This window comes from Sus scrofa, chromosome 4 (genome assembly GCF_054392235.1).
Source record: "Sus scrofa isolate SSC_HxYL_T2T_F1_AM1 chromosome 4, Sscrofa_HxYL_maternal_Yorkshire_Landrace_v2.0, whole genome shotgun sequence".
Taxonomy (NCBI): Eukaryota; Metazoa; Chordata; class Mammalia; order Artiodactyla; family Suidae; genus Sus; species Sus scrofa.
In genome coordinates, this window is record NC_139386.1 from 133,987,212 (window position 1) to 134,131,390 (window position 144,179).

The 144,179-nt window shown below is 45.7% G+C and overlaps 3 long non-coding RNA genes across 5 annotated transcripts; 2 read left to right on the plus strand and 1 right to left on the minus strand.

The window, feature by feature from the left end:
* Nucleotides 1-12,469: 12,469 nt before the first annotated feature.
* On the minus strand, nucleotides 12,470-95,305 carry LOC110260391 (uncharacterized). 3 transcript variants are annotated; one of them, XR_014843155.1, is made up of 10 exons: nucleotides 95,187-95,305; nucleotides 76,993-77,209; nucleotides 75,026-75,073; nucleotides 62,806-63,064; nucleotides 62,284-62,565; nucleotides 61,327-62,057; nucleotides 53,052-53,261; nucleotides 19,341-19,500; nucleotides 17,379-17,655; nucleotides 12,470-15,507 (listed from the first exon to the last, which is right to left on the minus strand). It is a non-coding gene; the product is annotated as an uncharacterized LOC110260391 (long non-coding RNA). The 3 variants fall into 3 exon arrangements; XR_014843154.1 differs by lacking the exons at nucleotides 12,470-15,507; nucleotides 17,379-17,655; nucleotides 19,341-19,500 and adding exons at nucleotides 41,177-42,411; nucleotides 49,481-49,534; nucleotides 50,011-50,159 and having other exon boundaries at nucleotides 62,284-62,559; XR_002343643.2 differs by lacking the exons at nucleotides 12,470-15,507; nucleotides 17,379-17,655; nucleotides 19,341-19,500; ... (3 more) ...; nucleotides 62,806-63,064; nucleotides 75,026-75,073 and having other exon boundaries at nucleotides 75,486-77,209.
* Nucleotides 60,843-64,016, plus strand: LOC110260390 (uncharacterized). The gene is made up of 2 exons (XR_002343640.2): nucleotides 60,843-61,308; nucleotides 62,688-64,016. It is a non-coding gene; the product is annotated as an uncharacterized LOC110260390 (long non-coding RNA).
* A 13,429-nt stretch (nucleotides 95,306-108,734) lies between the features above and the next one.
* Nucleotides 108,735-115,760, plus strand: LOC110260474 (uncharacterized). Its single transcript, XR_002343786.2, has 2 exons — nucleotides 108,735-108,951; nucleotides 114,607-115,760. It is a non-coding gene; the product is annotated as an uncharacterized LOC110260474 (long non-coding RNA).
* The last annotated feature ends 28,419 nt before the right edge of the window (nucleotides 115,761-144,179 follow it).

The window sequence follows — 144,179 nt, forward strand, 5'->3', positions numbered from 1 at the left end:
CACATTCTCGTGGACACTCTGTCAGGTTCTTAATCTGCTGAGGCACAGTGAAAATTCCTAAATCTGCCTCTAATTGTGTGCGAGGCCTTTTCTGCCGCCTCATTCAATGTACTGCAGGAGGCCTAAGCAAAAAGTCACCTATTTAGAACAGTTTACTTCCTTTTACAATTGCGCCTCACGATTAACTCCTCAGTTTTACTCGGCAATCGCAGCCTCATGATTTATTGTCACCTTGATCTGGTTTGCTTCATTTTCCAAATCACTAACAAAGGCAGATGAATGAGCAAATAAGGACTTAATACTGACTTGAAACCCACCTGTAGAAAAGTTTCTTCTCCCACTCCCGGTCGGATTTCCATTTTCAAACACATTTTGCTGTAGAGAAGACTGACAGATGCTTTCACAGACACTGTGTCATTGAATCTCACATCAGCTCTTGAGGATGTTTTTTTCATCTGTGAAAACCCAAACTCAGAGAGCTTAATGAGCTACATAAGGTCACACAGCTAATGAAGGAGAGACCCAAGATCTGAATTCAGGTTTTCCAGCTCCATGTCTAGTGAATATACCATCTATAATACTAATTCCTGTTACTTAGTTCAGTCTCACTTTAGCCTCTTTTAATGGCCATATATAAATGCTAGTTTAACGTGTTCTTTCTCAAAAACATGCCATCTATTGTTCTAGTATAAGAGATAGAGAATTTTTAATCATTTCTCATATACAAATGGAAGCAAATGAGCTTTGGGTTAGTTTGTTTGATTTTTCATTAAAATTTTTTTAAACAAATACTATTTATGTAACACCCTGCTAACTTGGCAAGGTAGAATTTTAGAAATGCCTCCAGCTGTTTCTCTGCCCAGCGGTACGGACATCTGATCATCTGGGGGCAGAGTCTCTACTGAAGTGAGCCCTTTTTGTTAAGAACATGTGGGAAAGAAGAGTGAAGATTCATCATCACAGGGAAAGGCCGTCGTAAAACCCTATAGAGGCTTGAAAAAGACGAGCCTTTGGGGGAATCTGTGTATGGATAGTTCTGGAATTGGCCTGACTAATTTGTATATGATCCAGGCTCTCTGGTTCTCTAGGATTCACGGTCATGGGTAGCTTTCATGTTGGACTCTAGTTGCCCTGTGGAAGGTACAATGACAAGAGAAGACCCCAGAGACCCCAAAGGAAAACCTACTAAGTTAAGGGACCTGGCTGCTGCTGAGCTCAACACAAATGCCCACATGTTGGGCTGGAGAACCTGTGTCTGGAAGGCCCTCCGGATACAGCCACCATGGAACAGCATTGGGGTTTGAAAAAATATATAGCTAAGCAAATAGACTTGAATTTAAAATCCATTATTTTGATTCTCCCCGGGAAAGGCACACAAGCCCCCCTGCATCCCTGCAGTGCAGGACCTGTCTCCAACAGCGACATCTTGAGGCTGAGTGTGGAATAGCTCTGTCTTCCTTCAGAGGGTACCACACCCCAGAGTTCCTAGATATTTTGGAATGGGGTGGACCTCAAAAATGCAATACCAACCTCCTGAATATAGACGCAAATGGGATTTCAAGCAATTGGTTGAAATATTAAAATTTATTTGTTATTGTATCCTATGCTTGGAAGACTTTTGTGTGTTTACTGATGGGACTCTTGCTGCATCTTCATCTCAGCTTCTTGATGAGTCTTTTTGTCCTCCTTTTCCATCCCAATTTTTTCCAAGATTTCTAAAAATCAACTTTGCCCCCCAAAATCTGCAGTGTCTTCTTATCACCTACAAACAGAAGCCACACTCCTCATCCTGTCATTCAGCGCCCCCCCCCGCCCCCCGGAATCTGCCCCCGAAACCCTGAAGGGATGTAGAAAGGAATAGATATTAGCAGCTAGTGTGTGAGACACTTTATGTGTATTCTTGTCGTGTAATTTCCTCTTCCACTTTATTTTCCACTACCCCCTTTCAACTGAGGTGTTAACTGCAGCAGGGAGGGACACAAATTCTCAGTGCACAACTCAGTACATGTTTATGCGTGTGCGGACCCGAGAAACCATTATCGAAACGGAGTTCCAGAATAGAATCAAGTCCCCAGAAAACTCCCTCATTCCCCTTCCACACTCTTCTCCCCAAAGGTTGCTGCTGTTTTGACCATTATCACCACAGGTTAGCTTAGTCTGTTCTGCACTTGACATAAATGCAGTTGTACAGTGTGTATTCTTTTGTGTCCAGCTTCCTTCCTGTAATAGCGTTCTTTAATTCAACACGAGATGCCACCGTAGAGTCGTTTGCTCTTTTTCAAGACAGGTTTCATCATGTGAGTATAATATAATTTCCTAATTTTTCTTTCATTGATGGAGAAATGAATTCTCTTTTTTTTTTTTTTGCTATTATGAGTAAAACTGCAGTGAGTATTCTTGTAGAAATATTTTTGTAAGCACGAGCAACCTTTTTTTCTGTTGGGTATACTCTTAGGAGTAGGATTTCTGGGTTATAGGGTGGATGAATAATCAGATTCATAGGAATTACAAGTTTTCCAAAGTAATTGAAACAATTTATAGTCCAACCAGGGAGTAAAATAAAACCTCCATTTATTTCACGTCTTTGACAACACTCAGCATCGTAAGGGCTTTAATCTCAGCCATTCTGGTAAGCATATAGTGGTGTCTCGTTAAATTTTAATTTTCCTGCTGAGTATTCATATTGGCCACTTTTAATATGCATATTATCCAATCGAATATCATTTTTTAATGAAGTGCCTGTTCAAGTGTTTTGTCCATTTTTAAGTTGGAAAATTGTCTTTTTTCTTATCATCTTTTAGAAGCTCTTGATATATTCTAGATACATGTTCTTTGCCAGATGTTTCACATAGACTTAAAAGTATATGTTTATACATAAATATCTTCTCTGTGGCTTGTCTTTTCATTCTCTTAATGGAGTCTGTTAACAGAAACATTTCAATTTATCAATCTTTTGTTTCGATTTGCAGTTTTGCATCCTGTTTAAGAAAGCCTTCCCTTCCCCCGAGATTATGACAGTAAGAAAACTATTTTCTCATGTTTTCTTCTAGAAGTTTCATTGTTTTATATTCTACTTTCAGTCATGTAATCCATTTTAAATTAATTTCTTATGTTTGGTGAGGTCTCGGTACTGCTTTTGAATTCTTCTACTCCTTCTATCTCCTAATTCCTCCTTTAAAAAATGATATTGGAGAGTTCTGTTTCTTTACTGAGACCTAAAAGTTCTCCTGGAGTTCCTGTTGTGGCTCAGCATTTAACGAATCCAACTGGGAACCATGAGGTTGCGGGTTCAGTCCCTGGCCTTGCTCAGTGGGTTGGGGATCCGGTGTTGCTGTGAGCTGTGGTGTTGGTCGCAGACGTGGCTTGGATCCAGTGTTGCTGTAGCTGTGGTGTAGGCTGGTGGCTACAGCTCCGACTCAACCCCTAGCCTGGGAATCTCCATATGCCGCAGGTGCAGCCCTGGAAAAGACAAAAAATATAAATAAATAAAAAATAAAATAAAATAAAATTCTGTGGTCTCCCATTTCTGAGTCCTCAACCCTGGTCCCGTGTGTGCTCCCGCCTCCTGAGGGGGCAGTGTACTTGGCCTTCAATGTTTTTGCTCTCAGCTCCTTTTACATACACCCTACCTTGCTTCCAGGCAGCTGGACTATATACTCCTTGAGGGCAGAAATTGCCCCTAAAGGCTGCCCTGCAAATCACAGCCGTTTCACAAATAGGAGATGGCAGCTGATTTAGCACATGTCCTTTCTTCTTTGAGACCCTCGGGGGGTCTGCTGAGAACAGCTTTCTGTGTGGCCATTTCTGTGAGTGTTGCTGCCGTGCTGAAGAGTGTGTGAAGGCCAGTAGGACAATTTTTAATGTCATTAAGGTGGTGTGGCTGGGCCTTTCAAGGAGTATTTTCCAGGTTTATCTTCATAGTCTTATGGATACCCACCTCCGTCTTTCCAAAGGGCACCTCCATTCCCATTCATGGCTTGGCCAGTCCGTTTCATTTTGTTCTATCATGACGCTAGAAAGTGTAGGTAATTATTTTTTTATGTAGCTGCTTTTAAAAAAATAGTCAGAATTAAAAGGAAATATCAAACAGATTCAAACTCTTCTCCACATTCCTTTTCCCACTCCTCAGGGAGAGAAAAAAAAGAAATCAGGGGACCTAAATTTGTCTCCTATCTTAACATCTGCCCCACGTCTGTCACCTACATGTGCCGATTTCCGAATACGTCAGTGTACCTGTTCAAAGTTATGTTTCCCCTGCTTCGTGACTTTACCAGCGGCGCCAGTGTCTTTTAAAGTATTTTTTCCATGCCCCTTCCTTGGTAAGAGTTTCAGAACAGAGTATTATCTCCTTGATCTGGAGTCATATTCCGTGGCCTTGCTGGCTTTGCTTCCCATATGAGGTGCAAATGCCTCCTCTTCAACTTAGCTATTTTATTCAGCTTATTCATTTTGGTTTTTGTCATAATTATCATCTCCTCTGGAAAAAAAAAAAAAGAATAGGTATTATGAGAAATTTCTCTAGGGCTCCCTCCCAATTTCCTTACTGCTATGGCAGAGCTTCTGCCCCATCAGGCTTGATCAGGCACGTTGGATATTCTCACTCTTTGCGTTCCTCTTTTCTCAGAGCAATTGTAATCTGCTTTAATTATGGGGGATACTCCAGCAGCCTGCCCTTCTCCTGGGTTTTAGTATTCCCTCCTTCAATACCATACTCTCTAGATTTTTTTTTTAATTCCCCCAAATTAGCTCTCTTGCATGCTAATGCCCTAACAGGACGGCTTGTATTCTGGTGTTGAGCAGGATCCCACCAGGCTTCAGAAATGCCGACGACAGCAAAGCTTCCTGCCTTTCTGCACACCTCTGATTGCGGGCCTTCGTTCCTCAGACTCCTTTCAGGCCTCACTCAGGCTTCGCTTTCACTCTGCTTCAGTCGCTGTGGCAGACCTTTCTCTCAGAAGAGGGGGAAGTGTCATTTTAGATGCCTGATAATAGGACTTGACTTTTGGCCCTCTTGTCTTTAAAAAAAAAAAAAAAAATTCTCTCCAGTAAAAGACATTTAAAAAAATCTTTAAATATAATTTAAAGCCTTTTTATGCCATACCCTCTAGATTTTACTCGGTTCTTCAACTCAGTTCCCCCATTGGTTGATCTTAAACCTCTGGCCAGTGCCATCACCCTCCAAGCTTCCTCCCTGCTGCCCAGTGGGATTTTCACAGAGGGGGGGATGAGCAGAGCCCAAAGGCGTGGACGCCGCTCACCCCCCATTCTCCACTAGTGCCTGTGCTACACACACACACACACACACACACACACACACACACACCAGTGACCAGCTCTTCTTTCCCACAGAAATGTTGGATCATCTCAATACAACAAAACAGGCAATATTTACACTCATTTTATGAGGGCAGAGATTTCAGAGCCTCTGTGTTTATCTCAGACTAAAGGTTGAGCGCATGTCCCCTTGGGTGAGGAGACGCACCTGGTCCCATCAGGTTCACGGTCCCTGCACAGCTGACTCGCCATCCCCGCCCTACCCGAGAACCACCCTCTCTCAGTTGGAACGCATTTCCTTTCCGTCAGAGAACACACGACACACACGGATTCAAACAAGGGGATTTATCACCTTCTGTGAGTGAAAAATCCAGCAACCCGACAAATACCAAGGGAGGCTCCAGCCAGGCCCCCAACACTGTCGCCAGGGACCCGCTTCCATCTTTCACTCTGCTCTGCCTTCTGTGATGTCACCCCATCCTGAGGGTACTCCTACTGTGCTGCTAAAGTGCTGGCGCTGCCTCCCCGCGGCGTGTGTCCTTCCAGCTCCAGAGGAAAAGAGCATCACTTCAGCATTTCCCGTAGGCATTCCTCCAAGGGGACCGTTTTCGGTCACACGGACCCTCCAGAGCCACGGAGACCGGCCAAAGGGCTGCATTCACAGGTGTGGCCTGGGGCACGTGCGCCAAACCTGGAAAGTCAGGAAAGAAATGTGTTTCCTAAGAAGCACCTGTTTCACAAAACTGGGATTATGGCTGCGGGGGGAAGATGAGGGACATTCTGGAAACAACACAAAGAGTCAGACTCCATTAAAAAAACCCTCCCTGAGTTACCCAATCTACACTGCAGCCCTGTTGTCATGATGACACCAGAAAAGGTCCTTCCACTTAAAAAGAGCCAAAACCACAAACAGGGCAAAAGATACCCCAGCTTCTAACAGCAAGTACCTTGGTTCCTTGGCAAGTGACTGGAAATCTTACCACTTTAACGTCTCCAAGATCACAAAGAACATTATTCTGCACAGGCATCCAGGTGACACTAAAAGTTGTCCAACTGTAGCCCCTTTGCATCTCATTTTTAAACACAATTTCTACCTCGCAAAGAGAAAACATCTCAATCACCTCGATCAGTGAAACCAGTGTCTGCACAGAACAATGAAGGCAAATGCTCTATGCTGCAGTGAATAAGCCTTCTTCTGGGGGGAGATGCATAGCATTCAAGGGGTTAAGAAGCAGGACCCAGCCTGTCTGGCTTTGCCCTGGATTGTTTATGGTCCTTAGAAGTCCGGTTACACCAGACGCATCCTTGGGGTTTCCTGCCAAACTAGAAGGAGAAAACTCAGGTGAGATCAAGGGTCTGAGAGCTGAGCTGTTAACATGCATCCCTCTTTCCTCCCCTCGGTCATTGCTGGCGAAATCGAGACAATGTATAGACCTGGGGGTCTCTATAAATAAGCAATTTATCTTCTTTCTTTCCCCCTCTCATTCTCTCTCTCTCCCTTTCCTTCCCCCCTCCCTCCTTCTTTCCTTCCTTCCTAGAATCAACCGTTGTTCAGAGAAACGAAGGGACTGTGCCCCCTCTCACTCACCTGGAAAGCTAGGGCTCAGCGCCGGCCAGTGTGAGGGGCCGTCCTGGGAGCTCTCACTGACATCGCTGGTTTCTCTGGGAAGGACACTCATTTTCCTGAGTGCTTTTCAGGTTTGTTCGGCATGTCGTCTACATATCACTGTTTCTTTGTTTTCTCCCTAGTTTTGTGTCCATGACTGACTCTAAAACTCACAAGAAGCTTCGCATCCATGCCCAGCATCCAGGAAGGAGCTGGGGGAACATTATTTGGTTCCGTGACTTCTCCAAAATCTCTCAGGGAAAAATATTAATGCCAACTTTTTCTTTTTTTTGACTACTTATGACTTTACTTAATTTTTAAATTACTCAGTGAATTTGGTTACATTTGTAGTTGTACCACGTTCGTCACAACCCGATTTTATAGCATAGAAGTGCCAAGCTTTTAAGCTTCTCCAAAAGCTCATTATGAGGCGTTCCCGTTCATCAGATTCTGAGCTAGGACAAAAGAAGACTCATCGTTTTGAGAAGTTACCTCCGTTTCCCTTCGTCCGTTATAAACCATTCAAGATCACTTACCGATGACCACGTGAATGGACAGGTCACATTCTCCTAGTTCCTTCGAAGGTGTCCTAAGGCAGATCGGGCTCCTTTAGTAACCCTGGAGGGACATACAGACGTTTAGCCCAAAATACGCTACTCTCTGATTCTCAGTGAGCACAGAGATATGATATTTTGGAATCTGTTTACTTTCGTATCTTGAAATTTAAAATAAAATTCATGTCCTCCTTGGTTCTTTACCATAACTGTATTGATTAATCAATCAACAAATGTTTGTTCCAAATACACTGTAAATTAATCTTCCGAATGCAGTACTTGACATTTTCATAAGTTGAAAGACCATTTGTGACCTACCCACTGTTAGCAGTCAGGAACAGATCCTTTGCTAAAGAGTCTAATTTCCAAGAAGCTTCATGTGACTTTGGCATTTTTTGAAGAATCTTGGGCAGGGTTTTGTAACAATAGTCTTGACCATACAAAAGTTTTTTAGTGTAAAAAAACCCAAGCATAAGCAAATACTTCTGAAAAAAGAACCTAGTAGAATTTCTAAAGTACAACTTGAAAGGGGTAGCAAGTTGTGTGACCTTGCTGCCAATTAGCCTTGACTCTGAGGCCAGAGGTCAGGGCGATTCCCATAGCGAAGTCCTCCAGGTGTGGGGCTGGGGGAGAAAAAGGTGACAATTTGGAGGACAGCTTACAAGCCAGACATAATCATCTGAAATGTCCATTCTGTGTCATCCGAAGAATTTATGGCAGCCGGAAGGAAAGCAGAACTGCTGTGCTAATTCACCGGTTACAGCTTCCATCCCTGTAACCCTGTGCAGGAAACCCCCTCCTGCAGGCGTTGTAAATCTCACCTTTCTGCAAAACTAATGAGATGGCGTCACTACGTGGGGGGATGGCCCGGGGGCCCTCCGAACAAGAGGCGGTAGAAAGGGAGCTTCCGAAAGCCTCCCCTGGAAGCAGAAGAACTAACCAGGCAACGACCAGCACATCCACGTTGGCAGGTTTCCTTCAGGGTGGAAGTGATAACCACGCAAAGGAACTGAGTTGAACCGCTCGAGACTGACTCGCCAAGTGACGGGTAGCAGGTGTGGTTGAAGCCAGGACCCAGTTTCTAATCTCTTCTCCTTCGTCTTTTGCCACGTCACTTATTTGCTGGACAGTTTCTGACCAGCGAGACCCCGTCCCAGGCTCTAGGCAAACGAACATGAGTGATGCACAGTCCCACTGGGTTCACGGGTTGGTTAAAAAGGAGTCACAAAAACAAGAAAGCCGAGGCAGTGAGCCAAGCCCTGTGAGAGGGAAAGGATGGCATTCGGACTGGTGGCAGGATCTACAGAGTGGAAAGCCGGAGTTTCGAGTTGACCCTGCGGCCGTGAACCAGGGTGATGCTAAGGCCCCTAAAGGGTTTGAACTGAGGACCATGATTTTATGTCTGCAAGATTCAGCGAAGCCCGAGAACCCAAATTCGGTGGTACAGAAAAGACTTGGGACACACACCCTCAGGCCCAGCCCTTGCTTTTCAAGGGCCTGGAGCTGAACTGCATCGGTGACACCACTCGACTCGCTGTAAGCTACTCACCTTACGTGAAAATTGAGCCCTTGGGCTTACTTGCACAGATTCGTGATTAATTAATTTCTTCTTTCATTAAGCAATAGACCATAGATGAGGACTTCAGAAGAAGCATCGGATGAGGCTTCGGGATCAATTATAAATTATCGACTCGGGACACCCATTCATCAGGTCTGTGTCCTGCTGCCTTGCCCACCCCCCACCCCCACCAACACCTACGGTCTCCAGGGACGGTCCCCCCTGCTGGATCAGCCCTAAGGAAGGTCTGAGGAAAAGCGCGGTAATGTTTTCACGTGGATCCAAGCAGGTGCAAATTAGCTCCTGAGGGTAAAAGTTGAAGTGCGTTGGATTGGAGGGGGTCGTGAAAGCGTGGGATTCACCATTGCCTTGACGAGGGTAGGAGTCCCGGCAAGCGGAAGGACCTTCACAAATCCTGAGGGAACCAAGACGGCCAGGGACGACTGAGGCCAGCCTGGGTGGAAGGGTTACTTCTGTTTCACCTGGAGCTTTACGACTTAAACGGTGAGAGGGCTCTGGATGGGCTAACTCATTGGATAGTGCCAATTTTGCACAGCTGAGCAAACACGTTAAAAAAAAAGTTAAAAGCTTTCCAAGGGCTTTCCTCAACAAAGCTTATCTAGTAGCTGCCAGGCCCAGAGTTCAAATCCAGGGCTGATATTTTTTCTGACATTTTTTTCATGCCATGGTAATACCTCATCCCTTACATGGGTCCTGAAGATAAAATACAGACAAAATCCTGTATGTTTGAGGGCCATTTTCTGCCTGACATAAATGCATGACTGTCCAAAGAGAATTCATGAGGGAACGGGTATTAGCACACGAGGAGGAAAGAAGGCATCGTTCTAGATAAAGAAGGCAAATAACTGGCTCTCTGTCCAGAGCGCAGCAGAATAAAACGCCTGCACTCCCTCACGCTAAGCTGTTGCACTGGCTGCGTCCCCCGGGTCTGCAGGAAGAACACTGCCAGGAACAGACGAGGTGGTGATCACCAAAGCCAGGCTGTTTGAATTCTCATTCTCAGATGTCCTCAGTTCATGGAAAGCTTAAGCCCAAGGGCTTCTGGAAGCAGACTGAACATAACGATATGGGGTTGGAGAGTGGACACCGTTGTGCTCTGGACGCTCCTTTGCCCACCTCTTCCGTGAGCCCCCACCTTCCCCTTGCCTTTGGGTCTCCCTGAGGCATGTGTGTGTCCAGCAGAGAGCCCGTGGGTTCTCGCTGACTGCGCAGGAGATGGTGGTTGACGGCGGAAGCCCTGATCAGGGGTGATCTTCCAAATACTTACTGATTCTTCAAAAAAATTATTTTGGTCATACCCACAACATGGAGAAGGTCCTGGGCCAGGGCTCAAACCCGTGCCACAACAGCAACAAGACCGAATCCTCAACCACCAGGCCACCAGGGAACTCCCCAAATATTTATCAATTATTTATTAATATTTACCGATGCACACGGGATGCAACTGGAATTGCAGATCACAGCAACGAACATCTAATACCACTGCACCAGCCTTTACCTGCTGCACAGCAGCCTTTCCTGGACGTAGATTCAAATTAATGTTTCCCTCATGTATTCAACTGAGATTAATCATGGTATAATAAGACACACACACACACACACACACACACACACACACACACACACAGTCACTAGCCTGAACACATACCTGAGTTTCGTCCTTCAGAAGGAGGACCACACAGTTGTTTCACGTGCTCTCATTGCCCAAAACACTTTTAAAACTCATCTTGGAATTCCCTTCGGGGTCAGTTTATGAACCACAAAAGATAATTTAATTTGTCTCTCTTTGCTCCCATCCGCACCTCATTTTTGACAAATTTATGACACCTACTCGCACTACCCTTAATCAGAAATGGCTCTAAATCACTTCCAGATATTTCCAAAAATCAACCCAACTTTCAAAAGACAAAGATGTGTCCCAATGAGGTACTAATATGGAAACAAATGTGACACAAGCTACGGGAGAAACTCAAAAAGAGTATAATAATACTTTTCATGTACAGTTTGGCTGCTTTTTAAAAAAATACCGATAGCAGAGGTCCTATAAGAGGAGAACCAGTCTATTCCTGGCCCACGCTGAGTCGACATGCCTCTCCCACAGCCTCACCCTCAGGAATAGCCTGCCCGGAGCCTCCTCACCCAACGGCCATGTTCTGGGCCATGTGATCGACGACCCAAGCCCACCCTGCCCTGGACCAGCGGTGAGTGCCTGATTCGAGACAGTCCATCTGTAAGCTGGCCAATACGTAGGGCCTGGCTCAGCAGGGTGAGCTGGGCTAATCCAGACTTCGGTTTTGAGATGTGCATTAAGAAAGGTAAAAAGTAAACTTCAAGTACAATAGGTGCTAAAAGTGAAAAGTCATAATATGATAAGATGAAGTGGGGGCAAGCCAAGAGAGGCCAGGATTGCCAAACCTAATCAGGGTTGTGAAGGAATAGAAGTATGGTAAACAGCAACAACGGGACAGTGGGTACAGGAGGCTGGAGCGAGTGGCCCAGGAGAAGCAGATGTGCTTTGGGGTACCACGGAGAACCCCTCCAGCCTGTCCTTCCAGCTAGGAGTACCTCCTTAGCACCCCCGATGTTCATTTGGGCAACTATGTGATTCTGTGCATGTGACTCTGCCTGAGCCTTTAGGGTGAAACAGGGACCCAGGCACCTATTTCAATGGTCACCGTGATTGGTTTAGGGGTGGAAATGTGGTCCAAGCATATCAGCACTTTTGGCTTGAATGCTTGAAGAAAAACCACTCTCTCTTTTTATCTAGAAGTAAGAAAAATGTATTTCTGAGGGCTATTAAAATCACATTTTGAAATCACAAAGTTGGTCAATCGTGGAATAAAGCTGACACCATGGAAAGAACAACAGAGGCACAGAATAAAAAGACACTGGGTCTTTGCTGGTATTTTGGAGCTTCTGGATCAAGCCTTATCTGAAGCTATAGATCTGGCCTCTCTTTTATTTGTGTGTTTGTGTGTGTGTGTGTGTGTAACTTAAACCACTCAGTCCTTTTTATTATTTAAGCCAGTTTGATTGGCTTTTTCTTACCTACAAACAAAAGCATGTTGACACAGAGAAAAAACAAAAACCTGTCCCCAGAAACTTCAGTTCCTAAAACTGCAATTTAAATTCTAGTCTATGTTCATCCTCCAGAAGAAGCTCTCCTTCAAAAGCTACCCTAAGTGCTTTTTTAACCCCAAGAATCAATCTAGATGAACAGTGTGATTGATGTATGATTATAAAAGATTGTTTTTCTCTTTCTTGATGGGTTCTATTCTGATAGCGAGCATCTTACTTTTCTTGTTTTAACTAAGAACCCAACAGTCTGAATGTCCTTTATTTTAGGAATTAGCTATGGTTTTTTAAATTATTTAAAGTGAACAGCCTCTGGATAACAATATTAGGAATTTTAAAAGTACAAGTTCCCAATGAATTCACTTATCAAATCCAGAAAAATAAATGATAAATATTTTAATAGTAAGTAGCACTCGTTAAACAAAATTACCCAATACAAAAGGATGTACAGTTAAACGTGAATTTCACTCCCCAGACCCTCCGTACCCACTCACCAGTATTCACTGCAAAAGCAAATTTGTGTTCTTCTAGGTTCGTTGTCACGATGCATAAATGTGAACTTGAAAATGACAATGGAGGAGTCCACCTGCTGCTTTCTTCAACTTGTGTATTTTTCACTCAGTGGTGTGTTATGGGCCTCCCTCCCTCTCACCGCCCTTCATTTTCGTGGCTGCATCTACTCTGCAGCAAGTGCCACACTGAACCTTTCTCCTGTTGATGAATATCTGGGTTGTCTCCAGTTTTTTTGGAGCACAAATAATACTGCAACGAGCATCCTTGTGTACATTTTCTTATATACTTGTACAAATATCTGGGGCAGAACAATTGTTAGAGAGGGCAATGCCAGTTCAAAAGCAGCGAATGCCCAGCCCAAATTACTATATAACAATTTTTAGCATGTCTGTAACTTGTATAATGTTTATATCAACTCTAATTTTTAAAAATCACAGGTAACATTTTCTTTAATGTTTAAATGTTGATAGGTCTGCCTAATTGCCCTTCAAAAATGTTGGACAAGATCTCACCAAGGTCACATGAGATGTCGCCTTTGCCACACTCTCACCAATATCGGTGTCATTGATATATTAATTCTCCACCATTATATCTCAGTCTTCAGCTACAAAAATAAGAGCAGCTCCTTGACGTGCAGGAGCACATCATACTAAATATATTCACATCAACCACCTCCCCCTTTTTTTTTCATCAAGTAGGAGACGTGTAATAGTTTCCTAGAGGTTTTGGATACAATGTCTGAAACATTTCTAAAAAGAGAGTTCTGGATACGCAACCATAATAAAAACTAGATGACTAATGTCCAGATAAGGTCTAGCTTTATAACAAATACTTGTCATTCCCTCTATAGATTGGTAAGACTCTGGACCTTACTGCCAAGCTAAAACCAAACGTGTTTTATATTTATTTATTTATTTATTTATTTTAGGCAAGAAACAGATTTATTAGGATAGGACGCTTGTAAGAGGAGCAAGCGGGCAGGCAAGGAAGCTCTGCCGGAGGATGAAACCAAGAATATTTTAAATTCTACTTCCTTCTCCTGAAAAGTTTCGGGGGGTGGGGGGAGGGAGGCATTCCAGTAGGGAAAAAAAAAATTTGCATGTAAGATAATTCGTTCAAAAATAAGTATTCTAATTAAGGTAAAACATCTGTAATAGCAAATGAAGCAAATATTTATGGAAAGCATTTTACAGGCACAAAGCCCTGTGATAGGTGTTCCAAAGTGGGAGCCTCTTGTAGTTCAACAGTTCTCAAGGCAACCAGGAGAGTCAAAAGGATGTCAAAAAGATACATTTTGCCTCTAAGCAAGGATATATACTGATTATTTAACTGCAGTGCTTCCCGTTTGCAAATTAAATGACTAATTGTGGATAGATTCACTCTTGAAATCTTTGTAGAGTTTCTTCCTCACCCCAGCTCCCAACAACTTGGGAATTCTGGTATTTGGTGGAGGGCGATTGGGAGGTGGAGGCTTATCTAACGCTGTAATTTGATAAAGTAGCCAGAAGCTACGGCGCTAACACACCGCGTTCTCCCCGTACCTACCAGCCTGTCTTTCTTAATCATCTCCTCCTGCTAAAAGGTTTGAAGCCAATCTCCGTGTCTTAAGAATACAGTATGTCAGACCATCACCAATTTGCTCGTCTTCCTTGATGCCCTGGCTTGAAAGACCTGAATCCCGTCAGCACTGGCTGTTTATTGGCCATACCTGGGTGGTACTCTCTTTCCCATGAACAAAAGACAGATGCAACAGAGCTTAGAAACCAGAAGAAACACTAAACTAGAAACCGCAGGACTCAACTCTGGTATAAAAATCGCAGTGGAAACAAACAATCCTGGCAAATGTCTGCTTGCTTTTGCCTCCAAAGGCTCCTCTTATCTCATTTCTCTCAGAGAATATACAGCACTCAGTGGAACACGACATGCTGAGATTCTTAGCCTGTATAGAATATGAGCCAGACTTGTACATCCCAGTGGCAACTCCTTGAGATTCCAATAGAATGTGGCTGCCTTAAAAAGCCAAAGATAAGCCCACAAGTCCTTTCAATGAACCTGATCTTCATATTTCACATACAGCCCATTTTATAAAGGTGGTAACCCAAAACCCAAATGCTCCTTTTCAGGGTTAAGTCGTAGCTTGACATAGACAAGCATAAAAAATTCTTAAAGCTCTCGTAATATTGTTTCCTTTCTTGTTTCTCAAAAAACGTTGAGTATCTAAAAAGGGACTGTCCTACTGTTATTTGAATCCCAAGTGCTTCGTTTGATAGTTCCCTCTTCATAACACTTTAGAAAAACACCTAATGAGGAATACGGTGGAAGAATTCAAATGAGAATGAGAGGACTGTGGCTTGACCACCTGGAAGTGAAGAAAGAACTTGCGTGGCCAGCTTGGTTTTGGAGTCCCACATCCTTTCTGATGACAGAGAAATAAGAGCGCTATGGAAACATCAGCTTTGAACAACCCACGGGGAAAACCTGTCTGCTTCCTCCACGCCCTCCGCCGCCGCCATCCCAGCCTGGAGCCCACTCATACCCCAACTCAACCCACCACATCCTCTGCCCACAGCCAGACTGCAGTGGGGAGGGCAGCTGAACTCAGAACATTGATAGGTGGTCTGGTGGAGGGGGCTTCACTCTGAAATACAACCAGGGTTGAAGCAAGGGAGTTGTGTCACCCAGAAAAACATGGTTGAGACGAACGCCCATTAGAACCAGGGGCACAGCTATGAAGAGAGACGAATGAAACATGATTGGTTACTCCAGGCAATCATTAAGTCCAGAAGCGCAGTCTGTGGCTGATGTGCTAAGCGTCTTGCCATGGTCATTTCCTAGATAAGCTATCACCTTGCTGTGTGTAGGAGATGACAGTGCAGCGACATCTTGAAATAGGTGAAATTTGAACCCTTCAAAGAGAGTACGTAAAAATCAGAATCAACAGAATGGTTGCTATTGATAAAACACAATTTCCCTTGTTAAAACTGGCACTGGCATGATATTTTCATATCACAGTTTTCAAAATCTTGTCAACTTTCCTCGCTGATCATGTAGCCATCTGAGAAATATTTTTTTTTTAAAAAAGGCTTGTTTCTTATGCAATATTTTGAAGACACTAGAATTTGATTTTTTTGGGGGGGGGGATTTTATTTGTTAAGATTTGGTAAGAACCTACATCTAAATTTTGAAGATTTCCCAAATGACCTGAACTTTGAAGGCATAGAAATATAGCAGACTCCAACTTTCTTATAAGGTTTTCTGTATGTTCTGTTCGGAGTGATGGTTTGGGAACAGGAGAGGGAGGAGGTTTATTGAATGGTGACTCAGCTCTTGGGCTTTAGTAGTCTAGCTTTCTGTCTTCGATGAAAAAGCAAGGTCTCTTTTGTTCCAGTTTTTAAAATATGATGTTTATGGACCTTGTTTGTTTTGCAGAAATGCCGACAGTGGGATCTGGGAGCGGCGTCCAGGTCCGGCTTTGGAGGGTCTGATTTACCTCTCTGTCCACTTAATCACATCTTGCCTGGACCCTCCCAGATGCCCCCCGCCCATCAAGCAAGCCATGTCTCCCAGCTTAGGACAGGCTCTTCTGCTGCTTAATTTCCTCCAGTGAAGGCATTTCAACCCCTTTTCCTGTCCCAAACTGGCCCTCTCCTAGAAAATAAATAATAAAATGCATCCAAAGCAAAGGGGGACGGGGAGGGAGGCGAGTAAACGAAACATCTGATGTCGCGTTTTCTTGAAAGATCCTCGTGGTATTTCCCCTTTGAAATGTGTTTAGCACAGACGTTAAGGATTGGCAATTTGTTTAAAGAAATGGGGAAAATATTTAAAACCACCACTTTATTTAAACTATTGTTCCTCCTTCAGGAAAACATTCAGTACAGGACTGAACCCTGTATGAACTTGTGCTTTTTCTGGTTAAATAGAATCTAAGCTTAAAATGAAAGGGGCTGCTATTGAAAAGGGGACAAAAAACTTACATGTGCATTTTTTTTTTTTTTGCCCACACACAAGCACTTACCCCCCAAAATACCACGTGAGCGAGATCCTTTATTAAAAGGCCCCTAGTTTTTTTCCCCCCCTTGGCCTCAAAGTGCTAAACTGAAAGCAAGCTGTTAACAGAAATGAGTAATTATTGAAGCTCTAACAGGCAGCTTTCATTGAAGTTGATTACAGCAGCCATATAATCACTTTTAGGATGCTGTAATCACAGTAGCAGGCAATGCTTCACTTGCTTCTTATTGTTTTCGCTCGGGGTGGAGGTAGGAGGCCTGCGAGAAGCTTGCTTTACCACCTCGGTACAATTGCTGCTGCAAAAGAAATCTACACAGCCCTGAATGGAGTCGAGAATCATTTATTCTTTCTTTATTAGCATTTTCTCCGCCCTCGCCCAAGAGTCTGTTGGAGTCAGGAAATTGCTGCTATTCAATATGCAAGCCAGAGGTTGTAATGGCCGCTTGGAAGGGGTATGACCAACAATTACAGCCCTTAATGAATGGGGTAATCTAGTTGAGACTAAACACTAGTAGCGACTCTGGGCTGTCTCTGGTTAAATTAAAAGAACAGCAATGCAGAGGAAGTTAACAAGAATTAATTAGTTAGATCGAACTGCAAACCTACTCATTAGAGATGTTATAGGCAAAGTGAAAAGCCTATCTTTGGTGTAATTAGGTAGACAAATGAATTGTACAGCTGACTGACTCACACCTGCTAACAGCTAAGGGCTATAGGATCCACTGTTTCCAGTTCATGCATACTTGCATAGTTTAATGGATCTTACATTCTCGAATTAGCCTCCATTCCTTCAGATTTTTGCTTGGCTGTTTGATCTAAATATGGGCAGGTTCACAGCAGCAGGGATTGAACAAGCGCTGATGGGGGAAGGCCAAGATGTGTTTTGAACATCCAGAGAGGGCTTGTCTGGCTTCAAAACAGCCCAGAGCGGGATCTCCTGACCACTTGTCAAAGGAAGGAACCGCCTCTCAAAGACTCGGTTTCCAGGTAGACCTGTTAGCCAATTATTCGATCTTCAATCATTAAAAGAAAGTCTGTGGCACCTGCAGGTTGGAAACGAAGAAACATTAAAAATAGGGAAGTAACTCTAGGCAGATTTATAGAGCAGTTGTCATTTTTAATGACGCAGAGGGTTGGGAGTTATGCATGGCTGGGGGGAGACGCCAGGACAAAGACGTCTGCTTTGCTTTCGGGGGTGCACTGCAGATAGGGGGAGAGAAAGCCTGGAAATCGTAAGCGGAGCCCTTTCTGGGAGTTGTTATCATAATTATGCACTCTGGTATTTTTTCCAGATGTTTCTCTGGTCTTTCTCTACCTATTGCCTCTTGGCTTCCTTGCTTTCTTGCACAAGGTCCCTGGAAGCTTTCACTGCCTGATGTATTTGTCTCTGCCCTCTAGCTTGGGATGGACACGGAGTTAAAGTAGGAGGAGTAGGCAAAGGGATTCTGGAAGTGGATTCATCTGCTCGTATTTATGGGCTGGGTGACAGGCGTAGGGCTAACAGTTCACCCTGGAATGGTGCTGCAGAACAGGGATCGGGAGTCACACGTTTCTTTTCCAGTACGGCTCGGTGTCTCAGGATGAACTTGGAATAACCTCTCCGTGGCCCATATTTTTGCCTTTTTAATAAGGGGGATCACCACCGTTCCCAAAATTTATGGATCAATCACAGGGGGAAATTTCTCCCAGTCCCTCTTTCACCACCTCTGACTCACCTCCCCACTGGCCACACTGCTCCCTGCCGAGGCCAGGCTGGGCGAGCGGGGGAGTCCAGAACTGCCCTCCGTCCATTCCCTCTCTACTGAGAGTCCCTGCCCGGTTGCCCTGACTAGTATGACATGGGAAGGGGCATCTAGACAGGCTCTTTGGAGGCAAGAGCTCTGAATTGTTGGACGTGCCGGCTGGGACATCTGATCACCTTCCAATGAGGCTGGGTTCGTTTGACTCTCTCCTTTGAGCCTCAGCAGGGCGGGGTCGTGGCTGCACAAGTCACAGCCCCCCCCGACACTGTTTTGTGTGAAGAGCAGTCACAAAGCCCCGTGTAACTCAAGCACCCCCCACCCCTCGGGTCACCATAACCTCTAAAGCTCCCAAGTGAAAGCCGTCGAGTGAAAGCTGCTTTGACATTTCAGCCGCGGTCCTGGGCCCTTCTCTCCCTCCCTGTCTCCAGTCTCCCTCTCATGAAGACAGTGGGCATTTGATTGAGAGCCCACCCTAAGTCCAGGATGATCTCGTTTTGAGACCCTCCCTGTAATTATATCTACATCTGGACCCTTATTTCAAATAAGGGCACCTCTGAGGTTCCAGGGAGACCTTTTTTTTTTTTTTTTTGAGGGCCCTGATTCAACCCACCACAAGACTAGCTGCCTTGGTGGTGTTCTTGCCTCTGAAACCTCAATTCTCAAAGTCTGTGGCTAGCCCCTTGAGATTCTTTGAACAAAAAGCCCATTACCCTTCCCCAAAAAAGGAGCTGAGTTGTTCTGTGGTCAAACAAGTTTGGAGAAGCTGCATCTCCTCTTGAAGAGTCAGGTCCCAGTGGCCCATTACAGGTTTGCGATGTCCTGCAGTTAGGAAGCTGTTTGACTTTGTCAAAGTCATTGTTTCCCCAAACTTAATTGAGCAAAAACTGCTTCTTCTTTTTTTAAATAACACATTATTAACGGCCCATGTAATGCTCTGAGACATGTCGGACCCACAATATTTCGGTAAACAAATCTGAGCCTCCAACCTCAAATCTCCATTATCTAGTCTTTCCTGAAGTTTTTCTGAGGATTCCACAGCAGTGCATGGAAAGGGTTCCATTTCTTCTGTTTACTGAGCTGTAAACAAGCCCACTTATAACGCAACTTTGCATCACATGGGTTTAGCCAAACTGTAGGATGGATCTCCTGAAACAGAAGAAGTTTCATAAAAACGTGATCTTTTAAAGTCTTACAAGGAGTTACTTTGGTCCAATCTCAGCATTATGGGAAAAAAAAAAAAAAACTCATTTCTTTTTTTGTCTTTGGCTTTTTAGGGCTGCACCTTGACATATGAAGGTTCCCAGGCGAGGGGTCGAATTAGAACTATAGCTGCTGGCTTAGACCACAGCAACGCAGGATGTGAGCTGCATCTGCAACCTACACCACAGCTCATGGCAACACCGGATCCTTGACCCACTGAGCGAGGCCAGGGATTGAACCGCAAGCTCATGATTCCTAGTCGGATTCATTTCTGCTGCGCCACGACAGGAACTCCGAAACTCATTTCTTAATGTTTCCATTTTTGTTGGTCCAAGACTTTCTTCTTTGGGGAAAGCTTTATGCAAATCACTTCACCTTACAAGGGAGACTTAATTGCTCAATCTGAAAAAATGGGTTGACTTCAGTCTAATAACCTCATATGATTATTTTGAAGATCACATTTGAAAATAGATATGAAAATATTTTATTCGCTTTGGAAAACCACCTTACGTTGGTGGTTGATATTAAATAGCTTTTGGAAAGGAAATTGAGCATATCCATGTTTTGTGAAAGACTTTCTGAACCAACTAAAATAACAGTGCTCATGTGTAAATTATGCTTGAGCCAATGATGTTCATGAATAGTGGTTTAGAAAAACAGCAAACTCCTCAGTGGACCTTGATCAAGAAGGAAGGAAGGGAGGGGGGAGGGAGGGAGAAGGGAGGCGAGGGGAGGGCCGGGCGGAGCCCAGCTTGGCCCAGCTTCGGGACAGGCAGGCTGTGCAGGCACACGGGCCCCATACCTAGAAGGGCCCACATTGCCTTAATGCGGTGCTCTCACCACCTTGAAATTCTTAGTAAGTTTTGAGCAAAGGGCCCTGCCTTTTGCTGCGCACTGGGCCTCCACGTTATGCAGCCTGTCCCAGGCCCAGCTTCTTCCCTCTTAAGTGAGTGAGAAAGTTACTGAGGGACACCCCTTTCCAGCTGAAGCGAGACAACGTCCCACCAAATGGATCTTACAATTTCATTTCTGCAAGTAAAGCTGACCATTAAGGAACCTCATTCCTGTTGAGCAAACATGAAAAACCAATCTTTGGACCCGCTCCAAGTCCTGAGTCCCTTCATATGTCAAGTTTATGCAGTTTGAAAAAACCCAGGCCGCAAAGCCAGCTAGAACATTTTAAATTCTGGGTGTGGCCCAAGTGTTATTTTTAAGCCATTAAATGAATCCTTTCAAAGTCGGAACTTTTGCAAAGTCACTTCTGTGCCCAAAGTTTTTTAATGATCAGAAAATGGGAATCTGCAATCCAAATGTTGACATCAGCCCACTCGAGGACAGAATTTCTCTGCACAGAGCATAGCCCTTGGGCAGGACGGTACCCTGGGCGCAGGGACCTGCAGGCTGAGGCCAAGCAGGCACGGGGTCAGAGCTTGTGAGGCTGTGAAGCTGGAGTGGATTCTGTCACTGGACTCTGGTAAACAGCCGTCCGATTGTGTGGCCCGGGACTGCTGCAGATTTGTCCTCACCAGGTGTTTGTCCTAACCAGGAATATTCAGGTGGTACTTTTTTATTATATTTACTTCAAAGTGTGAAAGAGAAGGGTATCATCGCTGTAACTTCTGCTGCTCGGAGAAACATAAAGGTTTTATATATATATAAAATGATTTTTTTTCCCGTTATAGCTGGTTTACAGTGTCCTGTCAATTTTCTACTGCACAGCAAGATGACCCAGTCACACATACATGTATACATTCTTTTTTCTCCCATGATCAGGCTCCATCACAAGTGACCAGACATAGTTCCCAGGGCTACACTGCAGGATCTCATTGCTATTCCATTCCAAAGGCAATAGTCTGCATCTATGAACCCCAAGTCCCCCATCCATCCCACTCCCTACCCCTCCCCTTTGGCAAACCCAAGTCTATTCTCTAAGTCCATGATTTTCTTTTCTGTGGAAAGGTTCATTTGTGGCCAAAAATTAGATTCCAGATATAAGTGATATCATATGGTATTTGCCTTTCTCTTTCTGACTTACTCCACTCAGTATGAGAGTCTCTAGTTCCATCCATGTTGCTGCAAATGGCATTATTTCGTTCTTTTTTATGGCTGAGTAGTATTCCATTGTGTATTTATACCACATCTTCCTAATCCAATCATCTGTCGATGGACATGTGGGTTGTTTCCATGTCTTGGCTGTTGAGGGGTGTGGAGAAAAGGGAACCCTCCTGCAAGGTTGGTGGGAATGTCAGCTGGTACAGCCACTATGGAGGACAGTATGGAGGTACCTTAGAAAACTACGCATAGAACTACCATGTGACCCAGCAGTCCCACTCCTGGGCACATATCCAGACAAAACTCTCGTGGAAAAAGACACATGCACCTGCATGTTCACTGCAGCTCTATTCACAATCGCCAAGACTCGGAGAAAGACAAAGTTTAAGAAAGGACCCTGAGGCGCTGGGCCTCGACGTCCAGGAACTATCATTTATGTGGGTTATAGAGTTTCTAGAGTCGTTTTTAAGGACCGCTGAGTTCTTTCCTCCTCCCTCTCTCGTGCTTGTTCCTTTCCTTTCCTTTTTTTTTTTTTAATATCTTGGAAATTCGGACATCACCTTAAACGTGTCTTTAGGATGTGGTTCTCAGATTCGGGAAGCAAGTGTCGTGTAGCTTTCTCTCCTTGTCAACCTTGCACGGAATTGAAATGGCTTTGGTGCTCTCCTTAACCGAAGCGACAGTGGCTTAACGTATGTGGCACTGCGTGTCGCTAAGCCATCACGGTTCGTGCCCCACCCGATGGCGCATCTGACCACGGTCCTTGTTAGCGACTGGGGCTGACCCAACAGCTGGAGTCCAAAACAGTGTTGACACGAGTTCTGTCAAAATCGTGGTTTTTTACGACACATTGGCAATTTTATGGTAGATTGAAGAAGAAAAAAAGAACCTACTTATCATTTAGATTAGTTTTTCCCATAAGATTGTGGAGATGTTAAGAGAGCTTCATCTCAGGCCAAAAAAGAAAAGAAATAACAAAAAAAAAAAAAAAAGGAAAAAGATACCAGTTGTGGTTCGGAAAAGTGGATATTAAAATAAAGGAAAATCCTTCAGAGGATGCAGAAGACTGAACATGAGACCTTGCTTTCCCCAAACTACAAACCCTTTACGGTAAAATCACAAGACGTCTTTGGTGTTACGAGATCCTTCCATCTGTCAGAAGGGAATAGGAATTATCACACCATCCAGACTCAGGAAGCAAGACTTCACCATGGGTCAGGCCACACTGTGACTAGAAGCTGTGCAGAGACTACCCATAACCACAACAATCCTGGACTGTTAACATGAAGAAAACTGAAGGCGTCCTCTGGTCTCTCACTAGTCAACAGACCTTCCAACCGCGCTGGCCGGGCTGGGTCTGGACTGTCCAGCACGATGGCCTGCAGCCGCCTGTGACTAGGAGGCAAGCGGACCGAGGCTAGCCACCAGGGGATTACATTTGTAATCTTACTGAACTGAAATCAATTTCAATTTAAATGGACACACACACCCCCACCCCCACCCCCACCCAACGGGGCTGGCGGCCACTGTAGCCACTGGCACAGCACGACAGGTTCACCCTCTGGTTTACAGACGGAAATGGGCCTGCACAGAGTCTCACATGGGCTTAAGGAGGAGCTGACGACTCTCGAGCAAGTGCCCACCCCCCGGGCAGCCGCTGTGTGCTCGGCGCTGCGACCCAGCTCTGGCCCTAACAGAGCCCACAGGGGCCAAAAGCCAAGCGGAAAGCACAGGGCAACATCTCAACGTGTTTCATAAAGCACGGCTGAGTCCAATTTTAACTTTTTCTAGATCTTCACGGATGTTAGAGTTGCTTGTGCTGTTATATACAGATTTGAAAGATCACTTCTAAACTATCCAAGAGATAAGGTCAACATTGACAGCCTTATGCTGCCTCCCAATTGGTTTTCTTTTTTAAATTTTTTTGATCTGTGAAGTCTGGTTCCAGAGTCTTCGAACCAGATATCAAGCCTAAGGTAGGCAGTGCACCAGCGTCGGCCGTACCTCTGACTGCGTCACAATTTCTCAGAAAGCCTTCATTCTTGCACCTTTTTCAAAACCTCCGCATTGTATACAAACTTGCTAGATGCCTAGGAGACATTAGTTCCTCAAGGAACAGAGGTAGATGCTAAAAAGGATGTCCTGTCTTATAATGTAAGCGTGCATGTTATCCGGGGAGAGTATTGTTTTAGGCAATTATCAGTGGTTAATGCAAACCAGTTTTGCCATAAGGAGTACTCTGAGAAGACGGCATTTCTACTTCATAAAACTCCTTCACCCACATTCTCTCATTTAAGCCCAACAATAGCATGAGCCATAAAACAGGAGACCTACTCCAATTCTTTTTCTAGATTCTGTTACAATCAGAATCCAGATTCGGAAAGGTGAAGTCACTTGCTCAAGGGGTCATGGGTAGCAGGTGTGGGGTAGCAAGTCCCGACTCTGCAGCCACTTATCTTTCTCCAGCATCTCAGAAAGAGAGGAAGGAGGCGAGAGCCGGGACAGGACGGCCATGCAACCTCCCTACACTCAAACTGAACGACCGTGTTTAGCGAGTACCCTCCGTATCCAGGGTCCAGATGGTGTAGGGAACACAAAGATACAAGACTCAGAACCCCGGCTCTCGGAGAAATTCACCAAGAGGAGGGAACTGCAGAAGAGGACAGACCTGTGAGCTGAGGCCAGGGGTGGAAGGAGAGGAGGAATGAACAGCAGGTGCCGTCGCAAGAGGAAGAGCCAAAGCCCTGGGGAAGGACGTGGGCCTGATGTGCTCAAGGAAACTGGAAGCCCCTGATTTCTCTTCCAGCTTTTTGGAAATAAAATTGACATGCAACACTGTATAAGTTTAAGTTATACGATAGGGAGATTTGATAAAAATGTGCAAAATGATTGCCACAATGTGGTTAGTTAACACAGGGTTACATCTGAGTGTGTGAAGAGAACCTTTAAAATGCACTCTCTTTGCAACCTGCCAGTACACAGTGCAGTCTCGTTAGCGTCACCACATTAGATCCCTAGAATACGGTTGTCTTGTAACGGGAAGTTTGTACCCTTCCACCACCATCTCCCGCTTCCCCCGACCCCTCGCCACTGGCAACCGCCAGCCTACTCTCTGTTTCTATGAGTCCAACCATTTCAGATCCTACTTATAAGTGAGATCAGACAGTATTTGTCTTTCTCTGTCTGACTTAATTTCACTTAGCAAAATGCCCTCAAGTTCCATCCACCTTGTCACAAACGGCAGGGTATCCTTCTTTCGCGTGGCCGAGCAATACTCCATTGTATAGTCTTAGGTACCACGTCTTCCTCGGCCGTCCATCCAGTCCAGCCACCGAGGGGCTCTCAGATGCTTTCCTTGCCTGACTCTCGTGAGTAGTACTGCTTTGACCGTGGCGTTGCAGCCATCTGCTCAGGACAGTGATTTCACTTCTTTCAGAGAGATACCCAGAATCAGGAGTGCTGAACGCTTTCTTTTCTCCCCCCACCCAGGCCAGGGATCAAATCCGAGCCCCAGCTGTGACCCACGCCACAGCTGCGGCGACACTGGATCCTCAGCCCACTGCACCACAGAGACGGCTGAATTCGATGATGGTTCCACTTTAGGGAATCTCCTTGGTTCCCTCACTGTCTTCCATAGTGACTGTACCAATCTACCTTCCTGGCATCGGATCCCTAAGAGGAGGAGTGACATCAGACGACACCCAGGGCCACCAATGGTGAAGCAATGAACGTGAAAATCAGCATCTCCTCCAGCCCAGGTCGTCCCTTGGTTCCCGTTGCTCAGCCGTGGATTTATTTGCACCACGCAGCCAGGGGTGGAAGTGGCCCATTGTGCCCCCAGTGGCTCTCGGGGTCAGAAGGCATCCCCTTCTAGGGGAGCTGCATCATCGGGCGTGGTCCCCCCTAGCTGGTTACAGCAGGTGGCCTCCTAGGTGGCCAGCTCTCTCTGAGCCACACCTGCCGAAGCCAGACCCTGGATCTTCCTCCAGGCCTGGGCTGAGCAGGCATTTGAAATGCATTTCACAATCTCCGCCAGTGACCTGAGGCTGTGACTGGGGTCAGGGCACAATGAGCCCCCTTGCCACATCCCCCCAAAACAGCTGCCAAACAAGAAAGGTCTCAGACACATCTTAAGAAGTCCTGAGGAGTTCCCACCAGGGCACAGTGGGTCAGGAATCCAACTGCAGCAGCTCAGGTCACTGCAGAGGCGCAGATTCGCTCCCCAGCCCGGCACAGTGGCTCACAGGATCCAGCACTGCCTCGGCTGTGGCTCAGATTCAGTCCCATGACCTATACTGAGAAGGAAGGCAAGAGAGAAAGAGCCAGAAATAAGGATGAGACGGTGGGGGTGGGGAGGGACAGGAAGCTCAAGGGAGTCATGGGCGCTCTGCGAAGGCCTGAGAAACGTCTGATTCTAGACGGAGTGCTCCCCAGGGCTGCCCCCAGGCTCCAAAGAAAAAAACACCAGAATGAGGTCTTCTGTCTTCTCTCAGAGATTCTGTAAATGATGAGCACGTCTCTCTTAAGAGCCAGTTTCTATGTCTTACAAACAACGGTGCAGGAAGCGCCTCCTTGCGCTGTGGACAGCCTCCCACGTGGGTGCTCTGTTCGCTGGCTCAGCACCTGGGCCATTTGGGGGCCACTGACTGGTGACAGGACAGGCCCCACCCTAAGATCAGTGGACTCTTTCCGGTGACTTGTGGCACGTAGACTTTGCCTTTATTTATTTATTTATTTTTGGCTGTGCCCACAGCATGCAGATGTACGGGGGCCAGTGATCAAACCCCAGCCACAGCAATGACAACGCTAGAACTTTTAGTTGCTAGGCCACCAGGGAACTCCCATTTTTTCAACAAGCACTCAATAATTGCCAGTGATATTGAAGGGACTCCCACTCAGTCGATGCTAATACTTCTCTCTGAGGCCAGTTGTTTATAATAGTACAAAATGTGATGAGTTCTTAGACGGCCGGTGTTACAGGGGCACAATGAGCGGGAGAGTAACTCACATCCAGGCGCCGTCAGGGCGCCTTCTAGAGACTGTTCCAGACTCCCTGTGACAGTTTCTCTTGGTCTAGTCTGTCCCTGGACCGAGGGCATCTTTCCGCCAGTTCTTTTGTGGTTTTCTAGACTGTTCCTGACTCAAACTTAGCTTCCTACAAACTACACCAGGCACCGGAGGAAACGGGAGGTTGATTTGCCGGGTTAGTTTTTCCTGCTCGCCAGACCCCCTTTTCTGAGCGGAGCCCCACTTTTTGCTGAAATACCCTCACTCCCCAAAGAAGAGGCCATTGCTGGTCACCAGCTCCGACAAGGACACACTCTCTTCTCGGTTCCTCTAAGTGGCCTCTGTCTCCCACAGAGACACCCAGGAATCTGTCTCCTTTTCTTCATGTTTTCTTCTAGAACCCAGAGCCAGTCTGTCCTGTGTTGGGACCAGAGGCATCTCTCCTTCGTCCATTGTGGACCACCTCTTAGCAGCCAGATCCTGGCCATTTATAATTATTCATTCATTCACTCAAAAACATTTATTGATCTCCTCGTCTGTATCAGACCCTACAGATGCTAGGGCCGTGAAAGAAGGTAGGCAGGAGGCGAGGGGCAGGAAATTGCGAGCCCGATGTCTGAGGACTTAGAGTCCAGTGGAAGACAAAGGCACCTGTAACACAACGGGTTCGTACACAAGACAAGAAATAGAGTTTGTCCAGCAGGCGTGAGGACCGCCAGCCCCGCTCATGCCCCATCCAGGAGCAATAAACAAGAGGCCCTCAGGGCTGAACTTTCATTAGTCCTTTCACCTTCCAGCATTTTTTAAGGTACCTCTTCCTTCCTCTTCAGTGAGGCCAGAGCGCAGCATGGACCAGCCAGATGGCCACACTTACCGGAGACCGCCACTGCCCTCACGCCAGGGCCTCTCCTCCTCCACACCCGGTCCCCTTCCCAAGGCACCACTGACCCTGCGCTCCGCAGGCTGGTGCCCGGCACGGCGGGACCCCAGGGCCTCTCCATCCTGAGCGATCACCACGCTCGGGGCACCCTCGTGCCAGCATATCCGTCTCTCTCCTCTACCTTTCTGCACAAGCGACGAAGCTAACACTGAGACTAGATTGCTGGAGAGATAGACCCAGCTACTTATTTATGAATTCTAGGGTAACTTTAAATTTGCATGGCAAATTCTCCATTTGTACAATACCCAGGTTTCAAGGTGGGTTCAGTGTTCTAGTCTTGGAAGGACTGGTGATCTCCACACAGCATCTCAACTCTGATCGGCTCAACTTTTGCCCCCTACGTAAGCCAAGCCCATCCGGGGAGCCTTCTGTGGTATAAAAGGAGTCCATCCATGTTTGTATTCCAGTTTCAGCAACAGCTGAGAAATGAGAGGAATTTGAGTGGGGGATTTGTCTTGTGACTGTAACAAGAAACAAGCGGCAAAAGGCCCTGTCCGCTGTTTCTCTGCAGCATCCTCTGCGAAGTTTGCAAAGGCCGCTTCAGGCCCGCCAGCCCTGAACCCCAGAGTGTGCGCTGAGGACAAGTTCAAGGTAGGAAAATTAAGCCCTCGAAATACAAATTCGTATCTGATTTGAAGACTTTCAGAATGAGTGGCCCTGGTCCTCAGACCCTGCCTGAGTCCACAGGAAGAGCACCTCCGTTGCAGCCCCAGGACTTGCACCTTCAGAAGTAGCTCCCGTCCGGTTTGGTCCACCTGTAAGGCCAGGCTGCCCCCACGCATCCTGCTTGCTTCCCCTAGCAGTGGTTCTTACACTTCAGTGTGGGTCAGCAGCATCTGGAAGGCTTATTAAAACACAGATCGCTGGGCGCCAAACCCAGAGTTTCTGATTCAACGGGTCTGGGATGGGGCCCAAGGCATTTCATTCCTATCATGTTCCCAGGTACAGATCCTGGTCCACAGACTACACTTGGCGAACCACCGCTTTGCAAAAACCACCATATAAGTCACGGCCAGTTAGCAATTCCCATCACTTTGTCCTTGTTACACACCGAGCCCCTCTGGGCTCTGCAGAACTTAACTGAATAAAACAAAGGGAAAATATAATTTGGCAGGGACACGATTACTTCAAGTTTACGACGCTGTCTACGCATCCCTCCAACAGCTGTGTTCTGTATCCTCTTTCTTGCGGATGGACTTGAAGAATTCCAGAAACATTCTTAAAGTCCTCCTGGTCCCTCGCATTTGCACGGAGCCCATGCCTCATCATGGTCACCCCCGTTTAAGCCATCACGTTCTGCAACCACCCTCACAAGGGGCGTGCAAATACCAGCCTCGCAGGAAACTAACTCAGAACCTCTCTGCCAACGGCAGACTTCAGAATGAGAAGAAATCTCAGAGAGGCAAAGTGAAACATCTCTTTTGGGTGGGTCACCTGATTCCCTTTAAGCCCAGAGTAATTTTTTTTTTCAACCTGGGGCTTATGAAAATCTGCTTATTTGCATGATTTTATCGGGTAATTTTTTAAAACACATCTTTTCCCGACAAAGCCCCCCTTTTGTCCTCCGCCTTTCATCTTATAAGTGCTCGCTCTCTCAGTAAAATTAAAAGTACTTGACAAGCGTTATATGTTCACCAGCTTTAAGGGCTAGAGGCATAAATATCTGACTTCAGCATGTGCTTGTTTCTTAATTATCAGTTCATTTTTATTTGCATCACGATCTATCTGCCCACACAACGAACATGTACGTTCACTGTTACCACTGTTCGCATCAGAGAGCGATTAATCAATGATTAAAAGTGGCTTCGTATCAGGCGCGGGAGATTATTAATGTCTCACTGTTGAAAAGCTTACCTCAGCTGATGTTTTCAAAACGGAAACAGTCCATCACATTTGGCATATTTTGGTTTTTGCTTCATGCACGGGCCTACCTGGTCCAAATGAAGGCATCAAATGACAAAGATCACCCTGGGAAGGTACTGATGGAGAGAGAGAGAGAGAGAGACAGAGGATGCGGCCCGCTGAAAGCAACCAAGTGTGCTTTCAGTGGTGAGACTCAGTAATAAGACATGGGTTTAAAAGAAGCTGGGATAGTTTCATTTTCGAATGGAGCACTTAGACCAAGATATTTCTATTTTTTAAATTCCCCATGAATATTTTTCTTTTCCTTTTCTGCCGTTTATTTCTAGTTTCACAGCTTTCCAGCGTCCTGGATTGTTCCGGGTGGGGGATACGTTACACGTTCTAACACTGTGCATCATTTGGGCGTCTAAGGAAGACTTACTGAATTTTTTTTTCAACTCTCTGTCTCTTCGGCGGTCTCTCTGTGTCTTAAAAACAAAATAAACCACCGTTTTAAAAAACACGAGCCACATCCACACCTCCGAGGAAGGCTTGCAGCTGTTCGAGCAGGCCCCCGGCTCTCCAGAGCTCCAGGTACAATTCGCTGCTCCAGCACATGCTCTGGATTTGTCACTTTACTCGCAGTGCTCGTTTTCCCATCAGCAAAATGAGGACGGCGTGACTCCTTATACGTGTGAATGAACTTGGGTTAGTAAAGTGTGTTGAACTTCCCTGATGGAGGCAGAAAATATGGAACCTGGCGTTTGAGCAGATCCATAATCCCTTGGGCCTAGTGGGAATTAAGGAAATAGCTTCGCTCAGAGGATTCTGGAGGGAGAGGCCCTGGCGTCTTGTTGGGAGGCTTACCCCATCTTGCAAGAGGAAACAAGTCCTGAAGTGTGTGTGTGGTGCTGTTTTGTTTCTTCCCACTAGCAAGAAAGAAAATAAGGCAAGATCCATGGGCCACAACTGTATACTCTCTGATCAAGAGAATGAAGCACAGGCATATGCATCATCTCCAGTCGCTCAGTGGGAGAACTTTCAGAGTTTGTCCTACGTACATTTATTAACGTGGGAACATGGGTCTTTGCAAAGACCTGGGCAGGATGAGGAAGATCTGGGAGAACTAAGTGGAAAAGATCATATTCATTTCTCTGTTGGGAGTATTGGAGCTACAGGAATATGCTCAGGAGGGAAGAAAATTGGAGAGCAGGCAGTCTACCACCAACACACACACACACACACACACACACACACACACACACACACACACACACACACACACACACATCTATACCCATGGAAGTAAAGCCAGTAAGAAACTAGAAAAAAGAGAAGAGAAGAAATCTCACCGTAAAGTCTGTTTTCTACACTGTTTTGGGGTGTGGGGAAAGCAGAGACCCTCAGGAGACATTCAAATGTTGACCAGCACCCCACCCGCTGTCCAGAGCAGGGACTTGAAAAGGCCTCAAGTCAGTTCCTTTCTGTCCTCATGGGTGGCAGCCAGTGAGCTTCATGATCCAGTTAATCCTGCAAACCAAGACTGTAATGATTTAAGGACCAGGTATCAGTAAAGTGGGAACTTTGTTAACTTTTGTTCCTCCAAACATAGGTAGTGAGACAGCTGGATGGAAGATAAGTCTTTAAAAGCCCTGGTATACCAAGGGGGGAAAAGGCAGAACTTTCACCAAACGTCACAAAAGCCCTCTAAGTTGAAAGAAAAGAAAAACACACCAGTAGTTCTATCGAGCAAAGGTAACACACTAAACATTCAGTTTCATTCTCCTACACAGATATGTCATAATAAAGGAAAAGAAAGTCAGAGAATCATACGCTGCTAACATTTGGATGGAATCCTAGCACGCATCTAACTTAATGCTCTAATTTTACCAATCAAAAAAAATGAAGCCCTAAAAGGGACTTGCCTAAGATCACTCGAGTAATTCGTAGCAGATGGGAAAAAACAATTCCGATTTTATGAATCTGAGTCTCTCGCTTTTTCTACCACACTACACCAACCTCTTGAAGGAACGGCCCTCGTAAGAGAGTCAGAACGCGTGACATAGTCTCAGTGCTGAAGTTCTGGTGTCCCCACCAGAGAAATATCCACCCTCATATTTTCTACGAAAAAGTTTTTTCATTTAAGAGTTCCAGGTTTTCCATGGATTTAATAAAAGCTAGGCCCGGCTGTCTTTAATGATAAGGACGTCGCTATTTTCCAGGGCCCTAACGAGAAGCGCTGCCCATCTCTCTTTGCCGTTACTTGTGCCCATGTGATTAACTTCCAGCCAATGAAAAGTGAGAAGAGGCACCACGTGCCAGTTCCCTCCCCCTTGCTCTCTGTCCAGCACACGCGTGCAGCCCTGGCCAGCTTGAGGTGAGTGGGGGTGGGGCCCTTAACCATACAGGTTGAGGATGGAGAGCCCCACGGTGGAAGGAGACTGGGTGCCTGAGCCCCCACGTGGAAGAGAGCCACCTGTCCTCAGAACACTCACCTGGACTTCATCCTGGGAGCGGAGGAACTGCAGCTAAGATTAGCCCCCGGAAGATGGAGATGCATGTACTGCATCAGCTAATGGTACCCCAACTAGCATGCCCTCTATGTACAGTGCACACCTGCTTGCCCGGCCTTCTTCCCTCTGCAGGGGGCGTACGTCCGTCTTCACAAAACCTCGGTAAGAGCCATACAGATTGGACGTTATCTTTCAAGAGGGTCCTGTACAACATGAAAATAATTCTATTGTTAATGGCAATGAGAAACATGTCTAAATATAAGACATGGCTGATTCCAATGAAAAGGAGTAAAAGTTTTAGGATGTGTAGATAGTTTTAACTCAGTTAGAGCTGCCGTATGGTTGCCTCATGCCTTGTATTTCTAATTACGTTTACAAGGAAATTTGGTTGTCGAATTAGGCTTTAATCTGACAATTCCAAAGTCACATAAATGAGTGGACTAAGCAAGAGCTCGCGGCATCTGGATGATCCGAAATGATGTGTGTTGCAAATGGAAACATATTGTTTGGAAATGCCCATTTGAATAAAAAGCTCCACAGCTTCTACAATCAAAGATATTGCAAAGATAAGCCTAAATATAGAAATACAGAGACATATGTGTGACTTCAGACACAGGAGGGTGGATTTTTGTGACATGTGTGAATTGTCTGTTGGAAGCCTTTTTGTTTTCTTTCTCCTACTTCTATCTTCTGCCTTCTCCGTGGCGCTCTGCTGTTGGGATCTGAACAGTAGCCATGGTTTTCACTCTCCAGGCGTGTTTTCTTGGGGGTCCAGGGTTCATTCTTCAGCCTTAATAACTGGGAGAAGAATTCTTAACCTAGACCATAAAATTGTATGATTATCCTATGAGGTTAAAGTCCCTTTGTAACCATGCGCACTTCACTTCTGACCTTAAGGAGATTTTAAATATGTAAAACTCTTGACAGGGGAGCCTGAAATTACCCTCAAACTAATCTATGCTGTATTAACAAATTGGAGTGGATATTTAGAGAGTGTGGTGGCAAAATTTCAACTCTGCAGTTATTAAACCTAATTTGCCCTAAATCCCTGCTGATGGATTTATGTCCCCTGTCTCTTCGGAATCAAAAGCTTCTCCAGAGGATGAACTAAAAGAAGCTAAATAAACATCACCAGGCCGAAGAGACGGGCTGTTCCCATTCTGTCTGTACCAAGGTATCCAGCAGCAGCACAAGCCGTCACAATGAAAAGTGGAAGCTTGCGATGAGTTCGCTGTGGTGCATCCTTGTAGTTATCTTATGACGGTAGATGCACATCGTACAAACACACTGTGCAGCACTGGCTTTATCTCTAATATTTACTGGACCCTTGATCTGAAGACACGAGGTGAATTCACCTAAATAGAAAAGTTGACCCTGGATCCCATGGTTGAGCATCTCGAGGGCTGAATTTTCAGTGCTTCTGTTCATCGTGTCCCAAGAAGGCGTTGGACTTCGTTCGGGAAAAGCCCTGACTGTCCCTAACTTTGGTCTCCCTTTGCAGGGTAACCACCCAATTACATTTCAGAGACACAATGCGGTGTGGAATTCAAGCTTGTTTGGAATACAGATAATTTAACTTTCTTACCTAAACTTTTATATCCCCTCCCAAAGCGGGGGGCGGGGGGTGTGCAACTGTCTTTGAGGCATATGCAACCTGTAAAGACTGTATTTTGTTTCTACAAAGGGGTCCAAAATTGCCCGAGGTTGGAATATCAGAAATACCATGAACACAGAGTTAAATTTTTCATATGGAATTATTGGGCTGTTTCAGAATATCTCCTCTTTGGGTTCATTGTTTATTGCATCTGCGTTTAATCCATTTAAAAAATAAAGGAAGCGTAGCTGCATATCCTGGCTATCCAGAAACTTTAGGTCTGTAGCTATGTTCTATGAAAGTCTGAAATGATTATATTTTATATCCAGTATGCTTCTTAAAAACTGAATCGGTCACAAAAAATACAGGGTACCGTGACGGTATCTTTGCCCAAGGAGTCAGACCCCTGGGCTGCATGGCTGTCCGTGAGGACAGTTATGTGCGACTGATAAAAACACAGCCTTCTTGACCGGGTCAGGGTCCGGGACAGGATTCATCCCGAAAGTATCCTGAAAGGTGTGTCAGAGGCGACGCTGCTACTCCAACGAAAGTAAAGACGCTCCGTCACCAAAATAACGTGATGTTCATTCCTGGGTCTGGAGTTTATAAGCTGAGGATTGTGTGACTCCTGCAGCCTCGTTCTAGAGAAATGACGGTAAAATCAAATGCTTTTTTCTCATTTGCTAGACATTATCCTCTTCTACATCAAATGTTCCCAGCCAGGGATACCTTCGAAAATGCCCCTTAAGGAAGGAACGTATGAAAATCAACTACATTTATATATATCCTAGAAGCAAAAAAAAAAAAAAAAAAAAAAAATCCTAGAAAATCAAATTTAAAATAACATTAAAACCTAAAATACTTAGGAATAAATTTAACAGAAATGTGCAAGACCACTCGATTGAAACATATGCAACATTGCTGAGTGAAACTACAGGCGACCTAAAGAAATAGATACAACAGAGTTGCCGTGGACTGAACTGTGCTCTCCCCAAGGCCAGACGTTGAAGCCCTCACAGCTGATGGGGCTGCGTTTGGAGACAGAGCCTTTGGGTTATTAACGTCAAATGATGCCATCAGGGGGGAGGTCTGATCTCCAAGGGTGGGCACTCTCTTTCCCAAGCAGAGAAAGTGACCCCAGAGTTCTCTCTCTGCCACAGAGGGCACAGCCGTGGTTGTAGCAGCCAAACCAAGAAGACATATCTCAGCCAACCCATTAATCTTGGACTTCCCAGACTCCAGAATGGTGAGAAAATACATTTTTGTCTTTTAAGCCACCCAGTCTGTGGTATTTTGTATGGCAGTTTGAGCTGATACAATAGTCTTGGATTTTCAAATTTAATATTACTATCAATACTATCCATATTATTAATATTATTAATAATTATTAGTTAATATGAATGATGTCTTTTCTCCCCAAAGTCATCTAAAGATTCAGTTAAATCACAATCAAGTAAATCTGTTTTCATTGGTAAGAAAAAGGGTTTTTTTCCCAGAACTGACAAAGCTGATTCTAAAATTTACCTAATGATAAACCTGGAAGAAATAAAACAATCCTGAAAAGGAAGTGCAAAGTTGAGGGGTTCCACTTATCTGCTGACTTAAAGATTTTATTTAAAGCTACATCAATCAAGACGGAGTGGAGGTAATGAAAGGAAAGACAAAGAGGTGAGCTCAACAGAATAGAGAGCCCAGAAATAGAGTCACACATACCTAATCAATTGGGTTTTAACAAAGGCACTGAAGAACTTCATTGGGAAGAAAAAAACAGCTTTTTTATGCAAGCAACCCAAGTGTCCATCAACAGATGAATGGATAAAGAAGAGGTGATGCACATGCAGTGGAATATTACTCAGCCATTAAAAAGAATGAAATCATGCCATTTGCAGCAACATGGATGGAGTTAGAGATAATCACAGTAAGCAAAGTAAGTCAGACAGAGAAAGACAAATATCACATATCTCTTACATGTGGGATCTTAAGAAGAGGATACAAATGAACTAATTTACAAAACAGAAAGAGACTCACAGCCATAGGAAACAACCAAACTCATGGTTACCAAAGGAGAGGGGGGAGAGGGATAAATTAGGAGACTGGGATTAAAATATGTGTTCTACTATATCTAAAATAGGTAACCAACAAGGACCTACTGTCTAGTATAGGGAACTATACTCAATATCTTGTAATAATCAATCTTTATTCCTCTCTGTAATGGAAGAGAATGTTAAAAAGGTGTGTGTGTGTGTGTGTGTGTGTGTGTGTGTGTGTGTGTGTGTGTCTGTACACCGGATCACTTTACTGTACACCTAAAACTAAGACATACTGTAAGTCAACTTTATTGCCATAAAAAAATTTTAAAAAGCTTTTTCAAAATCTGGTGCTGGAGCACCTGAATATCCAGATGAATAAATAAAATTGACACTGACCACTACTACACACAAAGAATAATTTGAGATGGATCATAGACCCAACTCTAAAGGCTAAAACTGTAAATTTTCTGAAAGAAAATGTAAGAGAATAAGTTCATGACCTTCATATCCAGAAAATACTTTTTTAGAGAAAACACGAAACCCACTATTCATTAAAGAAAAAATGACAAATTGGACTTTATCATAGTTAAAAACCTCTGGTCATTAAAAGGCACTGTTAAAAAATTTCCTTTCTCAATATTCTCTCCTTCCCCATTCCCACTGCACCACTGGGGAGTGGGGCAGGGCTTACCTCCAGCATATATAAAGAGCCTTTATAACTCAATAACAAGACAAACTATTGCATTTAGAAAACAAAGAAAAAAGACTTAAGACACTTTCTAAAATATCAGTAACCACATGAAAAGTTGTTCAATATCGTCAAAGAAACGCAAATTCAATCTCAATGACCATCCTCTTCACCTCCCCTACAAAGGCTAAAACTGCTAAGACGTGTAACACTAAACATGGCAAGAACGTGGTATCCCTGGAGCTCCCATACATGCCGACGCGAGGATGAAATGACACAGTCATTGGGAAAGATGTGCATTCTTATAAAGCTAAACACACACCTACCACAACCCCATTCCAAAGAGAAATAAAAGCATATGTTTGCAAAAAGACTTGTACGAGCTGTACATAAAGACTTGGAGGCTTATATGCTTTACTCATAACTGAAAACTGTAAACAGTCTAAATGTCATCACATAGGAGAATAGATAAACAGACTGTGGTGTATTCATACAATAGGACAGTATGTGTCAGTTAAAAAGAACAAACTACTGATACACACAGTAACGTGGCTAAATGGCACTGCAATTATGTTGACTCACAAGCCAGACACAAATAAATACACACTGTTTAGTTCCATCTCTATCAAGTTCAAGAACAGACCTAACTCATCGGTGGTATTAGAAATCAGAGCGGTGGCTGCTTATGGGGATAAGGACTGATTGAGAAAGAACACGAGGGAAGTTTCTTGAGTATTAGAAACGTTCTGTCTCTTGACAAGGATGTTTGCGGCGTGTGTGTGTGTGTTTGTCAAAATTCATGGAATTGTATTCTTAAGATCCGTGAATTCCAGTGCACATATATTTTATCTCAAAAGATACATAAAAAGGAAAAAAAAATACTGAGTGGAAATTGTGCTAGAAAAGACCTCAGCTGCTCCAAACTGTGTACGCAACTTGGCTCGGCCTCTGAGCTCACTACGTATTTCTTCTCCCCAGGCCGCACCCCAGGGGTCCACATGGTCTCCAAAGGTGAACCCGTCCACGAAACACGGAGGTTACACTGGAACAAAACAGCCGCCAGGAGGAGCGGAAATACTTCATTCCAACATTGGTCCGCCCTCCTTGCAAATACTTAACATCTTTCAGAATAAATGTAGCTCCTTCCAGGTGGTGATGACAAATCATGATGAGAGTATTTGTGCAGTGGTTTATAATCGACAGAATGTTTCTCGTAGGTGAGGGTAGGCATGCCGGGGGTGCTCTATTAAAATCTCACCCCTTTATTTGTTCATTTTCTGTTCTAGCCAGTGAACGACCATTAAAGAAGGATTCGCTTATCCATATAATTGTACTTACGAATGAAAAGAATGACTTCCCCTTCTGCTCTTCTTATGATGACCAAAACCCATTTGACCTCATTCCTTGGACCCTAAAACTTTAAATCCTGTGAGTTGGACTCACACCGGGTGGTTCTGTGCTTTAGGCTCCTTTCGCTACTCGTTTATTCCTTAAAGAAAACTACGTGTCCATCAAGTCTATGTGCTGAACATTTTCTAGATGTTGGGGCTGCAGCGTCAATAAACCTACTCCTTGCTTTCAGGGAAGATCCTGTACCAGAAAGTTCGATAGTACAAACACGTATGAAAGTAGAAATAAAAGCATTTCAAAACATTGTGAGAGCCCAACTGAAGGGGGTGTTACCTGTCTAAGGCCTCTACTCTGAAGCTCTTCAGCTTCAAGTCAGGCTCAAGTGCAGAAAATTGCACAGACTGGGGCAGGGGGCCGCAGAAAGCAGCAGGGACCTTATATGCAAGTCGTCCTTGAAGAAAAGCATGATTTAGCCAGGAGAAGGAGTAGGTGAGAAGGAAGGCAGATGAGGGTGACAAAACGCTAGGCCGAAGAAAGAACATGAGCCACGTGTCGGTGACATAAAGCCCTAGGGACGGTCCTTTCTCCAAAGGATGTATCAGTGCTGGGTAAGTAGTGACCATGAGCTTCAGGGCAAGACGAGATACTCCCAGACTGGGCATGGGGACGAATCACCATGAACTTGCTCTGCCAGGCAAAAAAGCCTGGACACAATTCTGCAGGCTCAGGAGAGCTGCTGCCGGTGCCAGGAGGACTCTGATGTCATCCGAGGAGCACTTTAAATAGATACCTCTGGCCTCAGCACGGAGCCGTGGCGCTCAGCTACAGTGTGTCTACACAAGATGTGAGTTGCTTCAAAAGCCATTTTTAATTGCAGGTAAACTGATGCAGTTTCAAGTGACACAATTTTTACATGCATTAGACTAAAATTAAGACTACTGTTTGTTCCCTGGCTTCTCCTCCATTCACTTGGATGACACGCTGAGACCACCCACGTGCCTCTCCACAGCTGCTCTGTGCCCTCCTCTATGCCCTGAGAGACAAATCTTTGTGGACCGTAGACCACGTGCATGGGTCCCCTCGCTCTGCCTTCAACTGGGTTAGGACAATAGGGCAAGATGAAAAGAGGTCAGACTGGCTTTTTCCCCTCCCATCCTTTCCTGCTAGGTGGGTTCCCAGTGCAGGTGGGTTGGGTCCCTCCTCTGAGGCTGCCGCTCCCGTCAGGTGGTTCCCTTGCGCTGCTTGCTTTTCCAAGTCCCAGCAACCCTTCCCTCCTTTACCTGCTCAGCCAGCGGCTGCTAAGTGTTCCCAGCTCTCACCAACCTGAGATTGCATACGATTTTTTGCTCCTAGACTTTATGCCCACCTTGGTAAGTGGCCCCTGTGTTTAAGTCTTCATTTGCCCAGTTTAAGTGTGCCTGTGTTTCTGCAGGGATACCGACTAACCCACAGGCATTTCTCTCATGCTCACTATGAGCCTGGAGCTCTCCTCAGCCCTGAGGACCAGTGAAGATGGTATCTTGAAGCTTAAAGTGAAGGAGACGTTCAATGACAAATAAACTCATAAATATACTGTAATGCTTAGAGATTTGCATGCTGAAAAGAGAGGTAAAAAGAATAAGCTATTGTGAACTACAGGGGCTGGGGCTGGGGGCTGGCTTGGGGTCCTGCTTTGGGTAGAGAGATGAGTCAAGTCACGTTGATGTTGATTTGTCCATGAGGCTTAAGCTCGCCCACGTTCCTCACTTGCTTTCATGGTTAAGGGTGAAAAGGAAAGAAAGGAGAGATACAAGATGTATGGAGAATTCAGTTCCAGCAGAGCCGGGGGAGCCACGTTCCTTGAAGAGCGCTTCCTAAGTGGGATTGTTTCATGGCGGCACCATTACCTCTGGAGGGAAGCAAATACAAGAGCTGCGTTGGTGGGAAGATGCTACCTTTCGTGTGGGATATGAGTGCCTGTTTGATATCCTATGAATGTATTCATCTATCAGTTGAAACTACAGACATGGGGCTGAGGAGGAATCTGGACTGAAAGGATGAACACATCTCCACCGTCAGTGAAGGCGAGTCGTCGACTCTGGGAGGAAAGGCGATGGTGCAGAAAGCACGCCCGCTGAGCACCAGGCCGAAGCCAAATCAACATCCGATGCGTGAAGGATGAACCGGTAAAAATGATATGAAATGTAGGGAGGAAGAGGGCGGAAAAGAATCTCCAGAAACACAGAGAGACGCCGGGGGTGTCAGAGCTCTCTGCAGCTCAGGGGAGGGGGGATTAAACAGTGTCCACCTGACTAAACCACGGGGAAGGTTCTGGTTGCCTTAACCAGAGCAATTGCAACAAAGAGATGGGAAGAAAAGCTGGGTCCACCTTTAACCTAAGTGAGTAAGAATCTGAAAGAAAAAGTGACTTTAAGGAGTTGCGGCTTTGGAGTCAGAGACCTGGGTTTGAGTCCCTGTCTCCCCTCTCCGTGTGTCTTCACACAAATCACTCAAGCCCTCGGGATCTAAACTCCTTCCTTGTTGGAAAACAGAAATAAGACCTTTCCCCACCCATCCAAAGTATTTTTCTGAGAGTCAAACGAGTTAGGTGGGTAAAATACATTGTTAACTATAAACTGTGCTCTACAAGGTGAGACATTGCTGAACTAGTAACAGAGGTGACTCACCCGGCAACGAGTGGTTTCCGGAAAAGTTACGCAAATCCAACAGTAGTCAAGGTTTTAAATTAATTCGCTATTTAAAGAAATCTATGGTGAATCTTTTGGAAAGTGACAAGTCTTTCTTTAATGTAAACAGTTATTCTGCAATATATTCTTTCTCTTTCCAATTCTTTTCATTCCTCCTTCCTTTCTCTCTCTTCCTTTCCTCTTTCCCTTTCTTTCTTTCTTTCTTTCTTTCTTTCTTTCCTTCTTTCCTTCTTTCTTCCTTCCTTCCTTCTCTTTCTTTCTTTCTTTCTCTCTCTCTCTCCCCCTCACCTGTGTGGTTTCTTTTGGAAATTCAGAATACAAATAAAACAAAGACTTATTGCCTCCTAAGAAATTATAATAGATTACATGGGATGGGACAAAGGCTATACAGACTGAGGCAGGCTTGGAAAAAGAGTGAATATCTGCAATTATAAACAGAAATAAACAGTTCTTCCAATTGTCACACCTACCAATGCCACAACCGCACAAGAGGGCAGCAGCCTTTTGAGCCGAGGGATCTCTGATTGGCTAAGAAACACACATCAGTGAGAAATACACCTTAGCGGGGGACAGCAAACATCAGCAAGGCAAAGGCATAAAGATACAGGAAAAAAATCTGAAAACGAAGATCAGATGATAGAAACATGAAAGGGAAAGAATAAGAGGAAAAGATGGAATGAAAATGTACAGGAAAAATGGAATGAAACTGGAGAAGGAGGCCTTTCCCTGGGATGGGAGCCATGACCCTAGCATCTCCCAGCTTCTTGTTCTTGAGCAAATTATTTAACCACGCTGAATCGCGTTCCTTATCTACCAATGCAGGTGATCACACACATTTTATAAAGTGGTTGTGGGTATTAAAGGAAAAAGTGCCCACGGGATGTCAGGTACACCGAAAGTACGCACAAACGAGTAGATGTTACACGGTTTTCTTTTTTTATTAGAGGTCTGCGTGCCCCGTATGACGCTGCGCCCTGAACAGACCAGAAGAGAAGTCCTGTGAGAACAGTCCTGCAAGCAGCGTGTTTTACACCGTGGTTCCCAGGCTGCCTGCCCAGCCACGAGGGGGGATTCACTCAGGGACCCCTGTGCACACTCCCTCCCGCTCCCTACTCCGCCTTCACTAGAAATTCCCACCTCTTTCCACTGTGTCTGGTTTAGAGATCCTGACTGCTGCATGCACGAAAAGCTACAGTCATAAACCGCTCAAAATTACCACATTATTTATTCAGAATCGTCAGCTTCCCTGCCTCTGATGACCCCATATTATCACACTCTGAAATTAGAAACCCCGCATTTGCAATTTGACTGTGTTGGATCTGGGTTTTCACAACATGCAGTTTGCACAGTAATAATACTTACAGATCTTTCATTTTTCTACAGAAATTAATTGCCTAAACCACAATGATTTATAGTCACACCGAACATGATTATTAATTTTCCTGATGATTATACCTGTGGGCGGCAACAAATCTACTTGTGATAGACCTGGCTTTGAATTGCTGCTAAAACTAAAATGTCCATAAGGTAATAACAACTAATTTTTACCTTAATCAACTTACACTTAAAAGAATTTAATATAGGGCACTTGTGCCTTGTGGGGAAACCTGTTTGAAATATAAGGTGCTGAGTTATTTATGAGAATAATTATATATTGGTTACTCTAGTTTATACTGGGAAATCAGAATCTGAAATTAGTCTGAGATACATTAAAAAATATAATGAACTCAGTGGAGTTGTGCACACCGAAGAACTTTTGCACTAAAGTAAATATATTACCTGGCACAGCTACTCTGGTTATGGGAAAAAAAAAAAAAATTAAAGCTCACTAAACCATGCTGCCTTTTTTCCTCCCTTGTCCTGCCAGCGCCTCGAAGTGCTGTCCTTTTTAACAAGCCAGGTAAAGCGCTGGACACCTAACAGACCTGTCCATCTTCCGCACTCCTCACCCTAAAACTATTTGCAAAGCGCCTTGCTCTTGGATTCCACTGAGCACAGGTCCCTCCCTAGGGCTCCGGTTGAAGGGAGGGAGGCTGGGTTACGGGGCGTCACCCCCAGATCACGCGGTCTTGTGTCTCACACTCCTGGTCCATTTCCTGGTGCCGGGGAGGTTCATTCATTTCCATAGGTTTTTCTCCCTACTGAGATAACAAGCTACCAAAAAAGAGAAGGTTCTGATTATTGGTTGATATGCATACCTTATATAATTCTGTATGTTCCTATCCCAGAAATATTTAAGGCTTTTTCCCTGATTGGTGGCATTATGCAGTTATGCAAATAATCTGTTATATCTAGGCACATTATGCCGTTATGTAAATGATCTATTTCATTTGTATTTCCCACAGAGTAATGGGGTAGGAAGAAATGCTCTCCTGCATTTCCCCTGGTTTTTAATGAGTTGTTCAGACATATTCAGCTGGTGATCAGTCTTGGGATTTCTGGGGCTGAGTGTGAGTTCGCCTTTCTGTCCAATCGCCACGATCTGTCTCTAACTTTCCTACTCAATTCAGCAAACATTTATTGAGTGCCTGTTGTGTACCAGGGGTCTGTGCAGGTGGGGATATGCTCAGGTAGGTGCCGGGAGGGACGGTATTGATCTCGTGACCCTCCCTCTCTGACCCCTGGACACATGGCGAAGCTTGGTTTAACTCCACCCATTTTAGAACTTCTTGTCATACCAGAAAAAAAAAAAAATTAAAGCTCACTAAACCATGCTGCCTTAATTTTTAATTCAGAAAAAAAATTTAAATAAAAAAGGATAATTTAGAAGGGCTCATTGCATGTTATGCAATGAAATATACAGAGTAAGCTAAATGGTTAAATAGAAATACGGCCGTAGGCAACAGGCTGCAAGTAAGATACAAATCTAACCTCAAGGAGGACCTGGGATGAGCTAAAGTGTCTTTGCATTTGGGAGCTGAGTTAAATCCACTCATTTGCCTGGTACATGGCCTCTGGTCTCTGGTGTCATCACACATGCTGGTCTACAACCCACGAACCCAGGGACCTGAGACCAGCTTGCTGGCTTCCTTTTATCCAGATGGATACACCAAATGCAGAGACGTCTCGGGTTCTCTGTCCGTGGCTCTTCAGCGTGTATCGTGATTCACTTAACAAATACTTACTGAGCACCTGAGGGCATCGCTGGCCCTCGTGGAGTTTGGTGGAGGAGAAACTGATCTGAGCGCACAGGCGCTAAGTGTGCCAGGAGCTAGGGGCTTGGGCAGGAAGGTGTCCTGGCAGGCAAGTCAGGGAAGGGTCAGACTTTCAGGTCCTGAGTCGTTTTTGGCCGTGTTTGGCTGAAATGGTATGTTTTGATTAACTGCTACGTCTATCTGGGCAAACACTGGCGCATTTCTCGAGATAGACAGTCCATGAATTCGTCTGCGTTCTCCCCTCTGTGAGAGCGTTGTGAATGGGATTTTTTTAAAACTCCTCCAGATGTGGATGGGAGGAGAGCCGTTTCTGGTCGGAGTGTTCCACCAAAAGCCTTTCCCCCGTCCTTAAACAAACAAACAGAAACAAACAAACCTCTGCATTTCTTTCTGTGTCATATGACTGCTGCCGTCTAACCATTTCATAATCACTTGTGTCTGTTGAATCAGCAGTAAGTACTGATCTGATGATAATAGTTAACTCCCCTTGCAAGTGGAGGAACTTGCTGCAGAAGATAAAGAAAGACAAAATTCTTAAACCGTCCACGAGTCTCCGCATTCTCAATAGAATAGCTTGGCCCTTCCCTGCTTCTGCGTAGAGTCCAATTCAGTAGCACTGATTCTGTGTAGAACCTGTACTGTTCTTCCTGATTATTCATGCCTCTTTCCTTGTAAGAACATTCTATGTCCGAGGTCTTGCCACACAACCTACCTTTGGTGGGCGAAGGCAAGGCTGCCTGCGAGGGTAGCTGGGACATGTGACTTGCTTCGGCCATTGAGACGAGAGCAGGTGTCCGGTCGCCTGTTCTGGGTAAAAGCTTTAGGGATCCTCCCGCGTGTTGTCTTCATCTCCCTCTTGTTCTTTTCTTGCTGACAGGAGGATGACGTGTCCCAGAGGAGGCCTGCGCCTTCTGGTTCAGGATCCTGAGATGAAAGTCACACGGAGCAGGGCGAAGCCCCCGCCAACTGAGAAGCAAGGCTCCCGGAGTGAAAGCTGGCTCATAAATTCAACGCCACAGGTATGTGCGTTCTAAGAGCTGGATGAAGGAGCACGGTCTCCGCCCTGGGGGCATCACAGGCTGAGGGCTAACGCGTCTTGTGTGGTGGCTACAAACCCTGGGAGGTGTCGGAGGCCACCGTGAGTCTGAGTCACTAAAGTAAACTTTATTCACACTCACACACATTCTAGGTGCTCTGTACGAAATGAAGACACAACTCCCTTCTCCCTAACGCCAATTACACGGTTCAGAAAGGGTAATAATACCGTCGACCTAGATTTAGAAACCATGGCAAAAATATCGAGTAATCCCTCTTCATTTAGCAATCTCTGTGCCCCTGGTCTGTATTAATTCTGAGACTTAGCAGTTAGGGTTAGTGACTAACTTCTTGACTGTCCTCAGGGAGAGACGCTCGCTCAACTCCTCTGCAGATGCTTTGAGTGGCACCTGACTTTAACCCCCAAGGTTGGTATCAAGTATTCCCAATGTCGCTCTTTGGTTCTAAGCTGGTGTCCCAATTCTAACACGTAGCTGTCTTCAGGATGTGCCTAGGATATCTGAAAGCCAGGAGGCCATGAGCAGCCCGGGCAGGAAACCTACAAATGCCCAGAGCCCAACATTGCTTGAGTGTAAGTGAACTTGTTGAATTTACAATAGCTGGAAGATTCCAACAGCACTCTTAGATATTTATAACGTGGGATAAAATGACATTTTGGCAAGTAAAATGCTCCTGGGAGAAATGCAGCGTCATGGTCCCGCATCAATGCCCTCCGTAGAAGGTTCTGACCAACCCACTTCTAAGGCGTCTTCTAATATTGCGGAATATACGTGTGTCTCGTATCTTATTCTCATGAATTACTTCTCTCCTTATATGTTTCCTGGGTTCTTACTATTTCAGAGAAAAAACACGAGTTACGCTTGCAGTATTCCATGTTCATCTCCACAACAGTACAGTTTTAAGGGAAAGAGACAGAAAAAGAGGACGTAGAGACGCCTGATAGAAAGGGGGCGAAAGAAAAAGGGGAAAGGCAGTTGGGGAGGAAGAGGGAAGGCAGAAGCAAGAAGCAGAGAGGATGGGGCATGACCGACGAATGAGGGAAGCGAAAAGAAGAGCCGCCCCTTGAGGTAGAGAAGCGGGGAGCAGGGGAAGAGAGTGAAAAGAGGGAAGAAAGCGGAGAGGAAAGTGGTGCTTGGAAGACATTCTGTAAACGCAGAGAAAAAACTAAAGACAATGCAAGGAAAAGACAAAAGGTGAGCATTTGAGAAGGAGAACGTGGCGTTCCCTGCTGGCTCCGTGGGTTAAGGATCCAGCAGTGTCAGCGCCGTGGCTCCGGTGTGATCACCAGCCCAGGAACTTCTGCCTGCCGCGGGTGTGACCAAAAAAATAAACAAATTTAACTATTTTTTAAATAAAATAAAAGGAGAAAGTAATGCTTTTAGAGCTTATTATAAATGTGAAAACAAGAGGAAATGTTTTAAGGATTTAGGGACCCAGAGGGATATGGCGACAAAGGGGACGAAATGAAAGTGAAGAGAAGAGAAAATGTTTAAAATTGTCCACAGACACGCATCTGCTAGAGGGAACGGTAGAGAAAGAAGTTAGAAATGAGGAACCGGAAAAGCACTGTTTTTTGTGGGTTTTTTGTTTTTGTTTACTATTCTCATTACATTTTGTCTTTTTAACTTTTTATTATTGTAAACGGAAGGAACCAACAATACCAGAATTGCATCGTAGGCTTCATTCTCTGGGTTATATTACACGTATAAATCTGGAATGGTATTGGACAAAAGTGCACCCCAAAGGGAACGCACACATAAAAGTCAAAGATAAACTCTAACTTGACAGTGGGCACACGCACACATCATCCTTTCCGAAGGGCACACACCCTTAGCTTCCGAATGCCAGCTTTGAATTATGTCTGCCTCGCGTACTTTCAGCCTTGTTAAGCAGAATCACAGGCGAATATTCGGTTGGCGGTTTCTTTGGAGGAAAAGAAGCTCTCACCGCAGGTAAGACGCTGAGGTGGTGGAATCGTCCAGCTTCAGGCTTTGACAGCGGATGTGACCCCTGCCACATACAGACTGCGTCCTTCTCGCCCTGCACAGGCAGACGCTCCCACGTCCTCTGAGGAGGGGCTCTTCTTGTTGGCACATATTTCCTTTAGTGGGTGTTTCACACGCTTGTCTCAGGGAATTAAGTTCTTTCCTTGGGGCATAAATTTTATCTTAGCGGAGAGAAGGATAAGGCATCAGTAGTCCCCTTCATGCCAAAAGAAAAAGACAAGAATGTCTTGCAGTACGTGTGCCTGGTCTCTGCCCGGCCGGGCTGAAGTTTGCTGTCTGCAAAAGTAGGACGTCTTTTGCAAAGTAGGCTGCTTGCCAGATTGAGTCTGGGCCTCATGGGCCTGGGATTTACTGTTTTTAATCATTTTTTCTGATGGGCATTCTAAATACCTGTTTCATGCGATGTTTAATTTCAGCACAGCAGGTATTAGTGTATCCAAAAATGGGAATAAGCCACCTGTTTTCCTTGTATGATGAAATGCCTAAAACACAGCTAGGTTTTTATAGCATCTTGTCCTGTATCCCTTAACAGCCTGTGCCCGTTCCTTTAAAAAAGGTACTTTTGATGGATTCCTCTGACCATTTCGAAGATGATTCTCCATAGCTCATCTTCCCCACGAAGAACATGAAACTCCACATCTGTGTTCGTTTGGACAGGTTTTGAACCGAGACTCACTCACCGGAGAGAGTCTGGGGGCTGCTTCCCTTTAAAAATATGGCAGCCTGCGGACATCAAAGGACAGCAATCTCTCTAAATGTTTCCGTGCGGATGCTGACGACACCAAGAGACAGTATCTTCGAAACTGTCAGCAACACCGTCGACAATACCTTTGTAAAAACGATGTGGTCTAAGGAAATGCTGAAGCCCTTGGTGTCGTGAAGACGTCACCTCAATGGGCCAAGACTTGTGAGGCCAGGGCAGCAACGGTAGGCCAGAAGATCCAGGACAATGTTTAAAAGAGAAGAGAATTGCCTCTTTTCTTCTTTTTTGTTTATTTTTACTTATTGCCTCTTTAATTGCTCCAGGAGGGCAGACCAAAGGAATTGACCACGGAAATACATCAACTTAGCAAACATACACGCATCACACGTACACACACACTGCAAGAAGAGGGAAGAAACCAGACATTTTCCTAGAGGAAGCGGCAAAGTCATCTGAGCATTCAGGAGTGAGAGGGTTCCTCCATTTGCCAGAAAACCTATGTCAGTCAGCAAGTGTTTATTAGGCATGTCTACTAACTGGCCCCGGGTGCAAAGCTTTCCACATGGGATGTGCGACTGTCTATGACCAAAGATCCTCGAAACACTGAGCCAAGTCTTAGCCATTTCTTTTCCCCCGTGTCCCTCCTACGTCTTCCCCCTTGGTCCATTTCGATGCAAATAAGTAGATAAAATTAAAGTTTTATAAAAGATTCTTTAAGGGGGTAGCGTAGACGAAGGGGGCTCAGCAAATCTCAGGAGGCAAAAAAGAAGAAATTATTAAGAATACGGAGCTCAGTCAAATGGCTTTCCCCCTTCCATCTGCTCTCCAAATCGCACCTAGAAGGATGACTCCACAGATCAAAGCTGATACCACGATTGATAAATCAAATTTGATAATGATACGTCAATAACGCTCATCAAAGCTGCCGCTCACTGCGTACTTAGCACATCACAGTAAATTCTTTCTGTACCTGATTTCCTCTCGTCTGGCCCTTGTTGAAGTGGCTTTCCTTCGCCCTCAGGATAAAGTTCAAACTTTAGTAACGGATTAAAGAAGCCCTTGCCAGGGAGATCCCTTGTGGGGCAGTGGGTTAAAGACCCCGTGTTGCCGCTTCTGTGGCTCGGGTCACTGCTGTGGTGCGGGTCCAATCACTGGCTGGCTCTTTTGGTTCTTGGTGAATCCACGCCAGATCCTTTGATCCATGGCACCCAGACTTGGCGTTGAACCCAAGCCCTGCAGCAACCCGAGCCTCTACAGTCAGATTCTGCACCCACCGCTCTGCTTCTTGGGTCTCATTTCCCACTACCTTGCATTCCAAACACCAGCCTTCCAGGACTTCCTTCCACTCTTCTAAGGCACCTTGCTCTCTCCCTTCAGGGCCAGCCCTCCTCGGTCTGAAGGCATCAACTCCCATATCACTTCCCCTGGGAAGCTTCTACCTCACACATCCCAGTGGGTGGGCTTTCCCTGCTGGTACACGGAGCACCTGTGGTCGCTGTCATTAACGCACCGATCTGGATGGATTCTGAGTTCCTGCCTCCATATTCTCCATTAGACCATAAATTCCATATGGACAGAGAGACTGAATATGCCAGACTTACAGATTGTTTCCAGTAAATATTTATAGAATTAATGGATAGAAAAATAAATCTCCATCTTTATGTATTGCTTCAAGGGAGAGGGAGCCGCAGGGACTCTCTTTGTCTATGATATGTGCCTACTTTGCCCCAAAGGTGAAGACAGAATTCAGTGTCTCCGGTATTCACGTCACATGAAGTCTGTTCCTACCCAGAGAGCAGTGGGGCATTTTCCCTGCAGCCTAGTACCCTGTTCTTTCATAGGGGCCATGTGGGACGATCATTTGTATTTATAAAAAAATAAGTCTTTTAAGTATTTGCTGTTGGAATTGACATCTGTGCCCACCTAGCTATGCAGATACCAGCTTGCCTTGAGGGCCGTGGGAACCGCTGAATTCGGAGGGGTGGCAGGAGAGCACCGACAACCCACAGCACCCGCCTGATAAAATGGATTCTCTGAGTCTCTTGTCCAACTTTAGTTACACTGACCTCACAAAGTGGATACCTTATGTTTGCAAATTGCTGCAAAACTGCAGTTTGAGTTGAAGGCGGATTAAAGAACTCAGATCAAAGATGACACCAGTCAGATGAACATAAAGCTGACGCCATCTCTTCCTAGCTTGAGCTCTTCAACAGCCAATCCTAACTAAAATAAGGGCAAGATAACTTTATATGGCTGTAAGTCAACCAAAATGAGTAATAACAAAAATGTTTCAAGGCAGCTACCTTTGTTGTCACAAATGATCACTGTTGCTCTGGGCGCTGTGCTTGAGGTGGTACCTAAAGAGAGAAGCACATGTGTGTAATCTATAAGCCAACACGTATAGATGTATGCTCGAGGGATTTTTTTTTTTTCTATGGAGGGGGGTTCCCTCAAAAGAAGAACCTTGGTCCGGGGGGACCCAGTGTCTTCCTTCTCGCCCATCCTACTTCCCGCCCCGTCTCCCTCCTTTCTCTCAAAGCCTGAAGCCTGCTGCTTCTTTCAAGGCCTCTTGATGGCCCATCCAATCCTGCGACACCTGCCCGCTTCTCTGGGCCAACCTCTGCAGAAGAAGTAAAGCCCCTAAATCAATGGCAAGCTGCGGCTCTACGTCCAAACTCTGAGATGCTGGAGCAAAACCTCGAAGGGCTATTCCTTTACCATCGGTGTCAGTGCAGGAAAGACACTAGCAGCTCCTGAATACAGTGAAAGATAAGCCATGGTCCCCCCCAGGGGACTAGGGAAAAGAACCAGTGAATACTGAGGAAAGGCAGACCTGCATCCCAAGTGTCTGATCTTCCTTCTTCTCTCTGAGCTCAGGCCTCCTTCCACGATGCCTGTGTTTCATGCTGACACCACAGAGCCGTTGCCGAGACTCTCACCTCTGCGCACAAAATGCACTATAAAATTGCACGAAGGCCGTAACTATCAACGAATAATGATTTACATGTTATTGGATCTGGCTTGAAACGGCAGGACCTATCAGTATACAAGGTTTTAATGACTTTGCTGAAAATCTCAGAAATAGAACAGTTGTCTTGAAGGACTAGGGACGCTCGTCCAGGGTTATTCTAGCGGAGATTTTTAAGACCCTCGCTTAAAATTTGACATATTAATGATCGACTCTTCAACCCAACATTTCTTGCTCTGAAAGTGTTGAAAGGAATTCGCTCACCATTGTCCTTGTTCGTTGTAAATGAATGCGTATTGATCCCTGTATTGATGGACTACTTTAGATAAAAACAATACTTTTCAAAGTACACGTGAAAGAGGTTCAGAACTAAAGTGAAAAGGTAACTTGGGCCGGTTACCAGGTGATTGATCACAACTGATTTTGCTGTCATAGAACATAACTTACTGTGACACTGCTTATCTGGGCTCTGGACTCGGCCCTCACTGAACTGTGCATTATGTAGGAATGATTGATGCGGGTTTGACTATTCTGTGAGATTCACCTTTCAATCCATTTTCCATAGCTGACGTGCAGGAAAGATGAGTTCTGCTGAAAAATTCTTTGGGAGGAATGCACGATTATGAATTCAAGTGGTCTCTGGCCATTTTGTTCACTGGATCGTGCGAATTCCCACTTTGCCTAGAAGCAGAGAGCCCACGCCACACCTGGCTCGTGGGGCAGTATTTTTTCCAAAGGAGATAGCGTCTTTGGTCTGTGTCAGAAATTTAAAAAAAAAAAAAGTGGCTCAAACCCTACGAAGATCAGAGGAAAAGAGAGCGGTTGGTGTATGTGCTCGGAGAGAAAGAGCCCAAGACGGGTCTCTTGGGAGCTGTAACATTTGACCTTTAGATCCTGACCCGCCTCAATTCAACCCTATTTATCCATATCATTGTAACTCACTGAAATATATATTTCTAACATTTGCAGGGGATTAGATTAAAGCCCAGACAAATGGCAGTGGACACGCAGTGATAGAATGCCTTCTCCGTCAGATTAGGGGATGCTGAATTCACGATCTCTTGGTCCCCTTCGGAGCAGGGCTTGATGATGTCAGGTGACAGCTGTTTTCATCCAGCTTTTCTTCCGGTCAGTCTGTTTCTCACAACGGTCCATCGCTAGAGATCTAGTGCTCTGTAACCACTGGGCGCGAGGAAGAATAAAGCCTGCGCCTTTGCCTTCCTGAGATATAATAAGTCTTAGGGAACAAGAGGACCCTAAAGGCTCTTCGCTTCTAAAAATGATTAAACTTCATTCAAATCACAGCCTGTAACCCACTTCTGGGCATAGTATCAAAGCCAGCTCCATAGGTGTGATCGAAGGCGGAGGACTATTCCTGCCTCAGGTTTTGCACAAGAGGAGTTTGCATGCATTATCCTCCAAGAACAGATGGCCTTTTACCAAAATCCTATGCATTTTGGCACTTGGTGAGTGTCTTAGATGGCATTAACTGTAAAACATTTCTTTTTACATAATTATGGCTTTGTTTTGAGTGTGTGCTAAGATGGTTATAAAAGTTTTAAATGCGAAGGGCTCGGGGAACCGGAGGGAAAAAAAAATCTTTGAGCAAAAAGGAAAGCCTGTTGTTAACAATTAAAGTTCACTATTTCCTGACAGTCTTTCAAAAACCCCTCTACGTGGTTATTTGAATAATTGTTCCCCAAATTACACCATTATCAGAAATGTATAGAAAACACAAGTTGTGGTGATTACCAAACACCTGGAGAATTAGAGCTATTGTTTTCCGGGTACATTTATGCAGCAATGAGACTGTCTTTGTCAATAACTGATAAAAATAAAGGCAGAGAGCCCCGTGACCCCTCTAATAATGAGAAATCCTTCTCAGGGCTCGGGAAGGGTCTTCGCCTCAGGCATGTGCTCAGATGCCCGAATCCACCACCCTCGCCATGAATGAGTTAATTGACACGCTTGTGTAAATTTTAGGAAAGCCATAATATTTTTGCATGGCACCTATTAAAAATATTTTTTTCTCTTAATTTCACCAGGGAAGCTGAGACTCTGAATTTTTCCCCTTGCAGGAGGGAATAATTTAGATTTTCTTCCATCCCTGTCAGAAGTTGAACAGACGAACAAAACAGATTCTTCAGAGACAATTTTACACAGAGTTACATCCATCCAATTCAATTATAAATTAAATTGACTAACGAACCATAGCTCATTATGGGAATCAATTACTCAGAACTGTCTTTGGACCAAAAATGTGGAAAATAAAAAATAATGGTCATACTTCAATATACCAGATTGTCAGCGTTTGAAAGCTCTGTTTTTCTCTAGCTTGGCATAGTCCAACGCCAAAAAGAAATGATAATCATTTGTTTTACAGCTCCTAGAGATGTTCCCGTTGTATGAAGACTGGTTAATTCTTGAGTTTTGATCTCTTTGGGACGACTACCTCAGGCTTTTCTGAGATGACAGGCCAACCCTGGAGTCATGTAATCACAGGGGGATTTTTCAGATCAACTTATGCAAATGTGTTATTAAAAGAAGCCTCCTTTTAGCCTCCAGTGTCACCCAAGCAATAAGAGTCAAAAATCTTGGGAGGTCATGTTGAAAGCATTTTATGAGTAAAACGACTGCAGTCCCAGGATGGGGGTGGGTGCAAAACCCTCTGGAGCATTTTTTCAGTTCAGTTGTTTTTGGTAAAAGTAAACCCAAGGAGACTCCAATGTCTGCCTTATTTACCGAGCAGTAGGGCCCGTTAAAGGAACAGGATTAAAACAATAAGACTCTCAAATCTTCCTCCTTTTGTGGTCCACAGCCTGGAAATTTTCCATCTGTTACAGTGAATTAAAAGCCCGATCTGCTTTGAATGTGTGTAGGTAACGCGGAGATGCTTGAGCACCTACCTGTGTCAACGCTGGGGACAGAGCGGGAGCTGCCGCCCACGGAACACATCACAATAGGATGGTCGAAGAACAGCCCTGAGACGTTTTCAGGAGAGGAACTCCTGGAGACGCCTTCGTTTTCCTTTTCCTCGTGTGCTTATTCACTCGCACTCGAAGAGGAGCGAGAATACACATTTCAAACTCAAGGGTTCACCTGGGGAGCGAAGCTCTCTGGAAAAAAAATAAATAAACCACTTCTTTGTGTATTTTTCTCAACCAACGAAGCCAAAAGGAAACTGTTCACCCAGGAAAAGCTGTCCTACACATGAAAACAAGTTAATCCTCATAAATATATGTCAGCATCATTTTGCTTCGAACCTCATGTTTTTAAAACATCCATTTCTTAAAATGGATTGAATCCGAGTTTGTTTCCCTAAAACACTATTTTTTAAAAACATCAGACATGGAAGAGAAGTGGCTGGAACTGTTCAAATGTGTGTCGTAGCTTATTGGGGGCGGCGGCAGGGGGGTGCTCCTCATTCGTTTGCATTTTCACTGTCAGAACCAGAGGGAAGCTGAGTTGCATTTCTCATCGTGTTCGACAGAAAAAGGAAGAAGGACAAACGGACGTGTAGTCAGACATGTACGCATTTAATAAAAGGTCCCTCGAAAAATCATTTCAATAAATGGGGTCGTAGTTCAGGAATTCAGGTTCAGGGTTCAGAACTCAGAGTTCAGAGATTACATAATATGTTTTGGATTAAATCATTTAAAAGACGGGGTTGGTGGTTTTCTGCCATAAATAAATGCAGCTTAACTCACTGTTTTTATGGCTTTCTCCTTTAGATACACTTATGTTTTTGCTAAAGTATAGTTAATTTGTGATGCTGTGCCCATTTCTGCTGTACAGCAAAGTGACCCAGCCGTACGTAGACACACGTTGTTTTTCTCATCGTATCTTCCACCCTGGTCTATCCCAAGCGGCTGGACCTGGTACCCTGGGCTGGACGGCAGGGCCTCATCAGTTCCTGTCACACTTAGACTAGATAAGCAATGAGACCCAATGGCTTTCTCTTGGAGTCAGGCCTGGATTCACATCCCGACTCTGCCCCTTCCTGCCTGGGAGACAGTGAGCTGGTCAGCCTCTCTACACCTCATTTCCATGCATTCTCAAACCTGGAACAGTGATAATACCCATTCCCTGATGTTGCTGGAGAGGCGGATAAGGAAGCGCTCTCCAAGTTCGTAGCGCGATGCCCGGTACACGTACGTGTTAGCAGCTGTCCTGTGAGGGTTCAGATATCTTAGCTCTTCCCTCATGTACTATGTGCTCGCACTCGAAGCGTAGCAGGAATAAACATTTTACAATTTATAGTAATTACAACCATAGACATTTCTAACTTATAGTTCTTATTTTATAATTTCAGAAGAGGCAACAGCACCACTGCAAACCCAAGGGACGAGAACCTCCTGTCTCCACGCCATCCTCGCCATTCTCGGCACTTTGTTAAAACCAGACCACGCCCTGGTTCTCAGTCACCAGCCCACGTGGTGGTGGGCAGGGCTGCTTACAAAAGTGGGACTGGTACCCGGGCTCTGCAGTGGGACATCCCAGGGCCTGTGGAGCACGTGGAACAGCTGTCTCTCCACACTCCCTTCCTCCCAGGCTCTTGGCCACATCCCCAAACCAACCAGTGCTCAGGGGCCACCCCTCAAAGGTCAGGCTGTCAGAGCGGATCACTGCTCGCCAGGTGAAAGCTGCCCTTCAGGCCAGACTCAGCCAGGACAGGGAAATGAGAGGGCAGTTGCTGATCATCTGTCAGAATTTCAAAAGCCTCCAGCCTGGTGGAACAGGGCAGTGCAGGAATATCTTGCTCCTGAGCCCACGTGCAACTGAGCATTAGCGTTATCAGAAGTAAATACCTCTCTCTTCCCTCCTTCGTGTAGCGATAGGCAAAGAATCTGCGTTGGAGAAGCTGAAACCAGACTTGCACTATATCGCAGGAGTACTTGGCAAAGCCTTCTGCTGTGTTAATTTTAACCAATTAGAAGAGCCAATCTTCTTTGCGTTCAGAAATGTATTAAAAGCTATCACATGCAAAGGCTGGACATGCCCGCAATTAATTACTGGTGCCAGCTCAAGGTCTACCATTGGCTATTGCCATGACAACCTTTCGAAGGCCTTGGCGCACCTGTTGCAAGATAGAAACAGCATTAGGCAGTTGGTTCCTGCACTTGGCCTCCCTCTGGCCTATGGGGAATTCGTACTAATTAGAATTAGTTGCCCTTCTGTAGTCCAGCTCCTGACACAAATTGCATTCTGTAGCTTTTTGTTCCTCTTGAGTTCACAGACAAAATAGCCCCTGCCATGTTGGAAATGAAGCAAGGCAATAGAAAAGGATTTTATGTAATTGGCTAATATACTTGAACATTTTAACTAATATCTTCGGTGTTGGTTTCCGGGAGGGAGCTGGTTTACTTTCTTCTCCTGTTACTCGGAGTCGTGTGTGATCATACAGGTTCCTCATTTTAATACGGCTCTTTCGGGTGTCGTTAACCCATTGTCAGGCTTAACGGCATGGAGGACAAAATGAGTGACCTTTGCAAACGATAGTTTGAAACGGCCCCGTGGTGATGGTGACCAGAAATTCAAACTGCAACGGAAACGAAAGGACCCTTTCTCACGTCTCAGGAAAGAAAAACTTGATTGAAAAAAAGAGGCCGCAGAGGAAGAGCCCTAACGAAACAGAAGAGCCAAGAGATGAAAGAAATGATTAGCATGTGAGCACATGCAGCTTTGCCACAGACTCTGTGAGACCTAGAGAGACTCCAGCCGCAGGACCCACAGACGGAGACTTGAGAAGAGAAACCCTGGTCAGCGGTGCCCAGGCAATACAAACTCTTACCTAGAAACATCTTAGGAGCCTCAGAGTTGAGGGAAGAGATGCCACAAGCGCTGCATCTTAAGGTGCATCCGTCTTCCTGTGCCGGAGACGAGAGCCCTGGCCATGGACCAGTGTCCTCTAAGAAATGAAGTCCACGTGGCCTTTGTAATTGCCCTGTGGAGCCTTTTCAGTTATTTCTAAAAGTAGTAAAACTTCAAAACACAAAACCAAATGGATGGCCTAAGCCATGCCGGTTAGATTTTTCACGGGGCGGACGGAGCCTGGAAGCCTCAGTTTGTGCAGCTCCTGACCCAGAAAGAGGACTTGATTCGGGGCTTCGCTTTTCCTGCCCAGGTACCTAAGTTTCCAAGAACTCACGAGGCCAATGATTTCATGCTTGTTATTGGCTTTCTCTGTGCAAGAGGTTTCTAAGCAGAGTATCTTAATCTCCCTACAAACAAGCCAGATCGAGTGTTATTTTTATTTTAAAAAGATCCTGTGAGAGCTAAGAGCATGTTCCTTTCACAGTAGATGTGTTCTTACTTGGGGAAGACGCTTGCAACACCACCATTTGCTTGTTCATGAAAGGAAATGGAAGTGGTTTTAAAATAAAATCTATACACATCCCAAATTCATTCTTCAAGCTACCATATCAGCCTCGTATTGTTCAGAATGGGACGGAGGCCAGGAACAAATATCTCTCTTCCTTTCCCTGACTTTGAATCTGAATTCTGAAATGATAAGAGGTCCTTTAAAATTCTTAAAATAGATGGATTCAGGAATGTCTGAGCCAAGGTAGTATATGCCCAGCTACTCGCAGATAAGCCAGAACCGCCTTCGTGAGGGTATTAAATGGAACATGCAGAAAATGTGCAAAATGTGCAAGAAAAATCCCTAAAAAGTCCAAGGAAATGTTAAAGTCTCAATTTAACTGAGAAAATTACCTATCTGCTCCATCTTTTCTGTTCTCGAGTACTGTAGGACTCCTGGAGAACAACGAGAAAGCCATTCACTGGAAAACAAAAACCTTCCAGATGAAAATGCCAAAGTGTTTATCAAAGAACAGGACTCTCCACATTTTCCATACTTTGGGAATTTTTTTTTTTTTTTTTTTTTTTTTTGTCTTTTGACTTTTAAGAGCCGCATCCTCGGCATATGGAGGTTCCCAGGCTAGGGGTCGAATTGGAGCTACAGCTGCCGGCCTACACCGCAGCCATAGCAACACCAGATCCAAGCTGCATCTTTGACCTACACCACAGCTCACGGCAACGCCAGCTCCTTAACCAACTGACTGAGGCCAGGGATTGAACCTTTGTCCTCATAGATACTAGTTGGATTTGTTAACCACTAAGCCAAATGAGAACTCCTGTGTTGGGAAATTTTAAGTTTATTCTTTAGCTTGTAAAACTCTCCTTCTCCTTGAGCCACTAGGGAGAGACCAAAAAAAAAAAAATTTTTTTTTCTCTGTAGCATCCATAACGGATAGCTTCCATAATAATAACATAAATGAAAGTTAATACAAAAAGTAGTAAAAGACACCCCAGTTGAGGAGGCCAGGCTAGTTAATTGACTTGCCAGCATGAACAAGCTGAAATTTCTCCAACAGCCAAAGTATAAAATGGGCAACCCACGCGAGTTCCCATCGTGGCTCAGCGGCTAACGAACCTGACTAAGAGCCATGAGGATGCGGGTTTGATCCCTGGCCTTGTTCAGTGGATTAAGGATCCAGTGTTGCCAGGAGCTGCGGTGTAGGTCACAGACGCGGCTCAGATCCCGAGTCACTGTGACTGTGGTGCAGGCCGGCAGCTGCAGCTTCCATTGGACTCCTAGCCTGGAACCCTCCACATGCCTAGGGTGTGGCCCTAAAAAGCAATAATCATAAGTAAAAATAAAATGGGCGACCCTGTAAGATATTTCCATCGGTCTGAAGGCTTTTGTAGATAGTGACCCTCAAAGGGCAGAGGGTCCACAGGACCAGAGAGGGCTGGTCCTCTCTGACATCCTCTGTGTTAGCGGGGCTGCTCTCGGAACTAGCTCACACACACACCAAGATTTACCCCAGGAGTCACCTCTTCCCGCACGTCTGGTCTACTGCGCCCCCCGAGTCCCAAGGGCAGAGGAGGGGTGCCTTCCTCCTCTAGCCCGACTGCCTCGTCCTGTCTCCAGCCTAACTCTTCACCTTTTCACTGGCATCCTCTCCAATCCACAGATTTCCAAAGCAAAGTAGCTGTCTTCTTCCACAAGTACCGAGATACAGAAATTAGGTTTACTCAAATAAGAGCTGCAAAAATGTCGCTACCAATGTTTTGTAATCTTCCGATCATTCACCTGCCCTTGGGCCAGGGCCAGTCTACGAGCCCCGCAAGGCAAAACTGTGGGTCCTCTGATACCTGCTCCCATGCCTGGCACACAGCAGGTGCCTAATAACCTTTTGATGGATGAAGGCATGAAGGAACGGACTCCATTGCATGCTGACCACCAGGGTAACACAGCAGTAGGTCTTGACAACTACCTTTACTCCACCCGCTTCGCAAATTGGGTAGAACAAGGTCATTCTGGAAGATGAGCATTCTGGTAAAGAATGCGTGCTTTGGAAAAATGCCTCCAACAGCTAACTCGTCCAACAGGTGCTGCCTATTCTGACAACAAAGTGTTTAAATTAGCAAATAACATATCCCCTTTGGTCCCAACGGAGTTCATTGCTCTTTCTCCGACCCAGGTTCTTCTGGCTTCTGAAAAAACCAGACTGGGGGATGAAGGAGGGTGTGTGAAGCCCAAGAAGGGAACAGCCGTAAAGCTGGGGAGAGCCGAGGTCTCGGTGGTAGCCGACGGAGACTTGTCCTGACAACAAACGGCAGCCTCTACTCCTGACTTGATTATTCATGGTGACCTGAGAATTTTTGTCTTTTTCCTGAAGAGTAGATCTCAACTGTGATGGAACATGGGGGAAAACTTAGGCCTAGAGCCAAAAGTCACACTTAAGATAATTCTGAGCTGACAACTCCTGAGCCAATGGCAATAACCTCTGAATGTCTGCCTATAACATTCTGGGGTTCTCAAACGCCCTGCGAGTGAAAATGAAAGGAAAGATGAGGCACCTCGTGATTGATAGGCACTTCTAAGGCCCAGTGTCTCTCCACATAGTTCATCTTTTTGATCTGACCTTTCTTCCCATTTCTTTATTTTTAAGTCACCAAGGCATTTCTCTGAAAAATCATCTGTTGCAAAGGGCCCCAAAGCAAGTGTGAAGGAGAGAATAAAATCATTTATCAAAACTGTGTGAATTTGCAATTCATAATAGGCAAGAGGCAATTGAAGAAGATAGTTTTCTGCCATTGGCCCTGCTGTCAAGGTAAACGTGAGGAAGGTAATTATAGCAAAGTCGCCAAAAGCGTTCTTTTACGGATCACGAGATAAGGTTCAGTGTGATTTCTGGTTAAGGGATCAATACCAAGGGGTTTTCTTCATCAATGTCGAGTATTATAAATTCAGACGAGGGATGCACATCTGTTTCTCAGCTGTTGTGTTTCATTGGGAAAACACTGTAGCAACCCCCAAATGCTTCAACCACAACCCTCAGCGCTTTTCTCCACTATCCAAACCATGGTTCCTTCGCCCCCGGCCCCGGCAGAGAAGGCTGGCATTATACTCTACGAAGCCAAACACGAAAGCATTAGGCCCTGGAGTATATTTTTCCAATGAAGACACTGGCTTTCTTATTGGAAAGTAATGTTCTTCAAAGAGCCCCTAAGCCTGAGCACTCTGCAAGCGTGGTCATCCAGAGTCACGTGGCGCAGCACCAAATGAGATTCCTCTGGCAACCAAACCTCAGGAGTGATCCCACCCTCAAAGTCAGTTTAATAATAATCCCGCAGTCTGCAGAGCAATGGATGCTTCCTGAGACCAATGAGCTTCAAGCCACGGGGTGGGGAGGGCATGCATGAACACACATCTGTCTGCTGGGGAACCCTTGGCATCCGCTTAGCCTGCAGTGAGGGTCCAAAAACATCATAAATGGGGCAGAAGAAAATACACATCCTGCATTTCTTTAGTAATTGGAGCAATTAAATAACTTCATTCTTGGATGCTGATAGCATTCCTCATTAAGTTTGACGATGTTTATGAACATTTTGTGCCAACTCTACCTTTTAAAAGAAAAAAAGATAAACGATAAGACTTTGGTTATCAAACTTGGTTGGGAGGTAAGAATTGTGCCATGGACTGGGATTGTATCTGCCCTCGGGAAGAGGCCAGGTGACCTTGGGAAAGTTACACCACGTCTCTTGGCTCAGCCGGCTTTTCAGGAAATTGGGGGTCAGGGGGTGGGCTAAGGTGACCACCAGGTCATTTCCAGCTCTGACATTTAGTGAGATGGTTGCCAGAGCCAAGACTGGCCGTCGCTAGCTGCAGAAAGATAAAGAGCTGACTGCTCTTCCCAAACAACATGCTAAGCTTTCTAGTCAAGTGTATTCACAGACTTTGTTGCTATAGTTTAGGTAGGAGAAAAAGAAAAAAGAAAAAAAATCACATATCAGTTAGCTATTGCTGTATAACAAATCACACCAAAACTCAATGGCTTCAAACAATAAGTATTCACTGTTTGTCATGAGTTGACGGATGCGCTGAAAGTTGGCTGATCTGGCTCTGGCTCAGGTCACCTTAGCGGGGCATGTTCATCTGTTTGTGTTCATCCAGGGAGTTGGCTGAGGGCTGCTGGTGTAGGAGAGCCTGACTGACCTGTGTGGCATTTGGCTGACTGTAGCTGGGAGATGAAGATAATTGAGCCACGGGCCAGATCAGGCTTATTCTGTGTTGAGATATAGGCCCAGAACTGGCCTACTATCACTTCTGCCACGGTCCACTGGCCAGAGGAAGTCACGAGGCCAGCCCACATTCCAGAAGTCAGAGGATAAGACTTGCCTCTTAATGAGAGAAATGACAAGGTCATACGGCAAAGGCTGTGGATGCAGGGAAGGGGGAAGAATCATGGTCACTTTTGAATTCGATCCCTCTTTGTCACAAACAATAATGTGAGGGCTTTGGGAATATAGCGGTAATGGAGATCCAATCATTACCTTCAAGAAAATCACAGTACAGAGGTGGGAAAGAGCCAGACACAGCTAATGAGAATGCAGTATAATAAACAGCGTAGCCCTGGAGAAAGTCTGGGGCCTGGCTGCGGGGCAACTCCTGCTTAAGGGACTCAGGGAGAGCTGCTCGGAGGTGATGCCCTTTGAGCCTGAATCACTCAGGGCTGGATCCCAGGGCCGGACTTGGTTCCTGGCTTACAGTAAGTACTCAGTAAATAGTTGGTGAATAAATAAATGAAGAATGAGGCGTTGGCACAAGAGGAATGAAAAGAAAATCATTCCAAGGGGAGGAACCAGCATGAGGTAGGAAAAAATACTTACCATTTCGTCTCTAAGAATATTCATTTTCTCAACATGTATTTGCTAAATGTCCACTGTGAGCTAGGGATCGATGCTGGGGATACGGAACACGGGCCCACAGGGCGCGGGAGCGGGAACGCAGCCCTATTCGTACTCTCCTCCTGCTGCCGTCTTCAGCCCCTGTGCCTCCTCCCACCGACATCACCGCTTCCACTCGCATGTGACGCAGTCACCATGGGCACATGCAGTGATGCCAGCCGATGGCTTCTGCTGGGCTCCTCCAACCTCAGGATACGCACTTGTTCCTCCGTGGCCAGACCCCCGGTCATATCTCATCAGAAGCCCTCCTTTTAATTCTTCCAAAGAAAAAATGCCCCCAAAGGATATAAGTCTTAAGTAATGCTACTAGTTGGAATGCCGGATATCTTAGAATACTGTCTAGGTTTTATGGAAAGCATATTCTGGTTCTGGGGCACGTACAAGCCTGGCGGAGTTTTGCAGATCTTGCAAATATATCTGTGCTCTTCCAAATGGCGGGGGCTGGGTCAAGCTCCATCCCTTTCCATCTTCTCCATGTGGTTTAAGGTTAGTTGCCAAAGGTATAAATATCACAAGAGATTTGCAGGGTATTTGGCAGGTTCAGGACCTTTGTCGGTGGGTGCTCAAATCCTATGACTGTGTTTTCTCCGTGTGTATAGCACTCATCCAGAGTGGAAAGATTAAGACTCCTTATCAAATGTACCCAGAGTAACCTATAAAAACATAAGTAGAACACACAGATTAGAAGTATTAAATGTCCCTACGTTTGTTTGCCTGCTTGAATTCTATTAGGCTTATCTCGACTTCTTTTAAGGGCTGCCGACATAGATGCGTTTCCATGGGCTGAAATGTAGCAGTCTGGTGTTTCTACTTGACTTTGTCGTGCTACCTAGACATCTATGATATTCAGAGACTCAACAAGCAGACATAGGTACTGACCAATCAGAATGGAGGTATGGAGATCCCAGGAGTGCCAGCCGTTAACGTTTTGTTGTTGGGTGGCAGTGGATTTTTGGAAGAGGGGTGCTCTGGTCACCAGGATGGTGGGAGTAGGAGTGCTTTTGGAGCTCCTGGCTGCCTTTCTTGACCAATCATCACCGTTGGCTGTGCCGCAAGGTAGATCTGCACCTGGTCCACATCTGATGAACCCGTCTCTCTGCTTATGACCAGTCATGGTCAAGCTCATTGTCATATATTTTAAGATCACTAAATCAACTATACCTCAATTTAAAAAAAAAAAAAAGATTCGTTATTTCTAACATTTAGGGATAAGTCCATGCACAAATTGACACATTTTCTTTGCCTTTATTTTAAGTAACAGCAACAAGTCTTTTTTATTGTAGGGAAGAAATTATACATTTAAGAAGACCAGAATGAGTGACAAATAGCAATGTGAAGTCGGCTTGCTAAATGCGTCCTTAAAGAAAGACAAGTGCCAAACTCCTGTGAAACCAGACAGACCTTGCAACGGGATAGCAGCATCAGCATCTCCTTTCTCCTCCTTCCTCCACATGCTCGGAGTCTCTCAAGCCACATGTCCTTAGCCTGTCTGCCTGGAGGTCTGGAGGTCTGAGCTCCAGCAGCGCAGGCTTTGCTGTCAAGGACTCGTGGAAAACAATCCAAAGATCCAGTCTTCAGTGTGGGCACTGGGCTTCATTTCCATGTTGTTGTTTTTCTGGTCTTTGAAGGCAAATTCTTTACTGATGCAGTAAGACTGGAACTTGGTCAACAGAACAAATGTTATTTTAAACACCATAATGATAATAATTTAATCAAATGTGATTTACTTTTAATAACTTTATTGGCCCTTTCATTTTGAAAAGTGGCCACGTGAATGGCTTGCTTATGCATTTTTAACGAGAGAGGGGAAAAAAACGCTGCTGCTTGTAGGAGCAGAAGACTAATGAGGCTTATTCCCACACTGTTTCCTGGAACTGAGTCAGCCAACCCTGCCGTTGCAAGTGATTGGCCTGAAACTCCAATCTTGATCAAGCCAAGGGCAGCCTTGGACCTGGTCCTTTCTCTGGACCTTGAGGGTGTCCACCAGCCAGATCCATACTAATACGCGCCCTGTGCCTAACTGCTTACAAAGCACTTCCACAAACATGTGCTCCTTTAAGCCGCACGACTCCCCTTTCACGGAAGAGACACTCGGAGTAAACTGGACTTAACCAAGGTCACGCCGCGGGTAATAGTGGAGCTGGACTTGAACTCCTCAAGCTCCCACCTCGGCACCATGGTGGGTGACGGGTTAATACAATGAGCTGAGGGGGTCCGTGCTGTAATTGTGAAAAGAGCTGATTTCTGCTTATCCCTCAACCGTGCCCTCTCACACGAGAGCCTGAAAAAGAAAAACACGAATAAATAAGTCAACGTTCAATCTACAAACTGCTGGGTGAACACACTTTGCCAGGATGCCGAGTTGGAATGACTCACATTAGAAAGTTTCATCCCCTCACACCTAAAGGCCTCTCTAATTTAAGGGGCTTGGAACAAGGGGAATATTGTTCCTGAACAATCTGTGAATATAGGACGGGGCCATCGTGAAAGCATTTGCGGGTTGTTAATTTTCGTTCTGCTGGGATCCGAAGCTTATGGAACTCATTGTCCAGATTTTAAACTTACACTTATTTCTAAAACTCGCTTTTCCAAAAATAAACTTTTTAAACTAACATGCACTTGTGAATTTCAGAGAGTCCAGCCACAAACCGAATTAAGAGGATCGAGGGGTGAGATCTGGTGATAATGCCAGAACACAGTCTTGACTCCTTCAAATCGATTATTAAACAAAGAATAGCAGCAGGCGAGGGGCTGGGGCAGAGGTGGGAGATAGAGGGAACGCACGTTGCAAGGGATCCTCCCTCCCCAGCCAGAGTCTCCCAAAAGCTGCTTGGAGAAAGGAAAAGGTGACTGGGGAGTTTATTTATGCCTTTTAAAAAGCACTGCCAATCCCAATTTATCAGTTACCGTCTTGTGACAATTTATTCATTGTTCACTGTTAGAAGCCAGAAGTTACACAGAAATGCATGATTGGTGATAGCTTCTCTATTTCAATATGGCATAATAGAGATAACACAGTGCCCAAAAGCTCTGCAGCCGACTTTTTGTCTGCTTTGTCTCTTTTCATTACTCTATCAGAATCTTCATTTAATATAATCCAAAAAAGCAAGGTAATTGCTTCACTTATCGGTTATCATCGCTCTCGCATACTTATCGTGTCAAAATTATTTATGTGGATAGGCCAGGTTGATCTTGCTGCCTTCGAAGCTTAAAATTTGAATAACTGTTCTGCCAGTTAGGTTATCAAAACTGCGGTATAAGCAATGAGCCTCCGTTCTGGATGCTGGGATGGGGCAGGGAGTGACCTCTGAGGTGCGCAGGTGGGAAGGAGAACCCTGGGCTCAGGGGGCCTCAGAACCAGCTCTTTGGGCGAAAGTCCAGAGGAGATGGCCCCAGAAAGAAGAAGGTAACTGGGGGACTCACTGTGCAGCCCTGTGACCACATAAGAGAGAAATGAGGCCAAGTGACCCTGCCTTTCAGTGCCTCCCCTCAACATCTGTCCTCTGAGTAACCAACACATTTATTCTAGAGGACAGGACGGACACGTCAGCCTGGGTCTCCATAGACCCACCTCCCCCTTGGTACCTGAACCTCCACACATGAAGGTTGCACTTCACTACCCATTTGTTATTTTTTGAATTATCAACTATTTTGTGGCTTTAAAGATACACTAAGCTAACGCGGAAGGTGGCAGATTGTCAGTCTAGAAGTGAACACTTTTTTCTACAAGATAATTTGTGCTACACAAGCCTTGTTTTGAGGCATTGAGGACTTCTTCTTTTATAAATGGTGGTGGTAAAAAGACATTACTTTGGAGGGTTGGTTCTCATCTCAACATTAGGGATCGTGGCTGTACTGGCGCAGAACAGTTGAGTCGCGGTAAATTTCGGTTCTTGCCAAATCTTGGGTGGTCTCGCAGTGGGAGTCTCAGAACCTACAGGGACTCTGTATCCCAACTCCCCCTGAGCCACCTGCCTGCTCGCGAAGCATCTCTGGGGTTTGAGTCCTCCTGGTACGGCTGGACCTTCTCATACTCAGCCAGTCCAGTCAGGGCATCCCTAGAAGGGAACAGTGATTTTCTCCCGAGTGTCAGACGGTCATCCTGGGCTAGGTAACGAGTACTTGCTAATATTTTCAAATACTCTTAACGTGACAGACAATTCTTTTTAGACTTATTTATCCGGATCATGCCACACCAGTAACCAGGATTGAATATCAATAAGAAAGTCGTATCTGGACTAATTGTCAGTTTTCCTCTTAAGGCAGAATTGGTCCTTTACTGCAGCTTTAACTTCTCACTTACGTGGTTAAAGCCTTGGAGCTGGATGCATGTGAACAAGAGTACTGGGTCATGGTTGTGGTTTGTGCTGTTTCAGTAAAATTTTTGAAACCGGGGTGAAGAATGCATGCTTAAAATCCAGTGTTTATATTCATTCCCTAGCAGCTGCCATTATCCTAGAAGTTAGAACTAAAGACTAAGGTGGATATTATGAGCTTTAAAGATCCTTTTCCAACCCTGGAATTCAATTCTTGCTCAAGAATCTAATACAATGAGGAGTTCCTGTTGTGGCTCGGCAGGTTAGGAGCCTGACTAGTATCCACGAGGACGCAAGTTTGATTCCTGGGCCTCACTCAGTGGGTTAAGGATCCAGCCTGGCCGTGAGCTGTGGTGTAGGTCACAGATGTGGCTTGGATCCCGCATTGCTGTGGCTGTGGCATAGGCCGACGGCTACAGCTCCGATTCGACCCCTAGCCTGAGAACTTCCATAAGCCAAGGGTGTGGCCCTGAAAAGACAAAAAAAAAAAAAAAAAAAAAAAAAAAACCCGAAAACCCTATACACTGAGAATGTATTTGAGGAAAGGTGCATAGTCGGACTAATAACCAAGGCCCCAGTGCTGGGGAGAGGGTCTGGCATCCACAGTGCACTCAATACGTGTTGGGTGAAAGGAGAAATGCACATGAGAAAGCCTTTCCCCTAATCTTCAACCTTCACAGCGCCACTTAACACTCAGCTGATCCCTCTGCTACCTGGCAGACATGTCCAAAGCCTGCGCACATGCCACCCCCTTTACAGACTCGTCCTGGCCACTTGGAACATTGTTTCCTGACGCCAAGCGCACGGACCAACCCCATTCTGTACTGTCATCATGCATACCCATCTCTTACGTCCGTGTTACGCTCGAGGCGGGGACTGTGTCCATTCCATGTACTTATTTCCCCCACGATGACAGATGAAGTGCCTTGTACACAATAAACATAAATAAAGACCTCACGGCCTCAGCATCTTCAGCTGGTCCAGTGCAGATCACAATTCTGAGGCCGTGCCCCCGACAGAGCAGTGATTTCACAACGCAGTTGCCGGGGAGGCAGCAGGCACGCAACAGACGTTGGTTGTGTCTGAATGTACAAAACAAAGGAACAGAGAAGGCAGCAGACCAATCCCAAATGCAAGGGAGAAGGGCTTCGCGGGGCTCCGATTGGAAGGATGAGTGCAGATTTCCAGGGGAGAGTGGTGGACCCCAGCAGCGGAAGGCTTGGAGGCCAAGACCGGTCGTGAAAGACCTCCTCAAGTTATGGTCAGGGGATAATGCACCTGGGACTCCGAGGGGCCCCTGAACTTTTCCTTCCACGCTGTTACTACCCAAAGCGTCCACCCCCATTTACAAATTAGGGGGCTTCTCGTCACCTTCTTAATTAAGACACCCCATATCAGGATTTGTTTCTTCTTTTCTTTTTCTTGTGTAATTTTAGAATGTGACTTGTTTTCTTGGAATCCTTTTCAATTTAATTTTAAATTCTAGAGTAAGGCAGTCACCGTGAGGTTTCAGTCATACATGCAAAATATTAGCATACATAGTACATATAGATCAAAGGAGGATTTACCGTTTGCCTTATGACTCTGCTAATACTTTCAATGTAACAGCCTATGTCTGCGTAATTAGGAACATCTAAAAGACCAACATATACACAGATAAAAATGGAGAAATGTGATCCAAATCCAGCCGTCCTGAATTACCTAGATCTTTGATAAGGTATGGATTTAAATCCGAACGAAATGATAGTATGAAGTCAAGGAAATAAAAATCCAACATGCGGACCTTGAAAAGCATTTATCTAGCTTTGGAACTTAATTTCGCGTTGACAGTGTAAAGGAAGACACGCCTTCTCTCCTCATCTGCGCCGTTACTACACACGACGGCCTGACACTGATTTGGGTCAAGGTGGCCACTGTCCACCGCATTTCACTCTATAAAAGGTCATTAATTCTCAAACAACTTTCTACGGCCTTTTAAAAGTAGGTTCTCCATTGCCTTTTCTCGGGGATCTGGGGTCTTGGCGGTGCTCGGCAGATCTTCACCTGTTATCGTGCTTGGCTCTTTGACAACACCAATTATTTTCTTGGCAAAGCCAAGGGAGAGTTGGTCAGGCTCAACTAACATGAAAACAGGCAACACCCCCAGTGAACCGTAGGCCGATCCCCGTTCTGCTTTAACGTTCATTTTTATCTCTGCCTGCTTCCTCTAGGCGCGTCTCTGCAGCAACCTGCTTTCCGATGGCGGTCCCTATACGCCCAGGAAACTGCCAAGAGGCTCAGCGCACAATTTAGAATCTTCCAAAGCCCTTAACGCTATTAAATCCTACTTGATCCATGAAGAATAATTAGCAAGGTCTAGGGAACTTATATGGGAATTTACCTACTTACAGTTAGGTCTGTCGGCGAATAGCCCGATGAGTCTCAGCCAGGTTCAGATACGCATTTGGAGCAATGCTGAGACAGCCATATAGTTTCTTAGGTCAAGGTGATGGATAGGACTGACCTGGCCTCCTTTCCATTCTAAATTCCCGGTGAAATGACAACACACACATAAAAATAGATAACCCCCTGGCAGCACGTGAGCCAAAGCAGAAGCAGGGAAGAGAAAGGGGAATGGTATTCGCAGACCAGGAGGTTCCATGACGTCTCGGAAGACAGGATGTAGACTGGATTATACCGCTAGAGAAACTCCAGCAGCGCAGATCGCAGCCCCAAAATGCACACAGAAAAGAGGTGTAGCGTCTTCCCTACACCATCTCTGGAGAGGCTCCAAGCAGGTACACATAATTGCTAAGAAACTGCTAAGGGGCAGCAGTAGGGTTTGTAAGTGGAGGACCGTCTTCAGAGCTGCCAGACTAGATCCTGTGCAGGGAGCAGTTGGCCTCTTTGGGAATTTTGGTGTCCTAAGCCCGTCAACATACTTGCAAGAAAAACCCACTTATCTAGAAGATTCACTCTTTGACACAGAGCCTGAGTCAGACCTCCCATTCAGGAAAGTGGTCTTTTGGGTAAAACAGGGCATTTGACCTCCAAGGACATGCACACCTGCTGTCTACACTAACCAACAGAGTCCTCTACACCTGAGTATTCACGATGCACCAAGGATTGCCGTTCACGTAAGGAAACCAAGCAGAAAAAAAAGACAAAGTTGATTTAAAAAAAATTGCGAGGATGGAATTAATAAAATTTTCCATAATGGAAAGAAACAGAGAAAGAAAAACATGAGACGTCGTTTTAAGAAATATAAAGCTCATGATTCAAAGTGTGGCCCATGCCCAAGCAGGGTCAGAAATGCAGAATCGGAGGCGTCATCCAGACCTATGGAATCTGAATCTTCCTGTCAATATGTCCTTTGGTGACTTGCACGTGTTGGAACTTGGAAAGTACTGATAGACAGCACAAGCTCAGAAGACCCAATACTTACGTAAAAGGTGATTTAGAAGGTGGTAGTGTAAACAACAAAGAAGTTGAAATAAAGAACAAAAGAAAGCAGATTTAAACATTTCCCTGGACCTGGAAATAATGTCAACCCCACAACCGGCACACCCCACCACAAGCCAACTGGAAAAAATGCACTATACATATCTTCGTAACATTTCAGAACTCTAAGCATGAAGAGAAAAGTCCTACAAACTTTCAAAGACATGGAAAAAAATGACTATTCAACAGTAAATGATCCCCAGATTGGAATCAACATCTTACCAGAAATAGAAGGCATTAGAAGGCTATAAAGAAACTTTAAACCTAGAGTTCTATACAAATAAAGTTTAGATAAAGAATAAGGGCATTTTTAGACGTGAAAGAACTCAGCAAATGTATTTCTCATCTACCTGTTCTAGAGAAAATATTGTGAAGGGTTCTAAAAACAACCTAAGAAAGAGGAAGGAAGGGAATCCAAGACGGTTTAATCTAGCCCAGAGGTACAACGAAAGAATGAGTTACAGGCCAACAAAGTAATGAGTAGAAATTAGAAGGAAGCCAGAGGACTTCATGAAAAAAAAAAAAAGATTTCTGTCAATTGGGGGTGGGTTGAGGAGAGGGTGTGAGCATGAGAAAACAACGGCGAAAGAAAAGTCATGGCAAACGACAAAGCAAGCTAAAATATTACATCATTGGAACAATTATTGGCATACGTAATGTGTATAAAGTATATTATATGCATTTTATTTCTTAATATCATATTAAGAAATAATAATAGTTAAATATCATATTTATGATATTATCATCATCATAATATATTAATAAATATATATAATATTTAACATAAATAATAATAGTTAACTATCATAATAATAGTTAATAAGCTATAATATTCATTATATTATATACATACTCATCCTTGGACTTTGATGTTTGGCACTATATGGGGTTACACTGACTTCTCCGTGCACTTAATTATCCATGTTCTAGAGAAAGTAATACTCCTGTTTAAACATTGGCTTCTTTAGATACTTATATATTTAAGTCAAACTACAGGCAATTCATGAAAGACACTGGATACAGAACCAAAATGCAATCATACCAACGCATAAATGCAGATTATTATAATAACAGCTTTTGCATATAAATTGCTTTAAACTCTGAAAATGTCAAATACAGTGATTCTGCAGGGAGGAGGGAAAGAAGGAATTCTTCATCCTACAAGAATCAGACTGAAGCTGGTGACGAAAAAAACATAGGTGAAGTATATTGAGCAATAAAGATAATCAATAGAAGAACTAAGTGAAAACAACAGCAAACCCCTGAACTTGGAAGGTGGTGGGGAGAGGGGAAAAGTAAAAGCCAGAGTTGATGAAATTTCTCATCTTTCAACTGGAAGTCAATACTCTCCAAAGCCTTAAGAAAACCAAGAATAAAAGACGTTGTTTAGGAGCTCCCGTCGTGGCCCAGGGGAAACGAATCTGACAAGGAACCATGAGGTTGTGGGTTAGATCCCTGGCCTCGCTCCGTGGGTGAAGGATCCAGTGTTGCCGTGAGCTGTGGTGTGGGTCGCAGATGCGGCTTGGATCCCGTGTTGCTGTGGCTGTGGTGTAGGCCGGAGGCTGTAGCTCCGATGGGACCCCTAGCCTGGGAACCTCCATGTGACACAGGTGTGGCCCTAAAAAAGCAAAACAATAAAATAAAAGCGTGTGGTTTGGCAATGTGATGCTAAGTATCAGAATGGCTGAAAAGAGAAACAAAGTCATCATTTTTGGAAATCTTTAGACATCACTAGAAGGCAGTGAGGACCCATTTCAATCTTCATCCCTTTCCCATGTATACAAGTGTGACTAATTTGACCATTTTGCATATGTAATGTTTAAAACACTTTAAATTTGAAAGAATCCAGTGAGACATATACTAGATATCTCATTACCACCAGGCAGAATAAACACAGAAAAGGTACAGGTGAATAGCTGCTGCGGGGGTACCTTCTTGGAGGACCGACTGTGGGTGTTGCTGAGCCCTGGGTCTGCAACCCTGAGCTGCCCCCTGTCATGGTGGGGGCTCGGTGTCTATCCGTAAAGACAGACATTCAACAAATAATTACACAACTAAACGGCTCAATCCCCTCGTGTTTGGTGCTGTGAAGGGTGAATGCATCAGGAGAAGCTCGACCAGGGATTTGAGCCTGGGAGAACAGGTTGCTTTGGGTGAAGGTGTGTAAGAAGCAAAGATTAACCACATTTGATTTCTTGGTGCTGACATACAAAGGCTCCTGGACACACAGGAAACAACCAATAAGAGACAATTCAACTAAAGGCAACTACTCTACTTGCCGTTTGAGCCCTGTTCTGTGTAACGCAAGTCAGAGAGAAATGCATTTGCAGAGATGTCCATGGCTTTAAATTCTCTGCACTTGAGAAATGCCCCTCCCAGGATGAATCAAATCAGTCTTTTTTTTTTTTTAAAAAAAAAAAAGGTCTATCGAAAGCTGACAATTTGGCAATCTGCTGTGAAGCTACGTCATCATCAACCCATTTCCACACTGGAAAAAAGCACAGCATTTCCAGAGCTGTCAGGAGCCCCAAGCTGTGAAAGCAGTAATTTGATCTCCTGCACTTAAAACCATTTACTTACCCGTTTCCATCAGCGTTCACTCACATAAACTAAGTGTGAGGACCAGAAAGCATATTTGTATTCATCCCGTGTCCAACTGGGACATGGGATAGCGTGTGAGAGATTAGGGTCTTCTGATAGGACCGGAGGCTGGCCCACGAGGAGGCCGGTCCTACGTGGAGAGTTACGGGGCACAAAAGGAGAGTACAGCTAATAATTAAGGGACCTTTTCATGCCTTATTTTTTAATTTCTCAATTTATTTATATTTTTCCTGGTGTGCCCACAGGATATGGATGTTCCCCAGCTAGGGATCAAATCTGAGCCACCACAGCTGAGACCTACACCACAGCTGCAGCAACAGCAGGTCCTTAACCTGCTGCACCACAGCGGGAACTCCGAGGGACCATTTTATACTTTTATATAAAAAGGTCATAATTGACCCTTAAAAGAAGTTGGGTCTTTCTCATGTGCCATGTCAGAATTGACATATTAAGTCCAACTGTAACGGCAGAGACCCCATCACCAGCCACCTCAACTAAGTGAACTTACATCTTTCTACACATTTACCCGATTCTAAGATGCCTACTGCCATGCCGTCTACACTCACGCACACACCAGCTGTCATGCCCAAATTTGGTGCTTCCGGCTGGGCAACCTGTTAAACCCAACCATTTGGTCGACTAGGCGAGGAGAAAAATATGTTTATAATCTTCTTTATCCACTCCTCTACCCGTGGACCTTGAGGGGGCTTCCATGTCTTGGCTGTTGTAAATAGCGCTGCCATGAACCCCGGGCTGCACGTGTCTTTTCAAATTACGGTTCTCTCTGGATATATGCCCAGGAGTGAGACTCTGTTTTCAGTTTTTGAGGAACTTGCATACTGGTTTCCATAGTGGTTGTACCGATCTATGGTCCCACCAGCCCACCAAGGGCTCTCTCTTCTCCACACCCTCTCCAGCATTTGCGTATAGACTTTTGATGAGAGCCATTCTGACTGGTGTGAGGTGGTACCTCGCTGTAATTTTGGTTTGCATTTCTCTAACACTTGGTGACACTGAACATCTTTTTATGTGTTCTTTGACCATGATCTGTGTTCCTCGGAGAAATATCTATTTAGATCTTCTGCTCATTTTTTAATTGCTTTTTTTTTTATTTTTTGATATACAGCTTCGTGAAATGTTTATATATGTTGGAGGTTAATCCCCTGGGGGTTGCTTCACTTGTTCATTTGCAAGGATTTTCTGCCATTCTGTAGGTTATCTTTTCCTTGTTTGGGCGTGGGTGGGGGGGGGGTTGTTTTTGTTTTTGGTTTCCTTTGCTGTGCAAAAACTTTTAAGTTTCTTTTTGTTAAATAACTTCCTGTATTGTGATCACACCGACTATTCCTGCTTTGGGGAACATCGGATATTTTATAACTTATTGCAGAATCATCTTAGAAAGATGGACACAGCATCATGACATGCTAGGACAGTACCTGCTTCACATACATTAAGTCCGTGATATTTCTACGGCCCCAGAAGGTTGGTAATCAGAGAGGTTGTGGAACTTCTCCAGAGTCACACAGCTTAAGGGACTGGCAGAGATGCCGTTTGAACCCAAGCTTCGGCCTCCAAGCGCTCTGGTGTATAAAGCCTGTCTTGGGAACACACATCATATTTTGGCTTGGACTTTCCTTACTGTTGCATCAGCGTTTTTATCTTGAGACTTGTGTCAGCGATTCCTCCGTCTCCCAAACGTCCTCTCGCTTCCGCTCAGCTCCCTCCACCTGCATTTCCGGCCTGCCTGTCAAATAGTTAATGATCTGCACACCAACACTTACATGAACTAGTGGAGCTCAGCCTTTAAAAGAATCCTGGGGGAATCCTTTAAAGACTCTTTTACAATATGAATAATCACTCCCTAATCTATTCATCTGTAAATTTTGGTTTTCACGTAATAGATTTTTCCTCAGGCAGGGCCAACCCAAATCATATTTTTTTTTTAGCTCGTCTCAGATGCATCAGGCTTGGCGTTGCCATTTCGTGATCCAGAAACCAATTATCGTAACGTCCACAACTGCCTTTCTATTACCGTTTATGAAAGTGAAAGCTACGTAGCACAAAAACTCTTTGGTAGGGAATATTTCTCATGCAATGGAAGCCTTCGTCCCTCTGACTTGCTTGGAAGGCTTACTTGTTCAGACACAGAACAATGAAAGTAAAACTGGTGTCCAGAATATTATTGCTATTCATTTTAATTTCATCAGGCCGGACCCAGTTTCCAGGGCAGATAAACTTTTGCATCGGCTCACTCCTCCCTGTGGTGTCCAGAAATCTGCTGGTCTCGTGCCTAGACTGCCAAGTGACTCTCCGCTGACCCTGATCTGTTCTCACCATCTCGGCCGGCCTACTAGCTTTGGGTCCCATCCTCTGGTACGTTTGTTGTCTGAGCTCGGCAGCAAAAACCAGACGGAAGTGTATTTTTCAGAACTTGGAGCAAGACGAGAGGCAGACATTCCCAAGTTGCCACCAGGCCGGTCAAGGCCCAGCTTCACACCGGAAGCATGCAGGGGCCTTTGTCTCAGGGGCCGCACCCTCACTTTGGATCTGGAGGACTCACCCCAGGTTCAAGGTTCAAATTTAGCTCTTCTGTTGTGATGTGATGACTTTCACCGCTAATGGCAAGCAGCAGAGGTAAACATTAACGGGGGGGGTATCCTGTTCGCATTCCCCCAGGCCTCTGAGACACATTCCCTAAACTCTTCCATGTGATCCAATCGTGTTGGGGATTTGCTACCTTTGGGATACATTCGACTGAAACATCATAATTCTTTCCATGACAACACCGTCTGATGTTACAGATGCCCAACCAGCAAGGTCATGAGTTGACAGATGCAAGGTGGAGCCGTGCAATTATGTTTCTCAAATCATTACAGAGAAGACAACCCAAGAAAGGTGGAACCTGGCCTAAAACACACCCAACAATGAAAAGCACAAAGATAATTGCTTCAAATTTAATGAATCGTTCTTTGATATGACAACCAATCCAGGACGCTGAATTCCCTTCCTCTGGTAAAAGTCAAAACATTTCTGAGCCAGCGGCAGTTTATCTAAATTATTGTTTTTCCTCCATCAGTCTTTAGGCTTAATCTCATTTGCTTTTATGGATATGGTAACCCTTTTGAATAGCTTTTAACCTTTTAAAAGTCGCCTTGACCTGAAGAGCCTAAAAATTTTTAATACAATATTGAATAATAAAAATTGAACAATTGAGCGGCTTTTCTTACCAGCCGTCCGCATGCAGTGCTCTGGGTCCTGGAGCAGAGTTTCTGTGTCTGAATAAAAAAAAAAAAAAAAAAAATTAAAATACCTGTATATAGCTTGCCTCTAGCAGAAACCTTCAGCTCTGACCTCCGTTCATTGGTTCCATTGTTCCTTCTGCCACCACAACATACTGGCTTTCTCTTTTCCAAAGAAAGAATGTGTTTTATCCGCAAGCACATCAGCTTCAAAGGGCTCTTATTTCAAGTGCCCAGCACATCATTATGGTAAATTTAAGAAATCTTCAGCTTAAGGTTGTCTCTTTCAATTGCACATAACGTAGATAACTTCATGGCTAAATGTTACAAACCAAGCCTTTTGTTTGCTGTTTTTTTGTTTTTTTTCCCCCCCTCGCCATTGTCTCTGGGACGTTTTCTGTTTTGTGTTTAGTAAGAAGATGATCCACAAACACGACTCACTCTTAAAAATCTTTGAGCTGTAGCATTTAATTACCAAATTAAAAGGCGGAAATAAAACCCGGCATGGCATTGGTGCCAGCCTGCGAGAAGGGGTAGGCCAGCCCCCGGGGGGCGCTGGTGAGAGCTACCTCCCAGACCCGGCTGGGACCCACGCTCCCACACCCAAAGCCAAAGAACGCCTATTGTTGGGAATGCCAGTCAGCTGCCCTCCTGTCTCCTGCTCTCTCTATCTGAGAAGGGCATCTGCATTTTCTAAGTCAATTGGCAGCATGCACCACAAGCAGCCATGCACCGCAGGCCCGCCCGCCGTATAGACTGGCGCCCTGTGATAAGTGCACCAGCTCAGCGGTGCAGGGGTTTGCAGACACCCTCCCTCGGGCTATCACTCTCCTGCTCCCCTCGCCCTCGCCCTCGCCCGCCCTGAGCACCCGGCTCTCCAGCTCACTTCCTGACATCGTTAAAATAACCCATCCGGCCAGCGATGCTTAAAATTGAACTGTGGTTCAGGGGAGCAGTAGGCGCTCCCCCGCGAACCCCCTAATGTGTGAAACAGCCAAACAAGTAGCTCTCTCGTTTCTCAGGATCACGACTTACGGAGACCCTCTGTCAGTGGAGGTTAGTTTTCACGCAATCCTCTAACCTAGTGCTTAAAGGATAAACAAACGTGTTACTGAGACCTTTTCTTAAGAGCAGTATCTGCCTAAACGCCTGCCCTGCTGCCTGCTTGAGCTGTGGGCCTCGAAAGGGGAGGGGGGTTCCGAGCCCCTCTGGCCACCGAGCGTGTGCCTCCAACACGACGGCGTTTGCACAGCTGAGGTTCGACGTGGAGGACTCTCTAGACGGTTGGAATTCTTTCATTTGGCACCGTGATTGCCTCAAATGATACATGTTTTCAGAGAGAGAAACAGCAAAAGTAAACTCGAACCAATTGGGACATTTATTCTCCAGGTTTAAAATTAATTTCCTGTATTTCTCTGGCTTTAAAAAAAAAAAATCTATTGGAACTGCAACCTTATGAGAAGAAAAGTCAGAAACTGTTTCTCTTACGCTGAGCCCAGGATCGGATGAAATGGAAGTGTAAGGATTTCCTTGGCGCTAACCCACCGGAATTCTCCGGCTGAGAACTGAGGTCTGCAGGCTGTTTTAGGTTAAGACCTCGCTCCACTCCATGTTAGGTAATCAGATGTCATTTAGGCAAAATAAATGGGAAGTACTCAAGGAATCAGAGGGGTGAAAGAGCAGAATCTGGTTTGGATAAAAGTTTAATTCTTCAGTTCCAAGAGGCCTGGCGCTTCGAAGATGCTGAGCAAAGTCAGACAGGAGTGGCTGAGTAACGAAGATGGATGCGGCTTGTTATCAGCAAGCCGTTTACTAAGGCTTGACGCACCCTTAAACATTGCAGATAGTGCAGTGGCACTTGCCACTAAAGCCCTAATTAATGAAGAGCAGGCCCTAAATTAACAAAGCACATTTACAGATGAATTCTGGGCCCTCATTAAATGATGTTCAAATACCAGGCAGCAACCGTTGGCTTATTCCTGCTGGACCGCTCGGTGCCCTGGGTGTCGGGGAGGTGTCTCCATCCGGCTCTCGGGTCTCGAGGCCTGGGGACTGGCTGAAAGGGACCCGTTCTCAGGAGGCGGGGCCGAAGGGATGCGAGCTCTGCTGTGAGTGGTGACACCGGTGCCGCCATTTATCCGGGCTGGGAACCCATCTCCTCTGTAGCTGGTCCTGCCAATAAGTTTAAAAAAAAAAAAAAAAAGTTTGAATCCCCACCAGCGCTGCCAAGGACGGAATGAGACTTTTCAGAGCGAGGCCCCGCCGTGCACTTTCGTGGGCGGGCTGGAATGTACCCCGGGGGCGGAGGGTTTGGACAATGTGTAGATTTGTTTGGCCAAAGCTTCATTAATAAACAATTAAGGGCTTGTGGTGAGGGAGCCGGGTCTGGCTGCAGCGGGCCGGGGTCCTGACTGCCCCTCCGTTGAAGCGGAGGCCCAGCCTGAAAGCGGAGGCGCGGTGCCCAGAGCCAGCCCCGAACGCTTTCTGCAGGAACAGTAGCCAAGCTAATTATCCTGCGCTGCTGTGGGGTGCGGGGCGGGGTGGGGGGGGTCCTCTTGATTTCGAGGAATCCGATGGGGAGCTGCAGCCTTGCAGCGTAACAAGGATGTAGCCCCCGTGCGGGAAGGTGTATATGTGACTATTAAATAATAATTACCTTCAGGTCGCGCAGAGGTGAAGATGGAAGCCAAGTATGAGTAAGACATTGGAAAGTAAATTAAGTGAAAAAGAAACATTCTTTAAACTTTCCTGGGAGGTGGGAGTCACAGACGCCCTTGCAGCGGAGTCCACTGGACTGCAGAGGAGAGGGTGTTTAGGAAGCATCTCCCTCTGAGATGTTGGCTCTGGCCAAACTCCTGGGGCAGAGGCCTTGGGCGGCGAGGGGAAAATATTCCAGGTTTCTGAGCGGTCACTCGACAGAAAGCACGGCTGCCTGCCCACCGAGGGCCAGGGAGAGCCTGGAGGAGCCAGGGCAAATCCCGCACAGGCAGTGCCAAGAGCCATGTATGGTCAAAAGCAGAGGTGCTGGTCTCTGCTTTCCGCGCCTCGTTCCCACATGGGGCTTTTCAGCCTTGTGCTGGTGCATGTTCCGGCCCGGGGTATTCCTACGGCCCCAGGGAGACAGTATAAAAGCAAACTGGCTTTTGCCAAAGGAGAAGAAAAAATAACCCTTAATGTTTAAAACACCAAAGGGACTTGTGTTGAGGCTGAGGCTTAGAGATGTGTGTGTGTGTGTGTTGGGGGCGGGGGCTGTACCCTTCATGTCTGCCAGCGAAATATTCCTGAGTAATTAATGGATAGGAATTGAACGGAGTGGGGGGAAAAACAGGTGTTTCCCTTTTCCCAAGGGCATTTCTCATTTATTATATATCTAGTCAAAAGTTTCTTTCTGAGCAGACTTTGTCACATGCAGCTCAACAGGGGCTGTGTGAAAAGCACCCTGAGCGATCATTTTAAGAGCGGCCCGCATTCCACATGGTGACTGAATACGAATCCTTTATTCTTCCCAGCTTGACGATGAGATGGAGATTTAACCTCTGCTTGCCATCATTATCAGTTCCCTGAGTTTCTGAGTAGACGCCACAAAGCTCCTGAAAATGCAAGTTCCTGGATGTGTGTGCCCTCGCCCTGTTCCCCCCCACGCCCAAAGCCGTCCAAATACAGAGCTCAGGGGCCAGGAGGAGATCAATGGGAAGCAGTTTCTTGCTGCAGCATTCTACTGCATCTCTCAGAACTCCGCCCATGGGCTGTCTAGTCCCAGTGGTCACACAATTAGGAAAAAAAGGAAACCAGAAAATAAAAGAATGAGCAAAGGACAGACACATCACAGCATCTTTTTCTGCCTCCATTTTAAGCTGCATCACCCAGCTCATCATAGCTTATGTGCGTGTGCTGCATTTCCTCAGGTTTCAAAAGCCTGGTGGTTGAATCAGAAACCCGAGTTTCCCGCTGTGGCACAGTGGGTTAATGATCTGGCTGGTCTCTGTGGCATTGCTGGTTCAGTCCTTGGCCCAGGACAGTGGGTTAAGGATCTGGCATCGCCGTAGCTTTAGATCACAGATGCGGCTCAGATTTGATCCCTGGCTAGGGAACGCCATGGGCCGTGGGTGTGGCCAAAAAAGGAAAAAAAAAAAAGGAAAGAAAGGAAAAAAGAAACGAGAAACGCATGTCAATAAAGAAACCAGGGAGTTCCCATCGTGGCGCAGTGGTTAACGAATCCGACTAGGAACCATGATGTTGCGGGTTCGGTCCCTGCCCTTGCTCAGTGGGTTAACGATCCGGCGATGCCGTGAGCTGTGGTGTAGGTTGCAGACGGGGCTCGGATCTCGCGTTGCTGTGGCTCTGGTGTAGGCCGGTGGCTACAGCTCCGATTGGACCCCTAGCCTGGGAACCTCCATATGCCGCGGGAGCGGCCCAAGAAATAACAAAAAATAAATAAATAAATAAAATAAAATAAAGAAACCAAAAACACTGCCCTTTCCATAACCCTCACCAGCAAAATCTCAAGACTCCCCAGCCCGTTTTCTGATTCTCTGGCTCCCCAAGGAGACTCATATGCAACCAAAGCTGTTGCAAGCATCCTCCGCTTCCACCAGTGGCATCTTCTCAAACTTCGCTGCCATTCCTGACTCCCAGAATCACGCTCCAGGTGTTACAATTGGCATCAACCTTTCACCAGATATTTCCACCCTTGACATAGTCTCTTAAGATTCTGACCTTGGCCTGGGGACTCTTTCTTGGACCCACATAAAAGGGCCCCATTCTTTCTCAGTCTCACATATTATCTAGGCAGTTAGAGGCTAGCCCCTTATACTTCAGAGGGTCTTTTCCGTGGGGGACAAGTCATCAAACCCAACCTGACAGCTGTTAATCCTCTCCTCTCTCCAAAGGGCGTTTCACTGTCCATTATACTCATCCAGAGAATAACGTCTAGGTGTCCCCACATTGGCTGACCGTACAGTATAGACCCTGACTCTGAGATCCTCAGATACACAGGAGGAGGTGAAACAATTTTACCGGAAATGTTGCTTCTGCACAGAAGATAATGTATTGATGCAGATCTTAGCCTTATCCTGTTACACCAGTGCCGTCATAGGACGGCTGCTTGCATTAAGTTCATCCTGTCTGTTGCAGAAAAGAAAAGAAAAGAACGAAAACCCAGAAAATGATCAAATACAACAAATACAAAAAAATCAATCAATCAATCAAACACAACAGCCGCTTGTCTGTCATTCTCACACACACACACACACACACACACACACACACACACACACACCCCTAGGACGGGTGCTTTTTCAAGTAGTGAGGCAGGGTCCCGGACTTGTTCCCTCTTGTAGGTCCACCGTCTTTAACGTGTGCTCTTTTGCAGCGGACTGAGAGAAGGGGAGAAGCACCCTGTTTCCTTTCTTGTTGTTGTTGTTAACTATTTTTTAAAATTGAAGTATGGTCAATTTACAATGTAATGTTAGTTGCAGATTCTTTTTCCAGTGGTTTCCATGATAGGCTACAATAAGACATTGAATATAGTCCCTGTGCTATACAGCAGGTCCTTGTTTTTTGTCTATTTTAGATATAATAACAGATATCTGTTAATCCCAAACTCCTGATTTATCTCTTCCCTACACTGCATCTTAGTGCCTTTGACTCAGCCTCAACACATCACATACAATCCATTGGTGGAAGACAATTGCATGATCCCTTTTAGATGTAAGGGCTGGGGAGCCAAAAGTATAGTCCGTGGGCAGGAAATCACTTCCAAGCAACAACACTAACCCTGGAAAAGGAAGCACAAATGCTGCAGAGACCCAAACATCCCTGCCAGGGTACTAGACAGATATGTATCTTGACAAAACAACTATAACACTGTATATTCAATTTCACCTTGTTGTTTTTTTTCTTTCTCTTTCTTGTTTTTTTGTTTGTTTGTTTGTTTGTTTTTTAGGCCAGAACCCATGGCATATGGAAGTTCTCAGATTAGGGGTCAATCGGAGGTGCAGCTGCCAACCTGCACCACAGCTGCAGCAATGCTGTGGCATCTGAGCCATGTCTATGACCTACACCACAGCTCACAGCAACACCAAATCCTTGACCCACTGAGCAAGGCCAGGGATCAAATCTGAATCCTCACAGATACTAGTCAGGTTTGTTACCACTGAGCCAAGACAAGAACTCCTCAACTTATCCTTATTTTGAACTTTTATGTTCCAAGTGTAGTATCCTATTTAGTTCTTGCCATAAATCTAAAATATGGCAGGTCAGGTATTATTAGTCCACTTTACAAAAAGAGAAGTTATGGGAGTTCTCTTGTGGTTCAGCAGATTAAGGATCCAGCATTGTCACTGCAGCAGCTCAGGTCACTGCTGTGGTGAGGATTAGATCTCTGGCTCAGGGACTTCCACATGCACAGGTGCAGCCAATGAGAGAGAGAGAGACAGAGAGGGAGAGAAAGCATGGAATCTTAAGAAATTTGCTGAAGGATAAACGTGAGTTAGAGAAGATGATATCAATGGGAATGGCAGAGTAAGGACCTACAGAACTCTGCCTCTTCATGAAGTAAAAAGAACACTGGCAAAATTGTCAAAATTAAATTTTTCCGAACTCTGAAAATTAACCAAAGTATTGCAGTGATAGTGTTTACTCAAGAAAAACAGCTGAATCTCCATAAAAAAAATCAAGATTTATGGCATTATGGCATGCCCTATTCCCATCCCCCTCATCTCAGTGCTAATGTAAACTTGAAAAACCAAAAACCCCGCAATTAAAATTAAAATCACTGGCCTAGCAGCCACTGGAGATTGCCAAAAAACTGTCATTATTTGACCAGTCCATCAGTTCCTGGGAAATCCCACTCGAAGGACTATAATTATTTGACCTGACTCAGAGCTCACTTAGTGCGAACAACCTTTTCCCTGAAGATGTTTATCAAAAACAGTCAGCAGCAATTGTATAATCTTGCAGTTGCCTGGGAAAGCAATGAGTTGTAGCAATCATGAAGCTAACCAAAAACCTTAAAATAAAAACTATGAAAATGAAATATTCATTGGGGCTTTAAAAATCTTTGACATATTCCTGGCAATCTAGAAATCCTTGTGCATGCATAGGGCTGGACACATGCCCAGGTAAAACCTGAGAAGGCCCTACACTCCAATTTCTGGCTAACTTTGAGGTTCTGTGGAAGCAAGAAATAAAGGCTTATGCAGAGTTGTAAACTATGAACCTGAGGGTTGGAGATATATCCCAATACACATACAAACCCTTTTAGCAGGGGCTAAGAGACTTTTTGGTTCCTGGCATTTTAAGAAAATCCTTTCCAATTATTAGCTTAGCACCAAGCAAAGATGTCAGTGGTTAAACATAACAAAGAAAATAGAGAACATAATTAGTTCAAGAGAGTCCCTAAACAAACAAACAACAATGAATTCTGGGTTTGAGTTCCAGAGTTGCTGTATTATATTATTTTAAATGTCCACTTTTAACAACAAAAAAAGTTGTGAAACATGTGAAGAAACAAGAAAGTGTGATCCTTGCACAGAAAAAAAAAAAAAATCAGTCATGAGAAATTGTCCCTGAAGATGTCCAGATGTTAGACTTACTAGACAGAGATTTAAATCAGATATTTTAAATATATTCAAATATATTCAAGGGCACCACAGCTAAAGAATTTAAAACAAGTATGAGAACAATGGCTCACCAAATAGAAAATATCAGTATGTAGATATTTTTATTTTTAAAAAACAAAAATAGAAATTCTGTAGGTAAAAGTACAATAGTTGAAATTTTAAGAATTTACTAGAGGGTCTCAATATCAGATTTGAGCTGGCAGAAGAATCAAGGAACTTGTCAATAGGTCAATCAAGATTATCCAGTCTAAAGAAATGACAGAAAAATTAATGAGGAAAAATGCACAGTCTTAGACACTTATGGCATGCCAAAAGGCTACCAACATATACATAAGGGAGACCCCATAAGAAAGAAGTGACAGTTGTAGAAAGAATATTTGAAGAAATGATAACCAGAACCTCCCCAAAACATGATTTAAAAATCATTAATTCACACATCCAAAAAGCTCGATGAAATATAAATAGGAAAAACTCAAACACATCCACACATAGACACAAAATAATTGAATTGTTGAAAGGCAAAGAGATCTTGAAAACAGCACGAGAAAGTGACTCATCATGTACCATAAATTATCATGATTAATATCCATTTTTTAATCAGAAATTATGGAGGACAGGAAGCAGTGGAATAATATATTCCAAGTGCTAAAAGAAAAGGATTACTAAGCAAGAGTTCTATGTCTAGCAAAACTATCCTTCAAAAATGGAGGAAAAATTAAAACATTCCTAGATGAACAAAAACTAAGAGAATTTGTCATTAGCTGAGCTGCCCTACAATAAATACTGAAGGGAGTCCATCATGGTGAAATGAAAGGACGCTAGCAATAAATCAAATCCCGATGAAGAGATGGAAGACACTGGTAAAGGAAACTACATAGGTAAATTTTAAAAATAGTGTAATTGTATTTTCTGTTTGTAATTCTTTTATTTTTTTGAAGAGTAAAAGGCAACTACATAGAGCAATGATTGTAACTGTCAATAAGCAAATAATGCATGAAAATGTCATTTGTATGACAAAAGCTGTGACATAGGCAGAGGGAATGCAGCTAGGAACAAAGTGAAATCGAAATTGTTTGCTTGTGTACAAACCAAACTGTGATAAATTATAATGTTAATTGCAATCACCATGGCCACCACTAAGGAAATGACTCAAAAGCTATAGTAAAAGCAAAAACAAGCGGATTAAGATGCCACAGTAGAAAATGCCTCTGTCACACAGAGGTCACCAATAGAAAAAAATAAAACAAATAAGACATAAGACAAACAGACAGCAAGTTAAAAACTAGTAAACATCAATCCTACCTTGGTAATTACATTAAATGTAAATGAATTAAATACTCCAATCAAATAAAAGACAAAGATTGGCAGAATGGCTTTTTAAAAGCATAATTTAACTATATGATGTTTACAAGTGACATACTTTAGAGTCAAAGGTGGAAATAGGTTGAAAGTAAAAATAAGGTAAAAGATATATTACACAAATAGCAATCAGAAGAGACCTTGAATGGCAATACTAATATCAGAAAAAGCAGACTTTAAAACAAAAGTTGTTACTACAGATAATGAGGAATGTTTTAGAATGATAAAATTGTCAATCCATCAGGATGATATAACTATAAACCTACATGCACTTAACAACAACAAAAAAATAAAATCCATAAAGCAAAAGTGTATTTTATTTCTTTTATGGCTGAATAATATTCATTGTATGTATAAGACATTTTCTTTATTATGTAACATCTTGAAAGTGTTAAGCTCAGGGAAAGAAGTCAGACACAAAAGGCTGCATATTGGGTGATTCCATGTATAGGACATGCTCAGAATAGGCAAATTCAGAGAGACAGAAAATAGACTTGTTGCAAGAGTTGTAGAGAGAGAGAAATGGTAGTGATGGCCAATGAGTGTGGGATTTCTTTGAGGGTGATAAAAATATTCTGGAATTAGATAATTACGTCAGGTGCATAGCTTTGTGAATACAATAAAACCACTGGATTGCATACTTTAAAATGGTGAATTTTGTAGTATATGAATTATATCTCAATTTAAAAACTATAATAAATCTTATCCACATTTTCCTCTCTCACTCCCTCTCTCTCTCTCTCTCACACACACACACACACACACACACACACACACACACACACACACACACCACGGGTTAGAAGTGAATGAAGATTTGATTGTAAATATGTCTGACACTGAAATTTGCTTCTTTTGTCACTATGTAGTTTCCTGTCACTTAGAATAAAAAAAAGCACTAAAATAGCTCCAAGATTTTTGCAAAGTTTATTAATCATTGTCCTAGAAAATGTTCATTTGACGTTAATATTTATATCAATTTTTTTAATGTCACGTAAAAAATTGTGATAAACTTAGAGGCTTAAAACAACCCAAATTTATGATTTCACAGTTCCATGGATCAGGCATCTAGGTGCTGGCGAGTTGGGTATTTTGTTCAGCGTGTCACCAGGCTAAAACCAAGACGTCAGCCAGGACTGCAGACCTCATCTGGGCCTCCATGTCCTCTTCCAAGCCATCTGGCTGTTAGAAGAATTCAGTTCTAGAAGGCTGTAGGACTGAGGCCCCCACCTTCTCTACCAAATGGCCCTTTCCAAAACTGGAAGTGTACTTCTTGAGAGCTAACGGGAGAGCAAGGCTGTTGCTTCTTCTGTTCCTGATTTCTAGACTCTCTTTTAAATGGCTTATCTAATTAGATCAGCCTCACCCCAAATAATCCTCCTTTTGTTAACTGAAGGTCAATTGATTAGGGACCTTAATCACAGTTGTAAAAAACCCGCATTCACCTTTATCAGAACATGTAACCTAATCAAGGGAGTGACAATCTTATCATATTCACAGGTCTAGCCCACACTCAAGGGGAGAATGCACAGGACGTGGGGCATCGGGGTTATCTCAGAATTCTGCCAACAAAAAGTATGGTTTCTCATGTATGTCAACCAAGACTGGGCCTCGCAAAGATATGAAAATATATGAGCTTGGTCAATATGTGGACCGTGGGGAGTCTTGGTCAAGCCACACTCCATTAGAACCAGGATCAGCTTAAGCCTAAGAACAAACAGTAGCTTCCAAACCTGGATGCCCATCGGAATAACCTGAGAAATCCTGCATTCCACCTTCTAGAATTTCTGACTCAACATAAAAGTATAGCTATCCCCATGCCATCCCCTACACAGACACACACACACACACACACACACACACACGCACACACCCTATGTTATTGAGACTCCAGATTTCAGATGAGCAACAGCATTGAGAACCATTACCCTTAGACTCTACAAGCCACAATTAATTGAGAAGAATGAAAACAGCAGAGTGAGGAAACACTATGCCAGCTTGCAAAATAATTAAATTTATGGACACATCTAACAACATACAGTATTTAATTTAATCACTGATGATTCCTCCTCACTTTTTATTCATAGGAGGAAAACCTACAGCCTAGGAAAGGAAATCTGTGGTCGAAATATTTGCTATACTTGAATTCGAATCTCCACCCCACCTGGAACTCGTTAATACGCTCCATCCATTACTGAAGGTCTCAGCCTCAGGTTCTATCAGTAGCTGTTCCGTCTACCTCTCAGGAGGATGGTGATGATGAAAAGGTTTGCTGAGTTCTAAACACGAGTTGTTAGAGAAAATCTGAGTCTTTGTCCTGCAGTCTTGTTGACTTTGAACCACAGTAATTCCTTGGGTCTGTTCAACGAGCATCCTGGGAGACCTGGTCCTCCTCCCCTTCCTCCCCCTTCAGGGGCAGAGAGAAGAACTTTCCAGAAGAGGACGGCTAGACCTGCCCCCGTGCTCTCAGGATGCCCTCCACGCCCACCGCTCAGCCTCCCCTTTGTGGGCTGTTGGAAAGGGAGAGAGCCCTACTTCCTTGCATATTAAAGGCTGTCTGAAGGCGGAGGGACAATGGTCCCTAGGAACTGTGAATATCACACAACCTCCTCTTGCAGCACACGGACGACACGTGAACTGGGCACGCATGGCCAATCACAGGACAAAATCCCGCTTCCGCATCCACCACACTGTAATCCCCTTTGCACCCACTTGGTTAGCTGTGACTCGTAAACCCTCAGAACCAGCTGACTGCCACTGGCTTACCCACTGCCTGGCTCTCAGTGCTTCACTTCTTCCAGTGGGAGAGGTTAAGAAAGGCAGAATACATGGACCAACATGAAAGGGAAAGAGAAAATTCTGCCTAAAAATAGGGCCGTTAACATCCGGCCATTCATTTTCTCAAACGTGCAAATAATCACACCCGTTTTCTCTCACTTGAAGGACCGTTCGGAGAATGAAGGAAGATGATGATTGTCAAACGACGTTTGGAGTCCGATGAGCACTGAATAATCCTGTTTTAAGAGCAAGATCCAAAGTGGGCCCAATAAAATGAGGGGGTTCTAATTCTTGCTCCCCGTATCTCTTCCCACGTGTCCTATGATGCTGGTATCATTGTTTGTGGATGTCCAAACATTGGACTGTACAGTCCTTCCGAGGAGGCACTGTCCTGTTTGTTCAGAATTTTGGCTGCAGGAAGAGCCCAAAGGAAGTACTCTGGTAGGTGCTTATTTTCCTGTGACCAGCAGCCCAGATCCATGACACCTCATAGGCATGGAAGCCTCAGGTGGCCAGGGAATTTTATCTGTCTGTTTTACGTCTATACCCCCATCCCTTTAGCACCCTGCCTGGTACAGAGTAAGCACTCAATAAGTATTTCCTGAGTAAATGAATGAGAAAATGCTTGCTGGCTTGAGTTAAATGAAGGTACATTTTTTTTCTTTTTTGGCTGTCTTGCAGCAGATGGAGTTCCCATCCAAGCCACAGGTGCGACCACCACAGGTGGCCACACAGATCCAAAACCCATCGTGCCAGACCCGGGATCAAACCTGTGTCTTAGCACTGCAGAGATGGCACTGATCCCATTGTGCCACAGTGGGACCTCCCAGGTAAAATTTGATTTTGACAGAGTGAAATGGCAGCTGCTTCAGCCTCAAGTAGAGGAGCAGCAAACCTGGCTGAAGGCACAGTCCCATCGTTGGGATGCCCGCCTTGCCCTTATCTTGCTCTCGGAACGGCTCTCTTGCCCTCTCTGCCTCTCTCCAGCTCAGCCCAGCACATTCATACTGTCCTATGACTGCTCGAAACCCTGCCTTGGATTCTGGCCCAGGCCTCCTATTCATGCCCCCAAATGCCCTCGCCCTCCAGCCCCTTCCATTTGCCCCTTCCCCATCACACCCCGCACAGCCAACTTGGGAGAGCTTTCCTGTACACGGTTCAGGAGTGTAGCTGTTTCTGCTTTGTTCTGTCCTGCTTCCTGAGTGTCCTTCCTGCCAGGACCCCAACTCGCCCGGCCCCCACACCTCCGAGAGTACACTCACCACTGTCACTTCTGCCTTGTCATTTGCTACTGACCACCTGTCTTCTTGGAGGGATGTTATATTTATTAGTCTGGGTTCTCCAAAGAAACGGAACCAACAAGGTGTCTATATGGAAAGAGATTTATCACAAGGAATTGGCCCACATGATGAGGACAGCTGAGGCATCCCAAGATCATGGTCAACAAGTCGGGGACCCAGGAGAGTGGAGGGTGTGGTCCCAGGAGGAGGGCTGGCAGGACTGCGGCTCAGGAAGAGCTGTTATTTCCCTTTGAAGGAGAAGGCTGGCCAAGGCTGATGACCCGGATAAAGGTGTCAAGCAGAAGGGACTTTCTTACTTGGAAGACAGTCTGCCTTTTCGCTCTATGCTGGCCTGCAACTGATGGAACAAGGCCCGCTCAGGCCGGGGAGGGTAATCCACCTTCCCGCCTGTCTCGCGACGAAGGGTGAACCTCACAGATGCGCCCCCACAACTGTTTGACCAGATAGCAGGGTACCCAGGGACCAAGTAAGCTGACACATTCAACTAACCATCACAGCCCTAAACTTGTCACCTGTCACCTGTTAAACCCTAAAATAAGCTTCTCTGAGGTGCCTGTTTTCTTCCTGTCTCCTGGAACTGCAAAGCGGTGGGTCCGAAGCAGGGCTATGGAGGGGAAGAGGCTCTCCCAGCCCCTGCCCTGTCTCTCCTCCCAAACCCGGGGCTCCAGAACTGGCCTGGGGCAGGAGAGTCCCCCCCTCCTCAAGATGTGCCCCTCACACCTGCCAGGAGGGGCTGCTTGGAGCCACAGCATCTTTGTCTTCCTTCTCCACCTGCGCTCCAACCACTCCTACCAACGTTAACTTTGTGCCTAAAACACACTCACCCTTTTCATCTGTGTAAGTCGCCGTGGCTGCCTGACGACCAGGCACCCTGATCGCCCATATTCATGCGGTGAAATGTGTCACGTGCACATCATTGCACGTTTTATTCGGTACTGAGCACGGCATCAGGTTGAAAGACTCGGGGTGAATAATCAGAAGGCAGGAGTTTGAACACTGGTACCATCACTTGCTGGAAATAAGAAAAATGAACAAAACATCTACAACGATTAAGCCCCAGGTGTCTGATATTTTCCCTTGTCTACTTGGCAGCACCCATGTGAGCAGAAATGAAACAAGGGGCCAATCCTGGTAACGGAAGTCCTTCGTAAATGATAAGGTGCTATTGCAAATACAGCATAGTCTTACATTATTCTCAGGCTTCACGATTTGTTTATAGACGCCTCCACGCGTGACTTTAAAAACGAGCTTTAAAAAGCCTTCTGAAAGACAAGGGCTTCAGACAAACTCTGCTGTAAAGCTCCAGAAATCAAATAGAAAAGGAGAGAAAGAAATACACCCAAGCTTTCGAACATGCAAAGATCCAAGAGCAGAAATGGCTGTGCAATCGCTGCAAATAATAAGTGCTTTGTCCTCGGAGGAGGCATCCCGTTCCCCATCGCGGGACCGCGATGCTGTACTTTAAGCAAGGCCTTCATTTATCATCAGAATGATATCGGGTATCATGCAGACCAGCTGTGAGGCTCTCCAAGGGTGAAAGAGACGGGACAAATTGTGTCCAAGGGCCCAGGGAGAGGGGGTCACAGCTCCTCCAGCGCAGCGCACACAGCCCATCCGGCAACAGCGAAACGGCCGTGACTCGAACGCCACAGAGCAGAGCTGGGGTCGGGTCAGAGGCGTATACCGGGAGAATTTATATCTCTGCTTTATAATGGATGTTCTCTTGTGCTCAAAAAGCGTCCGTGAATTATGAAAGACATTTATCAGACATTAGAAAAATTCCAACGTTGGAAAAAATTTACCATCATTTATCAGAGGCTTGAAGCTACAGTGTATTTTTCATTATGCGATATGGAAACACATGTGCGATGAGTGGGTGGGTTTCTGGTTCAACACGAAACCCACACTGGCCCCCGGGTAATTGGATTCAGCCGAATACAGGACAGTGCACTCCAGGGCCTTGAGCATCGCTAAGGGAGAAACAAAAAATCATCCCAAATGGTACTTAAACCCAACAGTGGACATCTCCATACTAGGTAACTTAACCTCTGGTATCACACGGCGATGAAGGCACTGGGCTTGAACATGACCAAGTCGAAGGCACCGAATGTTCGACCGTAGGCAGGATAAACTCCATCTTAGACCTGGTCTCTCAATCTAAACTCGCTGAGGCTTTCCAGTCCTCATCGCATCTGCATCTCCATGGCCTCATCAGGCCTTAATTGTGTCTCATCGATCTCAGTTTGTACCTCTGGCAGGTACATCACAACTTAACTTAGACACACCAGCGTGTTCTACGTGCCGGTTGTCCTTGATCCTCCAGGCGGTCTTGCGGGGGCTTCAGAGAGGACCGGAGAAGAACGTTCACTCTCTCCTTGCATGCGAAAAATTAGGTCAAAGGATGGCTACTCCAAGGTCAAACCCCTGCTAAATATCAGAGCCATGAGGTGAGCCCTAGGCCAGGGTTCCTTAAATATGGAAACGAACTTCTTGGAGCTTAAGGCTATGAGACCCTCACCACGTGGTCCTCTGGGGCATCTCGTAATTTCCTCTTCAGGAGCTCCTTAAGAAGAGCATAAAGGCATATCCAGCTGGAACCATTTACGCAAACTGTACAGCCTGGAGGCAGGGGATGGACTTAATGACCCTAGGCTAATCAATTCCTGCTTCCTCACACAAGGAGTGATTGCAAAGTAATGATCCACCAGCCCCAGACAAACATCACAGTTATACCTTAAATGAAGTTTCTGATTCTTCATTCCATGATAAATGCATGGTTAATCCTGATCCCTGATCCATCATAAATTGCTCTTCTCTTCAGGGTCACTCGGTGACATCTGACTGGGAGTTGTGGAGGAAGTTGAGCGGGAGAGCTTCAGCAGGAGTGGGCGCGATAGTGTAGGTACTGAGAGTGTTCGCCTTCATCTGTTGCCATCTGTCTTTATTTTGCTAACCCGCTCAATCGGACACCATCGGTGTCAACAGACAGAAAAATGCTTTTCTTCAACGTTAGGCACCATATCTTCTGGCTTCACCTCCTGCATCTCAGACAGCCCTGGATCATCGTAGGCAGGGCTGCAAGGATCCCTTCGCTCCCTGAAGTGGCTCCGGACAGTCGTGCCGTTTCAGGCATGGTTCCGAAGCCACAACGAGGTTTTGGATTCCACCTCAGTGCTCCCGTGCTTGGCAGCAGATTTCTCCCCTCTTACACAGAAAGATCCAGAATTCGACCTTTAGCTCATCCTCCAAGAATGTGGACACAAGCTGAGGGATGGGGGGGTGACGGTTAAGCCAACTGCTTTTTATTCTTTCCAACAGATTGTGATGGAGGCAGCCACTCTCTTTCCCCAGGACCCCCACCCCACCCACCACGAAAAAACCAGAAGAACCCTGTGTTTTTGCTACTGTGTACTACATGGAAAAGTCATTCATTTGATGACTTGAGTAAAAAGTTTCCCCAAAAGAAGTTTGCCTTATAATTTCTAAGAAATCTGCCATCTCTGGGCCATTGAGGGGTGTCTTTCACATCTTTATCACTCCTATATAGTCTGTCAACTCTGGGAAGAATTGAACAACTCTAAAAGTCTAATTCGCATTATCGAGGAGCCTGTGGCGCACTGCCCAAATCCATCCACCCACCCCTCTGCTATGGGAAGAAGCTGCATCCTTCTCTAGGACTCAACTTAGAACATCACCTCACCCAGGGGTGACACCACCTCCCCTCGGGCTTCCTTATCCCACGACTGGTCCCTGCAAGGGTATCAAGGGCCAATCCTCCAGCCCCGGTTCAGGACGACCCTGCAAGGCTAACCCAGCTTCAGGGATGCCCAAGCGGCCATGTGACCGGGGCCCCAGGAACCCGAAGCCTTGGTTGGGACTGCATTGCAGCTCGACTCCTCCCTCTCCCTAATTCCCTTCCTCCTATTCCCTTCCCTGAAAGGCAGGGTACTCTCCAATACACACTCTCAGAGTCTGTTTCCTAAAGAACCTACCTCGCAGCATGGATATTTTGGATGATAACAGACGTAGGAACCATGATCAAATGCATCGCAGTTTGTTGACTTGTGTCTGCTCTTCAATATGATCAGTGATTTTGAGCTTTGGGCTGGAGGGAGGCTTCATAATAGACAACGGTTGTCACAGGGGGCAGGGGAAGTTGCTGAACCAGGCAGAGAACATGCAGATGTTATTCTTTCAAATGCAACTAATTGTACTGTGTTAAAACACTAAATCATTGAGTCACCTACCAACAGCCTATCGGTGGAAACGTAGGTCTCTGTGCAGAAGAGGATAAAGACACCACTCCTACTCCCCCAACTATTCCTATGTTATGTGCTCTCTGTCTGACCTTCCTATCTCCTCTGAAGGTCACCTATTGATGGGATCTTGCCCTCCCACCCTTCTCTTCTTATCTTTGGAGACAAAATCCCAACCGTGGATCGTCTTATGACTGTTTGGGGAGAAATAGCGCCAGGAAGGGAAGTAAGCACGCCATGCTTGAAAAGCTTGAGAAGTGGCTCCTGGCTCTGCGGCTGCCGGGCTGACAGCTGTGGCTCTTCCGCAGTCCTCTGGCCAATGGCTGTGTGGTCAGAGTACCCAGTTTCTCTTCCTTATGCTCTGTTATGCTATGTAGTTCTTGACGCATCTAGACCTGTGTTTCCTGCCTCTGACAGTCATCTGCTTTATCTCCAGGGACAGTAGGAAAACCAAAAATGATTGAAATACGAAGGATTTGAACTTATTAACTAGAAAGCATATATTTCCTATATTACCATTAGAAGGCAGTAAAAGGGACATGAAATCAAGGTAACGGTCCTACGTTTTACAACTCCCAAGCTACTAGGAGTCATTTTATCACTCCAGCCCAGAATTACTGCCTGTGACTATCTGGTTCCATTCAAGCACCCAGTAAGAAGACAGGACGAATACAGGCCACTTCCAGAATGGTTGACTTTTGAAATCACCAACAATGTCAATGCCTTTTCCTAATAGAGTGGAAAATACCCAAATAAAACTGTCCCCATTTAGCCAAGATACTTATGTCTCTTTTGTGGCCATGGTATGTTACTTCAATTTTTGTAAACAGCTGCTAGGTTATAACCCTGTAATTTTAATATCCACCCCTAATGACAAGGTAAAGCATCTGACATAAATGTTGACCCAAAAAGTAAGAGTGTGGTTATAAAAGAAAGGAAACTGATCATACTACCCAAAGATATCTGTAGAACAATGCAATTTCTATAAAAATTTCAGTGGCAATTTTTAGAGAAATTGAACAAACCATCCTAAAATCTGTATGGAACTACAGAAGATCCCCCAAACCAAAGCAATCTTGAGAAAGAAGAATATAGCTGGATGCATCACACTCCCTGATTTCAAACTATACTATCAGGCTGTAGTAATCAAAACAGTATGTTACTGATATAAAAACGACACATACATCAATGGAATAGAGTTGAGAACCCAGAAATAAACCCAGACATATATGGTCAACTGATGTTTGACAAGGGAGCCAAGAAAGTTCAATGGGGAAGGGATAATCTCTCCAATAAATGGTGCCAGAAGACTGGCTAGTCACCCACAAAAGAACGTAATTGTACCCCTACCTTAACACCACTCAAAAATTAACTTGAAATAGATTAATGAGTTAAATGTAAGACCTGAAACCATAACCCACCTAAAAGAAAACCTAGAGAAAAAACTTGACAATGGCCTTTCCAAAGATTTCTTGGATATTACACCAAAAGCTCAAGTAACAAAAGCAAAAATAAACAACTGGACTACACAGCAAAAGAAATAGCCACAAAATGAAAAGACAACCTATGGAACAAGAAAAAAATATTTGCAAACTATACACCTGCTAAAGGGTTTATATATGAATTACATAAGGAACTCATATGACTCAATAGCAAAACAAAACAAAAACAAGTTAAAAAAAACAGATAATCTGGTTTTAAAATGAGCAGAGAATTTGAATAGAGATTTTTATAAAAAAGATATACAAATAACCAACAGTTACATGAAAAAATGCACACCATCCCTAAACATTAGGAAGATGCAAATCAAAATCATGAGGAGAAATCACCTCACACCATTAGAATGGCTATTGTCAAAAAGACGAGACAGCACGCGTTGGCAAGGATGTGGAAAAAAAGAAACATTTATACACTGTTGGTGGGAGTGTAAATTGGTAGAGGCACTATGAAAAACAGTATGAAGGAATTCCTCCAAAAATTAACTACCATATGATCCAGCAATCTCATTTCTGGGTATGTATCTGAAGGAAATGAAATCATTATCATGAAGCAAGGAGATAGGTGCCCTCCCATGTTCATTGCCGCATTATTCACAGTAGCCACAGTATGGAAACAATGTAACTATCCATCAGCCAAGGAATGGATAGAGAAAATGTGGTGTATATTAACAAGGGAATATTATTCAGCCACTAAAAAAGAAGGAAATCCTGCCATTTGAAACAACATGGATATACCTTGAGGGTATTATGCTCAACAAAATAAGTCAGACAGAGAAAGACAGATACTGTATGATTCCACTAATAGGTGGAATCTAAAGAAGTCAAACTCACAGAAAAACAGAGTAGCAGCATGGTCGCCAGGTGCTAGGGGTGGGTAGATGAAATGGGGAGATACTGGTCAAAGGCTACAAACTTCCAGTTATCAGGTAAATAAATTCTGGGGATCTCACGTGCAGCATAGAGACTCTCTCCAACAGGACTGTGCTGTATACCTGAAAGTTGCTAAGCATAGACCTTAAATGCCCTTACCACATTCACACACAAAAATCTAACTACCGAGGTGATGGATGGGTTCACTAACCATATTGTGATAATCGTTTTGCCACGTATATTTGTATCAAATCCTCGTGTTGTACATCTTAAACTTACACAGTATTATGCGTCAATTATATTTCAATAAAACTGGGAAAAATAAGAGAAAGGAGGCTGAAGAGAAGATAGAGAACGAGTCGATATTCTATTTTTCAAAGGCTTTCATTGGTAATGCTGCTTTTGCAACCACATAGCAACAAAGCATTTGAAATAACTTGACAATCTAAGCATTAAAAACTTACACTGAGGTGAGGGGTTTATAGAAAGCAACTTCCCTCCAATGCTGTCTGCTCCACTGCTGCTGCTGCAAACAACCAACATGAAAAATGTATTCCCCAAGTTAGACGGTCAGTGTCTCAGCAGAGAAAGGGTGAAATAAAGAGAACCTGATTCCAGCCAGTCCGGGTCTGAGCACCAATGAGAGTTTCTTTAGATGACGTAATGCTTGAATCCTGATATCCTTTTGAAAAGAGCTTGTGGTTGAAGTTTTCTCTAAACCAGACTGAACTGGAATTTCCTCCCATCCAGAGACAGTCTCCTTCTCTCCCTCCTACACGGCTTTCTTAGGTAGGTTTGTTCAAAAGTAGTAATGTCCTTTCCTAAAGTTTGACAAGAAGCACCTTTCGTAATTGCAGTTTGCATTTGGAGTCTTTACACGGTCTGGGTCCACATCCCTGGGGCCCCCCTCATCCTTCCTTGGTGATGACAGGGGACTAAGAGGTGGATAGAAAATGCAGGTGGGCACCACCTCCTCTCGGTCATCCCGAATCCTGGCTCTTTCCATGTGTCCTTCACACGGCTCTTGGGGTGGGGATGCTTGCGACAAAGGAAGACAGACCCACACTTCCAGGTACAGAGCCAGATGGGAAAGTTGCTGCCGTCTGTGTGGCGTTATCCTCGTGTCCACTAGCCTGCTGTTGTCACCCAGCTAAGTGGGATGGTTCCAGGTGACCGCAGGTCTGGTGAACTCAGGAATCCTGCTCAAGGAAACGGTGAAACTGCTCACTCTCTGAAAGGCTTCGCCACCGACCTGAGGACGTGAGGGACACGGGAGGGGGCGAGGGGCGCGCTCTTTGGATTCTGACTTAGGCACCCTTTTAGCTGAAATCCTGGACCTTTCAAGAGAGTTAGCGTCAGGAAATGGCAGGAGGTTTGGTAAAGATTCTCAGGGCACAGCCAATGTTGGCTGAGAAACAATGTCCCTTATACAAACTATTTTTGGATTTAAAAAACCTTCTTCTGAAAGAATTCGCCATTTGCCACCCCATTAAATCAAACCTTCAGATCCTGGTTAACCAATAACCTCATTTGGAATATACCAGCCAAATGGAGTAAGTTGGACAAAAAAAAAAGAAAAGAAAAAAATAGCCATTAGTTTTCAAAAGCTAATGTATGTCAAATGTCCTGGCACTGAATGAGCTAATATATAAGTGAAGAGTCTTTGGAAGCAAAACAGCTATAAAAATAGAAGACGTCATTATTTGTAAGACCATTGGCTCTTCTCATTGTCTTTCTGTAGTGTCGTCTCCAAGAGAAGAGGAACCACTTTTCTTTTGATCTCTATGGCATCCTTTTTTCATAACACAGTACCTGGAACCCTGGAGCATCATAAACATCTGATAAAGATTTGCTACCCTGAATTAAAATTCAAAACCACAGATATTTATCAATGGCACCATGCTAATTGGTAATTACAAAAGCGAGCACAGAGGTAAGTTTCTACCTTCTTGAGAAGACTGTCTGATCTATCTGCAAGAGCTCGGAAGCCCCAGAAGCAATGGTGCAAACACAAACATCTTCAGAACCAGACAGAAAACAGCAAGTGGCAGTGGGCTGCTGATTTGGAGACAACAGCGTTACCATGAGGGTAGTGAAAACTGGAGCGTACGTACAAGGCTTGCTTAAAATTATTATTCCATTTCAAATAGTTTGTCATCACAGCATTAACAAAAATAGTTTTGTCAAGTTTCTGGCACATTATCCATCCGTGGAAAGAAGTGAAGGTCTGACACATGTTACAGTCCAGATGACCCTTGAAAACATTATGCCAAGTGAAATAAGCACAAAATAAAGTAAAATCAAATAAGAACAAAGAACAAATAGTGTAAGCTTTCACTTACACGAAATATCTAGAATGGGCAAATCCATAGACACAGGAAGTAGACAAGCGATTAGCAGAGGCTGGGGTTGGGAGGGAGGAACACTGGGGAGGTGTTGCTTAATGGTTGCAGTTTCTTTTTGCAAGATGAAAACTTTTGGAAAGAGTGGTGACGGTTGCACAACACCGTGAATGTGGTTAATGTCATTGAATTGCACATTTAAAATAGTTAAATTTTACAGTATTAATATTTTACCACAATTTTTTTTTGACTTTTTCCCTTTTCTAGGGCTGCACCCGTGGCACGTGGAGGTTCCCAGGCCAGGGGTCCAATCGGAGCTACAGCCAGCGGCCTACACCAGAGCCACAGCAATGCGGGATCTTCGACCTACACCACAGCTCACGGCAACACTGGATCCTTAACCCACTGATTGAGGTCAGGGGTCGAATCCACAACCTCATGGTTCCTAGCTGGATTCGTCAACCACTGAGCCACGACGGGAACGCCACAATATGCTTTTTATAAGTCAGGCAGATTCCATGCAATCTGGCCAGCTGAGACTGACGTGTCCTGGCACAAGGCTTGTTCAATAAGTTTTTGCCAAATGCAGAAAGACACGGGTCCCCAGCCCCAACCCCCATGATAGTCCAGAGTTTAGTGGAAATAACGCAGTACTTCGATTCAGGTGGTTGTTGGTCTCGCTCTTCACTACAGCTACATAGTCTTGGGTAATTTACTTAACCTCTCCTTGCCTCCCCTCCTCCTCGGATGATGTAGAGATAACAGTGGAAGCTACCTCCTAGGATTAGAATGAAGGCGAATGAGATAATTTCTGTAAAGTTCTTCTCAAAGTGGCTGGCTCATTATCATTATTAGCTATTATTAACATTAGATAAACTAATAAGAATTAGCTGTTGTAATTACTAGAGAGACTCGGTAAATAAGGATTTGCATTTTTGCTCCTCACCTAATGACGTGTTGATTTCCTTGACTTGGACTGTCTTCTTAGGAACGATGGACGCAGCAAGGTGCAGTTCACAGTCTGTTTTGGAACATCTCAGTTTTACCTAAGATATTACTGACTTGCTGGAAATCCTGTAATGATGCCCTGAGGTTTTAATAAGCCCCAAATCCTATAGCACAGGCTTATTGTCACCCCTTCAGCCTCGTCGTGGACATGGTGGCCTCCTCCTCATCCATTCCGTGCTGCCCAGCAGTCCTGATTTCTGTTTTGTAATCTCTGTGCTTCTGGAGGAACCAGACTCTTCCTTTGGCTCCAGAGAACAACCTTGTGGCCTGGCCAGGCTAAGCAGGCTTTTCCTTCCTCCCCAACACCGTGTGTGTGATCTAAAGCAGGGCCTGTGGCCTCTCCAGCTCCAATCGCGGTACATCTCAGGACTCCTCTTAGGAATTCCGGAACAAGTTTTTCTCTCCTCCGAATGGTGTAGAAGGCAAGTGTGAGGGCTGGAGCAGCTGCAGTGATTTCGCTACCTTAGGAGACACAAATCCCCAGCTAGGGGAAATTGCTCTCATAGCATGACTGAGACCATCCTACCTCTGGATGGTTCTGTTTACTGAACCAGTAAATCCCCCTTCTTATTACAACCTAGAAGTCTTACATAACCACCACAACAACAGAAATAAGTCTCATGTTGCTGAACTACTCCTTACCTCTTGGCCCCAGCGGAACTGATGTGGCATCTGTTCCAGAACATGACGGGGCATCTTCCGATCCAACTGTGCTCACGTCACGCCCGCTCTCCCTGGGTTGTTCATTCGCCAGCCTCCCTTCTGTGGTTTCCCTACTCTGCTTGCTCTGGCTCGTTCTCATTCACCCTGAATAGTTCAGCTCAAATGGCGTTTCCCAGAAAGCCTTCTCGAATCTGTCTGTCCAGATGGAGTTCTCCCTTCGTGGGCGCGCGTCACATTCCGCTTCTCTGCAGGACTTGCCTCCAGATGATTACATCCTTGTCTAATTCGTGGACTGATCTCTGTCGCCCACCTTTTGTTCACTGCTGTCACATCTCTAGGGCCAAACACAGAACTTTGCCTGTAAAAACAACAGTAAATAAATATTAGTTAAACAAATGACTCGCTTTTAGTTGCCAAGGCTTATTGTTAAGGCCTTCGTGTAGACGATCCGATAAAAACAAAAACACCGTATAAACAAGTCAGTCGTTGAGAAGAGAGGGGTTAAGAACAAGCTGCTGACTTTGGCTATGGGTGAACAGCCACATTCAACCAATGTTAGCTGCGCATGACACAGGGACTGAGGGACAGAGGACATTGGCCCTGCTCACCAGCAGCCCTTTGCGGGGCTTTAATCAGCTGGGCGTCGAGAACGCTGCCACGCGAAGGATCCCAGGTCACATCTGTTACTCAGCGCTTTGGTGCGTGGTGCCAGCAGGGTCAAACCTACATTAGCCTTTTTGAAAGCTCTGGCCTTGCCGGTGTCCGAAATAGCAGAAAAGGCCTAACTCTCAAGCCTCTTGCTGGCCGTTCCCCTTTCCTCTCTCAAGCCTGGAGACCATGGGCAGCATGTTGGCGGCCTTGCAGCCTGCCCTCTCCAGGTGTCTGAAAGCACTTTATAAACCACACCCCACGAGTTCTACTGTGTCATTATCCTGAGCCGGAGACGGCGAGGGCCAGGGACTGAGGCTGGATTCTCGTGAGAAGTCAAGACGAGCCAGAAGCCAGCGCTGGCTTTAGTTCCAAGCCCCCCAGAACAGTGAAGACCCTGGCGTCTGGGTAAAGCCAGGCACTGAGCGGCTCACACCCAGGCATTGCCACTTATTCACTTTGTTACCGCATGAATGATATTTGTGATTTCCCAGCCTCAGTTTTCTCATCCATAAATTAGGGATGAAAATACCTATATAGCTCATAAGATGGAATGAGATAAAATACAAGAAACGCTTTGCACGAGGTCGGGCACATAAAAGCCTTCCTTCCGACCTCTCCTGACTTCAAATCCACCAGGAGGAAGGTAGCAGATCAGAGCGTGAACTTTCCCCCCAGCCTTTGTTTGGCGCTCGGGCGGCTTTATTCGGTGATGACCTGTACGGACTCCACCAGCAGACGCTTCCTTGGAGATTTTAGCTGTATTTTCCCCTCGGGCCCACTTTAGCCTGAAAGCGCAACACGGAAGGTGAGGCAGTTCAATGCCATGGCTTTACACCGTGATAACAGCGTTGTTGACACGTCAGCCCTCCATGTCAAAATATTATGACAACCATAATAAGTAAAATAAATTTAAAACATTTATTGGTTTTAAGTGTTATCATTTCACTGTACCGTCAGTGACATAGGATGTCAAATGTGATCTATTCGCAGTATATTTTAAGTAAGATGATTAATGAATTGGATTTAGGCGCTGAGTATTTAACATATTTTATGATGCAGTCTGATGGAAAAAAAAAAAAAATCCCCGTGTGTAGTTCAGGAAACTCTCCTGGCCAGGAGTCTAGTTTACAGTCCAAAGACATCCTTCCTGCCGCAGCTCCACGCCCACACACACGCACACACAGACACACACGCACACACACGCACACGCCCCCCCCCACACGCACGCACACACACGCACACCCCCCCACACACACGTGCGCACACACACGCCCACCCCCACACACACGTGCGCACACACACACACGGACACCCCCCCCACACACACACACACACACACACGAGAGCCGAGATCGAAGGGGCCGTTGAAATGACTCCCATCATATTCTGAGAGACGTGGATAACTGGTCCAGCCCTCATTTAAAGAAGTAAACAAACTCAGGAGAACTCGGTTTAGCATCACCTGCTCTTCATTGTATCCCAGCCCTCTATCAGGCCTTCTCTCAGCTGATGGTTTCTTGGGTCAGGACAGGGGGCTGGGTGGGGACAGGTTTTGCTCCGCCGACCCCCTGCCTCTGGGCCCCGACAGAGGTGACATCACCTAGTCATGGGCAAAGGCTTCCACAGTGACAAGATCCAGGTGCTCCAGAAGATGAAAGGCCCAAAGCCACCCTGCTCTTGGAACGCGGCCTTCTGTACAGCAGTGGGGAAGGAGGAAGCAAAGGGAGCCGAAGTGTCACTGACAGGTAGAGAGTCCTGACGGGGCCTGCACTCAACGAGTTAGAGACGCGATTACCCCGAAAGTTTGGAAGTGGCCATTTGCTCTGTCACCCAGGCCAGCCTGAGGCCGCGCCGAGAAGGCCATCCGCGGGTCGCATGGTGTCGGAATGCCAGTTTCCCAGACATTACCTGAGGGAACAGATGGAAACCACTTGTGTTTTTATTAAGCAACAAAAACAACAGCCTAAGGAGTTGATGCAAAGTCCATACCCCTCGGGCCGAGCCCGTTAAGTCTTCGTCTCCAGAGACACGGCCCTGCTCGGCGCCCATTAGCTTCCTCTCGTCGGAGGAGGATTGACTGCGTTGATACATAATAACTGTATCTCACCCCATTACAGGTAGTTCAAGGCCGCGCCGCATAAACGATATGCATGGCTTTGTGTCTTCATCTTTGAAACCACCAGTTCTCCTGGTTGCAGACATATGTTAGGTCTAATGCACTCCCTGCCATAAAAGTGCTGCTTAAACTAATGAACAAACGAATGCTTGTTTAAACCTCTTTGTGCAAATCAAACAAGCTTTCAACAGCTATTCATATATTTATTGTCAGATGGGAATCATGCCTTAGGTGCTTTGCCCTGAACTATTACGAGCTAATGCTTGCAGTTGCATGGCGTTAATTCCCTGGCTGTGGTTTTTGTTGGGGTTTCCCACCCCACCCCCTTCTTCCTTTCTGTTGCTCCATCTCCAGAAAGGCTCTGGATGCAGCGTCTCCTGGCGTCCCCAGTAGAAGTGACAGCACCTGTGCCTGGCATAACCATGGCTTTGTTTCCCCAAGGCCACGGCCTCCAGGGACTGACCGGCCACTGCTGTACTGTGCCAGCACCTGCCTGCTTGGCTGGTGCCCTGAGACCCCGCCCCGGCAAATGAGCCCGAGCAGGTCCCAGGTCCTGCCTCTGCCCCCACCCCCGTCCCCTGCCTCTGCTGTTTTTCAGACTCAGCAGCACCTGAAAGCTCCCACGAGGTTTACCCATTATATTAAATAACAGGTTTTCGAAGCCGGGAACTGTTATTCTAGTGTGGCTGGGTGTCATTAAGGTTGCACGTCTATGCTTGTTTAATTTTTCTTCTGCCATTAAGCAAACTAAATGCTCGGAGATTTTTTTCTGTCTCAGTGGGGTCCACCCAGAATAGAAAAGAGAATAAGTCTTCCAGGGTTGTGTAACTGGGTCTTTTTGTTGCTTTCATTATGAGGAAGGAATTAAAAATCCCTCCTAGTCAGTACTTAAAATATCAAAGTCATTGTTTAATGCCTTTGAGTCACTGTACAACTAATTCAATTGCACAGTGTAGTGCCGTTTCACGGTGTGTGAAACACAGATAGTACAGAGAAGTGATTGCAAAGTTGAATAAACACCAAATTAGTTTTAAAAGTCTGCAACTTCCCGGTGGAGCCTTTCAAACTGAACTGAGCTGTTGTCTGTCAAAGTCTCTGGCGGCCAAAAGGTTGCATCACCTTCCACTTGGGTTGATGTAAGTGGTCCCCGACTCGGGGTACCTGGGAGAGGTGGCCGTCCGGCCGCCGGGAGGGGTGTGCACTGACGGCTCAGCTGCGCCGGCCCGCCTGCCCCTCGGGGGATGTTGCAGCACGGCCCTGCGTGGGCGAGTGAGGCACATGCGGGGCAGGGGACAGAAAGGCTGTGGCCGAAGGAGAGGTCACGGGACAACTTTGAGCACCATGTGATGTCAAGGTATCCTGTGATTTGAGAGTTAAAAAAAAAAAAACAGAAGAAAGGGCCCAGCCCTGCTTTCCTATTTCCAAGCCCATGTCAACAATGGCAGTTATTAACCAGCTGCCGTGCAAGCTCCGGCACAAACAAAACAAGGAAGCCCAAGTCCACAGTGATGTTTCTTAGCTATTACAGTCAGGTATAGAAATCAAAGAAAACCCAATGCTTACTGATTGCTTAGAATGTGTCCAGCACTGAGCCAAGGACGAGAGAGATAACTGCACAAAAACCACAGTTGTCATCCTCTGCCATTCACTCATTCACCCAACAAAATTGTTGAGGACGTGATAAGCACCAGGCACTGGGAGTAGAACAGATAAAAACTGCAATGTCTTGTTTATAAAGCTTTCACTCTGACTGGGAAGATGAGCAAAAAGCCAATCACTGGCTCCCCTCTGTCGAGTCTTTGGGGATACATCTCGTTTTCAACAAACCACGTGACCCCCCTATTTAAAATTTCAGCCCCCACCCAGTACCCATTCTCCCTCAGCCTGCTGTGATGGTCCAATTATGAGCCGTCCTGTCTGGGCCCCGAGGCCAGAGGTTTGTTCAGACCTCATTCTGGATGGGAGGGTATCTGAGTCAGCATACTGAGTAAAGCAGATTGCCCGTTCTGAAGTAGGTGGGCCATATCCAATCAGTTGAAGGCCCAAAGGGAACAAAAAGGCTGTACTTCCCCAGAGTCAGAGGGACTGCTGCCGTTTGACCACATGCAAACTGGGACCTCAGCTCTTGCCTTCCTTCAGGTTGAAGGGAAACACTGGTTCCTCATGCTCCTCGAGCCCGTCAACTTCCAGGGTAGAACTTATGCCATCGGCGCTCCTGGTTCTCAGGCCTTCAGACGTGGACTGGAACTGCGCCCTCCGTGGTGCCAGCGGCAGGCCGCCTTAATCACACGAGTCAGTTTCTTCTAACAAGTATTTATACACACCCCCTTGACTCTATTTCTCTGAAGAAGGCTGGTATGCCTGCTCTGTCTTTTCTCCATCACACATCACTTTCCACCGTATTAATTAATTCCTCTACCACATTTTAAGGTTGATATTCATGTATGTCCACCAGTAGAATGTAAGTTTCACAAAGAGCTGGTTCATTGACCCCCCAGGCACTCAATAAATAGCTGTTGAAAGAAGCAACGAATAAATATGTATCATGGGGAGACAAACACTATAAAGAAAAATTGAACAGGTAAAGGGAAGAGAGGGAACCAATAGCAGTTCTTTTTAGAGAGGTGGTCCTATTCCGGTGGGACCGGGAGCACTGCTTCTAGGACAACCACCCCGTTTTTTACCTTTTAAACCCAAATGTTCTCTTCCCCTTCCCCTTCCCCTTCTTCTTCTTTGCTCAGTGTAACTTTGTAGCTTGACATCCTTGTAGATTCACATGGCGCCGTAAGATATCACACAGAAAGATCCTGTGTATCCCCCACCCAATTTTCCCCAATAGATACATTCTTACAAAACAATAACACACTATCACAAATAAGATATAGACAGAGAGGCCATCACGAATCTTCAGATTTTCCCAGTTTTACTTCTCTCACCCAGGCATCCACCAATCAGTCCTCCTCCTTTCCTGTAGTTTTCCCAAACTGGACACTTTTGAAAGCAGAGATGATCTTATTAATAATTATGGCAGGACGACGGGCAAAAGAGGACAATCCCTTGCCCAACATAACAGATGAGCACCTCTTGATTATAAAACAGTGGCAACAATAACTAGCTGCTAACCGTCGTGGAATACGCTTACAGGGTGGTGGGCACAGTACAAAGCCCTGCCCGTGGCATCTCACTGAGAACTCGGAACAACCGTATGGGGCTAATCCCCCTTCTTTTCACGGTTTACAGATGAGGAAACCGAGGCAGGAGGCACGAGGACATCTTCCCAGGGTCCCAGAACCAGGAATCACAACGAGGTCTGTCTGATTTTAACTCATGCATATTAAACAAGTAATTACAACAACTACATTGTTAATCATAAGCGAGAAGAATGTTTTGATGGAGAAGGAGGAGGGGCTGCTGAAGCATAAAATGGGAATTGGAAAAAGACTTGACTCTCACCGAATTACCGTAAGGGTTAAAAAATACTAGTTGGAGTGTGTGTATACCAAATGGAACCTTTACAAAATGTTTAGCATTGTCAATCTGTGAGCCCGAAGAAAAGGCCTTAAGTGGCCATTCATCATCTTGAATTCCCAATGCATGAAAGTGCCGCAGCTTCTCGTATGTTCTCGGAGAAGCTGACATCGAACACAGGGTTTTAAACTTCTGAAAAACCTGCAGTTTCCAACTGCAGCTCAGAGGGAGCCCCACTCAGCCTGACGCCATAAGCTGTGTAGCAGGGCTCGCCCCACAGAGGAAGCTGTCTCTGAGTCCCCTCCACCACCGAGGGCTTGAGTCTCTCGGGTTCAGAGTCAAGTGGGGGGGGGGTCCTGAAAGGGAAGCAGAGTCCGCTAGTCAGAGAGGAATGGGTCCACGAGCAATCGGGTCCAATTTTGCCTCATGTTTTCTCAAAAGGAAAAGTATTCTTTCAAAGATCCACTGGCCTAACACACACTTACACATAATAACTTGTAAAAAAAAAAAAAAATCCTTGACGTCTTAATGTGGCAGGAGGGGAAGGGGAAGGAGCCCCTGCAGGGCTTCCTCAGGGAAGGGCTTCCACAGGAGCTCAGCCCCTCAGCACCCTTGCAAGCGCTCTGCTTGGAAAGTCGCACCCCGAGACACGTCTACACCCCAGGTTTTCTTACCAGCAGGATTTCGATCCTGTCTTATCCCTCATCCCCAGGCTAAAAAGCTTTTGTTTCTTTCTCTGCTTCTATTCCAGAAGGCGGAAGGCCGTGGACCAAAGCTGGGTCATCTTCGCTTTAGGGAGGTCTCTGTTCAAACACCACCTCCCAGATGGGCCCTGATCCATTTCCGATGGGTCACCCTCTCCAAAACAGCAGCCTCTCAGGCACGCGGTCTAACCCTTGGCCTGCCTCTTTTGACCCCACCGCTCTCATCGCTCCCCGACGCCATCGTGCGGGTGGGTTTGCTTGTTCATCGCGTGGGTCTTTGCAGGGTGCAAGGGCCGTGGGGGCCGAAAGGCCTGGTCTCTCTTGCTCACTGGCGCCTAAGAGCGCGTGGAACACGTGAGTTTCCTGATAGACATTCTTCAAATAAATAAATGAATGAATCCCATCCTTGGCTTTATTCTATCGACAAGTGTCCCTTCTTAGCCGCCTTGGGCAAGACGGCGGGCTTCACACACTCTTTCTCTGTCATTTGAAACTTTCCCTTCCTGAGTTCATGCTCCTCCAAACAGAGCCTGAGACAACAGGTTTGGTACCCAAAGTCAATTTGGAAGGTGGTCCTGGGATAGAGGGACCTGTGGCAGGGGGTGGGGGGGTGGCAAAGGAATGTGGAAGAGCCGAACCCAAATGCCTCACCTGGTCGCCGAGAGTGGGCAGCGGGCACTCCGTCTGCCCGGACTTTCTGAGAGACACATAGAACACCTTCCAAAAGGCAGACGACGGAACGATAATCCGCACAGACTGAAGAGTTTGGGGGAAAAATGTAGTCCTTGCCCTTAAGAAAACTTTAGTCCAAGTGAAAATGAAAACATGAAATGCTTATGACCTACTTATTGTACCAAGGGGAATTCAATTTTATTGAGTGCCAAACATGAGCTAGGCATGGTGCTAGGCGATGTCTGTAAATTATCTTATTTCACTGTGGCCACAAGAGCTGCCATGTATGGGCTTCTACCATTTAACGGGGCTCTACCCATAAATGACCTCACTGGTTCTCAGCGTTTAACCAAGGGTCTTCCTCTCCATTTAAGAGAAGAAAAAGCGGGACTTAGGTCAAAGACACCATTTGCCCTGGGCCCCACTACCCGCAAAGAGCAGGTGTCTCTGACTCTATCCCTTGTCCCGCAGAGAAGCGACAGCAGGGGACGTCCAGGCTAACGAAGCTCTGTGTGAGTGGCTGTGTGACACGGACAGGAAAACTCTTGGGATGCAGAGATGGAAAGGACCAGGTGAGCCGGACCTCGTTCTAATAAGACTTCCTCTGGGAGGTGGGTCTCGGTGAAGCGCCTGCAAGGGGAGGAGGGCAGGAAAGGGAAGGGGCGCAGGGGAGAAGACGGCTGGAGAGAGGGCTGGAAGGGCTTCGTGGAGCCGGAACCCCCGCCAGCCCTGAGCTCCCCCAGGGCATCTTTCCTGCGCAGGCGGCGGGTCATGGAAGAGGAGGATTTAGCCCACGAACGAGGTCAAACGAGAGAAGAGAACAGCCCAACAAAGAACCAAAGCCCAGATTGGGGGTGAGGATTCTGAGGCCCTGGAACCCTAGGAACTGCTCATGTCTCAACGTGTATTTGAAAAGACACATTGTTTGTGCAGCCTGACGGCAGTGGAAGGCAAATAACATTTCATTTCCTTGCCGTCTAAGCTCCCTAACCTGCTGGGCTGCAGGCAGGGCGCCCTGAGTCGGAATAGGCCCAAGTGAACGGAGCGCATGTGTGCTGAGGCGGTCCCAACTGCTGGGTGGCTTTTAAAACGCCACTCACAGTAGCACCAATGCAGTTTTTATTTTTCCTGCGTCTTTCTTCTCACTCCTGCCACAACTGGTTGGCATAGGCATCCAAAACTATACACGACAAGGAGAAAAGCAGAAAAGAAACTCAGAAAATGATGAGGGAGGCCCAAATCCCTGACATCCCACCCCACCCCAACTGTTCTAAATGTTCTTCCATTTTCAAAATAAAAAAAAAGTTGGAATATCGCCTCGGGGCTACTAAATCGTCCGCAAATTAAGAACCTGTTTTTAATAACATTTAACTTGTAAATAACGCATTAATTGACTCGTCTGAATGTTAGCTTGAGCATTCGAAACTCTGCTACTCAATTTGTAATGAAAGAAATGTGCTGTAACAGGAGGCTATGTGGTGAATACAGCAGATTAAATATGACAGTTGATATTTGTGAAAATGGGGTTATAATAGGCGGACACCTGCAGCTCTTTTCCAAGCAAAACAACAGAAATTAAACATGCATCAAGCGTGTGCGTGGGTGTCACATTTTCTGTGGGTGCATTTCTTTTGTTCTCCTGGGGTCCTGTGTTGGGTTTGCCTCCCATCTCTTTGTCAGGCCATACGTCTAAGCAACAAGTGGCCATTCATGGATACGCTTTATTGCATCTCTAAATGACACATCCTGGGGAGGTAAGAAAAAGAACATGCATCTTTTTTCTAAGAGTTGGGAGTTACTAAAAAAGTGATGGACGACCCAGCACACCGACGAGGCGCTGAACCCGAGGAGGCCGTGTGTGGTGGAGCCAGCCACGTCCTCAGCCTGGCTCGCCCTCAGCCATCCAGTAGGATTTCGGAGCTGGAGACATGAGGAAGGTGGCACTCTGCAAGGGACGCATTAGGAAAAACCCAAGTGGCTCGGGGTGGGGGAGAGGAGGTACCGGAAGAGGGATTAAATTGATGATTGGCAACGACGGATCATTAACAAAGCGCTGCAATCACAATCCTTCTTTCATTTGTTCAACCAGCCTAGAGAAGCACCTTCTGCTGCTTACACTAAGCTGGGTGATGAGTCGCAAGGACGAGAAAGAGACCGTGGGGACATCCGGCCAAGAGACGAAATATTAGAGGCAAATCTCGGCCCATCCTGTCACACGCAATGGGGAAGTTAAGTTAGATAAAGACAGAAAAGCTTCTATTGAATTTGTCAATCAGAGGTCATTAGTGGCCTTGGCAAAAATAGTTTCAGTGGAGTGTCGGGGACAGAAACCAGATTACCGTGTGTAACACAACGAGAAAGAGGCAGAACACGGACAAAGGGGGGCGAGACTGCTCTCCTCAGACATCTGACCAGGAAAGGCTAGGGACAGAGGGGAGGAGTGGAAAAGAGAGAGAGAAAAGACAATGTGTCAAGAGCCACTTTTCCAAAGAAAACTGAGCACATTGTGCAAGCCGCGTGGAGGTCACAGCCGTTGCACACAGAGTCTCGGCACATGAACACGTGTGGACGCCTCTCAGTCACACGTTTTGTTTCCCATCAGAAGGTGAGGTTCTCTCCTAAATTAAAACTCTCGTTTACTATGCTCTTTAGCCTTCATTTTACAAAGGATCCTATTAAAGCTTGGGTACAGATTCAGTTCTATTGCATGTCATCAATGAGTTGCCACCAAGCGTGGTCACTACGCATTTTTCTGTAGGAGACTTCTCACGGTTTACCATCTCATTCTAACTGGGTTGAATGTGAGCCAAATGAAATTGCCACACTTGCGGGTCAAAAATAGCTTAATGTTGGCAATTTCATAAGAGTCAGGGCAGACGGGGAGGGGCGAGGGGGTGCCTACGGAAATCACAGCATTTCAATATCATTTTGAATGTGATATAGGGTGAGAAAAGAAACCCACAAGAAAGCTGGGACAAAGGGTATTGAGTGAGTAAAAAAAATAGTCATCTTTTTGTGTGGGTTTGGTGTGTGTTCCCAAGGGAAATAATTTTTGAACATGTAGCTTGATAGTAATAATAACACTTTTAAGGGGTACAGATGGCTCAGGGGATCAATCGGGATTTAGGGAGTGGGGTTTTTACCTGCAAGCTGTCCAATTTCGTCAGACTAACTTGCAATTTTACCCAGTTAAACATCTTATGGATCTGAGACCAACAGACCAAAGAAAAACACTCTTACAATCGGATGTCTGGGTAACTCTTGGCAAATCTTTTAGCCTCATTGTAATGTGATTGCTCCATCTTCCAGTCGAAGGCCTGGGTGACCCGCTTGGTCTCAATCCCATGTGAGAAGCCCAGGCTTCTAAGTCAGCGTTAAGGCAGTCCTAGTGCAGGCAGCAAGGGAAAGTAATTTTCCCAAACTGCCTGCACTAAAAATAAATCCACAGTGGCCTCAGGGGAGAGCTCCCTGGTCCCCTTCACGGCCAATCTATTCACTGTGGTGAGAGGTTGAGATGGACCAGGGAAAAAACCTAAAACCTAAAGAAAAACACCCTAATGAGGCACCAGTGGCGAGGCGACGGGAACCACAGAACCGCTGGGAAGGCATTACCTGAGTGTTTTCTCCAGAGCAGGGTCGTGGGACAAAACGACAAGGAGGAATTCCCACAGCAGCGCGCAAGTGGGCTCTAGCCACGTTCTGGAATGTCCTTTGTCCGCTGTCGAAAGCGCATATTCATAAACAAAGACGAAAAGATGGCTAACATGAAACTGAAGGACAAAGGGCACCAGATCCCGGGTCCTTCTGCGTTGATGGGGAGAACAAGCCCTGTTTAAACCAGCCCTCCGGGGGGCCCTGGACAGCCCTGGTCAGCCCTGGTACCGTCTGGCTTCTCGTCTCTGTGAGGCCAGGGCAAGGCAACCCCTCAGAAGAAGCCACCGCTCTGTGCAGGGCACAGGAAGCCTTGAGTCACAAGACTTGGTTGTACAGTGTCTTAGAGAAAGATCCCAGCTCTCCATTAAGCTAAAAAATTCCTCCTCCTAGACAAGGAAGGCACGTGGCCTTCTAGGCAATTCTCTACCGTATTTGGATTTTCACTTTACCGCGTTATAGGCAGAGCTCTTTATTACATTGTATTTGTATTATTATAAATTTGGTCATGGATCTTAAGCTCTCAAAAGACAGACCTGGAGGAGTTCTCTTGTGACACAGTGAGTTAAGGATCCAGTGTTATCACTGCAGTGGCTCTGGTCACTGCTGTGGCATGGGTTCAGTCCCTGGCCTGGGAACTTCCATATATCACAGGTGAAAAAAAAAAAAAAAAGACAGGTCTGGATGGGACTCGTTTAGTTTATAAGATGTATTTTTAGAATGTAGCATAGTTTCTTTTATTATTATACTATAATACCTGTAATGTATATGATGAAATACCTAACTTGCCTCCCTAAAGGTAAGATATTTCCTAACTTCTAAAGTTAAATAATCTAACCCAAAGGGCCAGACGTGAAATTACAGCCAGAAATTCATACCAAGTGTCTAACGACCCAGAGGGGGCTAAATGTCAATTGTATTTGGAAAGATGTAATTCGACCCATTGCATTACTTGAAGAGTTCTTCTGCCACATATGGAAAAGGTTTTGGCTAATTATATGATTGTTTCAAATTATTTCTTCTTCCCTAAAAGAAGCTTATACTTCCCTTTTCCAAGTTCATCAAGCTTGGCAATGTGACTTGCTTTGGCCAATGAAGTGTGAGCAAAACCAACAATGACGACTTCCGGGCAAAAACTTTGAGAGCCATTGTTCTTCCTCTGCCTGGAAAACAGCACGACCAAAACTATGGACTCCTTCTTCAGCTTCAATTCCAGAATGAAGATCCATGGAACAGAGCCACACCTGGCCTACAGCCAGCATGTAGCCAGAGAGAGAAATAAATCCTGTTTGTCTCGAGCCACTGCGAACTGGGGATTATTTGTTACCAATGAGTAACATAGAAAAAGCTGACCGATACAAAAGTAAAACAAATGCATCAGAGACATGAAGTGCTTATGCTCCCTGAAACCCACATGTGACTGCTCTAGCTGTGTCTCAGCACACATAAGGACGGGGACCGTGAGGGAGTGGAATGCAGCAGGAAGCTAAGGAAGGAAGCCCTGGGGAACCATTGACAGTGTTCTGGAAGAAGAGGTACTGTCACTGCATCTTCGGCATTTACTTACTTCCAGGTCCCCTCCGCTCCTCTCTGCTGGCCCCTAAGAAGCATCTTGCTGTGAGAACATCACTTTGCCGAGGGCCGAGCATGGCTGACTCCAGGAAACCCCCGTGTTCCATACTTCCTCCGAGGCGTCCTTATTACCCTCCGGTGGTCATACTATGCTTTCCTAGCCCAGTTTTCTCCCTCCTTAGACAACTGTTTCACACCTACTCCTCTCTCTTCAAACCTCCAGACACTTTCGTCATCCTCTCCCTGGGCTCATGACTGTGCTTCCTAGTTCACTGGGAAGATGATGGCCCTCAAGACAATTTCACTCCACTTCCACGACCACACCAGCCTCCCTCCCGCCCTCCCTGCATCCGTGGCCCTCTCCCCCGCCTTCGAGCCCAGCCATGCTCCCAGGCCAGACCCACCCTTCGCCTGCCACTAAATCCTCTCCCACCCGCTCACTGGAAGATGCTGCTCCAGCAATTCTCTCTTCCCTCGTCTACATTGCAAACTTTCTGTCTTTCTATTTGGTTTTCTTCCTTCTGTGTTCACTCCCCTGTGTTTACCCTTGCAGCTTCTCCTCATCGCTGCAGTGCAGTCTCCACTCTCAGTCCTGGGACCCTGTGTGTTTTCTGTTATGCTTACTCTATTGAGAAACTGATCCAGTCTCGAGGATCTAAGCATGTGCACTTCCAACCTGTCTGTTCCCTGGAGTCCGCACTCAGGTATTCCTGACACGAGACACAGCTGTTAGGCAACTAACGACTGGCAGGTTTACAGCTAAGACTCTACCACCGCCAACCATTCCTCGCACAATCTTCCCTGTCTCAGCAATCGGCACTCTTAGTTCAAGTCAAGACCCCTTGAACTGTCCTTGACTCCTCGTGGCTCGTACCCCACATCCTCACCATCCAGCAAATCCTGTTCATTCTACTTTCAAAATACACTCAGGATCCCACCACTTCCAGCAGCTTCTACCACTGCCCTTCTGGTCCGAGCCACCATCATCCGCTGCCTGGATTCGTTCGTGCAACAGCCTCTTAACTGAACCTCCTTGGTCTTTGTTAGTCTCTCTTTACATGGCGATAAAGACATTCCGTTTAAACATGCCGCACGGCCCTTCCTACCCAACACTGTCCCCGCCTTTCTTCTGCTCTCTCCTCCTACCCCCTCGTCTTCATTTACTCCATCCATTCCAGCTGCACAAGCTTCCCCGTTACCCTTTGAGCTTATAAGCAGCTTCCATCTCAGCCCATCTGTGCCCACCGCTCCCTCTGCCTGCAATGCCCTTGGGAATTCCTTCTCTGTGTCTGTGAAACAGGAAGCGAAGTCGCCAAGCTTGTCTGCTGACTTCCTTCCGATCCTTACCAAGGGACGTCTCCCCAGGGGCCCCCCACCTGATGTGGCAAATCCCCCCCAGCATGATCTGCCCTGCTTCTCCCCTTTACTCTTCTAAGCACTTAGGATTATCTAACAGACCAAAGATTTCACTTTCTCTGTTTATTGCCTGTACCCCAACAGAGAACGTAAGCTCCCTGAGGTCAAGGTGTTACAACACTGTGCTCTGAATACCTAGGACAGGGCCTGGCACGCAGGGGCCTCAAGAAACGCTTGTTGAGAGAAGAAATAAAATTGTTTTGCAAGTTACCTTCTTGATGGATGGGCCCAGTATTATTAATTTTTTTTGTCTTGACTTCTGTCTTTGCCGATTTGTTTTTCAGTATTCTACTACTTCAAGTACTCCAGATCAAAATTCCATACATCGTGCCTTTTTTTTTTCTAAACCTATTTTCTAGTCAACAACCTCATTTCCTTGATAGGTAGATGTATTGATATGTTTAGTGTTTTATTTCCCCCTCTTTTTTGGGGGGGGGGGGTTTTAGGGCCACATCCATGGTATATGGAAGTTCCCAGGCTAGGGGGTTGAATCGAAGCTGCCGCTGCCGGCCTACTGCCGGCCACAGTCACAGCAACACTGGATCCAAGCCACGTCTGTGACCTACATACACCACAGCTCATGGCAACGCTGGATCCTTAACCCACTGATCGAGGCCAGGGATCAAACCCGCATCCTCCTGGATACTAGTAAGAGTCTTTTCCCCTGAGCCACGACAGGAGCCCTGTTTCACCTGCTTTCTCTGCCGCTGTAGGAGAATGTCAAAGTTGAGATGGATTTGAGAGTTCGCTTTGCTCCACCTTCTCATCTGACACGGATGGAAACTTCGGTCGAGAAGAGGGCAGAAAGCTTTCACGGCTGCAGCCGAGATCCTGGTTCCCAGCAGAGCAGCGCCAGGAGCCCTGGCCCTCAGCCCACTGCCCCCTCAGACCAACCGCCTCCTCTTCCTCTGGCTTCTCTAAGTAAAACTCGCTTCCGTTCATGCTTCTGCCTCTTTTAATTTTTCTCTCCCCTTAGTCGTATCATTTTGCTGTCTTCATAAAGCTGCCTTTATCTCCTTTTGCAAGAATATCTGTATAAAAGGAGAAGAGAAGATTTCCGCTGAATTTAAACAAAACCTCTACAGACTCTACTAATGTTTTCATTAGATCCTTTTAAGATGTTTTGTGTACACATATGCAAAAGATGTTAGAATGTTTGGAAAATGTGGTTAAGAGGTCCATCCCAGCACCTCCAAGGGCATGACAGGGATTTAACGGGAACCGGACAGCGCCCGGCGCACGGGGAAGATGCAAGAAGCACGCCGGGGCCTGGAATTGTGTGTTCCCAGCGCGAGCGCTGTGTGTACCTGAGCACCGGTGTGGCCCGTCGTGCCACACGGTACCAAGGCTCCATTTCTCTCTTAATAGAATGCGTAATGGCCTACATGGTTGTAATGACGTGTTATTTTTCCTGGAGTACTTTTGTGAGTCCTGATTTCTTTTCTTTTCTTTTGGCCGTGCCCATGGCACGTAGGAGGTGTAGACATTCCCAGGCCAGGGGCTGAACGCACACAAAGCAGTGACCCAAGCCACTGCAGTGGCAACACCGGGTCCTTAACCTACTGTGCCACAAGGGAACCCCATGATTTCTGTTTTTAAACAGACACAACATCTCCTACAGGTCGTGGATGTCAACTGTCATCTCATCTCCACTTCGGCTCGGATGGAAACTGAAACACAAAGATGATTCTCCTCCGCTTACACTACGGGGTGGGAGAAATGGAAGCAAAGCCAGGAACATCTAATTCCTCATCCTGAGTTAGTCCATTGGGTCAGTTAGCCCTGTAAGTGTTAGTAAGTCATTCAAAATAAAAAACCAAGTGTGATTTTTCTGTAGTACCCGCGTTTTTTGACATTCCTCTGATGGACAGAACGCGTGAACGGGGCCTATGCCCTTGACTCTGGCCAATGGGATACGGAAGAGAAGCCCAGCCAGATGCCAGGCCCGGTTTTTGAGAAACCCACACCTTTCACTGCTGGGCCCTTAGAACGCTTCCTCTGGGAGTCTGGCTCAGCATGCAGGGAGCCCTGCAGCCACCACGCTAGGGACACAATGCAGTCCACAGCCAGCCAGCAGCCCAAGCCGAGCCCTGCTGCGTGGTGACAGTCCCGTGAGGGACCCACCCTGAACCCTCCAGACAAGCCCACTCACCCCTGAAGACCCCTGAGCCATCTCACCATTCCAGTGGAGCTGAAGCATCGATGAACTGGGCCAGGTCGGCGCCACCGAGCGATAACATCCTGAACTAATTCAAACGGTGGTTGCTTTGGGGGACTGTGTCTGGGGGTGACTGTGTCTGGGGGTGACTGCGTCTGGGGGTGAGCTGGTGTGCAGCAGCAGGAAGTGAACACACGTTGACCCCTGGAAGTAGATGCTGCCGCAGCAAAGGCTGAAAACACGCAGTGAAGGCTTGGGGACCAGACCACCGGGAGAACTGGAAAGAACCCGAGGACACCGTTTGGGAAGCGGGGAGGCCCTGAAGGAGGCTGCTGCTGAGTATACTCGGCAGGTGGCCCAGCCGTCGCCACAGGAGGCCGGGGAAGCCGCGACCCACTGAGAACAGAGCAGAGACGCTGGCCTCGCTTCCACTGTGGTGGAGCATCCAGAAGTAAATAGACCTAGTGACCCGGAATGGGTGGCCTTGGGGTTCCAGAAGGACTGCCGATTGATTTATTTTAGGCATGTGAAATGACATGGAGAGAGAAAGGTGAGGTTTTTTTAAAAAAAGGATGTTTAATTACTATAATTAAATAATGATTGATATTACTTAGAAATTGTGTTCCTGCATAATTTCTAGGAAGCAGAACTGAGACCTAATCAAAAATGTCAGCATGTGGCCAGTGAGATGCCAGCAGTGCCACAGACAAGGGACTGCTCCGTGTCTTCCAGTCTCTCTGTTCTGGATAGGAAGGCCTACTGCCCATATGCTCACCTCTGCCCCATCATTGTGTGTTGCGGGGTGGGGTGTGCAGAGACCTGTTCCTTTAGCTCCCAAGTGTTCAGACCGGAAGGACCCATGTGCCAAGAAACACCCCTGCAGGGTTCCACGCACACCTGTGCCTGGGTTGGATTCACAAGATACCAGCTTTTGATGGTCCCTGGGTCCTGATACTGTCATGAGATGAGAATTTGAGGGTTCCTCAGAGAAAGTGAAGGTATTTTTGCATCGGGGAGGCATAGAAATAATCGATGCTCAAAGAATATGCTATAATAAAGATTGCCACACATTCCCTGAGCCTCCTTCCATGGAGAGGCAGAATGTAGAGCCCCCCCCCCCCCCCCGCCTTAGATCTCTGTGAGCTCCAGGACTGGCTGTGATCAGCAGAATGGGGCAGAAGGGATGTGGGGCCAGTCGTTGGGCCACAGCTTAAGAACTGACAACCTTGCTGACATGTCGCTGGAGCCCTGAGTCCCCAAGCACCCTGACGTCGGGTAAGGGTGAGAGACAAAGCATAAGCATCTGGTTGGCCCAGCCGAGACCAGGCTCCCAGCCGAGGGGCTAAGTTTGTGGATGAAGCCACCTTCGAATCCACAGACGTGCTCATCTGCCAGCGGAGTATTCTGAGGGACCTCAACTTACTCCCCACAGACCAGAGGAATCACCCAGCTGAGCCTCGTCAAACGATTCACCAAAAATACAGTGAGATATAATAGCATGGTGTCTTAAGCCACTAAGATTGGGGATAATTTGTTACACAGCGAGAAATAACCAGGACGCTAACCATTCACACATAGATATCAATAACAGGTATGCATGTTTTCCACACTAGATTATGCATCCCAAAGTGGTGATACGCTAACTTTTCATAAAGGTAACCACATTTCAGATGTGCTAAAGATGATTTGTATGTGTCTTACCTGTACCGTACCAGGTAAAAGAGTCACTACCCACCTAGTTCACAGGAGGTGGAGAGACGCTAATGACATCACGTACACATGTCACCTGTAACGCCTTTCCCACCGCGTGAACAGATGACACTCTTATTGCTTTTGAAAGGAATATCTGAAGAAAGCGGGGGGTTTCTTTCAATTCGCATAATCATCCAGTTTTTACCAATGTTGTAAGTTCAGCTCATCACGGTCTGCTGCTTCTATCTAACTGGGCACTGGTACGCCTGTGAAGTCCTTGTCCTACCAGTGTGGGCTCTCTTCAGTCCACGTTAAAGCAGAGCGTGTTAAGAAAAGTGCAAAGATCCATTTTAGTACAACGCCGGCCTGCAGCAGGCAGATGTGAACTCAGATGAGTGCTGGTACTGCTTTACCAGCACTGCTGTTAGCTCGTGCCGTCCAGCGAGCGACTCTCGGCAGAGGCGGGAGACACTGAAACAAGCAGCTCGCCTTGGAAGCCCTGCCTCTGGGCCGCAGGTCTGCCTCTCCTTGGTACCCGACAGAAAGCAAAGAGATAGAGGAACCTTCGAGCCCTTTCTCCCACGACCCAGAACGAGGTGTTATGAAGGCCTGGAGGAGATCCGGGCACTGCTTCTGTGAGCAAAGCTGCGACTGCGAGAAATTTGTCAAACTTCAGGTTACTGAACTCAAATGTAGTAAGTGATATTTTATGTTTTTAATGACAGTTTTTCCCCTTCGGAAAGCTAAAATATATAAAAATGGTCTTTAAAAGGTCACTTCTTAGATTTAGTATCAAAAAAATGCTAGAAGAATATAAACACACATGCACACGCACACACACACACACACACACACACACACACACACAAACTGTTAGTGTCACTAGCGGTGTCTGCCTTCACAGTCAAAAAGCTTTCACGTGCATGAACAACACGCAATGAACGGCCCAGTCGCGGCCATCATGTCCCAGTGGGGAGCGTGGCGTGGGCTCCCCATCAGCACCTGCTGAGCCTGGGCTCATCCGCAGGGTAAGAACCCCACACATGGCCTCTCTGCAAGCACACTTGCCCAGCACATCCCTGGCACCCGGTGAGGTGCTCTTCAGACATGGACCAAACGTCCCCTTCGACCTGTGGCCTTTCAGACACTTCGGGGGCCGTAGAATTGGCCGGCGTCTACCCCCGAATAAGAAAGAAAGACCAAGTGTGGCTGGAGGCGCCTTGAAGGCAACACCAAGCTTTGTTTTCACGGCCCTTCGGCAAAACACCTTTACTGCTGCAGCTCCCGAGCTTCAGGAACATCCTGGACAAACACTTTTCATAGAACCTTCCACAGCGCAAACAAGGCCAGACCCAGCATTTGCTCTCACTTAGCGTGCTAGATGGACTCGTGGGTGAGAAGCACATGAAGTGTCGGGACCTGCTCGCTGGGCACGCTCGCAACAGCCCTGGAGACGAGACCACTGTTCCCGGGTAGCGGCGGAGGAGGCCCCGCGAGTCGCACGGCCTTTACTGAAAGGGAAGGAAGTGGATCCCACCCTGAGTCTGGCTCCCGAGTCCTTGTCTGACCACTGATTCTTCAGGCTTCTGAGGGTGGGACAATGAGAAGAGCCATCATGGACTAAAAGCCACGCGGAGCGTCGTGCAACCTGGGGCTCAGGCCAGGCAGACCTCCACTCTCCATTTCTTCATGCCTCTGTGACCCCCGGCAGGTGGGCGAGCATCTTAAAATGGACACCGTTACAATACCTTCACAGGGTTAGTGCAGTTTTAATTATCTGTCCGGCGGCTGGAATTTAAAAAGCCATCGAGAAACGAGAGGCCAATTCGTCACCATGTACCAAGCACGACGGGTGTGTTTAGAGCAAGCTGACAAGGGTCCCGAAAGGAAGGGGTATCCCACCTACTTGACAGACCCAGACACGGAAGCCCCGCAGGGCCCAGAGTCACACGGCCGCGTCAGGATGCGACCCCAGGCCTGTGAGACCGCAAGGCTCTCCAGTTACACGCACGGGTCCCCACACCTCTCAGTGCCCCAGCCTGCTAGGTCCACGCACGTCCTGTCCACCGCTCTCGGGACCCCAGCCTTTGCTGAAATCACCTGCGTCACAAAGGACACTTGGAATCAGCGGTCGGCGGTCGTCTGCGGCACTAAAGCCGAGGAGTTGCATCGCTCGGTTCACTCACTGCTTCTATTTTCACTCTCATCCTCGAGGGAGCAAGATTCTTAACGTCTCTCTCCTGGGGAAAATATTGGACGTATAAATGGCAGCACTTTAGAAAAACAGTCAAAATTAACTTAATTTAGAGACAACGAGTCTGGACTAAGGAGGCGGACACTTGGGTTTTATTTTGCTTTATTGTCACAGCTTTCCGCCGAGGAGCTGCGTGCGCCGAGACGCCAGAGTTCAGCAGCTCCACACTCTCCCCAGGAAATGGGGAGGAGAACAGAGCTCAGAGGGTCCTGCTCGTTCTCAGGCGGCGCTCGCCAGCTCCTCTTACACACGTTCCCATACGTGTGCAGCGGTAAAGAGCAGCCTCTGAACCAGGTGCTCTTCTCAGCAGGGTTTGAGCAACCTCGTGAGGACTTAAAGGCTGTTTCAAAACTCCTATTTTAGGACCCTTGGATTCTGACTCAGCTGATCTCGCTGAAGCTGGAGATCAAATCTCTGTTTGCGATCACTCCTCAGCTTTTTCAGGGGAGCATCGGGCTCAGGAATCCCTGCTTTCAGGGTGGGCAGACTCACGATGCCCTGAGAACACAGGGATGACCGGAGCCCACACCGGGGTCTCCGCCCACCAGTGCAAGCTCATTGGCTACCGGGAGCTGAAAGGCACCAAATTTGACACTGTCGACCGTGTATTACACATGGTGGAGAGACGGAAGAAGAAGCTTTTACAAATGATTTTCCTGTAGAAAAAAGATCCATACTGCCCGTATGGCATCATCTTAAAATTTCAGGAAAGGTCTAGAAAGCAATAGAATTTTCCCACATCCTTGCGGTGTCACAGGGAACTTGGAAATCACCCGCAGTCAGGAAGAAGTATGATGAGTAAAGCCCAATGATGGGGTCCGTACTTGAGCACCAACCCTGTGCCCACGTCGCCAGGTTTGCTGAGCTGAGATCATGGCAAGAGACTCAGTTAGCGAACTGAGCACGAATGGGCAAAACAGCAGAGAGATTCTAAAAACAAACACAGCGAGCAACACCCAGGATCAAGAAGTGAGTTAGAGCTATTTGCCATTGCCAAGGCCAGCTGGTGTCATGCTGGAAAGAATGCCACCAGCCAGAAAGGAATGGGTCCTTTTTTAAAGCAGAAATACCACTCAGACCATGACAGTAAACACAAATATTTACCCAAGGATCGATGATGCTGCGTGTAAAAGGCGGAAGGTCGCGTAGGCTCGTATCTATTGTCGCATTTCTAAAAGTCGAGGGTCCTGCAAGCCAGCAGGTAAATGCACACAGATCTCTTGCCAATTTGGAGAGACACTCTGCGTGTGATCTTGAGTGATTCTTTTTTGAGCGTTATCTTCAAAATGGAGCTAATAACGCTGTCTAGGAGTGTTGACAATTATTTAATTACGACCTGCAAAGCACACTAAACTCCTTGGCAGAAAGAGAAGTGTGAAGAAATGGGTGAGTTTCTTCAACGCAGTCCTGAAAACACTCTGACACCCTCTCCATAAGCCTCAGAAATGACAGACCTGCCGAAATTGGCACGACACTGTAAATCAACAATTTTTTTTTAACTTAAATAAAGGGAAGAAGAAATGGCAGGAACCAGGCCATGTCTGTCTTCTGGCTCTTTGACTCTCAGTATTTATGAATGAAATCCTTCATTCATAATCAATGAAGGAAATCCTTCATTGATAACGCGAGCGTCCTGCCCAGATGGCCTCTTTGCTCTGCCCAGAGGGATGTAGGAGAAGCACAGGGACCCGAAGCCCAAGGCAAAATGTTTCTGGTCTTTGCCCCCGGTTCCTGGCAGAGCTCCTAAAACCCTGGCCATTTCCTGAGTGATAGGAGCGTCTTTTGTTATTCCTGAGTTTATGCTAATGATATGACAGGGTGGGGTCCCGGATAATCTCGGGATGGGGCTGGTCACCAGAAAGTCCAAGTGATTAGAGGGTTGGAACCTCCAGCCCCACCCACCCCTCCAGGAAGGGGAAACGGAGGTGCTGGAGATTGAGCTCCGAAAAAACTCCTGAACAGGGAACTTTGGAAAGGCTTCAGGTTGGTAAACACCTCTGGGTGTTGGAAGGGTGGTGGGCCTGGGGAGGCACGGACGCTCCGTCCTGTGCCCCCCGCCAACACCTTGACCTATGCTTCTCGTCCTTGCAGCAAGCTAAGAGACTTTCCAGAGTTCTGTGAGTCATTCCAGTAATGAGAAAACCCCAGGAGGGGTTCCCAGGAAACCTCCATCTGGAGCCAGTCGGCCAGAGGTAGAGGTGGCCCTGGACTTGCGACGGGCTTCTGCAGCGCGAGCGGTCTTGGGGACCAAACTTTTTAACCTGTGGGGTCTGAGACTGAGGGGTAGGAGTGTCGGAGTTGAACTGAACTGTTGGACACCCGGTTGGAGTCTGAGAGATGGAGAAGTGGTGCTGGAAGAGACACCATATTTTTCGTGTCGGGAGGAAAAACCCTTCAGGTTCAAAGGGTGCCTCCAAGGTCACAGAAAGGGAACGATAGGTACTAGGCGTCTTTGCCAGCCCAGCTCCACTCTCCTCTTCCTTCCCGGGCGTCCCCTTCCTTACGTCTGCCGGGCCGAGTTTGGAAATCGTTGATAATGGGAAGAAAAACAGACCTATTTCCTCATACGAGAGAGGGCTTTTGCCTCGACTGAGGTTCCCCACGTTTATATTTTTAGACAGAAAGAAAACTGACCAGCAACGTCATGTCCACCAAGAAACATTAAAACAAGATGCTGTTTGGGTTACATTTTCTTAATATCTCTGTTATTTTACAAATGTTATTTGGTGGAAATAAAGCCTGTTTCACATGTTACATATCAACCTAAGTCCCAAATATGTCACTAGATGGTTTCTTACTAAAACTCCATAAAGGTGGACAGAAGAAAACTCCAGAGCGCAGAAAAGCTGGGGAAGCCACAGACCGAAGTCCCCGCCGAAGGGAGGGACAGAAGCAGCAGGGGTTTTTGTTTTAGGTTTCTTTTAAGTCAGGAGCAACGTACCTTCTCAATCAAACACTCCCATCCTTCCCAACCACTCCTTTCTCTAAGCTTCGCAGCGCCTTCCTCTACCGACTTCTCCCGAACCCTAAATACCTTCAGCCTTGCTCACCGTCTCTGTGGCTTCTAGGAAAGCACATAATGAACTAGAAAGAGGACTGACTGGGGACCGAGAGACCCGAGTCCCAGGTCTGTTACTGCCTAATACTGCCACTAAGTAGTTGCTTAAACTGTCTGAGAGTTTAGTGCTGTCGTTATTATAACGAAGCCTTTAGACTAGATGATATTGAAGATCTAAGTTTCCCCAGCAACATTTTACGTATTGTTAGCAACATTGACCAGCTCCTGAAATTAAGCAAAGGTCTCAGACCTACCCTATGATCAATACCTGAAATGAAGTAATTTTTTCATAATAAGAAAAAAAAAATGGTTGGTGAATCCTGATTTCATCATTTACAAGGGAAGAGGTCAATAGCTTGTTTTATTCTTGGCATGACTGGAAAAATATAGGCTTATGCATTTTAGTTAAATTTTCAGGTAAACAGGAGCAAACATTCTTTCCAATCAAAAGACAAAAAGAATAAAGAAAATCTAGTCCATATTTCACATGAAAGAAAAAAGGCAGCAAAAAAAGAGAGAGAAAGCACAAGATAAAAAAAGCAAAAATGTTATGAAAGTAAATATAAATAAAGTTCTTTATTAAAAGAATTAGACCCTAAATTGGGTTAAGAGACAAAATACAACTATATGCTGGATTAAAAAATATACATATAAATTAGAAGTAAAAAGATGGATAAAGACGCACTGAGTTGACGTCAGTAAAAAGATTATCAGCACAAAAAGTAGGCAAAAGGCACGTAAGCAAACAAAAATTAAACTCGGACACGGCACGTAAGCAAACAAAAATTAAACTTGGGTAAATTCTATGAAGGAGAAGTGTACTGTCTATATTCTGCAGTGGAATAAAATGAACTAGAAAATAATAACAAGAATTTTTTAAAAGGAAACTTCACTTGTAAATTTGCAAAATATATACATAAGCAACTCTTGGGCCAAAGAAAAGATAAAATTTGTGATTACAAAATTTATATAAAAATGAACATTGGAACATTTCATAGCAAATCTAAAAGATGGATTTAAAACTATTTAGAAGAAGTAGGAGACTTCTGTTCTTGCTGTATAAGAGCAAATGGAACACGAGGAAAAGACTTGAGCCTAATTACATTTACGACGTTAGAAAGTCAAAATGGCATTTGAAAGCAGAAGGAAATAAATAATAAAAATTAAAGCGAAGAGTAATGAACGCCAACACGAAAAATGTACTAGTCAGGCATGTTCTGGCAAATCCAGAAAAAAAAGTTACAAAGATAAAGAACTTAAGGCAAAAATTACATAGAATGAGATAGAACTAGAGATAGGAGAAACAGTATTGTCATTACACAATACCACATACTGTTCAGTTTTCAAAGTTCACTCATGTTGTGGAAAAACATAAATGGCTAACATTAACTCAGTAAAATTAACTAGTAAACAGAATAGGCCTCGGAGTGAAAAAAGCATTTTTAATTAATTCTAATAAGGTTTTTAAGTCAAAGCTATTTTACCAATCTTTGCAAGTCTTAAAGGAATAATCTGCCCATCAAATACACCATTTCAGCACAAAAAAACTGGAAAACTTTCAGACTCTTTTCATAGTAAGCATAGCCATAAGAACCCAATAAAGATACATGCCTGGAGGGAAAATTACAAACCAATTCTGCTTCTGAGTGTAGATGTACAGTCACTAGTAAGTTCCTAGAAACTGGAATCTTTTAATTAAATAATGAAGATGTAAAGGGGCTGAGCTTTTATCCCTCTTCCGAGTTGACCAGTTAGCCTGCCCTAGTTTCATGCGGCAGAAGAAACGAAACGTTGGGGCCAGAGACAAGGGATGTTGTTTCTTACCGTGCAGGAAGCAGCCTGAGCATCAGTATGTGTGTGAGGGCCCCTGCCCCCCTTTCTCAGGGCCCAGGTGGACGCCTGCACATTCGGGGGCGGGGGTTGCAAGGCCACAGATGAACCTTGAGCTTAGGAAACTGAATCTTTCAAATTGGCCATAAGCACCTGCCCATGCCCCAAGGGGAAACATGGTCTTTATTTTAATGGACAGTAAGTTTCCCTGCTGTTTGCTCCAGGGGAAGAAACTACACCTTCAAGGCTCTAAGCAAACCTGCCCTTTGCGCTAGAGGGAAAGACTATCTCCATCCTTGAAAAGAAGCTCTAAACAAAGAGCAGCCAGTTCAGGGACAGTGGAGCACTGCCACCCAACACATCCAGGAGGTACTATTCTAAAAAGGCAAGGATGGTTTAACATGTTAAAATACAAACAGTACAAAGTAAAACAATGCAATTCAATGCCACATCTCGTCTTGGTTGTTAAAAAGAAACTTTGTTTATAAATAGAAATACTACTCCTTTAAATGTCTAATTTAAATCTGTCCGTGAAAATCTGTGTAAATATATGAAATGTTTATCCTAAAGCAACGAGCGGCGTCCCATTTTACAAACCTTACAGGCATTCTCATTAAAATCAGAAACAGAATAAGGATGGCTGTTATAACTGCTATTATTTAACCTTATTCTAGAAGTTCTAGTCAATGAAATGAAAATGAAACCTATGTAAGAAGTATAAGTAACAAAAATCACCATTTTAAATGACACAGTTACACACAGACAAATCAAGAATGTCAAAGGGAAAACATTTAAAATAATGCGTTCACTAAAGAAGCCACGAGAAAATAAATATTTTTAAAAATGTCCAATGCCAGTAATAAGGAGTTATTTTAAACAATGTTAAACCATAATGATGAGTTATATAAGAGTCCATTCCTGAGGGCTTCAAATTTTTTTAAAAAACAGAACTAACCTGAACAAGAGAGAGTGCTGCTTATATGAGGATAATTCAGCAGTTTTGAGACTTTCAAAAGGAAGTATTAAAAATAAGTAAATCACATGTTCCTTGGTGGAAAAGGGAATTTTGCAAAGATATTGAATATTTCCAAGTTGAGCTGCAAATATAACTATATTCAGATTAAATTCCCAAAAAGAATTTAGGTTTCATACTTGATAAAGAAATTTTAAATGTATATGGGAGAATATTGGATGATGATAACTAACAAGTTTCTAAAAATAAGAGGAAGGAGAAGGAACTTTTCCTTCTAAATATTCAAATATATCATAAAGCTGTGGTAAAAATTTCAACATGCAAAAAAACCTGAAATTATAGAAAAATCAGCATATAGTGCAATGGAGAAAAACAGAGACCAGAAGAGGGAATGTGCATCATAAATCATGGAGAAAGGATGTAGGGAGTCAACTAATTATTTTTTTCTTAAAAAAATAACCTAGAAAGTCTCTCTTATACTAAATAATATCTGCATGGTAAAAGTTATATTTTTAAAAGAAAGTCATAGAAATCTACAGTAAAATAAGGGAAATCTGTTGCGGGGAGCAAGAAGAGAAGCACAAAAGCCAAGATGGAATAAGTCGTGAAGGAAAATAAGAACAGATTTAACTGAAAAGTTTTTTTTTTTTTTCCCCTTTTTGGCTGTGCCATGGCATGTGGAAGTCCCCAGGTCAGGGATCAGACCCAAGCCACAGTTGTGACCTATGGCACAGCTGTGGCAACACCAGATCCCTTAACCCACTGTGCTGGGTCAGGGACTGAACCTGCATCCTGGGGCTGCAGATGCAGCTGATCCCATTGCACCAAGTGAGGATTCCGAAATAGAAATTTTTATAGCAAAAAAAAAAAAAAGAAAGAAAGAAAGTCCTATAAACTATTAAAAGACATTCAATACCTACAGTAAAATATTGAAAAAGTAATGATAGATATATTTAATAATGGAAGACAGCACTGGGTCGTTTACAAGCTCAAGCCACAATTTACCTACAAAAAGATCGTGTGTCATTTAGGACAGAGAGTAGGTGAAAGGCAACAGAGTGACGTAATTAGGAGCAGGGGAGCAAATCCCAGCTCCATCTCTTGCTGGGAATGCACCAGGCCTCCGTTTTATCATCCCTAAAATGGGAGTAACAACACCCACACCCGCGGGGCTGTTGGGAGAGTTGCGGCAGGGAGTCAGCCCTCAATGAATGCTGACTGTGGTAGCGTCGGTCCCAGCATGGGGTATAATCAATTACACGTTTGCTCTCGACCCGACCCAACTGTCTCTCAACTGTGTTGGGAACGGGGTGAGAGTAAACACAGGACTCCAACTGAAGAGCATCTATGCGTAATTAAAGAAGCACCTTGGAGTTCCCGCTGTGGCGCAATGGGGCCGGCAATGTCTCTGCAGTGCCAGGATGCAGGTTCGATGCCCTAGCCCGCACTGTGGGTTAAAGCATCACACGTAGCCACAAGTGCAGCGTAGGTCACGGCTTCAGATCAGACCTGATCCCTGGCCCGGGAACTCCATATGCCGTGGGGCAGCGAGCAAAAAAACAGAAGAAGAAGAAGAAGCAGCTCAACCTGCCGCCCAAATATGTGCATCTTATTTGGAGGAGACAAGAAAGAGAGAAACTGCTGCATCCTGGAGATCAGACGCTCCAAGGAGATGAAGCAGCTGAACTTCGCAGGACGGTGGGGGCATGACTGAGTTGTTATCTTCTCCTGAGTCACCAGCCGGAGGGCTCGCCCCACCGTGGGACCCAGAGACGTGACAAGTCAGTGTTCTGCTTACGGATCCACTTTCCGGTCCGTGGAGGGGAGCCCCCCTCCAGCCACAGAAGCAGGAGGTGAGAGGGGAAAGAGACCCCCCCCCATTATTTGGAAATAATTTTAAAGGAAGACATTGCAATGGAATATTTTACAGCCATTCGAAGATATGTTTTTGGAACTTTAGAAAATTGTTGTAATAACAATGATGAGGGTGTGGCTGGGGTGCGATTTATTCATTTCTGCAGAGGACAATTCTGCGAGAAATACAGTAAAATGTTATTTGGGGGGGGGGTGCTGTTGGAAGCAATTTGAATGGCTTGCAGTCTACTGTACTTTCCAAATTTCCTATAATTTTTTGAAACATTCCTGTTCAGAAATAAAAGAGAGAAGTACGACTAGTTACTAGCTTCTTCAGACAGTCTCATTCCTCAAGCCAAGAGGACTCTGATTCAAAAGGATTTAAAGTCTATGGTTTACTTCTTGGCACTGGGATTTTAGAAATGGATCCGGAAACAGAGACTTTTCCTTTGTTTCTATATGCACATCTGTATTTTTTATAAGCATGCATTACTTTTGAAATTAAAATATAAGCCATTAAAATTTGCATTTTAAAAAGAGGGTTTTGTTTTGTTTTTTTTAAATCTTCTACATCAAGAGACAAGAAAAACAAAGCAAAGCCAGATATATATGTGTAAACGTTGAAGTTTATGGCTGGGCTTGTATAGAATACCACCTAGAAGCGGGGTATTTATTTCAGGGCTCTGTTTCTGTGAGGTTCGAGGGCACCAAACGGGCATTATAAATATTAATAAAAACTTCAAACGCTAAACCACATTTTTATGGAGTGAGGCGCATAAGCTGAAAGAATTAATTTGGGGAGGGAAAGGTGGTGGTTTATATGGTTGTTTTGTTTTGCTTTTGCTGAGAAATCCAGCAGTTCCAATTCTGTCACAATAAGGAAAACCGTACAGTTTGCTGTTTTGAAAAGCGACAGTGGCTGAGTGTGTGTCAGGCCACAGAAAAACCCACAGAGGGTCGAGAACACTCTTTCCAGAGTAGAATTTGCATCCAAAGGTCTGGACTTTCTGGTCTAGACCCCAGGCCCTCCAGGCAGTGGGTCACCCACTCGATGTGGCCTGGCTGTGGGCACTTGTGTGTTTTCTGAAAGCTGACCCCGAATCTGAAGGACGTGAGGGCAAAAACACAACGGCTAATGGGCCTCTTGAAAATAAAAACCAAATCAAAGGAGCAGAAGGGATGGGTGCTTCTAAGACGGGGCTGCCGGAAGGGGAGTGACCGGAGGGGACAGTCCTGCTGCCCCAGCTTCCAGGCCGCCCGCACTCCCTCTACGGGCCTGAGAGCCGCTGGATTCAGGGTGAATCCTAAGAAGGCCGTGTTCTGTCTACAAGGCCCCCCACCCCAGGAATCTGAGGACTCTGTAGATTCCCTTGCATTTATCTTCACATCACCCCCTGAGAAGCAAGTCGGAGCAGGTATTATCTTCTTTTTACAGACTGGGGACCAGGGCAGGTAAACAGGTGTTCTGTGTCCCCGGGGAGGCAGGGCGTGGAGGAGGGAGGGCTGCTGGGGTCCGTGGCGCAGAAGGAGCTCGACAAGCACCCACCAAGGGCTGAACGTTGCCACCCAGTTCAGGAGGGAGCCTGTGCATGAGCAGCGAGCGCGCTGGCGCCAGGGCGCAGGCAGCAAATCGAGGGAGGTGGGCAATAAGGGATCGGGGAAGTGCCATCTCGGGCTTGGCGAGGAGGTCTCCGCGACCAGTCGATGCCGAAGTCCTTGGTGTTACTGTCGCACCGTCTCCAAAGGCCCCGCGCTTGGGACTGACACACGCACACTGAGGTCGAGGGAGTGATGAGCCAGTGGAGACCTCGGCACAGCACAGGGCGCTCTGCTCGGTATTCTGCGATCATCTACGTGGGAAAAGGATTTGAATGAGACGGGATGTGTGGACGTGTGGAACGGACTCACTTTGTCAGAGAACAGACATCCCCGCCCTGTACACTAACTCTATTTCTATAAAACTTTAAAAAATGGAAGCAGCCAAAGCCCCCTGTCAAGTGCCGATGCCTCTAGAGGCGTCCTGTGTTTGGCCGCTCCCAGAGAGCAGCGTGGCAATATTAATTCGCTTATTAAGTTCATCTCTCATGGTGATGTTAGCTGAATCCGGAGTCTCAGAGGAACTAGACACAGCGCAAAAAGCGTTTTGAGAAGGGAAGGGGTACCGCGGACGGGCTACAAACTCGAGTCCTTTTTGCAAAGAAGCTGTCTGTTCATTAATTCAACTGTTCAACTAGAAACCTGCATCCAGCTCGCCTCTGCCGGAGGCAGGATGACGCCGTGAGAAGAGACAGTCCTGGGTCAGGTCCAGCCTGACTGCCCACCAGCACAGACCTGCAGCCAGCTCACTTCTCCATGATGTGATGACAGTGTGTGACGACAGCCTATGACCTGGGTTTGGATGGCCCCAAGGGCACATCTGAGTCATGGATGGGGAGCCGCTGGGTGGCAATGCCACGGGGCGATGCCAGGAGTGAGGTGGGAGAAGGGAACATCAATCCAGGTGGCCTCCGTGGCACTGCGGTCCCTGCTCTCAATCCCATGAGGACGCTTGGTGCTGCTGGCCTCAGAGGTGTGCCAGCAGAGGGAGAGGACTTCGGGGGATGTATACAGGACTCCCACCCCTCAAAGGTCGAGGGCCAGGGCTCTGTGGGCACTTGCAACCTAGCCCACGACCTGGCCGAGGGTCTTCCCAGAGGCCGGGGCACATGCCGGGCACAGCAGGGAATGAGCTGGCACCAGCAGGGACGGTCACGCATGGAGCCGCTTCATGGAGTTGCTGGGCAGTTGTGGAGGGTGGTGGGCATGTAACATGGGGCACGCAATTAAGAGCCGATGAATGGCAGTAGTTGTGATTGGTACTGTTGCTACTTTTCCTTTGTCTTTTTAGGACCATGCAAGCACATAGAAGTTCCCAGCCTAGGGGTCAAATCGGAGCTGCAGCTGCCAGCCTACACCACAGCCACAGCAACACAGGGTTCTTAACCCACTGAGCGAGGCCAGGGATCAAACCTGCGTCCTCATGGATTCTAGTTGGGTTCATTAGTGCTGATCCACAACGGGAACTCCTTATGGCCACATTTTTCTAAATTAAGGCGGGTAAGGACCCAGGCTGCCTAGAGGGCTCAGAGAGAAGGAAGACAGCCCCCTGGTGGGCCTGGGAAGCCCTGAGAATGGAGCAGCGTGAACACAGCACAGCTGGGAGGGTGCCAGAGGCAACCTGGCAGACACCATCCTGCGGGCACTGGTGGGTCAGCTCAGCCAGATCTCTGAGGGAACCGGAGAAGAAGAAGCAGGACTGACTGGCAGCCTCGGGTGACACAAGCACCCGGCCTGGGCAACGCCAGCCCCTGGCTGGTCAAGGGTTAGCCACCTGCAGTGCCAGCACACACGTCCAGTTCAGCCTGGGCTGCGGGACAGCTTCTCTGAGTCTCGCTCCCACTGTAGGCCCAGGTCAGCAGATGCAAATCCCCACAGAGCAGCTCCCAGGGAACACGTGCCCCTGCGGGGAGAACTGACACCTTTGGCCCAAGCAGCGGGCCTGTGGGTCCAGCGGAGGCGGGAGGGGTCTCTCTGGGCTGATCGGGGACACAGTGGAGCCACGGGACACCCTGGCGACCAGCACAGTGGCCACAGGAGCCAGAGCCACCACCATTCCTGTGTGTGGCCCGGTGCTTGCACCCTGCACGTGGAACACAGCTCACAAGAGAGAACCGTTGTGTTTGGCAGGTGGGAAATCCTTCCCATTGTGCCATTTTTTTGTTTACTCAAATAAACATAAAGATGCTTTTCTTTTCCTCGAAGAACAGTTATCTCCATTTGAATCTTAGCTGCTTCCAAAACAAACATCTTACTTTAGCATCAGAGCAGCCCATTCTGTTCCTCCTACTCTGTAGAAGGCTTGTGGGAAACTTGCAGACCATTGAAAGGGCAAGAGCGATTCCAGAATAAACAACATAGAAACTGAGTCTCTGAACTCTAATAACTATGACTGGTCCGTCCCAGTGGTGGGGGGAGAGTCAGTGACTGCAATGGGGAGGACTGGCCTCTCAGACAAGCCCAGAGGGGTCCAGCCCCTCGCTAAGCCCCCACCTGACGTGATGTGCAAGCCCATTCTCCGAGCTGTCAACCTCTCTCTCCCTCTCTCTCTCCCTCTCTCCCCCTCTCTCTCTCTCTCTCTCTCTCTCTCTCTCTCTCTCTCTCTCTCTTTCGACACCACCTCCTGGGACATCCACCAGCTGTCTGTGTCAGCACCCCGCCAAATCACTCTAGGATTCCTCCAAGTCTGATTTTGTTGTTAGCCTTCCAATCCACAAAATCAAAATCGATGCTAATTTACATATAAAAGCAGAGAAGGAAATACAGCCTTGTTATTGGCCCCCTTCTCTCTCTCTCCTCGTTTTTGCAAGGCAACATCAAGATTATCATCCTCCTGGAAACACGTGACAGTGAGTGAGCAATTCGATGCATTCTCCGGGGCCTCGCTCAGAACTCGGGGACGGAGCCTGCTCTTCCGCAGTTTATGCAGGAGGAATCTGGAGCTTAGCCAGAGGACCTAAGTGACTGAACTCTGGTCCAGCTGGAAGGGGCAGTGCTGGCAGATTGGTCTCCTGAACCTGCCTTCACAGGATGGACCCACCGTGGACTGCGTCGCCCACCTCATCAGACCGTGGACCTGGGAACCAGGGAGGCCTGACCGCGTGCAGATCCCCCATCAATAAAGGCTGCATCTTCCATTAAAAAAGGCCGCAGTCGAATATCTTCGATGTGGTGGTCCCCACTCCTCCGGGAGCCCCTTCCACGGCATCCTCTTGTTGAATTCGAATGGGAACAGCACGGTAGGGATCAGTCAGGCACAAACTGCTTAGCAAAGAAAACGCGAGATTCCACATCTTCTACCTACAGGAAGGGCCGAGAAACGACCCCTCCTCAGCCTCCCTCTCCTCCTCTCCCTCAGGCTGCACGCTGCTGTCGCACGCGGGGTCCACCGTCTCCCGTTTCGCCGCCACAGAAGACGGTCCCCTGATGGGAGTGACACACAGGCCTGATGGAGGGACGAAAGTCCCACGGTGGACACCCAGTCAGAACCTCCACGTCTGCAGAATGTATAACTCGGCAGCCCGAGTTTCCTCTTTGCAGAGAACTGGAAATCCTGTGACATTGGATTGTTATGATCATTATACAACTACAGATGTGATAAATTCATTTGACTAATAATAAAAAAAAGGACAAAAAAAAAAAAAAGAAAGAAAGAAAACTGGGGCATAATCAAGGCTCCCAGTGGAGGACATCACGGAAAAACGATTCAGGATTTTTGAGGGGTGGAACGGAGGTAAAGGAAATGGTGTCTCAAGGGTTTTGTGGGCAGAGAGAAATGATACCTGTGTTTCCTTCTTTCCGGCCAGGACTTCTTCTCTGCTCATGGTGCCACCTCGCTGTGTGCATCCAGGGTCGGCTTCCGCTCCCCCCCCCAGGCTCTAAGAAAACAGTCACGTCGGGGAAAGAGCTCGGTTCACCCTGCGTGGCGTGGAGCACTGTCACCACGCTGCCACCCAGTCATGGTCTGACCTAAAGCAAGTTCTTTAACAGACTTTCTACATCCGTTCCCCCATCTGTAAAATGGGGTAACAGGTCTGCAGCAAAAGATCACTGTTGGATTAAACAAGATTCCAGAGCAGCTTAACATGCCTGCTAGAAAGGCCTGAATAAACTAGAGTGACGAATAGATACAATAGCCTTTTTTAAAATCATTTTAAAAATCCTCGTTGCTCGGTCTATTTGAGTGCCCTGCAGTCCAGAGTTGATGAGCATATTCATGTGATGACCGGCAGCAGTCAGGGTAAGCGGTACCCGGTGACAGGATAAAGGGACACCCAGGAGTTCCCATCTGGGCTCAGCGGTAACGAACCTGAAAAGTATCCATGAGAATGCATGTTTGATCCCTGGCCTCGCTCAGTGGGTTAAGGATCCAGTGTTGCCATGAGTTGTGGTGTAGATCGCAGATGTGGCTCAGATGCCGTGTTGCTGTGGCTGTGGTGTAGACCAGCAACTGCAGTTCCGATTAGACCCCTAGCCTGGGAACCTCCATATGCTGCAGGTATAGCCCTAAAAAAGTGGGGGAGACAACACCCAGCTCTCCACGTCCTGGCACGATCAGGCTTGTGTCTCACCAGTGGCAAGCCCAAAGTGGTGTCCTGGACAGACACACTCCTGGGTTCAGGTGGTGACTCAGGGATTTTGGCATCTGCTGCCGCCAGGCTCCTTCCACCTCTTGCGTCTTCTGGTTGTGGGCTTGCAGCCACGGGGGGGAGGGAGGGGTCTGGAAGTCCATGTGACATGTTCTCTGTGCACCACATTCTGATGTCTGGAGCCCTGAGCCCCCCCCCCCCCATGTACACCTAGGGCTGGGACATGCTGCTGGGTCGGGTGCCCAGGAAGGAGGGAGACGCAGGTGTGGGTGAACAGTACCAGAAGGATTGGGAATCATCACTTCTGGTACAAGCAGGACTTGTTTTTTGGAGGCATGTGTCAAAGAAGAGATGCTATTGGTTAGTTGCACATCGGGCACATTTCAACATAAAACAAAACTGCGGGGCTCAGAGGCAAAACTGTGAGGGGCTGGAGTGTGGTTTGGATGCTCCCTGACCTCTCTCACCCTGGCTCCCGCTCCTGAGTGGGTGCCTCTCTCTGTTTTGTAGCCTCCCAGACTCCGCCAAAGGGCCCCCACATAATGCTACATATTTCAGATGACGATGGCGTCCATTCAAATATGCCTGATAGGTGACCGCTAATTAATCTGATAAAGTAATTCACGCAGCCAGAATGATGGCTTTTGTGGGGGTTGTGTTACTAGGTCCAGGTAACCTGCACTTTTCTGAGGCTCCTTCCAGAGATTACGGCTTAATCCAAATAAACTGGCCTCACGGTAAGAACAGTTCAGACGACGACCTCAGCCACGGCGGCAGCTCGGCGAGGACACGTGTGCAGGGACACCTTGGTCACCTTACCTCTGTCCCCTCCACTCCACAGTGGTCCTCACTGAGGTGCTGAATTACGTACCATAAGAGGTTTGGATACTAGGCTGCATCCCTGGGTGGGCACGGGTTTGTAGAAGAGAGCTCTCTATTTAGGACAGAATTCTGTGGCTGCAGAGGATGCCTGAGAGCAGGTGTTCTCCTTCCTACTGATGGAGAGCCAGCCTCCTGGAGGAGCAGGAAAATGCAGTGGCCCCACGGAGGTCCCCGTCGTCGTAACCAGTCAGGCATTAAAAGCCCTCACTGACTGGATTGGGAAGGATGGCGTTATGTCCGCTTCTTCCTCAACCCGGGGTGATGGAGGGGTCTGGGTTTATTTTGGTACTGGGCTGTCTGCTAAAGCAAAGGCTTCTGTGCTCAGTGCCAACAGAGTAATCCCGGCCCCTTTGGCAGGAATTGTGTCCCTGGGAGGGTTCATACTCGAGCAATTTCTGGCTTTCGCGCCCGGCCGTGAAGAATAGAGCTGCCCTTCCTGAGATCATAAGCTGGGAGATGGGCCTTTGGGCTCATTCACGGTCTGAAGGGCACATGCCAGCGATGCCCTGCTCCCAGTCCTTTAAGAAATCGGAACCAAGGAGCAGGAGGGAAAGCCAGACTCGGCAGCGGGGGGCTGTACACAGAACTGCCCTGCTCGGAACGAGGGACCTGCTCTTGGGACTGTCCCCGAGGTCGGTGTTCACACCAGGGCCCTTCCCTCCCCTGACGCTTCCAGAAAGTGGAGCTTCCCAGTGACCCAGCGAGTTAAAGAAAACCACCGCACGCTGGAGAGGGAGCCGCTGGGATGCCGAGAAAGAAGCAGCTTCCCCAGGACTGGCTGTGGAAGGACTGTCTATGGGACCGAGCCTGGCATCCATCTAACCAGCCAGTGGCCCCACAGAGCCCCCCTGAGACTGGCTCTCAGCAGGCAGTGGAGGAAACAGGAGTTCCCACAGCGGGAATAATGAAGAGGGAGCACACGCTGCAGAGAGAGCTGCGTTCAAGTCTGGCCTGGCCCCGCACTGGCCACGTGACTTTGCAAAAGTCCGAGTGGCCCCTCCTCTTAGAATGGGGATCCCCGCGTAATTCATGTGGCTGACACATGCGAACGTCCAGCAGCTGGAAAGCACCGCGCCCACAACCACTTACCGCTGGGGATGATGCTCTCATTTCTCTAAGTTTATTAGATGCCCCTCCTGGATATAGTGCCCTGGGCTGGGGCTGGCATACAGAAATCAGACACAAACGTGCTGTGGATGGGCTTAAAAATCCAGGTGGAAAGATAGGCTGTATGAAGCAGTCAAGAGTGTATAGTCTCAGGGCTAAATGGAAGGAATAGAAAATTAGTGCCCAATCAGAAATAAGACACAGCGGTAATAAGTAGAGTAATGAAGGTGGCTTAGGAAGCGGCGTGGGACAGACACTAGAGGAGAAGGGTGGGAAAAGCATTTTGTCCCCGCCGGAGGAGGTGGCCCGAGCAGCGGCGGCGAGGCTCACATGTTTAAGGAGAAACGCTCCGTTAACCCAAGTGACCTGCTCTTTGACGGTGGACTCCAGACTCGACGAACAAACACGCAGAGTGCATTTTGAGCGCCACCTCCTGATGCAAATGACAGTTTCCAAAGATCCAGCCCCTCCCCCGGCCTTGCCACAAAAGATCAGTTGATGTCACAAGAGCCTTTCAGGGAGAGGTGGTGTGAAGGGTCAAATGACCTGACTTGCTTTTCAAAGAGCCCACGTCATCCAGGTAAAGGTCGCTAAGATAAACACCCGCATCAAGGGCCGAGGGAGCCTTTCCCGGGTGTTGGCGAGACAGACTGGGACTCTCTGCCACCCTCACCTCCATCCCTTTCTTCTGAGGGCTGTGCCCCACCCGTGTCACTCAACCGAGGTCCCCAGGGAGAACCCACACCTGGGTTCACACGTACTCAGGCAGACATGTGTCTCGAGCAAGCCAAGCATCTTAGACTTCCACGGGCGTGCATCTCACCGGGGCTTTTTGCTAACATGGGAATTCTGCTTCAGTAAGTCCGAGGTGAGGCCGGAGAGTCTGCGTTTCTGACAGGCTCCCGGCTGACCCCACAGCTGCCTCTCCAGAGACCACACTGAGGGAGCCATGCATCCCTTCCACTGGTTTGCGAGTCATGTTCGTGGCGACTGGCGGAGAAGCACTGCTCTCCGGTGACCAGGCCACCCCCCCCGAGTCCCGGGGTGGTCCAGCTGAGACAGATGATGAGCAGGTGCTCCACGCTGCACCCCGGGGAGAACCGCCCCGTGACCAGGACGCTTCCCGTAGGGGTGTGTTAGCTGTGACTACAGCGCGGGAGACCAAGTAGACACCTGTCCCCAGATGACTGAGGTGCGAAGTCAGAAAGCTGCGCGAGGCCCGGAGCGCCTTTGCGGCAGAGTCAGGAGGTTCTCCCACAGCCGGGCTGCTTCTCTCTGAGGAAGCCTCCCGTGAAGCACTGGGCATTACAGCGCAGAGCGAGCCGGCAAGAAGGGCAGCAGGAGCTCCGAATCCCCTCCCCCAGAGCTTCAAGCACGGACCACAGGCTTAAGAAGGATGCTCTTGGAAGGATGGGGGCGAGCATCTTAAGGCCTGAGTGTAGTCAGAACAGAGCTTCGCACGGGAAACGTTCCCCGGCCCTAAAGGCTCTGAGACAGCAGCGCCTGGCTTCCCCGACGGACGCGACGACGCACTGTGACCCCTCCGCCAGCTGCCCGCGGCCCACGGTCGGCCCTGGTCCCAGCCACCGAGGGCCGCAAGGTACCGCGGCTTTTGTCCGCGACCCGCTCCTACGCCGGTAACTCTGAAATGACATGACATCTTAACCTTTATGAGAATTACTTCAAGACAGCATTTAAAAACACCCAAATCTTTCCTGACCTTTACATTTTAGCAGAGGGCTTTTTTTCCCCTTAAATTGATGTTACAATAATTTTTTTTAAGCCGTGGCATTTTTAAAGCTACTTCAAGAGGGACTTCCCTTTCCCTGCGCCATCCTATTTGAGACCAATCATTAATCACGAAGGGAAGGCACCAAGGTCTCAAACCCAACTTTATTATGTTTCCGTGTTTGTGACATTTTCTTTCTATCAGCCAGTGGGAAGTTCCTACCCTTTTCGTTTATTATCTGCAGGTTGTAGAATTTGCTTTCCGGGTTCCAGCCTTCTTCCATCTCTTTGCACACCTCCTCTGTCTGCACGGAGCGCCTTCAGACTGCTGTCTGCCCAGAATGGCTAATGGGTAGCATCTTCACTTTGCAAAATGCGAGTCCATTTTGTCTTGGGCCAAACAGACCTTTCTGCCTGTCAAGGGACAACTCAATGGTCGCATTCCAATCTTTATTTTTCCCATAAAGGCAACTCTTATAGAGGGACCGCAAAATGATGCACCTGTAATTTCATATGGGTTGAGCTCAGAGGTCACAAAAAGCTGAGAACACGACAGCTACTGTTCTGCGGAGTTACAGTCAATAGACCTGCTAGCGATGACACCTTCCAAACCAGGGCTTCTCAAATTGGACCTCATGGATGCAGCTGTGTGTATAGGATTCTGATGACCATGAACTTGGATGGGGGATAGAAGCTGCGCCTTTATTTCTAATTGAAATTGAGTATTTTATTCAATTACGAATACAGGCAAGGAACTGCTGTGGAATACCCTTCGGTATGCCTTCACTGCATCACCAGCGGAAACCACAGATGTTTTCATGTCACGTCACGGTGGTTGCAGGTGTCTTGAAAAATTGCTGATATTCGCCAGTACTTGAGAATATGGTAGTTATTAGTCTGGCTGCTAGATCTCATTATTTAATGCCTTGATTAAAAAGCACATATATTACTATCTCACACATTTGTGTGTTTTTTAATACGTTGATAATTATAGCTCTGTGTAATTGGTTTTCTCTGCAGTTCTATGTGTTTTATATTATGCATTTTAAAGCATTTATTCTGAGACAGGTCCAGAGGTTGCACCAGATTCAAAAGGACTTGGTGGCACAGACAAAAAATAGGCGTAAGAAGCCGTCTTTAGATTCCGAGTTTGCTGGTGTCTGAGTGATCATGTCATTCTCGCTCTCTCTCTTTTTTCCCTTCTTTTTGTAGCTGCGCCTGCTTCACATGGAAGTTCCGTGGGCCATGGACTGAATCTGAGCCACAGCTGCAACCTACGCTGCAGCTGCAGCAGCACCAGATCCTTAAAACCCACTACTTCAGGCTGGGGATCAAACCCGCACCTCTGTAGTGACCCGAGCTGCTGCAGGTTCCTAGCCTACTGCACCATGGCGGGAACTCCGTATTATTCATGTTTGTAATAATCCTCATGCTGGTATGATTTTGAGTTGGCTTGCTTAAGGTTAGAGATCTTTTAGAACCAGTTTTTCTTTGCATGAGGAGATATGTGCTTTATCACAGGTACTATCTGGTCACTCAATCATTTTATTATTTGTTTACTTAAAATATCCCTGATAACCTTTATTAAGCATCTGCCAAGTATTGCGAAAGATTATCAAGTGAATGAGACACCATCCCTGTCTCCAAGATCTTCGGCGCTAACAAGAAGTTTTCTATTCCTATAAAATCCTTACTAAATTATAAGGGTTCTGGGCCGTTACTCCCACCACTCGCAAGATCTCCCTCTGAGTAGCAAAGAACACTTATCCAGCCTTATGCCAGGTGTTGTCGAAGGACAAAATTTTGCTCCTTTTTCATCTTCTTCTAGAAATTATGATGACTTTCACCCAATAGCAGTTTATTAAGTACCAAACTGAATGTGTGGGCAGAGAAGATCGATGGCTTTGGATGACTCTCCAGTTTCTAGCTTGAGTCTCCAGGTGGAGAATGCTGCTTTTCAACAGGACAGAGTGTGTGTTGGGGAGGGGGTAGATCACACTTGCTGATGGGGCAGATGGTTGGGTGTTAACCTCAGTGAGTTTGAGGTTGTGTGATTATAGTTGGATGTGTGGATCCAAAGCTTAGGAAAAAACCTAGATTCAAAATCTAAATATGGGAGTCATTCAGCAGTGGTACAGGTGGTTAGTAAAACCGCTGGCAGGGATGACTGCTCTGTTCACATGCACGCCGGCATCCTCTGAGACGTTTACGCAGCTGAAGGCAATGACAGGTGTATGGTAAGTAACCTCCCCACCCCCATCCTGCCATCAAACAATGCAAAATAACCTCAGAACTAGGAAATCTGTGCAACACCATATTCTCCATATTACTTTAAGAGAATGCCAAGAATGCTAAAATGTGTCAGTAAAAAGAGAAAGGGAAACAAATGCTCTGCTCTTCTGCCCCTTCCATCCCCACCACAGACCACTGCTTCAAACAAAGGCACACCGAGGAAAACTCCTGGGAATACAGGAGGTACAGAGGAGGGATGCCGGCAAGGGGAACTGAAGGGAAGTTGGAGAGGGCACCAGAACGATGACGTAGACTTGAACTTGCTGAAGGAGATTTCAAAGTCTGTGTCTTTTAAAGGGCCAGGCACACAATTTAAAGGGGTGGACAAAGTGTAAGTAGACACAGTTTAAATGAGCAAATACAATTTAAAGGAACAGACTTTCAAATACATATCATCTGGGAGAGAAAAGAAAAGAAAAAAAAGAGAAGGAAGAAGTATCCGCTAGCTATGAAGCAGTAAAGCAGAAAGGAAGAAAAGTGGAGAGTCTTATAAGAAAAAATAAATCAACATAATTGATGGACTCTCAGTCCTCCTCCACCACCCACCCCAATAAGACCTGCTAAAGTGCTTGAGTTTTACAGACGAGCAGTAAAGAGTGCCTTTTAACTCGGACCATGTAAAACATTCCAGGATCACAAGAAGGAAAAGCAAAACAATAACATACCAAGGACTATCGCAGAATGAGTTTGCACAGAAATCAACTGAGAAAAATCCAACCACCCCCCTCCAGAAAAACAAAAACAAAAACAAAACACGAAGCAGAAGGAAACTTTACGTTTATACTCCAATCAAATTAAATATACCATAACAAGCACTGAAGGATATGAAAAAAACACTTTAAAGTATAAACTCAAACACTGAGAACAGAAATGGACAAAAACAAGGAGGCAATGAAAAATATTTGATTGAACTCAGGAAAGAAATGGAAGAAAAAAGATGATATTATCCCCAAAATAAAGAAAAAATTAGAGTGTCCAAGAGAAAACAGGCTCAATTGAAAATTTCACAAGGGCTATTGAAGAAAGGCAGGAAAACAACCAAGAGAATGAAAAGACACACAGGAAGATATAAACTGGGTCAGAGGAAAATAATGGAAAAACGAGGAAGGAATAAGATTTATACTGCTGGAGCCATAAAGAAGAAAAAGCAAATAAAATGCAACTAGTGTTTAAAATATAATCCAAGAAATTTTTCCAAAAATAGAAAAAGATGTGCAGCTGAAAAGGCTTACTAGGTATCTGGGAAAATTAACCAAGAATGATCACAACTGAGACAGAGGCTTCTGAAACTATTAGATTTCAAAGATAAAATCTTCCAGACCTCCAGACAAAAAGAACAAATAATTGTTTCAAAAATTTTTTTGCAAAATTAATGATGTCAAGAGTTCAAGTGGCATCAGACTTTTAAAAACCAACATAGAAAAAGGCAAGAGTAGAGTAAGATTTTTAAAAAGTTCATTGAAAGAAATTGTGAACAAAGGATTTTATATATAGTCAAATATCCTGTCCTTCAAATATCAAGTAACAATTTTCGGTATACAAGGACTTATATCCTGTAAACCAACTGTAATGGAAAAAATAAAAATCTTTTAAAAATTAAAAAAAAAAACTTATAGGGAGTTCCCATTGTAGTGGGTTAAGGACCCAATGTTGTCTCTGTGAGGATGCCAGTTCGATCCTTGGCTTGATCAGTAGATCGCGGATCCAGCATTGCCACAAGCTGCAGCATAGGTCACAGATGCGGCTCAGATCTGGTGTTGCCGTGGCTGTGGCATAGGCCTCAGCTGCAATTCCGATTTGACCACTAACCTGGGAACTTCCATATGCCAAAGGTGCAGGCCTAAAAAGAAAAAAGAAAAGAAGAACTTAGAGAATTCTGTACCCATAGACTGTTCTTAAAGACTGCTGGGGAATAAGCTTCATCCAAGCAAATCATAGCAGCCCTTCAAAAAAGGACGGATAGGGAGCATCTTAAAGTACGTAAATGCACATATTATTCTAAAACAAAGGTGGGGATGAGAGTGAAAGACTAACACACAGCTGTTGTGTATTGTGGCAACGTAGAAATATTGCAATAAAAAAACACGAGACAGGAAACAGAAGTGGATGTGCTTACATTGCCCTGTGAATTTTAAAGGACCGAAATCCTGGTGTGGGGGAGAAATTAGCAAAACAGGTAAACCACTAGCTAATGTGATCCCCTGGAAAAGGGAAAATAGACAAATATACAAAGAAAAAGAGATGAAAGGAAGAAAACGACCACTGAAATTTACAAAAAAAAAAAAAAACCATAAAAGACTAAATTGCAGACCTCTATGCAAATAAACTGAAAAACCGAGATGAAATGGATAAATTCTAGGGCAATATATGTTGACATCATTAGAGGCAGAAAGTTTGTTGTGGTGGTCTGTTTCTGGCAGCGCCTGCAGCATGTGGACAGTGCTGGATCCTTAACCCACTGTGCCACCAAGGAACTCCTAGAATTAGAAAGTTTAAAAATGCCAATTTCCGTATAAGAAACAGAGAAATTTATTAAAGAACTCTCCTACACACACACACACACACACACACACACACACACCTAGCACAGATGATTTTACAGAGAAATTCTACCAATCCCTCAAAGACTAGCTAGTCCCAGTGCTTTATAAATTGCTCCAGAACATTGAAAATAAGAGAAAACTCGTTAATCCTTTTATGGTGAAAATATAATACTTACGCCTAAAGACAATACAAAGAAATAAAACTACAGAGCAACAACACTCACTAATGTTTCAAAGCCACTTCTACATTTTTAGGTATTTGTTACAGCAGCACCTCACTTCCCAAAACCTGCGTCAGGTTTTCTATGGCTGCTGTAACAAATTACTGCAAATGTGGTGGCTTAAAACAACAGGAATTTATTTTCTCATAGTTCTGGAAGAGAGAAATCTGAAGTTAAGGGGTTAGGAGGGCCATGCGCCCTCCCTAGTCTCTGGGAAAAGCTGTTCTTTGCCCCTCCAGCTTCTGGTAGCTGCTGGCATTCCTTAGCCTCTGACTGCATCCCTCTACTCTCGGCCTCCAGCTCCACATCACCTTCGCCCATGTATCTGTCTCATCTCATGCTACCTCTCTCTCATAAGCACATTTCTGAAGGCATTCAGAGCCCACTGCAATAATCCAGGATAATTTCCTCATCTGAAGATCCTGAATTTACTCATATCTGCACCAGCTTTATCACATAAGGTAGCATTTACGAGTTCCAGGGATTAGGACCTGTTACTATTATTCAGCTATCATTCAGCCTACCACCCATAATAATAAGTCTAAAAGGAAAAAAAAAATAAAAATAAAAATATGTTAAAATGCCAAGAATGACAAGAGTTGCTACCTAAAACTTAATAGTTAAAAGATTTCCTCAAAGTTTTAAAAGGACAAAACCTAGACACTGAGAAAGAATTTGACTAGATTCAACACACATTCATGATAAAACTACCCCAGTATATAGGAATCAACGCATAGTTCTTGAAATGATGAATATCATAAAGTCATTGTCTGAGAATGTATACATGTATATGTGACTGGGTCACCTTGCTGTACAACAGAAAATTGACAGAACACTGTAAACCAGCTATAATGGAAAAAAATAAAAATAACTAAGAAAAAAAATAAAGTCAGTGTCTTATATAATGAGGAAACACCAGAGCCATTTCTGCTAAGATTAGGAACAGAAATGCTCGTGCTCTCTACTACTAGTAGAGCTATCTGCCAATGCAATTGGACAAGAAAAATCAAATAGACGTGTAAGATTGATTAAAGAGGAAGGAAAATTATATCAATAGATGATATGGTAATATACCCAGAAAGCTCCAGAGAATCAGTAACAAAATTAATCAAATAATAAAAGAATTTGCTGAAGTCGCAGGATATGAAATTAACATATAATATCAATATCCTTCATACAAATAAGTAATAAACAGAAGAAATAATGGTAGAGAAAAACATTTACAACAACATCAAAATGCACTATGTATTTAGGAGCTAATTAATAAGTGTACAAGCCTACAAAAGGAAAAAAATTTAAGCTCTCTTGAATGACCCTAATAAAGGCTGGAACAAATGGAAAAACATCCCCTGTCCTATAATGGGATTATAGTATTATAAAAATTTCAATTCTCCTTAAGTTAATTTATAAATTTAATACAAATCCAATAAAATCCCAGCAAGCTACTTTCTGAAGTTAGACAATTTCATACCAAAGTTTAAATGGATTAAAAAAAAATGCAAAAATAGGTAAAAAAAAAAAACAGTAAAAAAGAAAAATTGTGTGTGGTGAGTAGACTTACCAGAAATTAAAACATTCTGTAAAGTCTTGATAATTAAAACGGTATGGAACATGAATAGAGAAATAGACAAATAGACGAATAGTTCAGCAATAGCCCCCAGTACATATAGAAATTTAGTGTATGACAAACGTTGCATCTCAAATCACTGGGGGAAAGATGAACTTTTTAATAAATAGTCTGAAACAAGTAGGTCTTCATTTGGAGAAGTTAAAATTTGATATAATCTCACATCATACAGTAGATAAACTCCAAGTGCATTAGAGATCTAAATATAAAAACTGAAACTAGACAGTATGAAGGAAAAATAGCTAAATTATTCTATTCTTTAACTTTGGTAAGAAAAAGACTCCCTAACCATGGTTTAAAATCAGAGACCAAAGAAAAATCTGATAAACTTGACTGCATACAAATCAAACATTTTGTGTGACAAAAGGCAACATGAACAAAGTCATAGGACAACTGACAGATGGCAAGAAAATATTTGTAACACATACTAGAGGAAAAAGGCTAATATTCCTTATATATAAAGATATCTCAATTATTAAGAGACAAAGGACCCAAAAAATGAGTGGAAATTCACACACACCACACACAAAAGATTAAAATGGCCTTTGAACATGTGAAAAATTGATCAAACTCCCTCATGCTCAAATACATCCACTTCCCACCTATCAGACTGGCAAAAAAAACATTAAAACATGGGAATACTTTCTGTTAGTTAAGTTTGTTGGGAAACAGGCATTTCCATACTTTTCCAGTAGGAATGCAGACTGGTACAGCCCTTCTGGAGGAATGCCTGGGCAATGGTTAACACAACTGCATATACATTTTTTTTTTAACCTAGCAGTCCCACTTC